General features: G+C 44.3%; 1 protein-coding gene across 1 annotated transcript; it reads right to left on the bottom strand.

The window, feature by feature from the left end:
• Positions 1-23,217: 23,217 nt before the first annotated feature.
• Positions 23,218-118,247, bottom strand: crot (carnitine O-octanoyltransferase). The gene is made up of 17 exons (XM_070881340.1): positions 118,087-118,247; positions 85,307-85,446; positions 82,318-82,442; positions 80,257-80,438; positions 70,989-71,113; positions 69,526-69,634; positions 66,664-66,757; positions 59,650-59,775; positions 57,819-57,920; positions 56,864-56,947; positions 44,089-44,196; positions 38,563-38,693; positions 34,758-34,881; positions 30,505-30,583; positions 30,301-30,394; positions 30,037-30,156; positions 23,218-27,246 (listed from the first exon to the last, which is right to left on the bottom strand). Exons 2-17 carry the CDS (start codon positions 85,419-85,421, stop codon positions 27,126-27,128), a joined length of 1,839 nt encoding a protein of 612 aa, XP_070737441.1. The 5' UTR covers positions 85,422-85,446; positions 118,087-118,247; the 3' UTR covers positions 23,218-27,125.
• Positions 118,248-120,104: the final 1,857 nt, after the last annotated feature.

Below are 120,104 nucleotides of genomic sequence, written 5' to 3'. Positions count from 1 at the left end.
GGCCTCACAGGTTGGAGAGGTACGCTGGAGACCTGCAATAAAAGACTGACACACTTTACTTTGAGCTCACAGTGTTCAGTCTGACTCTTTCTCCATACATAATGACTGGCGACAAGATACAGATAGCGAATCCAAAGATGTAGAGAACAGTGGGCATCCTGGAGAAATTCTCGGAGGGAGATGATTGGGAAACTTTTGTGGAGCGACTCGACCAATACTTCGTGACCAACGAGCTAGATGGGGAAGAGAGCGCTGCCAAACGAAGGGTGATCCTCCTCACCGTCTGTGGGGCACCAACGTATGGCCTCATGAAGAATCTGCTTACTCCAGCGAAACCCACGGAGAAATCGTACGATGATTTGTGCACACTGGTCCGAGAGCATTTGAACCCGAAGAAAAGCGTTCTGATGGCGAGGTACCGGTTCGACACCTACAAAAGGTCTGAAGGCCAGGAAGTGGCGAATTATGTCACCAAGCTAAGATGCCTTGCAGGACATTGCGAATTTGAAGGACATTTAGAGCACATGCTCAGAGACTTTTTCGTACTTGGTATTGGCCACGAAACCATACTTTGCAAACTTTTAACTGTAGAGACCCCAACCTTGAGTAAGGCCATAGTGATAGCCCAGGCATTCATTGCCACCAGTGACAATACAAAGCAAATCTCTCAGCACACAAGTGCTGCTACAAGTACTGTTGTTTTCTTATCGCAACGTACAGGGCAGGTCACACATGCCTGCAGCTGCACGTCTGCAGATGTCTGAGTCCACCATCAAGGATGATGAATGCAAGGCCATTAACACCTTGTTGGCGCTGCGGGGGTGATCATCGTTTCCATTCATGCCGATTCAAAGGGTACATTTGCAAGTGCTGTGGAACAATGGGACACCTCCAACGTACGTGCAGGCGAGCTACAAATCCTGTGAAACCTGCAAACCACCATGTTGCAGAGGAGGACAGATCCACGGAGGATCACGACAAACCAGAACCTCAGACCGAGGAAGCAGAGGTACATGGGGTGCACACATTCACCACGAATTGTCCCCCGATAATGCTGAATGTTGAAGTAAATAGACTCCTGGTGTCAATGGAGCTGGACACGGGCGCGAGCCAGTCCATCATGGGCAAAAAGACTTTCAAGAAACTGTGGTGCAGCAAGGCCTCAAGGCCAGTCTTAACTCTAATTCGCACGAAACTAAGAACTTACACAAAGGAACTGATTCCCGTAATCGACAGTGCTACCGTAAAGGTCTCCTATGATGGAGCAGTGCACAAGCTACCACTCTGGGTACCAAGCGATGGTCCCACGCTGCTCGGCAGGAGCTGGCTGGGAAAGATATGCTGGAACTGGGACGACGTCCGAGCGCTATCGCCCGCAAATGACACTTTGTGTGCCCAGGTCTTAAACAAGTTCCCTTCACTGTTCGAACCAGGCATCGGGAAATTCCAAGGAGCAAAAGTGCAGATCCACCTAATTCCGGGGGCGCGACCCATCCATCACAAGGCGAGAGCAATACCGTACATGATGAGAGAGAGGGTGGAGATCAAGCTAGACCGGCTGCAATGAGAGGGCATCATCTTACTGATTGAGTTCAACGAGTGGACCAGTCCTATTGTCGCAGTCCTCAAGGGTAACGGCACCATCAGAATCTGTGGCGATTACAAAGTAATTATCAATTGTTTCTCCCTGCAGGACCAATACCCACTACCAAAGGCCGACGACCTCTTTGCAATGCTGGTGGGAGGAAAGACGTTCACGAAGCTGGATTTGACTTCAGCCTACATGACGCAGGAATTGGAGGAATCATCGAAGGGCCTCACCTGCATCAACATGCACAAAGGGCTTTTCGTTTATAACAGATGCCTGTTTGGAAGTCGACCCGCGTACCGTGGTCTTCCAGGATGACATCTTGGTTACAGGTTAGGACACAGTCGAGCATCTGCAGAACCTGGAGGAGGTTCTTAGTCGACTCAACCATGTGGAGCTCAGGTTAAAATGCTCGAAGTGTGTTTTCCTGGCACCTGAAGTGGAGTTCCTGCAGAGAAGGATCGCAGAGGACTGCATCGGGCCCACCGATTCGAAGACAGAGGCAATCAAGAACGCACCGAGGTCACAGAACGTGATGGAACTGCAGTCGTTTCTAGGACTCCTAAACTACTTTGGTAACTTCTTACCGGGTCTCAGCACACTGTTAGAACCACTGCACATCTTACTGCGTAAAGGGGATGAATGGGCATGGGGCAAAAACCAAGAAAATGCCCTTCTAAAAGCTAGAAAATTGTTATGCTCAAACAAGTTGCTTGTATTGTATGATCCATGTAAGTGGTACTAGCATATGATGCGTCGTCATATGGCGTCGGGTGTGTATTGCAACAAGCTAATGATTTTGGGAAATTGCAACTGGTTGCTTAATCATCCAGGAGTCTGTCTAAGGCTGAGAGAGCCTACAGCATGATTGAGAAAGAAGCGTTAGCATTTGTCGATGAGGTAAAGAAAATGCATCAATACCTGTTTGGGCTAAAATTCGAATTGAAAACTGACCATAAGCCACTCATATCCCTGTTTTCCAAGAGTAAGGGGATAAACACCAATGCATCAGCCCGCATCCAGAGATGGGCGCTCACGTTGTCCGTATACAACTACACCATCCGCCACAGGCCAGGCACAGAAAACTGCGCCGATGCTCTCAGTAGGCTGCCATTGCCCACCATGGGGATGGAAATGGCGCAGCCCGCAGATCTAGCCATGGTTATGGAAGCATTTGAGAGTGAGCAATCACCCGTCACTGCCTGGCAGATGAAACCCTGAACGAGCCAGGACCCCTTATTGTCTCGTCAAAAGCTGTGTGCTTCACGGGAGCTGGTCTAGTGTCCCAGTGGAAATGCAGGAAGAGATAAAGCCGTTTCAGCGGCGCAAAGGTGAAATGTGTACAGGCAGACTGCCTTCTGTGGGGCAACCGAGTAGTGGTTCCCAAGAAGGGCAGAGACACCTTCATCAGTGACCTCCACAGTTCCCACCCAGGCATCGTAATGATGAAAGCGTTAGCCAGATCCCACGTGTGGTGGCCGGGAATCGATGCGGACTTACGAGTCCTGCATGCACAGATGTAATACATGCTCGCAGTTAATCAATGCACCCAGGGAGACGCTGCTAAGTTTATGGTCTTGGCCCTCCAAACTGTGGTCTAGGGTACATGTCGACTATGCAGGCCCGTTCTTGGGTAAAATGTTCCTTTTGGTTGTAGATGCGTACTCCAAATGGATTGAATGTGTTATAATGTCGGCTAGCACGTCCGCTGCCATGACTGAAAGCCTGCGGGTCATATTTGCCACACACGGTGAGCGAGAACGGGCCATGTTTTACCAGTGCCGAGTTCAAAGAATTTATGACCCGCAACGGGATCAAACATCGGAGAGAGGCTTGGGAGTTTGTCGGAGAGGAGAGGCGGAGCGGGGAGATCGAGACGGCCTACAAAAGGCCCAGCCTCGAGGAGAGGCTCGGGAGATCATGGTCGAGGAGAGGCGGAGCGGGGAGATCGAGGCGCCCTACAAAAGGCCCAGCCTCGAGGAGAGGCTCAGAAGTTCGTGGTCGAGGAGAGGCTAGCCGGTGCAGCGGCAGCAGGGAGGCAAAAAAGTAGAAAGAAATCGAAAGGTGACGTCACAGCCAAGGGGTTAAGTGATTGGTAAGTAATTTTTCTTTTTCTTTTCTATATCAGTAAGTAACCTTTAGCATTGTTGTTGCCAATTTAAGTTAATCTCAGGGTTAAGTCATTGCAGGACAGCACGGACACGTGTTATGCTCCTCCTGTACTATGTGGGAAGTCAGGGATGCTTCCGGTGTCCCTGACGACTACGTGCGCGGAAAGTGCATCTGCCTGCAGCTCCTGACGGACCGCACTGCGGCACTGGAGCTGCGGGTGGATTCACTCTTGAGCATCCACGATGCTGAGAATGACGTGAATAGCACGTTTAGTGAGTTGGTCTTACCGCAGGTAAAGGATACACAGCCAGATAGGGAATGCGTGACCCACAGGAAGAGCAGTGCAAGGAAGGTAGTACAAGGGTCCACTGCGATCATCCCCCTGCAAAACAGATACATCACTTTGGGTACTGTTGAGGGGGATGACTCATCAGGGGAGAGCAGCAGCAGCCAAGTTCATGGCACCGTGGGTGGCTCTGCTGCACAGGAGGGCAGGAAAAAGAGTGGTAGAGCTAAAGTGATAGGGGATTCAATTGTAAGGGGAATAGATAGACGTTTCTGTAGCCGCAACTGAGACTCCAGGATGGTATGTTACCTCGCTGGTGCAAGGGTCAAGGATGTCTCTGAGCGGGTGCAGGGCATTCTGAAAAGGGAGGGTGAACAGCCAGTTGTCATGGTGCATGTAGGTACCAACGATAAAGGTAAAAAATGGGATGAGGTCCTACAAGACGAATTTAGGGAGCTAGGAGTTAAATTAAAAAGTAGGACCTCAAAGGTAGTAATCTCAGGATTGCTACCAGTGTCACATGCTAGTCAGAGTAGGAATTGCAGGATAGCTCAGATGAATACGTGGCTTGAGGAGTGGTGCACAAGGGATTCAAATTCCTGGGACATTGGAATCGGTTCTGGGGGAGGTGGGACCAATACAAACCAGACGGTCTGCACCTGGGCAGGACCGGAACCAATGTCCTAGAGGGAGTGTTTGCTCGTGCTGTTGGGGAAGGGTTAAACTAACATGGCAGGGGGATGGGAACCTATGCAGGGAGACAGAGAGAAGTAGAATGGGGGCAGAAGCAAAAGACAGAAAGAAGAAAAGTAAAAGTGGAGGGCAGAGAAACCTAAGGCAAAAAGCAAAAAGGGCCATATTACACCCAAATTCTAAAGAGGCAAAGTGTGTTAGAAAGACAAGCCTGAAGGCTCTGTGCCTCAATGCGAGGAGTATTCGTAATAAGGTGGACAAATTAACTGCGCAGATAGCTGTTAACGGATATGATGTAATTGGCATCACGGAGACATGGCTCCAGGGTGACCAAGGCTGGTAACTCAAAATCCAGGGGTATTCAACATTTAGGAAGGATAGACAGAAAGGAAAAGGAGGCGGGGTGGCATTGCTGGTTAAAGAGGAAATTAATGCAATAGTAAGGAAGGACATTAGCTTGGATGATGTGAAATCGGTATGGGTGGAGCTACGGAATACCAAAGGGCAGAAAACGCTAGTGGGAGTTGTGTACAGACCACCAAACATTAGTAGTAAGGTTGGGGACAGCATCAAACAAGAAATTTGGAATGCATGCAATAAAGGTACAGCAGTTATCATGGGTGACTTTAATCTACATATTGATTGGGCTAACCAAACTGGTAGCAATGCAGTGGAAGAGGATTTCCTGGAGTGTATTAGGGATGGTTTCTAGACCAATATGTCGAGGAACCAACTAGGGAGCTGGCCATCCTAGACTGGGTGATGTGTAATGAGAAAGGACTAATTAGCAATCTTGTTGTGTGAGGCCCCTTGCGGAAGAGTGACCATAACATTGTAGAATTCTTTAGTAAGATGGAGAGTGACACAGTTAATTCAGAAACTAGGGTCCTGAACTTAAGGAAAGGTAACTTCGATGGTTTGAGGCGTGAATTGGCTAGAATAGACTGGCAAATGATACTTAAAGGGTTGACGGTGGATAGGCAATGGCAAACATTTAAAGATCACATGGATGAACTTCAGCAATTGTACATCCCTGTCTGGAGTAAAAATAAAACGGGAAAGGTGGCTCAACTGTGGCTAACAAGGGAAATTAAGGATAGTGTTAAATCCAAGGAAAAGGCATATAAATTGGCCAGAAAAAGCAACAAACCTGAGGACTGGGAGAAATTTAGAATTCAGCAGAGGAGGACAAAGGGTTTAATTAAGAGGGGGGAAATAGAGTACGAGAAGAAGCTTGCAGTGAACATAAAAACTGACTGCAAAAGCTTCTATAGATATGTGAAAAGAAAAAGATTAATGAAGACAAAATTAGGTCCCTTGCAGTTGGATTCAGGTGAATTTATAATGGGGAACAAAGAAATGGCAGACCAATTGAACAAATACTTTGGTTCTGTCTTCACGAAGGAAGACACAAATAACCTTCCGGAAGTACTAGGGGACCGAAGGTCTTATGAGAAGGAGGAACTGAAGGATATCCTTATTAGGCGGGAAATTGTGTTCGGGAAATTGATGGGATTGAAGGCCGATAAATCCCCGGGGCCTGATAGTCTGCGTCCCAGAGTACTTAAGGAAATGGCCCTAGAAATAGTGGATGCATTGGTGATCATTTTCGAACAGTCTATCAACTCGGCATCAGTTCCTATGGACTGGAGGGTAGCTAATGCAACACCACTTTTTAAAAAGGGAGGGAGAGAGAAAGCGGGTAATTATAGACCAGTTAGCCTGACATCAGTAGCGGGGAAAATGTTGGAATCAATTATTAAGGATGAAATAGCAGCACATTTGGAAAGCAGTGACAGGATTGGTCCAAGACAGCATGGATTTATGAAAGAGAAATCATGCTTGACAAATCTTCTGGAATTTTTTGAGGATGTAACTAGTAGAGTGGACAAGGGAGAACCAGTGGATGTGGTGTATTTGGACTTTCAAAAGGCTTTTGACAAGGTCCCACACAAGAGATTGGTGTGCAAAATCAAAGCACATGGTATGGGGTGTAATATACTGACGTGGATAGAAAACTGGTTGGCAGACCGGAAGCAGAGATTTGGGATAAATGGGTCCTTTTCAGAATGGCAAGCAGTGACTAGTGGAGTGCCGCAGATCTTAGTGCTGAGACCCCAGCTCTTTACAATATACATCAATGATTTGGATGAGTGTAATATCTCCAAGTTAGCAGATGACACTAAACTGGGTAGTGGTGTGAGCTGTGAGGGGGACGCTAGGAGGCTGCAGGGTGACTTGGACAGGTTAGGTGAGTGGACAAATGCATGGCAGATGCAGTATAATGTGGATAAATGTGAGGTTATCCACCTTGGAGGCAAAAACGCAAAGTCAGAATATTATCCGAATGGTGGCAGATTAGGAAAAGGGGAGGTGCAACGAGACCTGTGTGTCGTGGTTCATCAGTTATTGAAAGTTGGCATACAGGTACAGCATACGGTGAAGGCGGCAAATGGTATGTTGGCCTGTATAGCTAGGGGATTTGAGTATAGGAGCAGGGAGGTCTTACTGCAGTTGTACAGGGCTTTGGTGAGGCCTCACCTGGAACATTGTGTTCAGTTTTGGTCTCCTAATCTGAGGAAGGACATTCTTGCTATTGAGGGAGTGCAGCGAAGGTTCACCAGACTGATTCCAGGGATGGCAGGACTGACATATGAGGAGAGATTGGATCAACTGGGCCTTTATCCATTGGAGTTTAGAAGGATGAGAGGGGATCACATAGAAACATAAGATTCTGATGGGACGGGATAGGTTAGATGCGGGAAGAATGTTCCCGATGTTGGGGAAGTCCAGAACCAGGGGACACAGTCTTAGGATAAGGGGTAGGCCATTTAGGACTAAGATGAGGAGAAACTTCTTCACTCAGACAGTTGTTAACCTGTGGAATTCCCTGCTGCAGAAAGTTGTTGATGCCAGTTCATTGGATATATTCAAGAGGGCGTTAGATATGGCCCTTACGGCTAAGGGGATCAAAGGGTATGGAGAGAAAGCAGTAAAGGGGTACTGAGGGAATGATCAGCCATGAACTTATTGAATGTTGGTACAGGCTCGAAGGGCCGAGTGGCCTAACTCTTGCACCTATTTTCTATGTTTCTATGTCACATCTGCCCCGTTTAAACTAGTGTCCAATGGTCAGGCAGAGGGAGTAGTGCAAACCATCAAGCAGGGCTTGAAGAGGGTAGCGGAAGGCTCACTGCAGACTCTCCTATCTGAAGTCCTGCTTCACTCCCGCATGAGACCCCATTCGCTCACTGGGATCCCACCTGCTAAATTGCTCATGAAAAGAGCACTTAAGACAAGGCTCTCGTTAGTACACCCTGATCTATATGAACAGGTAGAGAGCAGGCGGCTTCAACAAAGTACATACCATGGGAGTGCAAATGTGTCACGCGAGATTGAAATCAATGATTCTGTATTTGTTTTGAATTATGGACAAGGTCCCAAGTGGCTTCCCAGCACTGTTGTGGCCAAAGAGGGAAGCAGGGTGTTTTGGGTCAAACTTTGAAATGGACTCATCCACCGGAAACACTTGGACCAAATCAAACTCAGATTCACGGATTATCCTGAGCAACCCACTTTGGACCCTACCTTCTTTGACCGCCCAACATACACACCAGTGGCAACCGGCACTGCGGTTGGCCACGAAGCAGAACCCATTAACCACAGCAGCCCAGCAGGACTCGCCACACCAGGCAGCCCAGCAAGGCCAGCTGCATAGCAGTCCAGCGAGGGCCCAACAGTTGATTCATCAACACCAGCTTTCACACCGAGACGATCAACCAGGGCAAGAAGGGCCCCTGATCGACTCAGCTTGTAAATAATTACACTGTTGATTTTGGCCGGGGGAGAGCGGGGGAGTGTTGTTAAAAATGTAAACTTGTATTTACTCTGTACAGTCACCAGAGAGCTCATCCCCTGGAGTCCCAAGGGATCCCATAATCCCTTGGGAGCACAGGTATTTAAGGAGGCCTCACAGGTTGGAGAGGCACTCTGGAGACCTGCAATAAAAGACTAAGGTCACACTTTACTTTGAGCTCACAGTGTTCAGTCTGACTCTTATTCCATACATAACAATAAGAACATAAGAAATAGGAACAGGAGTAGGCCACACGGCCCCTTGAGCATGCTCCACTATTCAATAAGGTCATGGCTGATCTGATCATGGATTCAGCTCCACTTCCCTGTCCGCTCCCCATAACCCCTTATCCCCTTATCGTTTAAGAAACTGTCTATTTCTGTCTTAAATTTATTCATCTGAGGCAGCAAATTCCAGATTTACAATCCTCTGAGAGAAGAAATTTCTCCTATCTCTGTTTTAAATGGGCAGTCCCTTATTCTAAGATCATGCCCTCTAGTTCTAGTCTCCCCCATCAGTGGAAACATTCTCTCTGCACCCACCTTGTCAAGCCTCCTCATAATCTTATATGTTTCGATAAGATCACCTCTCATTTTTCTGAACTCCAATGAGTAGAGGCCCAACTTACTCAACCTTTTCTCATAAGTCAACCCCTTCATCCCTGGAATCAAACTAGTGAACTTTCTCTGAACTGCCTCCACAGCAAGTATATCCTTTCGTAAATATGGAAACCAAAACTGCACGCAGTATTCCAGGTGTGGCCTCACCAATACCTTATATAGCTGTAGTAAGAATTCATTCCATCCCCTTTGTGGTACTCTTGTTTAAGAAGGGAAAAAGGGATAGGTCAAGTAATTACAGGCCTGTCAGTCTAACCTCAGTGGTGGGAAAATTATTGGAAAAACTCCTGAAAGATAGGATAAATCTACATTTAGAAAGGCAAGAGTTAATTAGGAACAGTCAGCACAGATTTGTTAAGGGAAGATCATGTCTGACTAACCTGATTGAAGTTTTCGAGGAGGTAACCAGGAGTGTCGATGAGGGTAGTGTGTACGAAGTAGTGTATATGGACTTTAGCAAAGCTTTTGATAAGGTCTCACATGGTAGACTGGTCACGAAGGTTAAAGCCCATGGGATCCAGGGCAAAGTGGAATGTTGGATCCAAAATTGGCTTAGAGCTGGGAAACAAAGGGTAATGGTTGATGGATGTTTTTGTGACCGGAAGGATGTTTCCAGTGGGGTTCCGCAGAACTGGGCCCCTTGCTTTTTGTGGTATACGTCAATTATCTAAATTTGAATATAGGGCGTATGATTAAGAAGTTTGCAGATAGCACTAAAATTGGATGTGTGGTTGATAATGAAGAGGAAAGTCATGGACTGTAGGGGGATATCAATCTATTGGTCAGGTGGGCAGAACAGAGGCAAATGCAATTTAATTCGGAGAAGTGAGGGGTAATGCACAATGGGAGGGCTAATAAGGAAAGGATATACATATTAAACGGTGGGCCATTTAATAGCGTAGATGAACAAAGGGACCTTGGAGTGCTCGTCCACAGATCCCTGAAAGTAGCAGGCCAGGTGGATAAGGTGGTTAAGAAGGCATATGGAATGCTTGCCTTTATTGGCCAAGGCATAGAATACAAGAGCAGGGAGATTATGCTTAAATTGTATAATACTCTGGTTAGGCCACAGCTGGAATACTGCATGCAGTTCTGGTCGCCGTGCTATAGGAAGGACATGATTGCACTAGAGAGGGTGCAGAGAAGATTTCTAATTGTCCTTTATAATAGGCTCTAGCATTTTCCCTACTACTGATGTTAGGCTAACCGGTCTGTAGTTCCCTGTTTTCTCTCTTCCCTCCTTTTTTAAATAGTGGGGTTACATTTGCCACCCTGCAATCTGCAGGAACTGTTCCATAATCTATAGAATTTTGGAAGATGACAACCAATGCATCCACTATTTTCATGGCTACCTCTTTTAGTACACTGTGATGCAGATCATCAGGCCCTGGGGATTTATCGGCCTTCAGTCCCATTAGTTTCTCCAGCACTATTTTCTTACCAATAATCATTTCCTTTAGTTCCTCTTGCTCACTAGACCCTTGGTTCCCTAGCATTTCTGGGACATTATTTGTGTCCTCTTCCGTGAAGACAGAACCAAAGTATTTATTTAATTGTTCTGCCATTTCCTTGTTTCCTATTATAAATTTTCCCATTTCTGACTGTAAAGGACCTACATTTGTCTTCACTAATCTTTTTCTTTTTACATACTTGTAGAAATGTTTGCAGTCGGTTTTTATGTTCCTTGCAAGTTTACTCTCATACTCTATTTTTCCCCTCTTAATCAATCTCTTGATCCTTTTTTACCGAATTCTAAACTGCTCCCAAACCTCAGGCTTGCTACTTTTTCTGGCAACTTTGTATGACTCCACTTTGGATCTAATACTATCCTTAATTTATTTTGTTAGCCATGGACGGGCCACTTTTCCTTTTGTGTTTTCACACCAGAAAGGAATGTAGCAATTCATGCATTCGTTCCTTAAATGTTAGCCATTGCCTATCTACCATCATGTCTTTTAATGAATCTTCCCAATCTATCATAGCCAATTCATTCCTCATATCTTCGTAGTTTCCTTTGTGTAGGTTTAGGACCCTAGTTTCGGATTGGACTACTTCACTTTCCATCTTGATAAAATTCAATCATGAAATGGTCATTCTTCCCGAAAGGACCCTGCACAACAAGCTGTTAATTAACCCCTTCTCATTGCACAATACCCAATCTAAGATAGCTTGTTCCTAGTAGGCTCCTCAAAGTACTGGTCTAAAAAAACCATCACGTACACACTCCAGGAGTTCATCTTCCACAATATTATTACTAATTTGGTCTCCTTCTGTGCTGTAGATTTCTGTTCCCCTGATCTCCGTATTTATACAACCCCCATTATATCACTACTCAAAGGAGGTCTGCAGACAACTCCTACCAGTCTTGCATCCGTTGCTGTTTCTTAACTTCACCCATAGATCTGAATTTTGCGTTAGAGTAACAGTGAATAATGTTCCCTCTAACGTGGCCCCTTTAAAGGGCTGCACGAGTCATTCAAAATACCGTGCATGTGCAGGTTTTGCATTGATAAGCTTGCTGCGCAGGTTCTCTGAATCGCTGCGATGCCGACCAGCTAACAGCGCTCACCATTATGGAGTAAATCGAACAGCAATTTTCGGAGTTCGCACATGTGCAGTGAAAGGCGGAAATCCTGTCTGGTTTGCCCTGCTCCTCCACATGCAATGCTTCACCGGTATCTCACCGAGAGACTCGGCAGTGAAATCCATGTAAGGGCATGAAGTTGCTGTGCTTAACCACTAGTTACACTGTAAGGGAAAAACGGGAAGGCTACTCCTCCCATGAGCGGGCCCCCTGATAGAGGGTCGACACTCATCCCAACCCGTGTAACAGCCCCCGGAGTTATCAGACAGAGACGAATAGCAAGGTATCACGATCTTTTATTACGAACGTCCGGGAACACCTCTCATCACAGCCGTCTGTGAGTTGAGATGCTCTCCGAACAGCACAATCATACAACTTTTATACATTTCAAAAACCCTTCTGTTCCCTAGATCTCTAATTGGACTACTTTTTCAGTGCTACTTCTCTAATTGGACTACCTTATTAGTGCTACTTTGGATTGACAGGCCAAGACCCTCGTGACCACCTTAGGCCGTGACTAGAATGACTTCATTAGGTCAGAATTTGTTGATTCTCCTTGGTGCCCGTGAGTCTGCCTCGAGCCTCTTCGCAAGGTCTTATCAATGTCTGTTTAGGTTCTCACATCATATCCTGTTGGAATATTATTGAATTGATAACTTCTGGAGCCTTGGTACAAGGCCGAAGAGAGGCCTTTTACCTCCTTATGGGTCGGTGCAGGAACCAGCACTTTAACCCTTGTCCCGTTGGTACCCCTAATGCCAAATTTCTCTTACAAACACTAAAAGTTAGGGCTGGTGCATTCAGGTATAAGTGAATTTTTCATGGCGTGATAAATTATAATTACTGCCCAACAACCTCTCTAGCACTGAAAATGTAATGTTGTGGAGCCTCTTTCCTTTAGAATTTAATTATTGTTGGAGAATGTAATTTTTTTTAAACTTTTTCTTTGTCACTTATCTCTCTCAATCCCATCTTTCTTTCCCTCTCTTTACTTTGCTTTCTGTACCTGATTTTACAATAATTATAATTTATACTTCCTGGTTTAACCCAAGAAAAAGGGTGGGTTGGGGGCGTGTAGATAGGGAATGTTAAAAATGTGAATCCAATCTGAACCCGCCTCAAAACTGCCCACTTCCCGTTTTAATGGAAGTGGGACGGGGGGGGGGGGGGTGGGGGGGGGGGGGGGGGGGGGGGGGGGGCAAGCAGCCTATCCGCTGCCAGGAGAGGAAGGTCATGGCATCAAAGAATGGTTACAGAGAGCCAGCGTAGGCCCGTTGAGCCTATGCTGGCTCTTCAGCTAGTCGGCGAGAGGCCTATAAAGGCCAGCGGGAGTCGAGCAGTTCGAGCAGTCAGTCGAGGAGGCGGGAGCTCGGAGCAGCGCGAGTCCGGGGTCGGCGAGAGGCCTATAAAGGCCAGCGGGAGTCGAGCAGTTCGAGTAGTCAGTCGAGGAGGCGGGAGCTCGGAGCAGCGCGAGTCCGGGGTCGGCGAGAGGCGTACCGGTGCAGCTACAGGGAGAAGGCAAAAAAACAAAGGTGACGTCACAGCCTAGGGGGTAAGTGATTGGCTGGTGATTGGTGAGTAGTTTTTCTTTTTCTTCTTATATTGGTCAGTAACTTTTAACATTGTTATTACCAGTTTAAGTGTATCTAAGGGTTAAGACATGGCAGGAGAGCTCAGTCGGGTGTTATGCTCCTCCTGTACCATGTGGGAACTCAGGGACGCTTCCGGTGTCCCTGACGACTATGTGTGCGGGAAGTGTATCCACCTCCAGCTCCTGACGGTCCGCGTTACGGAATTGGAGCTGAGGGTGGATTTACTCTGGAGCATCCACGATGCTGAGAATGACGTGAGTATCACGTGTAGTGAGTTGATCTTACCGCAGGGAAAGGGTCCACAGCCAGATAGGGAATGGAAGACCAGCAGGAAGAGTAGAGCAAGGAAGGTAGTGCAGGGGTCCCCTGCGGTCATCCCCCTGCAAAACAGATACACCGCTTTGGGTACTGTTGAGGGGAATGACTCATCAGGGGAGGGCAGCAGCAGCCAAGTTCATGGCACCGTGGCTGGCTCTGCTGCACAGGAGGGCAAGAAAAAGAGTGGGAGAGCGATAGTGATAGGGGATTCAATTGTGAGGGGAATAGATAGGCGTTTCTGCGGCCGCAACCGAGACTCCAGGATGGTATGTTGCCTCCCTGGTGCAAGGGTCAAGGATGTCTCGGAGCGGGTGCAGGACATTCTGAAATGGGAGGGAGAACAGCCAGTTGTCGTGGTGCACATTGGTACCAACGACATAGGCAAAAAAAGGGATGAGGTCCTACGAAACGAATTTAAGGAGCTAGGAGCTAAATTAAAAAGTAGGACCTCAAAAGTAGTAATCTCGGGATTGCTACCAGTGCCACGTGATAGTCAGAGTAGGAATCGCAGGATAGCGCAGATGAATACGTGGCTTGAGCAGTGGTGCAGCAGGGAGGGATTCAAATTCCTGGGGCATTGGGACCGGTTCTGGGGGAGGTGGGACCAGTACAAACCGGACGGTCTGCACCTGGGCAGGACTGGAACCAATGTCCTAGGGGGAGTGTTTGCTAGTGCTGTTGGGGAGGATTTAAACTAATATGGCAGGGGGATGGGAACCAATGCAGGGAGACAGAGGGAAACAAAAAGGAGCCAAAAGCAAAAGACAGAAAGGAGATGAGGAAAAGTGTAGGGCAGAGAAACCCAAGGCAAAGAACAAAAAGGGCCACTGTACAGCAAAATTCTAAAAGGACAAAGGGTGTTAATAAAACAAGCCTGAAGGCTTTGTGTCTTAATGCAAGGAGTATCCGCAATAAGGTGGATGAATTAATTGTGCAAATAGATGTTAACAAATATGATGTGATTGGGATTACGGAGACGTGGCTCCAGGATGATCAGGGCTGGGAACTCAACATTCAGGGGTATTCAACATTCAGGAAGGATAGAATAAAAGGAAAAGGAGGTGGGGTAGCATTGCTGGTTAAAGAGGAGATTAATGCAATAGTTAGGAAAGACATTAGCTTGGATGATGTGGAATCTATATGGGTAGAGCTGCAGAACACCAAAGGGCAAAAAACGTTAGTAGGAGTTGTGTACAGACCTCCAAACAGTAATAGGGATGTTGGGGAGGGCATCAAACAGGAAATTAGGGGTGCATGCAATAAAGGTGTAGCAGTTATAATGGGTGACTTTAATATGCACATAGATTGGGCTAGCCAAACTGGAAGCAATACGGTGGAGGAGGATTTCCTGGAGTGCATAAGGGATGGTTTTCTAGACCAATATGTTGAGGAACCAACTAGGGGGGAGGCCATCTTAGACTGGGTGTTGTGTAATGAGAGAGGATTAATTAGCAATCTCATTGTGCGAGGCCCCTTGGGGAAGAGTGACCATAATATGGTGGAATTCTGCATTAGGATGGAGAATGAAACAGTAATTTCAGAGACCATGGTCCAGAACTTAAAGAAGGGTAACTTTGAAGGTATGAGGCGTGAATTGGCTAGGATAGATTGGCGAATGATACTTAGGGGGTTGACTGTGGATGGGCAATGGCAGACATTTAGAGACCGCATGGATGAACTACAACAATTGTACATTCCTGTCTGGCGTAAAAATAAAAAGGTGAAGGTGGCTCAACCGTGGCTATCTAGGGAAATCAGGGATAGTATTAAAGCCAAGGAAGTGGCATACAAATTGGCCAGAAATAGCAGCGAACCTGGGGACTGGGAGAAATTTAAAACTCAGCAGAGGAGGACAAAGGGTTTGATTAGGACAGGGAAAATGGAGTACGAGAAGAAGCTTGCAGGGAACATTAAGGCGGATTGCAAAAGTTTCTATAGGTATGTAAAGAGAAAAAGGTTGGTGAAGACAAACGTAGGTCCCCTGCAGTCAGAATCAGGGGAAGTCATAACGGGGAACAAAGAAATGGCGGATCAATTGAACAAGTACTTTGGTTCGGTATTCACTAAGGAGGATACAAACAACCTTCCGGATATAAAAGGGGTCAGAGGGTCTAGTAAGGAAGAGGAACTGAGGGAAATCTTTATTAGTCGGGAAATTGTGTTGGGGAAATTGATGGGATTGAAGGCAGATAAATCCCCAGGGCCTGATGGCCTGCATCCTAGAGTACTTAAGGAGGTGGCCTTGGAAATAGCGGATGCATTGACAGTCATTTTCCAACATTCCATTGACTCTGGATCAGTTCCTATGGAGTGGAGGGTAGCCAATGTAACCCCACTTTTTAAAAAAGGAGGGAGAGAGAAAACAGGGAATTATAGACCGGTCAGCCTGACCTCAGTAGTGGGTAAAATGATGGAATCAATTATTAAGGATGTCATAGCAGTGCATCTGGAAAATTGTGACATGATAGGTCCAAGTCAGCATGGATTTGTGAAAGGGAAATCATGCTTGACAAATCTTCTGGAATTTTTTGAGGATGTTTCCAGTAAAGTGGACAAAGGAGAACCAGTTGATGTGGTATATTTGGACTTTCAGAAGGCTTTCGACAAGGTCCCACACAAGAGATTAATGTGCAAAGTTAAAGCACATGGGATTGGGGGTAGTGTGCTGACGTGGATTGAGAACTGGTTGTCAGACAGGAAGCAAAGAGTAGGAGTAAACGGGTACTTTTCAGAATGGCAGGCAGTGACTAGTGGAGTGCCGCAAGGTTCTGTGCTGGGGCCCCAGCTGTTTACATTGTACATTAATGATTTAGACGAGGGGATTAAATGCAGTATCTCCAAATTTGCGGATGATACTAAGTTGGGTGGCAGTGTGAGCTGCGAGGAGGATGCTATTAGGCTGCAGAGTGACTTGGATAGGTTAGGTGAGTGGGCAAATGCGTGGCAGATGAAGTATAATGTGGATAAATGTGAGGTTATCCACTTTGGTGGTAAAAACAGAGAGACAGACTATTATCTGAATGGTGACAGATTAGGAAAAGGGAAGGTGCAACGAGACCTGGGTGTCATGGTACATCAGTCATTGAAGGTTGGCATGCAGGTACAGCAGGCGGTTAAGAAAGCAAATGGCATGTTGGCCTTCATAGCGAGGGGATTTGAATACAGGGGCAGGGAGGTGTTGCTACAGTTGTACAGGGCCTTGGTGAGGCCACACCTGGAGTATTGTGTACAGTTTTGGTCTCCTAACTTGAGGAAGGACATTCTTGCTATTGAGGGAGTGCAGCGAAGGTTCACCAGACTGATTCCCGGGATGGCGGGACTGACCTATCAAGAAAGATTGGATCAATTGGGCTTGTATTCACTGGAGTTCAGAAGAATGAGAGGGGACCTCATAGAAACGTTTAAAATTCTGACGGGTTTAGACAGGTTAGATGCAGAAAGAATGTTCCCAATGTTGGGGAAGTCCAGAACCAGGGGTCACAGTCTGAGGATAAGGGGTAAGCCATTTAGGACCGAGATGAGGAGAAACTTCTTCACCCAGAGAGTGGTGAACCTGTGGAATTCTCTACCACAGAAAGTAGTTGAGGCCAATTCACTTAATATATTCAAAAGGGAGTTAGATGAAGTCCTTACTACTCGGGGGATCAAGGGTTATGGCGAGAAAGCAGGAAGGGGGTACTGAAGTTTCATGTTCAGCCATGAACTCATTGAATGGCGGTGCAGGCTAGAAGGGCTGAATGGCCTGCTCCTGCACCTATTTTCTATGTTTCTATGTTTCTATGTTTCTCACTCCCCCGCCCTTTCCCCGTAGCCCTGCAAATGTTTTTCCTTCTATTTATCCAAGTTCCCCTTTGAAAACCATGATTGAGCCTGCCTCCATCATCCTTTCAGGAAGTGCATTCCAGATCCTAACCACTCGCTGCGTAAAAAAGTTTTTCCTCATATCTCCTTTGGTTCTTTTGCCAATCACGTTAAATCTGTGTCCTCTGATTCTCGATCATTCCACCAATGGGAAAAGTTTCTCTATCTATGTTGGGGAAGTCCAGAACCAGGGGTCACAGTCTAAGGATAAGGGGTATGCCATTTAGGACCGAGATGAGGAGAAATGTCTTCACTCAGAGTTGTTAACCTGTAGAATTCTCTACTGCAGTGAGTTGTTGATGCCAGTTCATTAGATATATTCAAGAGGGAGTTAGATATGACCCTGACACCTAAAGGGATCAAGGGGTATAGAAAGAAAGCAGGAAAGGGGTACTGAGGTGAATGATCAGCCATGATCTTATTGAATGGTGGTGCAGGCTCGAAGGACTGAATGGACTACTCCTGCACCTATTTTCTCTGTTTCTATGTTTCTAATCTGTCTAGATTCATCATGATTTTGAATACCTCTATCAAATTTCCTCTCAACTTTCTTTGCTCCAAGGAACACAACCCCAGCTTATCTAGTCTAGCCATATAACTGAAGTCCCTCATCCCTGGAACCATTCTTATAAATCTTTTCTGCACCCTCTCTAAGACCTTCACATTCTTTCTAAAGTGCACTGCCCAGAATTGGACATAATACTCCAGTTGAGGCCGAAGCAGTGTTTTATAAAGGTTCATCATAACTTACTTGCTTTTGTACTCTATGCCTCTATTTATGAAGCCCAGGATTCCCAATACTTTTTTTTAAAACCATTTTCTCAACCTGCCCTGCCACCTTCAACGATTTGTGTACATATACCTCGAGGTCTCTCTTTTCATGCACCCACTTTAGAATTATACCCTTTAGTTTATAATGCCTTACCTCGTTCTTCCTATCAAAATGTATCACTTTGCACATTTCTGTGTTAAATTTCATCTGCCACGTGCCCACCTCATCAAAAAACTCAATCAAGATAGTTAAACACGATTTGTCTTTAATAAATCCGTGCTGGCTTTCCTTAATTAATTTATACTTATCCAAGTGACAGTCAATTTCGTTCCTGATTATTGTTTCTCAAAGATTCCCCAATACTGAGGTTAAACTGGCTGGCCTGTAGTTGCTGGGTTTATCCTTACACACTTTTTTGAACAAGGGTGTAACATTTGCAATTCCTCTGGCATCACTCCTGCATCTAAGGAGGATTGGAAGATTATGGCCAGCATCTCAGCGATTTCTACCTTAACCTCCCTCAATATCCTAGGATGCATGCCATCTGGCCCTGGTGACTAATCTACTTTAAGTACAGCCAACCTTTCTAGTACCTCCTTTATCAATTTTTATCCCATCCAGTATCTCCTCTACCTCTTCCTTCACTATGACTTTGGCAGCATCTTCTTACTTGGTAAAGACAGGTGCAAAGTACTCATTTAGTACCTCAGCCATACCCTCTGCTCCATGCGTTGGTCTCCTTTTTGGTCCCTAAATCGGTCCCACCCCTCCTCTCACTACTTTATATGCCTATAGAAGACATTTGAATTCCCTTTTAATTTAGCTGCTAAACTATTCTCATACTTTCTTTGCCCCTCTTATTTTCTTTTTCATTTCCTCTATGAACTTTATATTCAGCCCGATTCTTGTATTCTCAACTTGGCATCTTTCATATGCGCTCTTTTTCTGTTTGATCTTACTCTCTCTCACTTTCGTCATCCAAGGAGCTCTGACTTTGATTGCTTAACCTTTTCCCCTCATGGGAATGTACCTCGACTGTACCTAAACCATCTCCTCTTTAAAGGCAGCCTATTGTTCGATTACAGTTTTTCCTGCCAATCTTTGACTCCAATTTACCTGGGCCAGATCTGCTCTCAATCCACTGAAATTGGCCTTCCTCCAATTAAGTATTTTTACTCTAATTGCTCCGTCCTTTTCCATAGCGAATCTAATCCTTATGATACTGTGATCACTGTTCCCTAAATGTTTCCTCACTGACACTTGCTCCAACTCATTCCCGAGAACCAGATCCAGCAATGCCTCCTTCCTCATTGGGCCGGAAACGTACTGATCAAGAAAGTTCTCCTGAACACATTTCAGAAATTCTTCCTCCTCTTTGCACTATTACTATCCCAGTCTACATTAGGATAATTGAAGTGCCCTATTATCACTACTCTATAGTACATGCACCCCTCTATAATTTCCCTGCAAATTTTCTCCTCTATATCCTTCCCACTGGTTGGTGGCCTGTAGAATACACCTAGCAGTGTAATGGCACCTCTAACCAAATAGATGCTGTCCTTGACCCCTCCAGGACATTCTCTCCAGGACTGTAACATTCTCCTTAACCAATACTGCCACTCTTTCCTTCCCTATCTTTCCTGAACACCTTATATTCAGGAATATTTAATATGCAATCCTGCCCTTTTTTGAGCCAGGTCTCCATTATCGCTATGACATCATATTCCCATGTGACTATTTGCACCTACAGCTCACCAACCTTATTTACCACACTGTGCGTTTACACACATGCATTGTAAACTTATCTTAGACCTTTTTGTATTCTCACTTAGTCTGACCCCACCTAATACCTTACAATTTCTTTCTCTAGTGCCATCTGTCTCTCAGTCCTTTGTGCATTTTGTTTCTCCCTTCTAATGCTAGATCCTGGTGCCCACCCCTGCCAAATTAGTTTAAACTCTCCCCAACAGCAATAGCGAAGATATTGGCCTCGGCTCTTTGAGGTGCAACCCGTCCAGCCTGTACAGATCCCACTTCCCCCAGAACCGGTCCCAATGTCCCAGGAATCTAAAGCCCTCACTGCTGCACTGTCTCTCCAGCCACGCATTCATTTGCTCTATCCTATTTCTATACTCACTAGCTCGTGGCACCGGGGGTAATCCGGAGATTACTACATTTAAGGTCCTGCTTTTTAATCTTTCCTAGATCCCTAAAATCTGCCTGCAGGACCTTATTTCTCTTTCTACTTATGTCGTTGATACAAATGTGAACCATGACCTCTGTTTCTTCACCCTCTCCCCTCAGAATGTTCTGCAGTCGCTCAGTGACATCCTTGACCCTGGAACTAGGGAGGCAACTTACCATTTTGGAATCACGTCTGCAGCCGCAGAAACGCCCATCTGTTCCCCTATCGAATCCCCTACCACTGTTGCTTTTCCGATCTTCCTCCTGTCCTCGTCCCCCCGCCCCCCCATAGCTGAGCCACCCGTGGTGCTGTGGCCTTAGTTCTGGCTGTATTCCCCAGAGGAACCTTCACCCTCACCAATATTCAGTACATTATAATCAGGCTGGAAGCCTCTGCTTTAATCTCGAATTTGTATTTAACTTTAGCTGGTTGGGTTTTGCATGCCTTGTGAAACCCACCAGTTAATGTAAGGCGAGAACTGCTGGATCCAGGAGGCAAGTGATTCACACTTATCTCCTGGATCCAGGGTCCATCCCCTGAACCCACCCCGGCCGCCGATCCCCTGCCCCCGTTGTTCTTTGAACCACCCCACTTTTCTGGATGCTCCCAGATATTCGCAATCCGATTCACCTCCACCCCGCCTGCATTTCTGGACGCACCCCGACCCCCATGCGATCTCTCCCTCCCTACTCTGTGCGGCATAGTGCTAATGCTGCTGTCCTACCCGCCCGGGACCAGCCTGCCTCTCAATCTGGCTGGCTGTGGGTGGGAAACAGCTTCCCATGCAAATCAGGCCCTGCCATTAAATGCAGTAATGCCTATGGGAGTCCCATTCTCCCAGGTTTCCCAACTACCTCAGGCCTGCATGTCCCAGTGAGAATTCTTCAATCTGATCATGTGCCATAGATCCCCTGCAGAGGGCACTGCCCGATGACAGCAAATTGCTCCGTAAAGGCCCTGTTGGAGATAAGACATAAATTAGTCCTTCATATGTTGCAAGTTATTATGAAGATGATCATATTTCACTCACTGCTGAAATCAAGTCAACATGACTGAGTACCGTTTAACATGTGAATAGCTAATATTTAATTGCCACCAGATATCTGGGAGCTCCCCATCTCGGAGCCAGGGATGCCGAAACTCCACTGATTTCCAGCACCTCCTCCTCTGTGTTCGTCAGTTGCTAGATGTTAGGCGAAGCACCAGTTCTTGCCCTCTCCTTCGTGTTCTGTGCTTTCTTCTGCAATGAGGGATTTACGAGTGAGTGTAATGGCATGCGTTCACCTAATGGGTGGAGTGCATTTAGTGAGGGTGGGTATCAGAGAGAGACATCAAATGACATGAGGATGAGGGCGAGTGGGAGGGGTGGATGGATAGATGGGGATATGCATTGACAAAGAAAGATGGGTGTACCTGCAAGTTAAGTGAGTGTGAGGAGTGATATGATGGAGTGTTGTGATGGAGTAGGGTTGAGAAGGCAGAGCGAGGGGATTGAGGTCATGCGCACGGCAGGATGTAGGTGAATGTGCTACTGTACACACCTTTCTTACCTGGTTAAATCATTAAACCGCTTCCTGCAGCATGGCAGTACGCTCCTGCAGCTCAACTCCTGGGCAACCTCCAACCACACCACCTTCGTTGCTGCCAGATTTTTTCCTCCCATTGCTGGGGAATCTCCCTCCGGCTCCTCACAGCCCCCAGCAGCACATCACGGGAAGCATCAGTGAAATGGGGTGCAGCCGTTGAACATCTCGAATCCATTCTGGAACAACTTCTTTTCTTCCCTTCCCTACTCCTCCAAATTGTGTCTTTGAACTGGCCCTTTAACTACTCGAGTTGAGAGTGCGTCATGCGGGTCCTCATCACACCTGATGCTGCGAATTGGACAGAAAACCCGGAAGTAAAGTTATAATGAGGTGGCAGAGTTAAAAAGCCATCGACAGAAGCGCTGAACAAACTTACGGGTTTCCCACGCAATTTGGGAACCCCCACTCCCAGTGCATTTCCCCGTTAATATCGGGCCGTAGCAGCTGAAAGAGCTGCCTCTGATGGAACAGTAGGTAATGAGGAATAAACCAGTGTCAGATGTGTGGAAGAACATATGGGTCAGGGAAATCACCCAGATAGGATGGGGCAAGGCCATGGAAGGACCTGAAGGTGGAGATAATACTGTAAAGTGGATTGGGTTGGAAACATATATACTGCGTCAGAAATTGCTCACATCAGATCTGTGTAGAATAAATGGATTACGCCACGCTCCAGGGGTCCCGTACAGCCAACTTTTAAATTGAAAAAAAACCACACGTGTGTGGACTTCTGAATGGGCTGCACAGCCCATTAAAGGGGCCACGTGCCCCCCCCCCCCAAAAAAAATATGGGATACATTGGCCATGGGATCTTTTACGCCTACCTGAGAGGCCAGATGGGCCTTGGTTTAACGATTCATTCAAAAGACTGTATCTCCAACAGTGCAGCAGTCCCTCAGTACTGCCTCTTCGACAGTGCAGCAGTCCCTCAGTACTGCACCTCCAACAGTGCAGCATTCCCTCAGGACTGCACTGGAGTGGAATTTGAACACACGACCTTCTGACTCGGGCGAAAGTGAGCCATGGCTAACACAAAGTTACACACAGAAACTGAACAACCACAGATATTGCAGAAGAACATTTATTTTATTTTGGATTTAGTCCATATGGGTGAATGTGAAAAATCTTGGAAACAGATCAATCAAAAACACTGCCACAATGTAATAATTTATTTCAGCAAATTTATTTCCAAATCAGAGACAAATTGAAGAGACTTGATTGCAAACAAATCTATATTCAGCATTGGCTGGGTGATCTGCTCATGTACCTCTTTCAAATCAAGCAACTTAACCAGAGACTATACGGTGTAGACTAGAAAAGAATTACTACAAAAATATACCAGATTATCACATACACCTACTTTTAGAAAATAACCAAATGTTTGTATATCTCTGTACTTCACACTCTTTACATTACTATCTTTGGGTGCATCGCAAATGTTTGCCCATGAAAAGAGTACGGCTCCTTAATAGAGGAGCCAATGTTGCTTCTGAATTTTGCCTCTACCAGTCCTTTATTCTTTTTGCTATTTCAATTTATTAGTCACTGCCAGCTTGTCCTCACTCGGTTTTATTTCTTACCAAAGCATTCTTGCTTTTTCATTTATTCCACAGGTCACAATTATTTCCAACCTTTATCCTGCAGTAATTCCCCACCATGTCTCATGTAACACCCAAATGTACACAACTCTGACCATTGCTATGGGAGATCCACTGTATGTTCTAACAAAACAAGCATTAATTACTATACAAATCAACATGCCCCCATACTGTAAGCAATAACCAGTGGAGATCCACTGTTGTTAAAGGTCAATTTGTTCTTCATTATCAATTACTGACTATTTAACATAAGAACATAAGAAATAGGAGCAGGAGTAGGCCATACGGCCCCTCGAGCCTACTCTGTCATTTAACATGATGGTTGATCCGATCATGGACTCAGCTCCACTTCCCTGCCCGCTCCCCATAATCCCTTATTCCCTTATCAGTTAAGAAACTGTCCATCTCTGTCTTAAATCTACTCAATGACCCAGCTTCCACAGCTCTCTGAGGCAGCGAATTCCACAGATTTACAACCCTCTGCGAGAAGAAATTCCTCCTCATCTCAGTTTTAACTGGGCGGCCCCTTATTCTAAAGATTATGCCCCTAGTTCTAGTCTCCCCTATCAGTGGAAACATCCTCGCTGCATCAACCCTGTCAAGTTCCCTCATAACCTTATACTATTTCCGCATTGTTCAAGTACAGCAGTACTTCTCCACTAGTGCATCTTTTCAGTATAGGAGCGTTCTGTTGAAAGCAGAATGTATACTTTTATTTTCAGTAAATAATAAAATGGGCTCAAACCAGAGCCTTATCATTAAATGGAGAGAGAGATTAGTAATTCAGTCAGGAATACGACATCAATAAGAATGATTAGTGGGATAGACACCATTTTTTGCAGTCTAGACCGAGAGCCCCATACGCTTTGTTGTTCCCCAGGTGCTATGGAAAGGACATTTCAGAAAAACTGCAGAAGATAATGGAAGGGGAGCAACAGCCAATGATATAGAAAAGGAAAGGCCTGAAAAAGGAGGCGTTTAGGAGATTAGGAAACAGATTAAGGAGCAGGATTTCAAGTGTGAAAATCTTCAGATTACTCCCCTAGCTACACGCCAGAATTAAAAAAAAATTTGTTCCTGAATGTGGGCGTTGCTGGCAAGGTCAGCATTTATTGCCCATCCCTAATTGCCCTTGAGAAGGTGGTGGTGAGCTGCCTTCTTGAACTGCTGCAATCTGTGTGGTGAAGGTACTTCCCCCCCCAGTGCTGTTAGTGAGGAAGTTCTAGGATTTTGACCCAGCAAAGATGAAGGAACGGCGATATATTTCCAAGTCAGGATGGTGTGTGACTTGGAGGGGAACTTGGAGGTGATGGTGTTCCCATGAACCTGCTGCCCTTGTCCTTCCAAGTAGTAGAGGTCGCGGGTTTGGGAGGTGCTGCTGAAGAAGCCTTGGCAAGTTGCTGTAGTGCATCTTGTAGATGGTACACACTGCAGCCACGTTGTGCCGGTGGTGGAGGGAGTGAATGTTGAATGTGGTGGATGGGGTGCCAATCAATTGGGCTGTTTTGTCCTGGATGATGTCGAGCTTCTTGAGTGTTGTCGAAGCTGCACTCATCCAGGCAAGTGGAGACTATTCCATCACGCTCCTGACTTGTGCCTTGTAGATGGTGGAAAGGCTTTGGGGAGTCAGGAGGCAAGACACTCGCCGCAGAATACCCAGCCTCTGACCTGCTCTTGTTGCCATGATCTTTATGTGGCTGGTCCAGTTAAGTTTCTGGTCAATGGTGACCCCCAGGATGTTGATGGTGGGGACTCGGTGATGGTAATACTGTTGAATATCATGGGGATGTGGTTAGACTCTCGCTTGTTGGATGGTCATTGCCTGGCACTTAAGTGGCAATTAACATTCGCAACACACATCAACCCAAGCCTGAATGTCGTCCAGAGCTTGCTGCATGCAGGCACGGACTGCTTCATTTTCTGAGAATAGGGAAGGATAGGAAGATTAGGAAACTCAACACATGGCTAAAAGGATAGCGTGAGGAAGAGGGTTTCTGTTTCAGGGGACACTCACCAGTTCTAGGGAAGATGGGAGCTCCTTGTGCAACAGGCCACATCTCAACAGGAAGGGAACTAATGAACAGGCATGATGGATAAATAGGGATGTGTCATTTAAACTAGGAAGGAAAGAAGGGGACAGGGCAAATAAAAGCAAAGAGCCAGTAGAGAAGATAGAAATAGATCAGGTAAATATATATTTTTTTAAATCTAGCAAAAAAGAATAAAGGGAATCGAGGAGGAAAATCAAATTGACCAGGTATAGCAGGGAAAAGACGGAGATACGTAAATGAAATGTTAGCTTGGGAAAAATAACAATTGAAGGAAAAGTAGTAATGTTAAATACAAACAAAAAATAAATAAACTGCAGGGGCCCAGATGAGTTCACTCATCAGTGATAAGTATCACAGGATGCAACTAGACTAATCTGCAGAATTTGAGGCTTTTCACTGGCTGCAAAATCCTTTTTAAAAAGAATTTCTCCACTTCCAATGCACAGTATGAGCAGTGAGGTAAGAGAGGTAAAGTAAGTAAAACATTTGATGTTTAAAAAAAAAATCACATTGATGGTAACTGGAAAAATATCAAAGCTCACCAAATAATTCACCAGTTACCCAATTAGCACTTCAATCATCACTGGAGCCCGTTACCCATCTATCATGGATTAAAACAATATTTCGTCGGTACTGCAAGTTACTATATTTTAATTTCCTTCAACTAACAAAATAAAAAATCACATTTGATTAACATGCACGGAGAAGTCATTTCAGTAATTCAGCCCATACCAATTGGCTATTATCATCTATGCAAACCCGAGACACATTCCAATCAGTGGTGAACCAAACTGTTTCCTTAGAATGGGCAACAATCACTGCGATCAGCTTTATTTCTTACCAGGGTTTTATCTTGGTAACTATTCAATGGATACGATAGAATTAATCAAACGCTGTCCAAATTGTATGACTTATTAAAACCATTTTAAATATTAGTCTGATATTGATGTTCTACTTTACACACTAAATATATTTAAGAAATCCTAAAATCATATTTACAAATCTTAAAAATAGCTTTTTCTACTCTAGACATTAGAGTCTGACTCCTAGTTTCAGAACCCTAGATCCAAAAATGTTTCTAGGAATTAGACAAAACTAGGCCTTTCACAGATTAATTAAAATTAATAATTCTTGTGGCTTTTTGTTCATCCACAGTTAAAAGCTAATTCTTAAAAAAAACTGAAATGTAATTATTCTACCGTTACTTTTTGTGGTTTAAGAGTCTGCATTTTTACTGCATTTTTTGCATTGTATTGTGCATAGTTTCAAAAATGTTGCATTGCTGTTGCAAAATAGAGATTCAAAAAACATTCTGTTGCTTCAAGTTAAGTTTTGTAGCACAGAGCATGCATTATTTACTAGCACGTCAATGCAACTATGTGAAGAATTAGCATTTTAGTAGTGTAGTCCTGTTTGTCATTGCTTAAAGTTGGGCTGTTGTCATCAACTTGATCATGCCATGAAAGGACTGAACTAGCCCCTTGTACAGTTCTTCTGCATCAGTCTCTGGACACGACTTCCAGGCAGAACAAGCTACAACAATCCTGTAGGGCAAGAGGAAATATTGCACTTTTAAAAGATTGTTGTCTCCATTTTTTTTAAATAACACCATGTTTTTACCTGCAGTGAGAACAGTGGAAATATTTTCATTGTGAAACTGTTACAGAAAAGCCACACAGTGCTGCAATACCCCACCGCTTCCCCAAACCTCCAGGAAAGTTGGGGTTTTTAATCTAGATGATTCATGAAACATTTTACAGTAACCGACCTACCAAAGTTCTTACCAACTTTTGAGCGCAAGATTAGCTTCTGTTTCAGGAATAGCAAAGAACCCATCATGTAATGGGCTATGAATACATGTCTGCACTGTGCAATTTCACAACACGGTGCCAGAGTTTCTAACACCCAATATCATAGAAACATAGAAAATAGGTGCAGGAGTAGGCCATTCGGCCCTTCGAGCCTGCACCACCATTCAATGAGTTCATGGCTGAACATGCAACTTCAGTACCCCATTCCTGCTTTCTCGCCATACCCCTTGATCCCCCTAGTAGTAAGGACTACATCTAACTCCTTTTTGAATATATCATCTGTCATTTGCAATTTTTATCCACAAAAAGCGTAGAAAACGAAAGGTCACACCTTCAAAAATGAAGGTCACACCTTCAAAAATGTAAATCGATTTTTTATTTCAAATTTATCATTCTTCCCAAATTACAGTCCACTGTTCAATTTTTATGAGATAGATGAAATTGATGCATATCAATGGGCAAAGTCTCTCGTATCGAGTAGCTTACTTTGCGAGACATAGTTTGAGATTTGTTTACGGGTTTTTTTAAGGGGGAAAAAAATCCAACCTTCAGAGAGCTAGCAAAGTCAGTAGTTATTCTAATGTTCCTCAATGTTTCTAAAAGGAAGCCTAGATTTTAAAACTAAAAAGCCAGTTTAGACTACATGCCATTAGCCACTTCCTCCACTTCTGACAGGACCTTCAGAACTGCTTGAAAGTGGGACATTTCTAAAGGAAGGTGGTGACTCTTGTCAAAGAGTGACTAGTTCTGACCAACTGCAGCATATTCAGGATGGAGACCCATGCAATAGAATATGAGTAAAGTACAGTAAAATCTATTTAAAATCCTGAGTTGAATCAATCGCAACCAGGAATTCATGCCAGTCCAAATATCTTACTGTGCCATAATACACAGAAATACATAACCGGTCTTTTAGCATTTTAAAGAGAAAGGTTAATATTAAAATGACGGAAGATTAACCTATTTTTCAATTTCAGATGCTGAAAGACTTGTTGCACATGTCCAGCATGTTCTATTTTTTCAGATTGCAGTGCTTGTGCTATTTCATAACTGTACTATGTAATTCTGCCTGTTATGCAGCCTTTTATAGGCAGTGAGCAAATTATGGTCTCTATTCCAGATTGACTCATCAAGAATTTTTTAAGTCTAGATTGACTTTGCTACCTACAATCCTACCACCCAAGACATCAAATGATTAAAGTTCACTTTTCTAAACCCAGAAATAAAACATATTTAATAATCAATGTCCTGAATCTGAACTTGTATTGAAGACTGGGAAATGCTGCATAGCCCTATATTTATGTACATGTACGGAACTGAAGGTATGAGCTTTGACATTCCTTGCCTTTACTACAATGTATATATCTTCTGAATAATATACAGTATTTACCTACTGTCAATTCTCAGGGGGAACTAAAAGAAAATAGCAGAATAAAAATCTCTAGAATTCAGTGAATCTGATCTGCACTGAATAAAGATTTCACCCGTACATTCAATTGTCTCAATGCTCACGTGCCAGATACCCTGGGTCCAAGTTTGCCCAGAAGTTGCTGTTTTTTTTTGGAGCAACTTGATTTTTCTGGAGTATCTAAAAATTCCCATTCTGCACATTCAATTTGCGCTAGTGTAAGTGAGTTAGTTAGGATTTTTTGTTTAAGCTTAGTTTTTTTTTGAAAAGGGGACGTTACCAGCCACCTACACCTATTTTGGCCATTTAAGCCTCTTTGCACAGCTAATAGTTGCTCCAAACTAACTTAGGCCAGCATATGTGGCCACTTGTGGCCGAACATAAAATCCTTGTGGAGAGTTAAGAAATCAGCGCAGGTAGGTACTTAAATGACTTGACTAAAGAATGTGACTATGATCAAACAGCTATACAGGACATATGACAAACTTCGCTAAGTTAATTTACTATACAACAGAAGCATTCATGGAAGCTTAAACTACAAAAATAATAGTAAAGAGACAAAATATATTTACATAATTTTTTCAAAATATCCAAATAAAAAGTTATCACACCGCCACCCCCAATCAAAACTCTTCCCTCCCCGATCAAAACGCTCCTCACTAAACAAAGCACAACCATTAATAAATAAAAAATAAAACTCAAGTCCTACCTCGGCCCGGGAAGTCAGCGGGCTGGCTGGCCAATGCGGGAGACCACTCGGCCAGGGATAGGTGCGGAACTCTCTCCATGACATGCAGGAGCCCGGCGCATGTCCTGAGGCCACTCGGCCTGGGTTAGAGGCAGTACATCGGGTCCCACGCTGCAGAGGACGTACTGCGCATGCGTGAAACCTCCAGTGCGCATGCATTGAGCTGCCGGCACTCTTGAGCGCAGGGCCCTAGCTCCGCCCCCTAACTGAATTGCCACACCATGGGAGAGGCCACAGAGCGGCCAAAATGCAGGGACAACTTTTTGGCGCCGTTTTTATCCTAGGAAGTCGGCGCATCTCACATGAGTGCGCCGAAAAAATGGGTGGGCCAAATTTGGGCCCCCTGAATCTATATTCTGACACTCACCTGTCATCTCGGATACGGTAGAAAAATCCATAGCCATTGTAGACCATAGGAAGGACAGCACCCAGGACTGTAGTATATCCAACAAGGCTAGTTGAAAGGACAAAGTTCCCTCCACCGCCACTGTTAAAACAAAATATATGAAGAATGTAACTTGTCAAACTAAAGCTGTCATGAAAGCATCCAGAGTTAGCCCAAGTGTATACTTTACCTGTAACAAATCATATTATTTTTGTCTTAGTATGTGAAACAGGGACCAATAACTACCTTTTAGTAAAGGCAGGATCTGAATAGAGCTCTGGCACAGGAAGATGTTCCTGCTTAGCTATAAGCAGCAGACCCAGGAGGTGTCGGTCAAAGCCTAAAGTGAAAGTGTAATTAATTGGATGATAAAATTAATTGTACATAAAATCTGCAAGTATTAATTTATAAACTCAGTAAATATCCAATCAACAAAACAAAGCCACTTGCCTCGACCATTCTGACATTCAGTCATCAGTTTGTGATGCTTTGCAAAAGATTTCATCATCAGTTGCTGACGTTTCACATTCTAGGATAGAATATTAAGTAGTTAAAGCACAAAAGGTTACTCAGCATCAAGTGTTGGAAATAGGTTACAGACAAATGTTTGTAGTAGAACACAGAGTCTTAGCTCTACTATCACAATTCAAAGAGATTTATTTAGTGTATTGTTAGTTATCTTGGCTACACTGCTTGCCAATTTAAGCATACATACCTATCAAAATCTATTCACTTACAAGTTAATTTACATATAAATCCTGTCAGAATCTAAGCCATCTTTAAATTCGGTTTAATTTATGTGATCATTAAATTCATTCATCTTCTAAATACTTTAAAATTAGCAATCAGCTAATGAAAGGGGCATTATAAGTGGGCACAAACAACATCTCTGACAGAGATTAAGAAGCAATAAAAATGCACGGATATATTTTCCTTGGATCTTGTTCGCAAAATGTTGTTGTGAGAATAAAGTGGGGAAATCTGCTTTACATTCTAACTGACTTTGTCCACTCGTGTTAATGAATGGATTAAACCATACCCTATAGTAAACATTTAAAGCAAAGACTGTAAAGATTATAGCACCTGTATTATTTGGGCACCCAAAGAATAAGCAGGGTAATTGACTTCAATGGTATCATTTAAATAGTGTGCAGGACTGAACTGATTTAATAAAGGCTGCACTATCCTGGGTATAAAAATTAAGAAAAATGGACTGCAAATACCAGTTGGAAGATAATGTGCTGGCACAAAGCTTAAATACAGTAATTAGAAGTCATTTAAAACACATTTGGTAGGGGAGCTGGTACTTCAATAAACATAAAGAAGAATTGGTTATTCCTGACCAAAAGGTAGGAAGAATTAATTCAATATCTAAGGCTCCCAGACAACATAGAGCTGCCATCAGCAAGCAGTGGTACATTTCAAAGAAAAGAAACAGGGATAGCTCCAGTATGTAAAGCTAAGTTATTAAGCAAGTTTCAGAGCTGAATATACTTTTATTGGACAGAAAAGGAGTGACAAGAGGAAACAATCCAGTGCATTAAAATAATGAGGACAATGAGAAAAGAACAGTGCAGTGGGATTAATGGAATAGCTCTACCAAAGAGCCAGCACAGCCACGATGGGCTGAAATATTCTATGATTCTATATAAGCATGCTATTTAACTCTTACTGTGATTGTAGAACTGGAGGACTGCGGTCCAAAATCAATGAGCCTCAACTTAAAGTGAGCCTCGAGAGTGGAGAAAAACTCCCCCTTCCTAGCAGATGTGTGAAATACACTCCCAACTGTAGCAGTTAATGTCATGCCAATTACTCATTTTGAAAACAGAATTGAAAAGGACTGAAAATTATAAAGCGAAGGATTGACATCAAGTGCTCTTAGTGATACAGTGGTTTGTTTACCACATGGACAATGAATACATAATTTATGGGTGAGAATTGAATAATGTGAAGTGCAAGGTTGTAGTATTTTAACAGAGCTGTACCTTACAATTCGAGTTGTGTTAGCTATCTCCCTCAGGCGACTGAGTGGGTTCAGTAGAATTTGTGAACAACCAGCTGCAGTACAGCTACATTCCTGCTGGTGGCGTAGAGTTTCCGCTTTGGGCACAATTGGCAACCTGGACGCAAATTGCGTTTGAAATTGCGCTGGTTTTCCGAAGGAAGTTATGGTTCACGTTTCCGCTCAAATTCGTTTGCATAATCACACACGTAAAATCTTCCATGAACCAGCGCAACCGGGCAGCGGAACAGTTTATTATTTTTTCTTTGCATTAAAAAATATTCATTGATGTATTTAAGAGTGGTAACCTGGGTAGCTTTAATAATACAGCTGAAAATTAGTTTATCATAAAAAAATAAGCATTTTTAATAAGTGTCTAGTGCACCACCTGTGAGTAACCCGATTTTAAAATCACTGAAAATGACTTTAGAAATAATCTATACTGAACCATTTACTAGTTTCATTGGTGTACACTAGTTTGTTTCTTATTAAATTAAGTACATTTTAATATTTACATTTTTTTTAAATTGTACTGGTACCTGGGTGCCTTTGGCAGAAAAAATAAAAAAGCGAATTATAATATAAATGGAGAAAAATTACAAAATGCTGCAGTACAGAGGGATCTGGGGGTCCTTATACATGAAACACAAAAAGTTAGTATGCAGGTACAGCAAGTAATCAGGAAAGCAAATGGAATGTTGACCTTTATTGCAAGGGGGATAGAGTATAAAAGCAGAGAATTCCTGCTACAACTGTATGGGGTATTGGTGAGGCCACACCTAGAGTACTGCGTATAGTTTTGGTCTCCGTATTTAAGGAGGGATATACTTGCATTGGAGGCAGTTCAGCGAAGGTTCACTAAGTTGATTCCTGAGATGAAGGGGTTGACTTATGAAGTAAGGTTGGACCTATACACATTGGAGTTCAGAAGAATAAGAGGTGGTCTTATTGAAACATATAAAATAATGAGGGGGCTCGACAAGGTAGATGCCGAGAGGATATTTCCACTCATAAAGGAATCTAGAACTAGGGGGCATAGTTTCAAAATACGGGGTAGCCCATTCAAAACTGAGAGGAGGAGGAGGAATTTTTTCTCAGGGCTGTAAATCTATGGAATTCTCTGCCCCAGAGAGCTGAGGAGGCTGGATCATTGAATATATTTTAGGCGGGGATAGGCAGATTTTTGAGCGATAAGGGAGTATAGGGTTATGGAGAGCTGGCAGGGAAGTGGAGCTGAGTCCATGATCAGATCAGCCATGATCTTATTGAAATGGCAGAGCAGGCTCGAGGGGTCAAATGGCCTACTCCTGCTCCTATTTCTTACGTTCTTATGTAAACAAAACAAGCTTAATTTGAAGAGTTCTTCAAATGGGAGCAATCAGCAGAATCTCACCATGCTTATTATTTTGATATGGGGGGGGGGGGGGCATGGTCAGTTTTATGGGCAGAGTGATGTTTTTAAACCAGTGGTAAAGATCGTTCGTGGAAACTCTATTCATGCTTGATGTTAACTTGCATTTAAAATTTCCCGATCTTTTACGCTGGTTCGGCCGATTTCAAATGAATTGTGCTGGTAAAACCAGAGCAAACTCGTGGAAAATCTACCCCAATTGTTCAGTGGTACTACAACTCAACCACTGTATCTTGAGCTCAAACCATTACACACCCATTATCTTTTTGAAAATAGCTCAAATCTTAATTTATATATTATATTATTATTACAGGGAAAGAGCAGAGGAACGGGACTAATTGGATAGCTGGCACAGGCACGATGGGCCGAATGGCCTCCTTCTGTGCTGTATCATTCTATGATTTTAGACATAGCAGTCATAACCAGGACAATCCACAGGGAATCAGGGTACACTCCTGGTGATTCATTAACTTGTAATACATTGTAAAAAAAAAAACATCAGCTGAATCCTACAACACAAAACCTATGCGCCTTCAGGTATAAAATTGATAACATCCTTAGCTCAGTTACATATGGTTATTATACAATCATCAGGAAACTGGTATAGATTACAAACAATGGGCAGCTAACAATTTAAATAATTTGTTATAAATTAAATAATTTAAAGCAGCAACTCAACTTCAGGGTTCAGGTGATGAAGATAAACCACTTGCAATTCATTATTCCTGTTTAGGGTATCATCTGAACCTTATGAATGAATTATGCTTTATAAAATATATCACTAATTACGCTTTCATGTAATACTGCTAGTTTTGAAAATTAACCTTAAATTGGAGCACAAGATTGCAAGCAACACAAGCAATACTTTCCCAAACCCCAATGTGCAGAGCTGTCAGTCAATTCAATGAAGTCACTTTTGGCATTGCAAAAAAATATCAGGTCTACTACATATGTATATAGTTGATATCATCAACTTTGCACTACAGATCAAATGCCACCTTTAATTAACCCAGTTTGTACAGATTATCCGACAGTTGAGGGATTTCTGCTGGTTTGTGTGTAGTTCTCTGGAAAGGGTATCTGTAGCCAACAATGTTCATTAAAGAGTAAGATCTGGACAAAGGAACAAAAGGTGCAATGATTTTTGATGTATTTTTTAAATTATTAGCTGTCGTGACAAGGGCCATAAGAAACTTAAATGGTGTTGAGCCGACTGTAAGCAGCACAGGGCTGGAGGTACATAACAATACAAAATGAAAAATATATTTTAATTAAATGAACACCTACAGAAGCTGCTGGATCCAGCATTGCTCTACACCATTCCACTGCCTCAACAGTGCAGGGCCGCATTGTCTCGGTTCGGCCGTGATAAAAACGTCTAGTAGTTGCAGTCTCGTAACAGCAGCCAGGACTGTGAGGAATTGATTTGGAAAGACAGATTATGTTGCCCAGGTATTATGAAATTATAAACATCTCCGATGTCATCAGATCAATTGGACTAAAAAGAAAAGTGCAATTTTCTAACACTTATGGAATGTACAAACACAGGTCTACTGTGATATTTCACAAATGTATGTTCCACCATTTTCCATGGCTAAGTCATGCAGCTGAAATTAAAAGGCATGTAAAAATAGTACAGCAAACATTGCATTACTTAATTGTTAAAACTTAAATGGCTTTTACACTAAAGTTATCAGCATACCACTTTAGTTGCAAACTTTTGTAACACACACAATCTCACTTCAATCAATTTATAACAAGATAACACAAAATGAATTAGGGGGGGGGAATGGTGTAGGAAACTTGCAATTTTCCCTGCTTTTTTATACCCACAATGCTCATCTGAGATGGAGACTCTTTTATGCAGTGCTCTATCCAGCAGATTGGCAAAAAAATAGTTAAGTCTAGCAATATTGACAGGCAAATTCAAATGATAAGTGAAGCTTGGATTTTAAAATTCAGCTATTCTAGTTGGACTCAGAACTACCCAGTGCTTTTATTGCTGCTTGTTTTTCTAGAAATTGAGTTTATCACATTATAAACAGTGATGTAATCAGCAGCAAGGACATCACTTGGAGCTGGTGCAAAAGCTTTACATTGACTGGTTTCTGTCAGGCCTGTGTATGCTGGTCTGCAGTTGGCAGAGCTTCTGGTATCATCTTATGGAAAGGGATGGTGTTTAGTGTTCTCTTCAAAAAGAGAATTTGAAATAGATGAAGAAGGCAGCAGCCTAGGACTTTGAAAAACTGAGCTGCTGGGCTAGGAGCTTCCCCAAGATCAAACATTTGAAAGTAATATTAAAGTTTCAAGTTTGTGAATTTGATTTTGCTTTATTGATGATAAGAGCAATTGTGGGCATCAGCTTCACCATAGAGACGCAGGGCTCGATTTTTCCGACCTAGGCGGGCGATGTCCGAGGCGGACTGCGACCCCACTCCTGGCTCCATGTCAGCTCCCCCCAATGACTTTTCCGATATTGGGCTTGTTAAGCCCCGCCCTGTGAGGATCCTAGCCAATTAAAAGGAAGCAGGTCTGATGATGCCATCCGATGATGCGTCATCAGCCAGTTTCCTTAAAGGGGCCATACCCACATTCATTTTGACAGTTGCGCTGTCAGCATCGGGGTGCTGCAAACACTGCACAAATGTGCACGGCTGCACCCAGGCTCTCCCATGACTCCTCCACACAGGGAGGTTCTCTTCCCTTCTCAGGACACCAATGCAGCCCAGATGCACTGTACAGGAAGGCGCAAGCAGGGATATCGTTAGGAGGACCTGCTGCAGTGGCGCAAACCTTTCAATGATCTCAGTAGATCACGAAATGTTACTGCAAAGCCGCACTCAACCTTACACCGCTGTGCCATTCATCACATCCCCATCACTCTGCCTTCCCTACCCTATTCCTGCACATCCTTACTCACACCAACTTACCTTGCACCTCCACTCATTCCTCTCTCTCATTAACACATCCCCATCTCACTAGCCACCCCTCACACTTGTCCAATCATACAAATTAACGACACACAAGTGTAGGCACTTGGGTGTTATCACCAATGCTGATGTAAAGTTTCTGCTAATGTGTTATCAAATATTGAAATCTTTATTTTCAACACTTTGCTTTCTTGGACAGATGTGTGTGCACCTTTGGAAATGGCTTAGTGAGTTGCAGTGAATGGAGAGACATAATGGTATCTTCCCCCCAATGGTGATGAGTGTGAAAGGAATGGCTTGGGCATTGTAGGGATACTTTATGGTGTTGGTGTGGGGTGGTGCCAACTTGGCGCATCATGTGGAGCCAGGGTGTACAGTGTCAAGCGAAGTAAATCTGGCATGGTGAGGCCATCACTGGCCTTCCGGGCAGCGATGTGATCGGGTGCTGATGCCGTGTCCTGTGCAGCATCAGGTGATTGTGGAGAAGGTTGGTGTTGTTGTTGGTGATGCTGGTGTGCCTAGTGATGTTAGTGCTGATCATGGTGGGATTCTGAGGACCAAGGTGATATTTTTTCAAGAGCACCGATGCTAATGGAATAGATGGCAGCTGAAGTTGAGATGATGGAAGCGATCAGTCAATGGTGAGATAAGTTGCTCCAAGGAGGTGACACTGGATAGAGAGAGTTCACTGCAAACATTTCAAAACTCCATAAAGCTGAAAAGTGTATTCCAAATCCTGAAGGCTCCAGCTTCTAAGATTGCAAATTGAACAGCTGTGAAATTGAGGCTTTTATACCACTTCTTCAGCTGGTCAAACCAATCCAGAGTTGTTGAGAACCCGATACACTTACCTGACGTGATCCCCGAGGGACAGGAACTTTGTAAAAAAAAAACTTGGTAAAATGGTTAGAACCTGGTAAAATGCTGCTTAAATAGCTTTAGCAGCTTCTTAACTATCTCAATTGCCTGACACGTCGCTCAGTGCCAGGTCTGCAAACCACCGGCAGAGCCGGCACTTGGGAAATTCAAAAGGAGGCGGGTTCAGAGTGGACTTCCGTCCCACTGTCAATCACGGCCATTTTGACAGTGGGCCCACCTCCAAACTCGCACTTACAGCACCGGTAAGATTCTAACCGTAGTCTGTAAAAGGCTTTCCCAACAGGACATGCTTGACAATGGATACAGATTTTCCACTAATCCTTGGAGCTCGACAGTGGTGGAGTTTGAGCTGATCACAGATTTGTACTCTTGAGGGAGATACTAATGGAATTTTAATTGATCAGTGCTACAGCAAATCTTTCACTAAACTAAAACTTTGAGAAAATGCCAACAAATAGGATATATGATCCTGCAGTGTTGCACTCCCTCTATTCAGAGTGCAGATGCAGGTTATGTCTTTTGACTAGTAAATTGGATCTCAGCCCACAATAAAAACTTGTTTAATGTTCCAATCTGCTCACTGTACTAAATAATTGTTAAAGTTGAGTAAAAATCTCCTGCCATAAATCTTTTCTTTTCAAAACACAGTGATGAACAAAGCACCATATTATGACTTAAGGAAACAACGTTCATTATATAGCATCGTTCATAACCTTAGCCAATTAAGTAAATTAGAAATGTAGTCACTGTTATAATGTAGGGAAACGGCAGCCAATTTGCACACAGCAAGGCCCCACAAACAGCAATTAGATAAATGACCAGGTAATGTGTTTTAGTGATGTTGGTTGGACGATAAGCATTAGCCAAGACATTGGGAGAACTTCCTTGTCCTTCTTTAACATTTTATATCCACCTGATGGTGCCTCAATTTAACATTTCAGCTGAAATATGGTACCTCTGGCAGTACAGCTTTCCCTCAGTACTATGATGCATCAGCCTAGATGTTGTATTAAAGTCTCTGGAGTGGGGGCTTGAAGTCACAACCTTCTGACTCAGAGGTGAAAATGCTACCACTGAGCCAAGGCTGACTTACATGAACAAAACAGAAGAATGTAGGAACAAAAAACGTGCATTCAGACCATCTAACACACTATCTAGTGTCAATGACTATTATGTAATTTTATTTGTGTTTTCATTTCAATAAAATAACTCAATGTCATGCAGTAAAGTGTGGATTGTGGAACAAATATGACAATTGCTCTATACCAGGTCATGATGCTTACCGCCCATGAAGCCTGTAGTAAGCCAACTGAAGTGCAAGCTGTATAAATATGTCTGGGTGAAACTTCTTCTTTTTGATCAGTGATTTTCCAAAGGCAGTGAAGGCATAACTTGCAATTTGGACATCCGATGCCTGTAAAACCAAATGAGTATTACCATGATCACATAAACCTACTCTATCATTTACTACACATGTCCATTGATGCTATTTAAAATTGTACCGTAGACAGATTTATGTTTCTATTCCTGTTTGTTGGATATCTTCAAAAGGGAGCTAGATGTGGCCCTTATGACTAAAGGGATCAGTGGGTATGGAGAGAAGGCAGGAGTGGGGTACTGAAGTTGCATGATCAGCCATGATCATATTGAATGGCGGTGCAGGCTCAAAGGGCCGAATGGCCTACCCCTGCACCTATTTTCTATGTTTCTATGTTTCCTAATGTAATTATTGCAGTTTATACATGTAGCTTTTCCTCCACCTCCCAAATACTTCATTTCAGCAGGACATCACAATACCATAATCAAGTATTTCCTTTTTTTTTAATGTCTGTGCTCATCAAAGTGAGGGAGGTTAGTCCTAGAGAACTCTTCCAATTTCAGGCACCCAGAATCAGCATAAAGCACTCCTTCCCAGGTCCAATATAGCCAAGTCGGTTTCAGAATAATGCTCCAACCACACTGCCCCAACATCGCAACTCAGTTCCAACTCAGCTATGATCTTATTGAATGGCGGAACAGGATCAAGGAACCATATGGCCTACTCCTGCTCCTAATTCTTATCTTAACTTTACAAAACCATGTCTTCCTGCAGTGGTGTGACATGGGTTTCCATTTCACACACCAGCCATCCTGTGACCTCACCGGGTATAAATTAGTGCTAAATTATTAAGACAATGCCCATAGGGAATTGAATGGAGTCCACCCAACTAATTTCACACAGCCAGCACACAGAGACGACCTTCATCACCTCAATTTGGGCTGGGTTTGGCCCCAAACTCAGGGGATAAAATCACTGAGGATTTCAATCAGTTTTAACTATTCTTTAGTTCAAATTGCATCGTAATAGCCATAAATCAAAATTCAAATGTCAAATAATCAGTTTGCATTAAAATACAACATAATTTCACCCTGATAAGCATTTTCTATGAAATCTTTTACAAAATGAAAACAGGTATCCAAATTAGCCATGTTTATACTGTCTTAGATAGTCAATAAATACAACTCCAAATTACAAACCAGATACTTCACATAAGTACACCTGTTTACACTGGCTGGAATGTGATAGAAATAGCAAGTCAGTCAGTCTTGATAATTAATGAATTTGATAGGAGTCTTTTGGGATTTTCAGTGAAAGACAGCACAATTATCAGTGAATGTAGATAATATTTATCATCATTGTTTCAAAATATACAAACATGGTTAAACTATCAATTTTAAAGTACTGCCGCAGCTTAAGTGGTATGTATGGCAGTAGTGCAATTAACTACCAATTAAACATTTTATTCAACTGGAAACAGAATAATCCTCCTGCTACTCTTCCATGATAGGGATTTTAAAATGTGAGGGCTATGAATGCCCTCCATTCACAATGACATTTCTGCAGCTACTGATCTGCTCAATCACACCCTCACCACCACCTTTGATGCCCTAGTCCCTGTTAAAACAATTACTCTCTCTCACCCTGGCCGTTCCCCCTGGTACAGCCCTGATCCAAGAGACGCAGACTTGAATGGATATGGTGGTCAACTGGTTTAGCTATTCACTGCCAGACCACATAAAGCACTAACGGGTCCTGCTCTCATCTGCCAAAATCACTTGCTATTCCAGAATTAATCATTCTGGAATGTAAAGATAAATCCCGGCTTCCTTTCTATACTGCGAACTGTCTTTTTAAATCCCTGTCCCCAGTCTCCACCCTCACCTCCGACAATGTGTGAGGAGCTCATGGACTTCTTTGTCTCAGAGATTGAGACCATCCGTTCAGCTGCCTCTGCTATTTCCCTTCCTTCCCCTAGCCCATCGGGCCAAACTTCCTCTAAGGATCCCCCCCTGCCCTAGCCCTGACCTCACATCTTTCTCCAGTTTCTCTCTGATCTCCCCTCATAGAAACATAGAAAATAGGTGCAGGAGTAGGCCATCTGGCCCTTCGAGCCTGCACCACCATTCAATAAGATCATGGCTGATTATTCCTTCAATACCCCTTTCCTGCTTTCTCTTCATACCCCTTGATCCCTTTATCCGTAAGGGCCATATCTAACTCCCTCTTGAATATATCCAATGAACTGGCAACAACAACTCTCTGCGGCAGGGAATTCCACAGGTTAACAACTCTTTGAGTGAAGAACTTTCTCCTCATCTCAGTCCTAAATGGCCTACCCCTTATCCTAAGACTGTGTCCCCTGGTTCTGGATTTCCCCAACATTGGGAACATTCTTCCCGCATCTAACCTATCCAATCCCGTCAGAATCTTATACGTTTCTATGAGATCCCCTCTCATCCTTCTAAACTCCAGTGTATAAAGGCCCAGTTGATCCAGTCTCTCCTCATATGTCAGTCCAGCCATCCCTGGAATCAGTCCGGTGAACCTTCACTGCACTCCCTCAATAGCAAGAATGTCTTTCCTCAGATTAGGAGACCAAAACTGAACACAATATTCCAGGTGAGGTCTCACCAAGGCCCTGTACAACTGCAGTTAGACCTTCCTGCTCCTATACTCAAATCCCCTAGCTATGAAGGCCAACATACGATTTGCCTTCTTCACCGCCTGCTGTACCTGCATGCCAACTTTCAATGACTGATGAACCATGACACCCAGGTCTCGTTGGATCTCCCCTTTACCTAATCTGCCATCATTCAGATAATATTCTGCTTTCGTGTTTTTGCCCCCAAAGTGGGTAACCTCACATTTATCCACATTATACTGCATCTGCCATGCATTTGCCCACTCACCTAACTTGTCCAAGTCACATTGCAGCCTCTTAACGTCCTCCTCACAGCTCACACCGCCAGCCAGTTTACTGTCATCTGAAAACTTGGAGATATTGCACTCAATTCCTTCATCTAAATCATTAATGTATATTGTAAAGAGCTGGGGTCCCAGCACTGAGCCCTGCGGCACTCCACTAGTCACTGCCTGCCATTGCCTGCCTCGTGACCTTTCCGAGCTCATTCTGTCCATGAGACCCACTTCCTACTCCCTTGACCCTATTCCCCCAAACTGCTGACCACCCAATTTCCTTTTCTGGCTCCCATGTTAGCTGACATTGTTAACGGTTCTCTCTCCTCAAATCTGCTGTCATCACCCCTTCCCTCAAAAAAACAACCCTTGACCCCTGTGTCCTTGCAAACTGCCGCCCCATTTCCAACCTCCATTTCCTCTCCAAAGTCCTTGAACATTTTGTTGCCTCCCAAATCCGTGCCCATCTTTCCCGCAATTCCATGTTTTAATCCCTCAATCTAGCTTCTGTGCCTGCCACAGTACCAAAACGGCTCTCATCAAAGTCACAAATGACATCCTTTGTGACTATGACAAAGGCAAACTATCCCTCCTCGTCCTTCTTGACCTGCCTGCGGCCTTTGACACGGCTGACCACTCTATCCTTCAACACTTCTCCACCATCATCCAGTTGGGTGGGACTGCACTCGCCTGGTTCTGATCTATCTGATCGTAGCCAGAGAATCACTTGCAACAGCTTCTCTTCCTGCCCCTGCATCGTTACCTCTGGTGTCCCCCAAGGATACATCCTTGTCCCCCTCCTATTTCTCATCTACATGTTGCCCCTTGGTGACATCATCTGAAAACACAGCATCAGTTTCCACATGTACGCTGATGACACCCCGCTCTACCTCACTACCACTTCTCTCGACCCCTCCACGGTCTCGAAGTTCTCAGACTGCTTGTCTGACATCCAGTTCTGGATGAGCAGAAATGTTCTCTAATTGAATATTGGGAAGACCGAAGGCATTGTTTTCGTTACCCGCCACAAACTCCGTTCCCTAGCCACTGACTCCATCCCTCTCCCCAATTTCTATCTGAGGCGCAACCTTAGTGTCATATTTGACGCAGAAATGAGCTGTCGACCACATATCCACAGCATAACTAAGACTGCTTATTTCCACCGCCGTAACATCGCTTGTCTCCGCCCTTGCCTCAGCTCATCCGCTGCTGAAGCCCTCATCCATGCCTTTGTTACCTCTAGACTTGACTATTCCAAGGCACTCCTGGCTGGCCTCCCCCATTCTACCCCACGTAGAGACCACTGTGGGTCACTAACCCCCCTCTAGTCTGCTCACCCCTCCCAGTATACCCCTCTAGTGTGCTCAACCCCCCACTTCCTCCCTTCTAGAGGTGTTTCAAAACTTGGTTGCCCTAACTCGCACCAAGTCCTGCTCACCCATCATCCCTGTGCTCGCTGACCTACATTTACTTCTGGTTAAGCAACGCCGCGATTTCAAAATTCTCACCCTTATTTTCAAAACCCTCCATGGCCTCATCCCTCCCTATTTCTGTAATCTCCTCCAGCCTCACAACCCCCACCCCCAAGATGTCTGCGCTCCTCTAATTCTGCCCTCTTGAACATCCCTGATTACAGTTCTGTTGCCTAGGCCCCAGGCTCTGTAACTCCCTGCCTAAACTCTCCGCCTCGTTTTCCTCCTTCAAGACGCTCCTTAAAACCTGCCTCTTTGACCAAGCTTTTGGCCACCTGCACTAATTTTTACTTGAGCGGCTCAGTGTCAAATCTTTTACCTCATAAGACTCCTGTGAAGCGCCTTGGGAAGTTTCATTACTATAAGGCACTATATAAATACAAGTTGTCGTTCTATTATGGAAACACTTCCAGAACATAATAGGATTAAATCAGTGAGCACATTGGAAGAGAACTACACCAACCAATTGACCTGTATATCACCAATCTAAAACTCCTTTCTGGGTGAACAACTGATTCAACAACAACTTGCAACTAGATAGTGCCTTTAACATAGTAAAAACATCCAAAGATGCTTCATTGAAGCAATATCAGACAAATTTGCCACCGAGCCACATAAAGAGATATTAAGACAGATGACGAAAAGTATGGTTGAAGAGGTAGATTTTAAGGAGCAACTTAAAAGGAAGAGAGAGGTAGAAAAGCGGAGAGATTTAGGGAGAAAATTCCAGAGCTTAAGGCCTAGGCAGCCGAAGCCACTGCTGGCAATGGTGCAGCGATGAAAATTGGGAATGCACAAGAGGCCACAATTAAAGGAGCGCAGAGATTCCAGTGGGTTGTAGGGCTGGAGGAGGTTACAGTGATAGACATGGGCAAGCCCATGAATAATCAGGATAAGCAGATATCGCTTCTGGAACCTGATGGAGGCCGCTTCTTCTATGGTGATGACTGGCTCTCTTATTCATGATTCAGAACGAAGCTGTATAAGGCATATCAGACTACATCTCATGATTGGCCCCTAGTTTCCTTGGCAAACCAGGTATGTGCTTATTAGGATTCAGGTGTATACAGCTCACTTATTTTTGCAAAACTGACTCTTACCCGCTTGTAATACTGTTGCTTAGCTTGCTCTATGTCATTTAGAATCCTCTGATCCAACACAAAAACCAGCTCCTCTGGCCAAGTCAGGTCACGTACTCCAGTTGATCCCTGAGAGAAAGATTTTATAATATTGCACATTATTGCTTCAAATTAGAAGGCATGTAATCAAATCTTTAGTGACTATCTACGAAGCAAAATTCTAATTTATCCCATTAGTTTATAAGCATATGTAAGCAACAATTGCTTAAGAACAAAGAGATAACAGAACATGAGCATTATTGTGGGTCAGACTAATGAAGATTTGTTTCCCCTATACATCAACTAAAACTAATTTGTGCCATGCAAATAATAATGTTGTTAGCGTCAAACTTACAGATCACTAATTAATAAAGACATTGGCCTAAAAACTGTTGGTGATAATAACAGATCAACACTTGACATGTTATTATATTTCCCATCCACTTTTAATGGAGGCGTTAACCCATTTAAAATAGATAAATGCTGCCATTAAAACAGCAAGACAGAAAGTTTCATACGGATGTATTAAGTGCTTGTCCTAGTATCAGCGACACTAATTCTTACGTTCTGGTGGTGGTGGAAGGGAAAGGTGTTATGTAGTTAACCCTTGCCAACCTGTATCACACCACCACCAGAGGGCCTACCTGTTGGAGTCCCAAGGGATCCCAGCATCCCTTGGGAGCACTGTATATAGGCAGGCCACCCACGCGGTACCTGCACTCTGGAGTCTTATTAAAGGAGCTAAGGTCACACTTACTCATTGCTCACAGTACTCAGTTTCATCCTTTATTATGAGCTTATCAATTGGCGACGAGATAACGAACAACCGCGCGAAAATGCAAAGAACAGTTGGTATCCTGGAGAAGTTCTCAGAAGGGGGCAATTGGGAGGCCTTCGTGGACAGACTTGACCAATACTTTGTGGCCAACGAGCTGGAAGGGGACGAGAACGCTGCCAAAGGAAGGGCGATCCTCCTTACCGTCTGTGGGGCCACAACCCTCATGAACAATGGCCTCATGAAGAATCTTTTAGCTCCGGTAAAACCAACAACCAACAACCAAATCCTATGAAGAATTGTGTACGCTGATCCGGGAGCACCTAAATCCTAAGCAAAGCGTTTTGATGGCGAGGTATCATAGAAACATAGAAAATAGGTGCAGGAGTAGGCCATTCGGCCCTTCTAGCCTGCACCGCCATTCAATGAGTTCATGGCTGAACATGCAACTTCAGTACCCCATTCCTGCTTTCTCACCATACCCCTTGATTCCCCTAGTAGTAAGGACTTCATCTAACTCCTTTTTGAATATATTTAGTGAATTGGCCTCAACAACTTTCTGTGGTAGAGAATTCCACAGGTTCACCACTCTCTGGGTGAAGAAATTCCTCCTCATCTCGGTCCTAAATGGCTTCCCCCTTATCCTTAGACTGTGTCCCCTGGTTCTGGACTTCCCCAACATTGGGAACATTCTTCCTGCATCTAACCTGTCTAACCCCGTCAGAATTTTAAACGTTTCTATGAGGTCCCCTCTCATTCTTCTGAACTCCAGTGAATACAAGCCCAGTTGATCCAGTCTTTCTTGATAGGTCAGTCCCGCCATCTCGGGAATCAGTCTGGTGAACCTTCGCTGCACTCCCTCAATAGCAAGAATGTCCTTCCTCAGGTTAGGAGACCAAAACTGTACACAATACTCCAGGTGTGGCCTCACCAAGGCCCTGTACAATTGTAGCAACACCTCCCTGCCCTTGTACTCAAATCCCCTCGCTATGAAGGCCAACATGCCATTTGCTTTCTTAACCGCCTGCTGTACCTGCATGCCAACCTTCAATGACTGATGTACCATGACACCCAGGTCTCTTTGCACCTCCCCTTTTCCTAATCTGTCACCATTCAGATAATAGTCTGTCTCTCTGTTTTTACCACCAAAGTGGATAACCTCACATTTATCCACATTATACTTCATCTGCCATGCATTTGCCCACTCACCTAACCTATCCAAGTCGCTCTGCAGCCTCATAGAATCCTCCTTGCAGCTCACACTGCCACCCAACTTAGTGTCATCCGCAAATTTGGAGATACTACATTTAATCCCCTCGTCTAAATCATTAATGTACAGTGTAAACAGCTGGGGCCCCAGCACAGAACCTTGCGGTACCCCACTAGTCACTGCCTGCCATTCTGAAAAGTCCCCATTTACTCCTACTCTTTGCTTCCTGTCTGACAACCAGTTCTCAATCCATGTCAGCACACTACCCCCAATCCCATGTGCTTTAACTTTGCACATTAATCTCTTGTGTGGGACCTTGTCGAAAGCCTTCTGAAAGTCCAAATATACCACATCAACTGGTTCTCCCTTGTCCACTCTACTGGAAACATCCTCAAAAAATTCCAGAAGATTTGTCAAGCATGATTTCCCTTTCACAAATCCATGCTGACTTGGACCTATCATATTACCTCTTTCCAAATGCACTGCGATGACATCCTTAATAATTGATTCCATCATTTTACCCACTACCGATGTCAGGCTGATCGGTCTGTAATTCCCTGTTTTCTCTCTCCCTCCTTTTTTAAAAAGTGGGGTTACATTGGCTACCCTCCACTCAATAGGAACTGATCCAGAGTCAATGGAATGTTGGAAAATGACTGTCAATGCATCCACTATTTCCAAGGCCACCTCCTTAAGTACTCTGGGATGCAGTCCATCAGGCCCTGGGGATTTATCGGCCTTCAATCCCATCAATTTCCCCAACACAATTTCCCGACTAATAAGGATTTCCCTCAGTTCCTCCTCCTTACTAGACCCTCCGACCCCTTTTATATCCGGAAGGTTGTTTGTGTCCTCCTCGGTGAATACTGAACCAAAGTACTTGTTCAATTGGTCCGCCATTTCTTTGTTCCCCGTTATGACTTCCCCTGATTCTGACTGCAGGGGACCTACGTTTGTCTTTACTAACCTTTTTCTCTTTACATATCTATAGAAACTTTTGCAATTCGTCTTAATGTTCCCTGCAAGCTTCTTCTCGTACTCCATTTTCCCTGCCCTAATCAAACCCTTTGTCCTCCTCTGCTGAGTTCTAAATTTCTCCCAGTCCCCGGGTTCTCTGCTATTTCTGGCCAATTTGTATGCCACTTCCTTGGCTTTAATGCTATCCCTGATTTCCCCTGATAGCCACGGTTGAGCCACCTTCCCTTTTTTATTTTTACGACAGACAGGAATGTACAATTGTTGTAGTTCATCCATGCGGTCTCTAAATGTCTGCCATTGCCCATCCACAGTCAACCCCTTCAGTATCATTCGCCAATCTAGCCTAGCCAATTCACGCCTCATACCTTCAAAGTTACCCTTCTTTAAGTTCTGGACCATGGTCTCTGAATTAACTGTTTCATTCTCCATCCTAATGCAGAATTCCACCATATTATGGTCACTCTTCCCCAAGGGGCCTCGCACAACGAGATTGCTAATTAATCCTCTCTCATTACACAACACCCAGTCTAAGATGGCCTCCCCCCTAGTTGGTTCCTCGACATATTGGTCTAAAAAACCATCCCTTATGCACTCCAGGAAATCCACCTCTACCGTATTGCTTCCAGTTTGGTTAACCCAATCTATGTGCATATTAAAGTCACCCATTATAACTGCTGCATCTTTATTGCACGCACCCCTAATTTCATGTTTGATGCCCTCCCCAACATCACTACTACTGTTTGGAGGTCTGTACACAACTCCCACTAACGTTTTTTGTCCTTTGGTATTCTGCAGCTCTACCCATATAGATTCCACATCATCCAAGCTAATGTCCTTCCGAACTATTGCCTTAATTTGCTCCTTAACCAGCAATGCTACCCCACCTCCTTTTCCTTTTATTCTATCTTTCCTGAATGTTGAATACCCCTGGATGTTGAGTTCCCAGCCCTGATCATCCTGGAGCCACGTCTCCGTAATCCCAATCACATCATATTTGTTAACATCTATTTGCACAGTTAATTCATCCACTTTATTGCGGATACTCCTTGCATTAAGACACAAAGCCTTCAGGCTTGTTCTTTTAACACCCTTTGTCCTTTTAGAATTTTGCTGTACAGTGGCCCTTTTTGTTCTTTGCCTTGGGTTTCTCTGCCCTCCACTTTTCCTCATCTCCTTTCTGTCTTTTGCTTTTGCCTCCTTTTTGTTTCCCTCTGTCTCCCTGCATTGGTTCCCATCCCCCTGCCATATCAGTTTAAATCCTCCCCAACAGCACTAGCAAACACTCCCCCTAGGACATTGGTTCCGGTCCAGACCGTCCGGTTTGTACTGGTCCCACCTCCCCCAGAACCGGTTCCAATGCCCCAGGAATTTGAATCCCTCCCTGTTGCACCACTGCTCAAGCCACGTATTCATCTGCGCTATCCTGCGATTCCTACTCTGACTATCACGTGGCACTGGTAGCAATCCCGAGATTACTACTTTTGAGATCCTACTTTTTAATTTAGCTCCTAGCTCCTTAAATTCATTTCGTAGGACCTCATCCCTCTTTTTACCTATGTCGTTGGTACCAATGTGCACCACGACAACTGGCTGTTCTCCCTCCCTTTTTAGAATGTCCTGCACCCGCTCCGAGACATCCTTGACCCTTGCACCAGGGAGGCAACATACCACCCTGAGTCTCGGTTGCGGCCGCAGAAACGCCTATCTATTCCCCTCACCATTGAATCCCCAATCACTATTGCTCTCCCACTCTTTTTCCTGCCCTCCTGTGCAGCAGAGCCAGCCACGGTGCCATGAACTTGGCTGCTGCTGCCCTCCCCTGATGAGTCATCCCCCTCAACAGTATCGGTTCTATACGTGTCAACAGTCGGAGGGCCAGGAAGTGGCGAGCTACGTCGCCGAACTAAGGCACCTTGCAGGACATTGCGAATTTGATGGAGTCCTACAGCAAATGCTGAGAGACTTTTTTTGGGGCTTGGCATTGGCCATGAGGTAATCCTTCGCAAACTATTGACTGTTGAAACTCCGAATCTGAGCAAAGCCATAACGATTCTGAGGTGAATGATCAGCCATGATCTTATTGAATGGTAGTGCAGGCTGGAAGGGCCAAATGGCCTACTCCTGCACCAATTTTCTATGTTTCTATGATATCCCAGGCATTTATGTCCAAGAGCGACACCACCAAACAAATTTCGCAGCATAAAGAGGTTTCGATCAGTACTGTGCACAAAGTAACGTTATGTTCGAGCAGAAATATACATGGCAGAACGTACACGCCGGCTGCTGCACGACTTCAGATAACTCAGAGTCCACCATCAATCGTTAATGCGAGGCAGTTAATACCCTGTTGGCATTGTGGAGGTGATCATTCGGCCCATCAATGCCGCTTCAAGCACTATGCGTGCAACGGCTGCAGAACAATGGGACACCTCCAGCGAATGTGCAGGTGGGCTGCAAACCACCACGTTGCAGAGGAAGATCGATCCACGGTGGATCAGGCTGAATTGGTGACTCGAACCGAGGAGGCAGAAATGTATGGGGTACACACCTTCACGAACAAAATGTCCACCAATAATGTTAAAAGTTGAACTGAACGGAATTCCAGTATACATGGAACTGGACATAGGTGCGAGGCTGTCCATAATGAGCAAAAAGGCCTTTGGCACACAGGCCCAAGCTCAAGTTCTTAGCTTGATTCACATCAAGCTAAGAACTTACGCCAAGGAACTGATCCCTGTAATTGGCAGTGCAGAAGTCAAAATCTCCTATGATGAAGCAGTACACTAACTCCCAATCTGGATTGCGCCAGGGGATGGCCCCACACTGTTTGGCAGAAGCTGGCTGGGAAAAATCCGCTGGAACTGGGACGACATCCGAGCGCTTTCATCCATCGACGACGCCTCATGTGCCCAGGTTCTGAGCAGATTTCCTTCATTGTTCGAGCCAGGCATTGGAAGCTCCTTGGGGGCAAAAGTGCAGATCCATTTGATTCCCGCTGTGCGACCCATTCACCACAAGGCACATAGAAACATAGAAAATAGGTGCAGGAGTGGGCCATTCGGCCCTTCGAGCCTGCACTGCAATTCAATAAGATCATGGCTGATCATTCCCTCAGTACCCCTTTCCTGCTTTCTCTCCATACCCCTTGATCCCCTTAGCCGTAAGGGCCATATCTAACTCTCTCTTGAATATATCCAGTGAACTGGCATCAACAACTCTCTGCAGCAGGAAATTCCATAGGTTAACTACTGTCTGAGTGAAGGAGTTTCTCCTCATCTCAGTCCTAAATGGCTTACCCCTTATCCTGTGTCCCCTGGTTCTGGACTTCCCCATCGGGAACATTCTTCCCGCATCTAGCCTGTCCAGTCCCGTCAGAATCTTATACGTTTCTATGAGATCCCCTCTCAACCTTCTAAACTCCAGTGAATAAAGGCCCAGTTGATCCAGTCTCTCCTCATATGACAGCCCAGCCATCCCTGGAATCAGTCTGGTGAACCTTCGCTGCACTCCCTCAATAGCAAGAACTTCCTCAGATTAGGAGACCAAAATTGAACACAATATTCCAGCTGAGGCCTCACCAAGGCCCTGTACAACTGCAGTAAGACCTCCCTGCTCCGATACTCAAATCCCCTTGCTGTGAAGGCCAACATACCATTTGCCTTCTTCACCGCCTGCTGTACCTGCATGCCCACTTTCAGTGACTAATGAACCATGACACCCAGGTCTCATTGCACCTCCCCTTTATATGCTGCCATCCAGATAATATTCTGCCTGCCTTTGTGTTTTTGCCCCCAAAATGGATAACCTTACATTTATCCACATTATACTGCATCTGCCATGCATTTGCCCACTCACCTAATCTGTCCAAGTCACCCTGCAGCCTCTTACCGTCCTCCTCACAACTCACACTACCACCCAGCTTAGTGTTATCTGCAAACTTGGAGATATTACATTCAATTCCTTCATCTAAATCATTAATGTATATTGTAAAGAGCTGAGGTCCCAGCACTGAGCCCTGCGGCACTCCACTAGTCACTGCCTGCCATTCTGAAAAGGACCCGTTTATCCCGACTCTCTGCTTTCTGTCTGCCAAGCAGTTCTCTATCCACGTCAGTACATTACCCCCAATACCATGCGCTTTGATTTTGCACACCAATCTCTTGTGCGGGACCTTGTCAAAAGCCTTTTGAAAGTCCAAATACACCACATCCACTGGTTCTCCCTTGTCCACTCTGCTAGTTACATCCTCAAAACATTCCAGAAGATTCGTCAAGCATGATTTCCCTTTCATAAATCCATGCTCACTTGGTCCAATCCTGTCACTGCTTTCAAATGCGCTGCTATTTCATCCTTAATGATTGATTCCAACATTTTTCCCAGTACTGATGTCAGGCTAACTGGTCTATAATTACCTGTTTTCTCTCTCCCTCCTTTTTTTAAAAAGTAGTGTTACATCAGCTACCTTCCAGTCCATAGGAACTGAACCAGAGTCCATACACTGTTGGAAAATGATCACCAATGCATCCACTATTTCTATGGCCACTTCCTTAAGTACTCTGGGATGCAGACTATCATGCCCAGGGGATTTATCGGCCTTCAATCCCATCAATTTCCCGCCTGATAAGGATATCCTTCAGTTCCTCCTTCTCACTCGACCTACTGTCTCCTAGTACCTTCGGAAGGTTATTTGTATCTTCCTTCTTGAAGACAGAACCGAAGTATTTGTTCAATTGGTCTGCCATTTCTTTGTTCCCCATTATAAATTCACCTGAATCCAACTGCAAGGGACCTATGTTTGTCTTCACTAATCTTTTTCTCTTCACATATTTATAGAAGTTTTTGCAGTCAGTTTTTATGTTCCCTGTAAGCTTCCTTTCGTACTCTATTTTCCCCCGCTTAATTAAACCCTTAGTCTTCCTCTGTTCAATTCTAAATTTCTCCCAGTCCTCAGGTTTGTTGCTTTTTCCAGCCAAATTATATGCCTCTTCCTTGATTTTAAGACAATCCTTAATTTCCCTTGTTAGCCACGGTTGAGCCACCTTCCCCATTTTATTTTTTCTCCAGACAGGGATGTACAATTGCTGAAGTTCATCCATGTGATCTTTAAATGTTTGCCATTGCCTATTCACCGTCAACCCTTTAAGTATCCTTTGCCAGTCTATTCTAGCCAATTCACACCTCATACCGTCAAAGTTACCTTTCCTTAAGTTCCGAACCCTAGTTTCCGAATTAACTGTGTCACTCTCCATCTTAATAAAGAATTCTACCATATTATGGTCACTCTTCCCCAAGGGGCCTTGCACAACAAGACTGCTAATTAGTCCCTTCTCATTACACATCACCCAATCTAGGATGGCCAGCTCTCTAGTTGGTTCCTCGACATATTGGTCTAGAAAACCATCCCCAATACACTCCAGGAAATCCTCCAATCCTCCTCCACCGCATTGCTACCAGTTTGGTTAGCCCATCAATATGTAGATTAAAGTCGCCCATGATAACTATTGTACCTTTATTGCATGCATTCCTAATTTCTTGTTTGATGCTGTCCCCAACCTCACTACTAATGTTTGGTGGTCTGTACACAACTCCCACTAGCGTTTTCTGCCCTTTGGTATTCCATATCTCCACCCATACCGATTCTACATCATCCAGGCTAATGTCCCTTCTTACTATTGCATTAATATCCTCTTTAACCAGCAACACCACACCACCTCCTTTTCCTTTCTGTCTATCCTTCCTAAATGCTGAATACCTTTGGATGTTGAGTTCCCAGCCTTGGTCACCCTGGAGCCATGTCTCCGTGATGCCAATTACATCATATCCGTTAACTACTATCTGCGCAGTTAATTCGTCCACCTTATTCCGAATACTCCTCGCATTGAGGCACAGAGCCTTCAGGCTTGTCTTTTTAAACACACTTTGCCCCTTTAGAATTTTGCTGTAATGTGGCCCTTTTTGCCTTCGGTTTCTCTGCCCTCCGCTTTTACTATTCTCCTTTCTATCTTTTGCTTCTGACTCCATTTTATTTTCCTCTGTCTCCCTGCATAGGTTCCCATCCCCCTGCCATATTAGTTTAACTCCTCTCCAACAGCACTAGCAAACACTCCCCCTAGGACATTGGTTCCGGTCCTGCCCAGGTGCAGACCGTCTGGTTTGTACTGGTCCCAGCTCCCCCAGAACCGGTTCCAATGTCCCAGGAATTTGAATCCCTCCCTTCTGCACCACTGCTCAAGCCACGTATTCATCTGAGCTATCCTGCGATTCCTACTCTGACCAGCACGTGGCATTGGTAGCAATCCTGAGATTACTACTTTTGAGATCCTACTTTTTAATTTAACTCCTAGGTTCCTAAATTCGTCTCGTAGGCCCTCATCACGTTTTTTATCTATATCGTTGGTACCTACATGCACGACAACTGGCTGTTCACTCTCCCTTTTCAAAATGTCATGCACCCGTATATGATGCGAGAGAAAGTGGAAATTGAGCTGGACGGGCTGCAGCGAGAAGGCATCATCGCGCCAGTGGAATTCAACGAGTGGGCCAGTCCGATTGTCCCGTTACTTAAAGGTGATGGCACGGTCAGAATTTGTGGGGACTATAAAGTAACAATTAACCATTTTTCACTGCAGAACCAATACCCGCTATCCAAGGCAGACGACCTATTTGCGACACTAGCTGGAGGGAAGATGTTCACCAAGTTGGACCTGACCTCGGCCTACATGACGCAGGAGCTGGAGGAATCTTCGAAAGGCGTCACCTGCATCAACACGCACAAAGGTCTGTTCATCTATAACAGATGCCGTTCGGGATTCGGTCAGCCGTGGCAATCTTCCAAGGGAACAGAGAGAGCTTGCTAAAGTCGATTCCTCGCACCATGCTTTTCCAGGACGATATACTGGTTACAGGTTGGGACACCACTGAGCATTTGAAGAATCTGGAAGAGGTTCTTAGTCGGTTGGATCGCGTGGGACTCAGGTTGAAACGCTCGAAGTGTGTTTTCCTGGCGCCGGAGGTCAAGTTCTTGGGAAGAAGAATCGCAGCAGACGGCATCAGACCCACCCATGCCAAGGGGTGAAGGATTTCCTGGAGTGTATTAGGAACGGTTTTCTACACCAATATGTCGAGGAACCAACTAGAGGGCTGGCCATCCTAGACTGGGTGATGTGTAATGAGAAAGGACTAATTAGCAATCTTGTTGTGTGAGGCCCCTTGGGAAAGAGTGACCATAATATGGTAGAATTCTTTATTAAGATGGAGAGTGACACAGTTAATTCGGAAACTAGGGTCCTGAACTTGGGAAAAGGTAACTTCGATGGTATGAAATGTGAACTGGCAAGAATAGACGGGCGAATGATACTTAAAAGGGTTGATGGTGGATAGGCAATGGCAAACATTTGAAGATCACACGGATGAACTTCAGCAATTGTACATCTCTGTCTGGAGTAAAAATAAAATGGGGAAGGTGGTTCAACCGTGGCTAACAAGGGAAATTAAGGATAGTGTTAAATCCAAGGAAGAGGCATATACATTGGCCAGAAAAAACAGCAAACCTGAGGACTGGGAGAAATTTAGAATTCAGCAGAGGAGGACAAAGAGTTTAATTAGGAGGGGGAAAATTGAGTAGGAGAGGAAGCTTGCTGGGAACATAAAAACTGACTGCAAAAGCTTCTGTAGATATGTGATGAGAAAAGGATCAGTGAAGACCAACGTAGGTCCCGTGCAGTAAGAATCAGGTGAATTTATCATGGGGAACAAAGAAATGGCAAACCAATTGATCAAATACTTTGATTCTGTCTTCACGAAGGAAGGCACAAATAACCTTCCGGAAATACTAGGGGACAGAGGGTCTAGTGAGGAGGAGGAACTGAAGGAAATCCTTGTTAGTCAGGAAATTGTGTTAAGGAAATTGATGGGATTGAAGGCTGATAAATCCTCAGGGCCTGATAGTCTGCATCTCAGAGTACTTAAGGAAGTGGCCCTAGAAATAGTGGATGCATTGGTGATCATTTCCAACAGTCTATCGACTCTGAATCAGTTGCTTATAGACTGGAGGGTAGCTAATGTAACACCACTTTTTAAGAAGGAGGGAGAGAGAAAACAGGGAATTATAGCCTGACATCAGTGGTGGGGAAAATGTTGGAATCAATTATTAAAGATAAAATAGCAGCACATTTGGAAAGCAGTGACAGGATAGGTCCAAGTCAGCATGGATTTATGAAAGGGAAATCATGCTTGACAAATCTTCTAGAATTTTTTGAGGATGTAACTAGTAGAGTGGACAGGGGAGAACCAGTGGATGTGGTGTATTTGGACTTTCAAAAGGCTTTTGATAAGGTCCCACACAAGAGATTGGTGTGCAAAATTAAAGCACATCGTATTGGGGGTAATGTACTGGTTGGCAGACAAGAAGCAGAGAGTCGAGATAAATCGGTCCTTTTCAAAATGGTAGGCAGTGACTAGTGGGGTGCCGCAGGGTTCAGTGCTGGGACACCAGCTATTCACAATATACATCAATGATTTAGATGAAGGAATGGAGTGTAATATCTTCAAGTTTGCAGATGACACGAAGCTGGGTGGTGGTGTGAGCTGTGAGGAGGATGCTAAGAGGCTGCAGAGTGACTTGGACAGGTTAGGTGAGTGGGCAAATGCATGGCAGATGCAGTATAAAATGGTGGTAAAAACACAAGGGCAGAATATTATCTGAATGGCGGCAGATTAGGAAAAGGGGAAGTGCAATGAGACCCGGGTGTCATGGTACATCAGTCATTGAAAGTTGCATGCAGGTACAGCAGGCGGTGAAGGCGGCAAATGGCATGTTGCCGTTCATAGCTAGGGGATTGGAGTATAGGAGCAGGGAGGTCTTACTGCAGTTGTATAGGGCCTTGGTGAGGCCTCAGCTGGAATATTGTATTCAGTTTTGGTCTCCTAATCTGAGGAAGGATGTTCTTGCTATTGAGGGAGGACAGCGAAGATTCACCAGACTGATTCCCGGGATGGCAGGACTGACATATGAAAGACTGGATCGACTGGACCTGTATTCACTGGAGTTTAGAAGAATGAGGGGGGATCTCATCGAAACATATAAAATACTGACAGGACTGGACAGGTCAGATGCAGGAAGAATGTTCCTGATGTTGGGATGGTCCAGAACCGGGGACATAGTCCAAGGATAAGGGGTAAGCCATTTAGGACCGAGATGAGGAGAAACTTCCTCATTGAGAGAGTTGTTAACCTGTGGAATTCTCTACCGCAGAGAGTTGTTGATGTCAGTTCGTTGGATATATTCAAGAGGGAGTTAGATATGGTCCTTACTGCTAAAGGGATCAAGGGGTATGGAGAGAAAGCAGGAAAGGGGTACTGAGGTGCTGATCAGCCATGATCTTATTGAATGTTGGTGCAGGATCGAATGGCCTACTCCTGCACCTATTTTCTATGTTTCTATGTTTAAAAGAAAATCTATTTGCTTAAAATACAATAAAATACTTAAGTTACTGATGTGACAGTATTCAAACGTAATCAGCAGCCAAATTACACTTTGTTGTGCCCAGGGAGTAGTTATGCAAGTTCTCGCTCACAAAATCATAAGGCACCAGTGATATTTCCAGAGGGTGAGGTTTCCTAAATCATTGGAGGGATGAGGAAAAACTTTATCGTAAAAGTTTTGACAGATCATAAAAAGTGGTTATAATATGAAACTGGAAAAAATTGTCATTAGAAGCGTCACTGTTACATGCAAAGGAAAATTTAAATTATCCCAAGTATAACTGATGAAAAACATTCTTTTCTTCACATACCTTCCACTTCCCTTCCATTGACTTGACTGTCTGATCAATGTAATAGCACATGGAAACCATGACCATGGCATCATAAGGAGAATGCTGGGACAAAACAGAATCAAATAAATCATCTGTTTTAACACATTGATGATGTTACGCAGCCTAAAAATCAGAGAAATGCTACTCATTTGGAAAGTACTGAGGTTCTAAAGCCATTTGATAGGTAATCAGTGGTAGATAGCTATGACAGTGATGAGAATGGTGACTTGGGAGAGGATTCATGAGTATTGATAGGTTATCAGTGCTAGATAGCTATGACAGTGATGAGAATGGTGACTTGGGAGAGGATTCATGAGTAATGCCAGGGCACTGTGCAGTAAGTGGTTTGGGGGAAAGGGGTAATGAGTCAAGTACAAAATGGAGTGGTCATGGAAGATTCAATAATGAAAGGAGCAGGCAGTCACTTCTGTGATCATAAATGCAAGCCCTGAAGGATGTATTGTCTCCCTGATGCATGGATTCAAAATCATGAGGGGTCAAGAAACAGAGGATACAGATTTAAGGTGATTGGCAAAAGAACGAAAGGAGACATGAGGAAAAACTGTTTTTACGCAGCGAGTGGTTAGGATCTGGAATGCACTGCCTGAAAGGGTGGTGAATGCAGATTCAATCATGGCTTTCAAAAGGGAATTGTATAAGTACCTGAAGGAAAAGATTTTGCAGGGCTACGGGGAAAGAGTGGGGGCGTGGGACTAGCTGAAGTGCTCTTGCAGAGCCAGCACAGGCTCGACGGGCTGAATGGTCCCTTCTGTGCTGTAACCATTCTATGATTCTATGGATAAAGGATAGAAAGGAAAAGATAGGCCAGAAATCATGATTCATGTCAGAATCAATGACAAAGGGAACAATATGATTTAAGCTATATGGAAAGTTCTGGAGATCAGGAAGTAGATTCTTTGACTGACTCACTTACATCACAGTTTGAACCAAACGTTCCATTGGCGAAACTGAGGCAATTGTAGGACTTGTCACCCCATCGTATAGTTGGGTTTCCAGTTAGAGCTGCTAAACATATCTGAAAGCAGTAAATAATCAAAACACAATATGGGTTGCTTCTTAGTGTATATGTATAGTATCCAAATACCATATATGCTAAGTCAATATAAACCCCATTTCAATATAAAAACAGGGTGAAATTCCCCAGCACCCCGTTTGGGGGCGGTAACCAAGTCGGGGCAGGACTTCCTGTGTCTGGCGCGGAAGTCCCACCCCAGCCGTGGAATTGCAGTTACCGCCCCTCACAGGAAGTGGAGCGCAATGTCGTGCACTCCACTTCCTGTTGGGCGGGTTCGGGGGCGCTACCCTGGCGTGTTCGTCAGCGCTGTAAGGGATATAGCAGCCAAAGAGCAGACAGATAGGTGGTCAGAACACAATGCCGAAGGTAGTGAACTAATCAGTATTAGGAGGGTCTGAGAAATTGGTGATGGTATGGATTATAATTGCCTATTGTATGTTACACTTGCTTATGTAGGTATAGCACACTTATAACAAATTAAAACTGTATGGGTAATTCATCCTTAACCTTAGTAACACAACAAAATAGCCGAAGTTAGCAGTTACAATTTTGATTAGAAGTCTCTGAGGAAGAGATAAGAAAGCCAATATTTTGGAGCAGTTACTTCAGGCGTCATATAGACTATGGCAAAGTGCAAATCACTGAACAAACACAATTAACATATGATGGGAGATGAACAATTGCATGTACCACTCAGAGCCAGTCTGATAAGAGATGACAAATCAATGTAACTCCGCTGATAGCAATAGACCGAGCGATGATTTTGTACGAGGGTAGCTCCTCACCAAACCTGTATAAATTATAATTGAAACCTCTTGTATTTTGGAGGTTCCACAATTAAACTTTCCCTTGCAGTTGCTCGAAATAAAGCCGGTTGAACCTAAGGTTTTGTTTGTTTGATTCCATGGTCGTTATACTGCGGGCGAAGGGCTAGCTGTCGATTACCTATATCAGGTAGTCCGTCCATAGGAAGAGAAGTCTTCTTTTTACCCCAACAGCGCTATGTAGCTTCTCCATGTAGAGCTAACGCATTTCAATGCCCCTTCCCTTCCGCTAAAGGGGAGGGCCGCTGCGCACTTTGCCAGGCCTCTGATGGCCTCCACTGGGCCAGCAGGGTGTCATGATGCCAAGGCAGCAGACGGCACCCAAACGGAGTGCCGGGCTGCACAATGGCAGCCACGCCATAAAGACTCATAACGGGCCGACTGGTGAGTCGGGCAAAACTACAAAATGGCGGCGTGCGGCGCTCCCCACCTCCCTTCCGCCCCGTGAGCAGATGTCGGCAATGTTCGCGACCCGGCAGTCTCGCAGTGCGCTGGCCAGTTTCTGCCGCAGGGCGAAAAGGGATCACCGCTCACGACGATGACGTTATCGCCAGTTGCGCAATAGCCTGAGGCGCTACCGTGTCAGCTCCTCCGCTAGCTCCCGCGCAATTTTGCAGGAGTCGGTAGCGCCCACTCGGCCCCAGGATGAAAACAGTTTCACGTCTGGTTAGCGCCCCCGAACGTGTTAATGGGAGGCGTAGAACAGGGCAATTTCAGTCCCACATACTTTAGAGGCACACTGAAATCACAGGGAAATGGCAAGAAAACTATGAAGACAAAAGGGGATTTTTGATGTACTTTTTCTGAATTTGCTGTATCCCAAACAATTCAATCGGTTTTCATTTTGAAGCTCCATTCAGCAAAATCCAAAAACAATCATGTATATAGATAGTTCATACACTCACTTGAGAGTAATCTTCAGGCGTTACATGGGGACTGGCATCATCCATTGATAGTATAAACAAGCAGCTCTGAATTTGTTCCAGTATAGTCAAATTTTTGGGATCCAAGCTAATTAGATATTCCCGTGTCTGCAACAAAATGTTGAAATGAACATCATTGATAGAAATGCTTTTTTTTTTTAAATTAAAAAACCTCCTCATTAATTCTCCATGACAAAAGTTAAGTATTTATCTCTATAATGAATCCTGGTGTTGCCTTCTTTTCTTTTTGTGATGGCCAATCAGTTTAAATATAAGCATTGTGGATTTTTTGTATATTTTTGATTGGTAGTGCTTTGAGTTTAAAAGACACATATTTAAGTTTAATTAGAAAAATGATCAAGAGTGAAGGAAAAAGTATTTCTCAGTTTTGTGAAAATTGGATAGTCCATTTGAAGCAATCAAAGAAAAGGTAAATAGGCTACAGAGAGATTAGACAGATGGTCAACTCCAAACTGCCACATTAAAATTAATATTCAAGCACCTGGTGTTAGGTCCAGCTCACACTGCAGATCCCAGGGATTGAACAGAAGACTTTTAGTAATATATTTCAACTACTCAACTTTGTGCCCTCAAATGATCTTTCTCAACTTTGCAAGAGATTACAGTAACACTTCACTAGGTTGTGGCTTAGGCTACAACATATTTACTAATCCAATAGGTAAGTACACAGAAACTGAGATGAGAAACTTCTTCACTCAAAGGGTGGTGAATCTTTGGAATTCTCTACCCCAGAGGGCTGTGGGGGCTCAGTCTTTGAGTAGATTCAAGCCGGAGAGCGATAGATTTTTTAATATTAAAGGGAATCAAGGAACATGGGGACAGTGCAGGAAAGTGGAGTTGAGGTAGAAGATTAGCCATGATCTTACTGAATGGCAGAGCAGGCTCGAGGGGCCGAATAGCCCATTCCTGCTCCTAATTCTTATGAAACAATGACAACTCTGTAAATGTGTAGTGGTTACACACTTAACCATCCCTCCTTAGAAGATACTGCTCATTACAAATTTCCTACATATTGGACAGGCTCTGGATCATAGGGAGCTAGGGCTCGCCTATGGTAGAGATCTGAGATATTGAACACAAGAAAATATTTAGAAGAAAGAACCAAAAATATAACAGTGGACAAGGGGCAACAGCACAAAACTGCCCCCAAATTTGTCACTAACTGGCAATGCCATGCAGACAGGGGGAAAACAAGTGTTCCTTGGAGATTGAGGCTAAGGCACATTGTTGGGGCAGAGTCACGGGAACTTTGTTCTGCCATGGGGGTGCTTGATACTGACACTGGCTCACTACATAGGAAACTGTTCCATTCCCCGGCAATGACATCCCTTACTTTGATATGAACAAAAAACTACTCTTAGTTTCATTACTTTTCACCTGTTTTAGCTTTTAAATTAATATTTGTACACCTTCAGATTTCTGCCAAGCCACACTAATCCATTTCACTTTTGTTGAAAGTTTGCATCAGAATCACAGATTATAAATTTAAAGGAATTATTTATCCAACTGCTTTCTATTATTGCCCTGTGCTATGAAGCCAAAATCGGTAATTTATGTAATCCAAAGGATATGGAAAAGTGCTTGTAAATGGCATGAGCGGCAGCTACACAGGCCGATAGGGCTAATGATGTCCTTCTGTGCTGTTAAATTCTGTGATTTCCAACAGATAGAATACAAAAGGAATTGGTCTAAATCCGTTTCAGTCCATTGTGTAAACATTAGGAGAGTGCCTTCAATTTGTGCTAGGCCTCAGGGTTTATATTTGGAATGATCAATTCTAAACACAATTTCTGCATAGCTTCAAATCACATTAAACCAGGCTCAGATGAACAGTGTGGAAGGAAGAGGGCGGAAATACACTTAATTTTGGCTCTGTCATTTGATTCCTTCAAAGGTAACAGTTATTTCTCATTGTGCTTTCTTCTCAGACCGCCACGACTGTAATTACAGAGGGGAGTTCGTGAGGCAGTCGGAGAGGCGAGAGATCGAGGAGCAACGTCCAGAGGCCTATAAAGGCCAGCAGGGAGTTCATAAGGCAGTCGGAGAGGTGGGAGATCGATAAGCAACGTCGGGAGGCCTATAAAGGCCAGCTGCAGCAGGGTGAGACGGCAAAAAAAAGTAGAAAGAAATCAAAAGGTGATGTCACAGCCAAGGGGGTAAGTGATTGGCAAGTAATTTTTCTTTTTCTTTATCAGTAAGTAACCTTTTAGCATTGTTCTTGCCAAATTAAGTTTATCTAAGGGTTGAGTCATGGCAGGAGAGCTCGGACACGTGTTATGCTCCTCCTGTACTATGTGGGAAGTGAGGGACACTTCTAGTGTCCCTGACGACTCAGTGTGCGGGAAGTGCATCCGCCTGCAGCTTCTGACAGACCGCATTGCGGCACTGGAACTGCGGGTGGATTCACTCTGGAGCATCCATGATGCTGAGAATGACGTGAATAGCATGTTTAGTGAATTGGTCTTACCGCAGGTAAAGGGTACACAGTCAGATAGGGGATGGGTGACCAACAGGAAGAGCAGTGCAAGGAAGGTAGTGCAGGGGTCCTCTGCGGTCATCCCCCTGCAAAACAAATACACCACTTTGGGTACTGTTGGGCGGGATGACTCATCAGGGGAGGGCAGCAGCAGCCAAGTTCATGGCACCATGGGTGGCTCTGCTGCACAGGAGGGCAGGAAAAAGAATGGGAGAGCTATAGTGATAGGGGATTCAATTGTAAGGGGATTAGACAGACGTTTCTGCGGCCGCAACCGAAACTCCAGGATGGTATGTTGCCTCCCTGGTGCAAGGATCAAGGATGTCTCAGAGCGGGTTCAGGGCATTCTGAAAAGGGAGGGTGAACAGCCAGTTGTCGTGCATGTAGGTACCATCGATATAGGTGAAAACGGGATGAGGGCTACAAGACGAATTTAGGGAGCTTGGAGCTAAATTAAAAAGTAGGACCTCAAAAGTAGTAATCTCAGGATTGCTACCAGTGCCACGTGCTAGTCAGAGTAGGAATCATAGGATAGCACAGATGAATACATGGCTTGAGGAGTGGTGCAGCAGGGAGGGATGCAAATTCCTGGGACATTGGAACCGGTTCTGGGGGAGGTGGGACCAGTACAAACCGGATAGTCTGCACCTGGGCAGGACCGGAACCAATGTCCTCGGGGGATTGTTTGCTAGTGCTGTTGGGGAGGAGTTAAACTAATATGGCAGGGGGATGGGAACCGATGTAGGGAGACAGAGGGAAGTAGAATGGGGGGCAGAAGCAAAAGATAGAAAGAAGAAAAGTAAAAGTGGAGGGCAGAGAAACCTAAGGCAAAAAGCAAAAAGGGTCATATTACAGCAAAATTCTAAAGTGGCAAGGTGTGTTAGAAAGACAAGCCTGAAGACTCTGTGCCTCAATGCGAGGAGTATTCGGAATAAGGTGGACGAATTAACTGCGCAGATAGCAGTTAACGGGTATGATGTAATTGGCATCACGGAGACATGGCTCCAGGGTGACCAAGGCTGGGAACACAACATCCAGGGGTATTCAACATTTAGGAAGGATAGACAGAAAGGAAAAGGAGGCGGGGTGGCATTGCTGGTTAAAGAGGAAATCAATGCAATAGTAAGAAAGGACATTAGCTTGGATAATGTGGAATCGGTATGGGTGGAGCTATGGAATACCAAAGGGCAGAAATCGCTAGTGGGAGTTGTGTACAGACCACCAAACAGTGGTAGTAAGGTTGGGGACAGCATCAAACAAAAAATTAGGGATGCATGCAATAAAGGTACAGCAGTTATCATGGGTGACTTTAATCCACATGTTGATTGGGCTAACCAAATTGGCAGCAATGCGGTGGAGGAGGTTTTCCTGGCATGAATTAGGGATGGTTTTCTAGACCAATATGTCGTGGAACCAACTTGGGAACTGGCCATCCTAGACTGGGTGATGTGTAATGAGAAGGGATTAATTAGCAATCTAGTTGTGCGAGGCCCCTTGGGGAAGAGTGACCAGAATCCTTCATTAAGATGGAGAGTGATGCAGTTAATTCAGAAACTAGGGTCCTGAACTTAAGGAAAGGTAACTTTGATGGTTTGAAGCGTGAATTGGCTAGAATAGACTGGCAAATGATACTTAAAGGGTTGACGGTGGATAGGCAATGGCAAACATTTGAAGATCACATGGATGAACTTCAGCAATTGTACATCCCTGTCTGGAGTAAAAATAAAACGGGGAAAGTGGCTCAACCGTGGCTAACAAGGGAAATTAAGGATAGTGTTAAATCCAAGGAAGAGGCATATAAATTGGCCAGAAAAAGCAGCAAACCTGAGAACTGGGAGAAATTTAGAATTCAGCAGAGGAGGACAAAGGGTTTAATTAAGAGGGGGAAAATAGAGTACGAGAAGAAGCTTGCCAGGAACATAAAAACTGACTGCAAAAGCTTCTATAGATATGTGAAGAGAAAAAGATTAGTGAAGACAAACGTAGGGCCCTTGCAGTCGGATTCAGGCAAATTTATAATGGGGAACAAAGAAATGGCAGACCAATTGAACAAATATTTTGGTTCTGTCTTCACGAAGAATGACACAAATAACCTTCCGTAAGTACTAGGGGACCGAAGGTCTAGTGAGGAGGAGGAACTAAAGGATATCCTTATTAAGTGGGAAATTGTGTTAGGGAAATTGATGGGATTGAAGGCCGATAAATCCCTGGGGCCTGATAGTCTGCATCCCAGAGTACTTAAGGAAATGACCCTAGAAATAGTGGATGCATTGGTGATCATTTTCCAACTGTCTATCGACTCTGGATCAATTCCTATGGACTGGAGGGAAGCTAATGTAACACCACTTTTTAAAAAGGAAGGGAGAGAGAAAATTAGGAATTATAGACCGGTTAGCCTGACATCAGTAGTAGGTAAAATATTGGAATCAATTATTAAGGATGAAATAGCAGCGCATTTGGAAAGCAGTGACGGGATCGGTCCAAGTCAGCATGGATTTATGAAGGGGAAATCATGCTTGACAAATCTTCTGGAATTTTTTGGAGGATGTAACTAGTAGAGTGGACAAGGGAGAACCATTGGATGTGGTGTATTTGGACTTTTAAAAGGCTTTTGACAAGGTCCCACACAAGAGATTGGTGTGCAAAATCAAAGCACATGGTATTGGGGGTAATATATTAACGTGGATAGAGAACTGGTTGGCAGACAGGAAGCAGAGAGTCGGGATACGGGTCCTTTTCAGAATGGCAGGCAGTGACTCGTGGAGTGCCGCAGGACTCAGTGCTGGGACCCCAGCTCTTTACAATATACATCAATGATTTGGATGAAGGAATTGAGTGTAATATCTCCAAGTTTGCAGATGACACTAAACTGGGTGGCGGTGTGAGCTGTGAGGGGGACGCTAGGAGGCTGAAGGGTGACTTGGACAGGTTAGGTGAGTGGGCAAATGCATGGCAGATGGTGTATAATGTGGATAAATTTGAGGTTATCCACTTTGGGGCAAAAACGCGAAGACAGATTATCTGAATGGCGGCAGATTAGGAAAAGGGGAGGTGCAACGAGACCTGCATGTCATGGACCATCAGTCATTGAAAGTTGGCATACAGGTACAGCATGCAGTGAAGAAGGCAAATGGTATGTTGGCCTGCATAGCTTGGAGATTTGAGTATAGGAGCAGGGAGGTCTTACTGCAGCTGTACAGGGCCTTAGTGAGGCCTCACCTGGAATATTGTGTTCAGTTTTGATCTCCTAATCTGAGGAAGGATGTTCTTGCTATTGAGGGAATGCAGCAAAGGTTCACCAGATTGATTCCCGGGATGGCTGGACTGACATATGAGGAGAGAGTGGATCAACTGGGCCTTTATACATTGGAGTTTAGAAGGATGAGAGGGGATCTCATAGAAACATATAAGATTCTGACGGGACGGGACAGGTTAGATGCGGGTAGAATGTCCCCGATGTTGGGGACGTCCAGAACCAGGGGACACAGTCTTAGGATAAGGGGTCGGCCATTTAGGACTGAGATGAGGAGAAACTTCTTCACTCAGAGTTGTGAACCTGTGGAATTCCCTGCCGCAGAGAGTTGTTGATGTCAGCTCATTGGATATATTCAAGAGGGAGTTAGATATGGCCCTTACGGCTAAGGGGATCAAGAGGTATGGAGAGAAATCAGGAAAGGGATACTGAGGGAATGATCAGCCATGATCTTATTGAATGGTGGTGCAGGTTCGAAGGGCCAAATGGCCTACTCCTGCACCTATTTTCTATGTTCCTATGCTACAGAGCATGAGTTGCAAAGTTTCAGAAATTTATCTCGTGCGATTACTGAAAGGTGAAGCAGTACTAATGGTAAATATTGAAGTTGGGACCTAAAGCTAATTTCAATATTTACCATTAGAGCTGCTTCACCTTTGTGACTAGATTCTCCAGTGAAATTGCTAAATGTTGTAACATTTTTGTACGTACTATAGAAAAAAAAGTGAAAACCAGTACATCCAAGCACTAAAACAGTACATAATTTACAGAAGGGGTACAGTAGCTTAGTGGTTGTGGCACTGGATTAAATACCCAGAGGTAATTTGTAGGATAGCACCAGAATAATCAGCAGGAAAACTGCTGGGTTTATTTTGTGCTTAAAACCCATCTAGTTCATAGATGTCCTTCAGGCAAGGGAGCCTACTGGTCCATGGTTGACTCTTAATGCTCTCTGAAGCTGGACTAGCAAACTAGGGAGCCAAGGATGAGCAATAAAAGCAGCCTTACCAGCATCTCCCATATCCCAAGAACAAGTTAAAAAAATTTGTTGTTGATTTATCTTTTAAAGAGGTTGATATGTAAGATGTAGATGTTTTCAGGGAGATTCACGATTCCAGCTGCAAGTTAAAGGTATACATATTGTAATATTGGGCTATAAGCCAAATACTGTATCCCCCAATCTGTTTATCTCTGAAAGAAGTTAGTTTTACTGTTACCAACAATAACTGAAATCTGCACAACTTACTTTTGCCCAGTGCGTTCTTTCTTCAGCAGTTAATGCTGACACACCAGGTCCTTCAGGTTCATTGTTACATCTTTCCCTGATGTAGGTCAGTTGTCTACACGGACAAGATAAGAACGAGCAGGAGATGCCAATAGTTATCTTATACAACCCAGCTACCATATAGAACTTCAAACATTCAGCTCAATTAAATATTTTAATGGCATAATCTGACATAGTATAGATTATAAAGTAACAATTGTGAAGCAGTATGGAAGACAGCTCAATACTGCATCAGGAAAGCTTGAGCAAATTTAGTTGCCGTTGACACAAGTTTACTTCCTCTGCTGAGCTCCTATCTCACCTGCACAGCTGCAGAGAGATGCTGAGTGTAGGGGTGGGGGGGGAGAGAAAGAAGGGCAGAGATAAGAGGATTGGGTTCCAATGAAACACTTTCAATTGTTTCCTGGTAGTCAGCTAAGAGAAGGATGGAGAGTGATATTGGCAGGCCACAAATACATAGCCGAGAGGGGAAGGGCGGGGGGGGAAGATTACCAGTAAGCAAGGGAGGATAAAAAGCTGCATTCATTCATGTGAGAGTGATTATCCCCAGTTTCACTGCCATTTTATTTTATCATTTAAAAATATGAAAGTTGTAAATATTCAAATATGTTGTTGAGAGCTGCCTTAAAGGGATATGGGAACATGATGAGTAACTAGGATTAAGCTTATTTTCTCACGTGGAAGGTAAATGCTGACAGACTGATTATGCCATATGGCCTGTTTCCATGTTGTAACTTCTATGTATTTCTATGTACTTTTTATTGACTTGCTGCTAAAATTTGATACATGATGGTCCATAATTTGCTGTCAAAATAACAGCGAGGCTACTGGCACTGTTTATATACCCGATTTGACATTGAATTCATCCATTCTAAATTACACGTCCTTCTCAGTCCTTGCGCTGTTCGTTTCACAATCCTTCAATCCGATTGGTTCAGGAGATACACAGTTGTTTGCCCTGTTCGCTCAGGTCCCAGATACCTTGTTTCCCTCGCTGCCCCGTTATCAGCTCATACTTTCAGCAACTTGCCACGCAAAAATTTTAAAACTTAATCATGCAAGGGCAAGTCTAAATAACAGCAGATGCCGTTAGCTGCCCCGTCACGGCAAATTATGGGCCATTTAACCATCATCATCATAGGCAGTCCCTCGAAATTGAGGAAGACTTGCTTCCACTCTAAAAGTGAGTTCTCAGGTGGCTGTACAGTCCACTATGGGAATTACAGTCTCTGTAACAAGTGGGGCAGACAGCGGTTGAAGGAAAGGGTGGGTGGGGAGCCTGGTTTGCCACACGCTCCTTCCGCTGTCTGCGTTTGGTTTCTGCTTGCTCTCTGCGACGAGGCTCGAGGTGCTCAGCACCCTCCCGGATGCTCTTCCTCCACTTTGGGCGGTCTTGGGCCAGGGATTCTCAGATGTTGGTGGGGATGTTACACTTTACCAAGGAGGCTGTGAGGGTATCCTTGAAGTGTTTCCTCTGCCCATCTGGGGCTCGCTTGCTATGTAGGAATCCCGAGTAAAGCACTTTGTTTAACACGAAATAGTCAACCTACACAATATTTTTAAAAATCAAAATACCAGATGCTTGAGCATTTTCACATAGCCTAGTTACTATGGGCCCAAGTTTCCACATGATTTGCGCCTGATTTTTAGGAGCAACTGGTGGAGAATGGACTATCTTAGAAATCGCAATTCTCCACATTTTTTTTTCTGCAGTTCTAGTCAGGTAGAACAGTTCCACTTTGGAACAGAATTTTTTCTTCAAAAGGGGGCGTGTCCAGCCACTGACACCCGAGTTCAAAGTTTCCACAGTGAAAACGTACTCCAAACTAACTTAGAATAGAGCAAGTGAAGATTTTTGTAGAACTGAAAAAACCTTGTCTACACATTAAAAAATCAGGCGCAGGTTACAAATTAGGCGTCCAGAACGAGGTGGTGCGGGGGGGGGGGGGGGGGGAGGGAAGTCATTAAATTCTATAATAAATCCTTATTTATACTTCTACAAATATTATACAAATAAATCCAACCTGAATAAACATTTATAAGCAAAGAAAAGATTAAATAATCCATCTTCCTACCTGTGTGAATGTGCTTCAGCCAGGGAGAATGGTGCAGACGTTTGTTCCCGCGGGGGGGGGGGGGGGGGGGGGGGGGGGGGAGAAAGCCAGCCGTTCGTTTCCGCGGGGGGGGGGGGGGGGGGGGGGGGGGGGGGGGGGGCCGTTTGTTCCCGACAGCGGGCGGGGAGGAGGAGAGAAACGGCTGCCTCAACTTTGAGGCTTCCTGCAGCCTTCTCACTGCTGCAAGAAGCCTCAGTGCTGATGTGCTGATGGCAATGTGCTTTTCTTAAAAAATGTTCAAAAATTAAACAGCTACAAAGAACTACAAAAATGGCCGAGTGCCAATGTTTCCTTCACACTGCGCGTGCGCGAACGCTCCAACGCGCACCGTTGCCGGCAGGAAAAAAACTAATTTAAATGGTACCCGCCCCCTCCCACTTACAAAATCGGCGCGAGTGTAGGCTCCGCCCCCCTGGGCGCCGCGCCAAGCAGACAAGGAGCTGCAGGGCGCTCCAGAATCGCGTGTTTTTTTTTCCGGCGCCATTTTAGGCGCGAAAAACGGGTGCCCAACTCGGAGGGGCGCCCGTTTTTTATCGTGTGGAAACTTGGGCCCATTGCAACAGTATGCCTTTGTTATGGATCTTTCAATATCTTTCTTCTGAGCATTAACCTTGCGTGCTTGACATGCACAGTTTAACAGACAAGTTTAAAAAGTTGAAAGGACCGTTAAGCTGCATCTACAGTGTAGTAAGAAAAAGCAAATAAAAACCTGCAAAGCTCTGGTGGGGTTAGGATTTGATGTTCATAAACGGTATCAAAAACAAATGCTCGCCCACGACAAAGGACCACTAAATGGGAGGGGCACGGTCCTTCAGCTTCTACAGAGAGATTGAAAGGAACATTTTAAGCATGTTATTATTTAACTCATATTAAAAAGCATCAAGAAATAAGTATGACTGCTTTCATAAAAGCAACAATCCACAGCTAGAAACTTAAACATGTAAATACAATTTAGAAGAACTGTGAACGTGCCAAGAGCTTGCTTATGCACAGTTGCCTCAGTGTTGCTGCCATGAACCCTTTCCTGCAATATGAACTGGAATCATTGAATTTTGTAGTGCAGAAGGATACCGTTGGACCTTTCTCTCATCCATGAAAGAGGTATCCATTTAATCCCAATATCTGCCCTTTCCCCATTCCCTTTTAAATGTGTCTTTTTCAAATAATTACCCATCCAATGTTCTAGCAATGCTTTGCATTAAAAAGACAAATTCAGAGCACCCGATGTAACACACCATGGAACTATTTCCATTAGAATATAAAATTAGCTTTATTATATCTGGCTCACACTGCCGGTAACAACTTTTCAAAGTTGGATTCCGGTCCATCTCCCATGCTTTCTCTAGTTTCTTCTTACTGCCAATCTTTGCGTCGGGCTGATCACCCTGTTGAGTTGTCTGCCTCCCTGTTGAAACGCTCTAGAAGCCTTGAATCTTTTATAAATAACTGATATTCAAAAAATCCACCATTTACTAAAGCTTTGTTTCGGACCACAGGTGACTGATCTGGCCAGGATTTTTTCTGCTTTGGTGGATACTGAGTGTAAAGTTTGTGCCTGCTCAACTTCCCTACTGCTGGGGATGGGGAGGTGTTTGTGGAGTAATTGCAAGTTTGAAGTGTTCAGGAGGTTTGGGAGGTGGGAGGGGGCGGGGGTGGAGGAGGAATCCAGGTAGGTTTGTGCCACTTTGTTATCCAATATGCTGCTTCTGAACAGTCTTTCATCTTCTCTCATGCTTCAGTGTGAGACAGATTGGCATTGTATGTACATAGCACTGGGGTTGTCATGACTACTGATCTGCAAAATTGCCTTCACAAAATTCATAGAGATCATCTGGCAGATTGCATTTGCGGTATTAACTTTAATTTTGCTCTGAAGTAACAGTTATGGAATTAATGCCACACATGTTGTTTTGCAGTCTGTTCATTTGTCGGTTCCTGCAATGCCACAATTGCATATATTTTCAGAACATAGCGCAAACGATTTTTGGAGGGTGTCATGTAACATTAGCTGATACCCCATTGTTCTCAGTTTGTCGTGTAATACATTCACAGTGCCACCTACAGGCACAGTACCTTTGGCATCCTGAGACCACTCGCTGTATTTATGTGAAGAATAGATAGAATCTGATCCTTACCTGTTTTTGCATTTGTTGCTTTTAACAAAATAGTTACCTGTCTTAAAGTAGCTGACAAGAGAATCTCTAGTTACTCCAGGTATTTTGCAGGTCCCGTACAGCATACGAAACTGGTCCATGTCTAATGGCACTTTACCAGCTTTATGTACAGCCAAGCACTCTCTAACAGAAAAAACAAAAATGAGGATTGTTGTTCTCACTTAGGGTGTCCATAAAACAATTGCAGTGACAAAAAGAAACTGTCATAAGACTTGGGTAGATGACACTAAAAACATCCCAATGGTGGATGTGGGACCTGATTAACTATTGTGGGACCTGATTAACTGGGACCTAATTAATTTATAATTATGGAGTAGCTGTGTGCTGTGTACGTGCTCACGAGCAATGGAAAAGGTTGCAGCGTGGTTGGGGCCAAAGCACAGTCACAGGGTTAAGCGCTGTTCCGACCAGATAACAGGAACATGCTGCGAAACAGTGAACAGCAGGAGGAAGTGGCATGATGTGGTAAGCACATCATGATCGAGGCGATTGCTATCTGCAATGGGCAGTTGGGTCATAACCAGCGGCCAGTCCGGAGTCGACAAACTGACCTCAGTAACAGCAGGGGGGCCAATCAGGGAATGGGAAGACCCCACGTTCGTGACTATAACTGAAGCTGCAACACGCGGTAGAGTGCGCTTTATTCTTAGTAACTGCAAGATGTAACTGAATGTAACTGAGCCAATAAAGTTTGCCTGGATACTACCACCGGACTCACCGGTGATTGGTGAGTAGTTTTTCTCTTTTTCTCTTTTCTTTTTCTCTTCTATAACAGTGAGTAACTTTTAACATTGTTGTTGCCAATTTAAGTGTATCCAAGGGTTAAGTCATGGCAGGAGAGCTCGGTCGGGTGTTATGCTCCTCCTGTACCATGTGGGAACTCAAGGACGACACCAGTGTCCCTGACGACTATATCTGCAGGAAGTGTATCCACCTCAGGCTCCTGACGGTCCGCGTTGCGGAGTTGGAGCTGAGGGTGGATTCACTCTGGAGCATCCACGATGCTGAAAATGACGATTAGTCTATTCCTGCACTAAAAAAAATATTTGAATTAGACAATTATTTGAATGAAAAAACACAAATCAGCAGTTGGGAATTTAGTACTAAAAAAATTGTTGAATTATCAGATAATTTGAATGAAGCAAGTTTGAATTATAAGGCGTGGACATTACTTGGATGACGTTCGTTGGTCTTACTGCAGGAGAAGGGTCCACAGCCAGCTAGGGAATGGAAGACCAGCAGGAAGAGTAGTGCAAGGAAGGTAGTGCAGGAGTCCCCTGTGGTCATCCCCCTGCAAAACAGATACACTGCTTTGGGTACTGTTGAGGGGGATGACTCATCAGGGGAGGGCAGCAGCAGCCAAGTTCATGGCACCGTGGCTGGCTCTGTTGCACAGGAGGGCAGGAAAAAGAGTGGGAGAGCGATAGTGATAGGGGATTCAATTGTAAAGGGAATAGATAGGCGTTTCTGCGGCCGCAACCGAGACTCCAGGATGGTATGTTGCCTCCCTGGTGCAAGGGTCAAGGATGTCTCAGAGCGGGTGCAGGACATTCTAAAAAGGGAGGGAGATCAGCCAGTTGTCGTGGTGCACATTGGTACCAATGACATAGGTAAAAAAAGGGATGAGGTCCTACGAAACGAATTTAAGGAGCTAGGAGCTAAATTAAAAAGTAGGACCTCAAAAGTAGTAATCTCGGGATTGCTACCAGTGCCACGTGATAGTCAGTGTAGGAATCGCAGGATAGCGCAGATGAATACGTGGCTTGAGCAGTGGTGCAGCAGGGAGGGATTCAAATTCCTGGGGCATTGGAACCGGTTCTGGGGGAGGTGGGACCAGCACAAACCGGACGGTCTGCACCTGGGCAGGACCGGAACCAATGTCCTAGGGGGAGTGTTTGCTAGTGCTGTTGGGGAGGATTTAAACTAATATGGCAGGGGGATGGGAACCAATGCAGGGAGACAGAGGGAAACAAAAAGGAGGCAAAAGCAAAAGACAGAATGGAGATGAGGAAAAGTGGAGGGCAGAGAAACCCAAGGCAAAGAACAAAAAGGGCCACTGTACAGCAAAATTCTAAAAGGACAAAGGGTGTTAAAAAAACAAGCCTGAAGGCTTTGTGTCTTAATGCAAGGAGTATCCGCAATAAGGTGGATGAATTAACTGTGCAAATAGATGTTAACAAATATGATGTGATTGGGATTACGGAGACGTGGCTCCAGGATGATCAGGGCTGGGAACTCAACATCCAGGGGTATTCAACATTCAGGAAAGATAGAATAAAAGGAAAAGGAGGTGGGGTAGCATTGCTGGTTAAGGAGGAAATTAAGGCAATAGTTCAGAAGGACATTAGCTTGAATGATGTGGAATCTATATGGGTAGAGCTGCAGAATACCAAAGGGCAAAAAACGTTAGTGGGTGTTGTGTACAGACCTCCAAACAGTAGTAGTGATGTTGGGGAGGGCATCAAACAGGAAATTAGGGGTGCGTGCAATAAAGGTGCAGCAGTTATAATGGGTGACTTTAATATGCACATAGATTGGGTTAACCAAACTGGAAGCAATACGGTGGAGGAGGATTTCCTGGAGTGCATAAGGGATGGTTTTTTAGACCAATATGTCGAGGAACCAACTAGGGGGGAGGCCATTTTAGACTGGGTGTTGTGTAATGAGAGAGGATTAATTAGCAATCTCGTTGTGCGAGACCCCTTGGGGAAGAGTGACCATAATATGGTGGAATTCTGCATTAGGATGGAGAATGAAACAGTTAATTCAGAGACCATGGTCCAGAACTTAAAGAAGGGTAACTTTGAAGGTATGAGGCGTGAATTGGCTAGGATAGATTGGCGAATGATACTGAAGGGGTTGACTGTGGATGGGCAATGGCAGACATTTAGAGACCGCATGGATGAACTACAACAATTGTACATTCCTGTCTGGCGTAAAAATAAAAAAGGGAAGGTGGCTCAACCGTGGCTATCAAGGGAAATCAGGGATAGTATTAAAGCCAAGGAAGTGGCATACAAATTGGCCAGAAATAGCAGCGAACCCGGGGACTGGGAGAAATTTAGAACTCAGCAGAGGAGGACAAAGGGTTTGATTAGGGCAGGGAAAATGGAGTACGAGAAGAAGCTTGCAGGGAACATTAAGACGGATTGCAAAAGTTTCTATAGATATGTAAAGAGAAAAAGGTTAGTAAAGACAAATGTAGGTCCCCTGCAGTCAGAATCAGGGGAAATCATAACAGGGAACAAAGAAATGGCGGACCAATTGAACAAGTACTTTGGTTCGGTATTCACTGAGGAGGACACAAACAACCTTCCGGATATAAAAGGGGTCAGAGGGTCTGGTAAGGAGGAGGAACTGAGGGAAATCCTTATTAGTCGGGAAACTGTGTTGGGGAAATTGATGGGATTGAAGGCCGATAAATCCCCAGGGCCTGATGGACTGCATCCCAGAGTACTTAAGGAGGTGGCCTTGGAAATAGTGGATGCATTGACAACATTCCATTGACTCTGGATCAGTTCCTATGGAGTGGAGGGTAGCCAATGTAACCCCACTTTTTAAAAAAGGAGGAAGAGAGATAACAGGGAATTATAGACCGGTCAGCCTGACATCGGTAGTGGGTAAAATGATGGAATCAATTATTAAGGATGTCATAGCAGTGCATTTGGAAAGAGGTGACATGATGGGTCCAAGTCAGCATGGATTTGTGAAAGGGAAATCATGCTTCACAAATCTTCTGGAATTTTTTGAGGATGTTTCCAGTAGAGTGGACAAGGGAGAACCAGTTGATGTGGTATATTTGGACTTTCAGAAGGCTTTCGACAAGGTCCCACACAAGAGATTAATGTGCAAAGTTAAAGCACATGGGATTGGGGGTAGTGTGCTGACATGGATTGAGAACTGGTTGTCAGACAGGAAGCAAAGAGTCGGAGTACATGGGGACTTTTGAGAATGGCAGGCAGTGACTAGTGGGGTACCGCAAGGTTCTGTGCTGGGGCCCCAGCTGTTTACACTGTATATTAATGATTTAGACAAGGGGATTAAATGTAGTATCTCCAAATTTGCAGATGACACTAAGTTGGGTGGCAGTGTGAGCTGCGAGGAGGATGCTATGAGGCTGCAGAGTGACTTGGATAGGTTAGGTGAGTGGGCAAATGCATGGCAGATGAAGTATAATATGGATAAATGTGAGGTTATCCACTTTGGTGGTAAAAACAGAGAGACAGACTATTATCTGAATGGTGACAGATTAGGAAAAGGGGAGGTGCAACGAGACCTGGGTGTCATGGTACATCAGTCATTGAAGGTTGGCATGCAGGTACAGCAGGCGGTTAAGAAAGCAAATGGCATGTTGGCCTTCATAGCGAGGGGATTTGAGTACAGGGGCAGGGAGGTGTTGCTACAGTTGTACAGGGCCTTGGTGAGGCCACACCTGGAGTATTGTGTACAGTTTTGGTCTCCTAACCTGAGGAAGGACATTCTTGCTATTGAGGGAATGCAGCGAAGATTCACCAGACTGATTCCCGGCATGGCGGGACTGACCTATCAAGAAAGACTGGATCAACTGGGCTTGTATTCACTGGAGTTCAGAAGAATGAGAGGGGACCTCATAGAAACGTTTAAAATTCTGACGGGGTTAGACAGGTTAGATGCAGGAAGAATGTTCCCAATGTTGGGGAAGTCCAGAACCAGGGGACACAGTCTAAGGATAAGGGGTAAGCCATTTAGGACCGAGATGAGGAGGAATTTCTTCACCCAGAGAGTGGTGAACCTGTGGAATTCTCTACCACAGAAAGTTGTTGAGGCCAATTCACTAAATATATTCAAAAAGGAGTTAGATGAAGTCCTTACTACTAGGGGAATCAAGGGGGTATGGTGAGAAAGCAGGAATGGGGTACTGAAGTTGCATGTTCAGCCATGAACTCATTGAATGGCGGTGCAGGCTAGAAGGGCCGAATGGCCTACTCCTGCACCTATTTTCTATGTTTCTATGACTCGAGTCTCGTCAACTGCTCAGAATATAAGAGACCTTACAGAGGATAATCAAGGGGCTATAGGGAGGGAAAAACTTAATACAATCACTATCACGAATGAAGTAGTACTCGGTAGAATAATGGGACGATAGGCGGATAAATCCCCTGGACATGATGGCTTACATCCTTGGGTTTTAAGAGAAGTGGCTGCAGAGATAATTGCTGCATTGGTTGTAATCTACCAAAATTCCCTGGATTCTAGGTGGTTCCAGCGGATTGGAAAACTGCAAATGTAATGCCCCTATTTAAAAAAGGAGGCAGACAAAAAGCAGAAAACGATTGACCAGTTAACCTAACATCTGTCGTTGGGAAAATGCTGGAGTCCATCATTAAGGAAGCAGTAGCCGGGACATTTGGAAAAGCATGATTCAATCAAGCAGAGCCAGATGGTTTTATGAAAGGGAAATCATGTTTGACAAATTTGCTGGAGTTCTTTGAGGATGTAACGGGCAGGATAGATAAAGGGGAACCAGTGGCTGTGGTGTATTTGAATTTCCAGAAAGCATTTGATAAGGTCCACATAAGAGGATACTGCACAAGATAAAAGCTCACCGTGTTGGGGATAATATATTAGCATGGATAGAGGATTGACTAACAGAAAACAGAGTGTCGGGATAAATGGGTCATTTTCCAATTGGCAAACAGCGACTTCTTGTTTGCCGCAGGGATCGGTGCTGGTCCTCAACTATTTACAATCTATATTAGTGACTTGGATGAAGGGACCGAGTGTAATGTAGCCAAGTTTGCTGATGATACAAAGATGATTGGAAAAGCATGTTGTGAGGAGGACACAAAAGAAATCTGCAAAGGGATATAGATCGGCTAAGTGAGTGGGCAAACATTTGGCAGAAGGAGTATAATGTGGAAAAAATGTGAGGTTATCCATTTTAGAAGAAATAATAGAGAAGCAAATTATAATTTAAATGGAGAAAAATTGCAAAGTGCTGCAGTACAGAGGGACCTGGAGGTCCTTGTGCATGAAACACACAAAGTTAGTATGCAGGTACAGCAATCAGGAAGGCAAATGGAATGTTGGCCTTTATTGCAAGGGGGATGGAGTATAAAAGCAGAGGTCTTGCTACAACGGTACAGCTACAACTGGCTAACAGAAAGCAGAGAGTCGGGATAAATGGGTCCTTTTCGGGTTGGAAATCGGTGGTTAGTGGTGTGCCACAGGGATCGGTGCTGGGACCACAACTGTTTACAAGATACATAGATGACCTGGAAGAGGGGACAGAGTGTAGTGTAACAAAATTTGCAGATGACACAAAGATTAGTGGGAAAGCGGGTTGTGTAGAGGACACAGAGAGGCTGCAAAGAGATTTGGATAGGTTAAGCGAATGGGCTAAGGTTTGGCAGATGGAATACAATGTCGGAAAATGTGAGGTCATCCACCTTGGGAAAAAAAAAACAGTAAAAGGGAATATTATTTGAATGGGGAGAAATTACAACATGCTGCGGTGCAGAGGGACCTGGCGGTCCTTGTGCATGAATCCCAAAAAGTTAGTTTGCAGGTGCAGCAGGTAATCAGGAAGGCAAATGGAATGTTAGCCTTTATTGCGAGAGGGATGGAGTACAAAAACAGGGAGGTCCTGCTGCAACTGTACAGGGTATTGGTGAGGTCGCAACTGGAGTACTGCATGCAGTTTTGGTCACCTTACTTAAGGAAGGATATACTAGCTTTGGAGGAGATACATTCACTAGGCTGATTCCGGAGATGAGGGGGTTACCTTATGATGATAGATTGAGTAGACTGGGTCTTTACTCGTTGGAGTTCAGAAGGATGAGGGTGATCTTATAGAAACATTTAAAATAATGAAAGGGATAGACAAGATAGAGGCAGAGAGGTTGTACCCACTGGTCGGGGAGACTAGAACTAGGGGGCACAGCCTCAAAATACGGGGGAGCCAATTTAAAACTGAGGTGAGAAGGAATTTCTTCTCCCAGAGGGTTGTGAATCTGTGGAATTCTCTGCCCAGGGAAGCAGTTGAGGCTAGCTCATTGAATGTATTCAAATCACAGATAGATAGATTTTTAACCAATAAGGGAATTAAGGGTTATCGGGACCGGGCGGGTAAGTGGAGCTGAGTCCACGGCCAGATCAGCCATGATCTTGTTGAATGGCGGAGCAGGCTTGAGGGGCTAGGTGGCCTACTCCTGTTCCTAATTCTTGTTATGTTCTTATGTTCTTATGGTGAGGCCACACCTGGAGTACTGCATACAGTTTTGGTCTCCGTATTTAAGGAAGGATATACTTGCATTGGAGACTGTTCAGAGAAGATTCACTCGGTTGATTTTGGAGATGAGGGGGTCGACTTATGATGATAGGTTGAGCCTATACAGATTGGAGTTCAGAAGAATGAGAGGCGATCTTATTGAAACATAAGATAATGAGGGGGCTCGACTAAGGTGGATGCAGAGAGGATATTTCCAAATAGGGGAAACTAAAACCAGGGGACATGGTCTTAGAATACTGAGATGAGGAGGAATTTCTTCTCTCAGAGGGTTGTAAATCTATGGAATTCTCTGCCCCAGGAAGCTGTGGGGGCTGGGTCATTTAATACATTTAAGGCAGAGATAGACAGATTTTTGAGCGATAAGGGAGTAAAGGGTTGTGGGGAGCAGGCAGAGAAGTGAAGTTGAGTCTATGATCAGATCAGCCATGATCTTATTGAATGGCGGAGCAGGCTCAACAGGCCAAATGGCCTACTGCACCTATTTCTTGTCTTCTTATAAGGAATAATAAGGGGAAGAAGTCACTGGTTGACGTAGTCTATAGGCCCCCTAACAGTAGCTACACTGTTGGACGGAGTATAAATCAAAAAATAATGAAGGCTTTTAAAAAAAAATACGGCAATAATCATGAGCGATTTTAATCTTCATATTGATTAGACAAATCAAATTGGCCAAGGTAGCCTTGGGGAAGAGTTCATAGAGTGTATCCGGGATGGAGTCCTTGAACAATACATTGCAGAACCAATCAGGGAGCAGGCTATCTTAGATCTGGTACTGTGTAATGAGACAGGATTAATAAATGATGTCCTAGTAAAGGATTCTCTAAGAAAGAGTGATCATAGCATGGTTGAATTTCAAATTCAACTGGAGGGCGAGAAAGGTGGATCTCAAACCAGTGTCCTGATCTTAAATAAAGGAGACTACAAAGGTATGAAGGCAGTGTTGGCCAAAGTGGACTGCGAAAATAGAATAAAGTATGGGACAGTTGATGAGCAGTGGCGGACATTTAAGGAGCAATTTCATAACTCACAACAAAAATATATTCCAATAAGAAGGAAAGACTTTAAGAGACGGGATAAGCATCCATGACGAAGAAAATAAAGGATGGTATCAAATTGAAAACAATGGCACACAAAGTGGCCAAGATTAGTGGGAGGCCAAAGGATTGGGAAACTTCAAAAAACCAGCAAAGAACAACTAAAAAATATAATAGAGAGGGAAGATAGATTATGAAAGTAAACTAAGAAATATTTCTTATGTTCTTATAATAAACAATTTAAAATAAACTCATCCAACAGATCACCAGCATATGCTTGTGATGCCCAAATCAATATACACTTGTGCCATTTCACAAAAATAAAACATCCCACTTTATAATTTCCACATATATCAATTTTGTATCTAAACATATAATAGCTCCCCCCATATTTTGCCCTAGGATGGACATTTAACAAAAGATAAATGCCATTACTTAAAAATAAACTATTTTGAAATATTGAACTATTGTATTTTTAAACAAATCTAATGTAAACTATCCATTTATAATTTATGTAAAGCCTACAGATATTCAGAGCATAGTGCGTGGGACAGTGATCAGAATGAGATAAGTTGAATGAACTCTCACTAAATCTAATAAAGGCATTGAACATGCACCTTGTGTTTCAGGTGCAGAGAGTAGATATTATAATCTTTAGAACTATGAAACAGGACAGGTACAAATGGCAAAACTGAATCCAAATGAAGACCACCAAAATCCAAAAGGTTTAATTTGGATCCAATTTCTTCAAGCTTTTATCAGTAAAATTTCACAAGGTTTACACATCTGGGAAATGTTGCGAATTATTCTTGAAGCAGATTCCCCCAGCTACCCCAAAGGTTGTAGTTAAACTTTCTACTATCCTAGTAAACATCTCAGAAATGAGAATGGACATTATTTTCCTTATTTTTTTCAGTGCAAGTTGTGCTTTAAATTTTTCTCCTGCATATAATTCCTCTTACTTCCTAAGTAGATTCCAAAACTGCAACATGTGGAAGACAGCTATAGCAGATCGTTCGAGCTGCGTGCCTTCTTTCGGTGGCCAATAATGTTCTAAGTAGGGAGCAGGACCTCCAAAGTTTATGTTCAACATTGATGGCATTCGGACATCCAGATAGCCACTGCTCAACCACCATTCCTCAAGCTGATCAAAAGACAGAACAATAGTGGTCATATCCTTCAAAAATCTTCAAAAAAAGTAATAAATTCACTCAAGAAAGCAGCATCCAATATCAATTACACAGAAATGCTCTAAAACTGTACAGGCATCTAAAGGAACTTCGGAGCCTTTTATCCAGAAGACATATTTGATTTGTAAGTTCATCAAGTTATTGTACATAAAAGTACCAGTGCAAGATGTTAGTGCTTCCCATAGTCTTAAAGTCCATCTTGCATCACAGGCAAGGATTTCCCCAGAAAATGAGAAGTTAAATAATAATGCACCAAACTTTGGCAAATTGACTATTCTAATTAAACAACTACTTTCAATGTCATTTCAACACTTCTTACTCTGAGGTTTTGATTCTGAGTAAATAAAGGCGGCTTAAGACTTCTAGGTGAGGTCCCATAATTTGTGGTGACATAGATTTCAGGTTTGGGCTTAATACAAACAAACATCACTCGCCCCCGTCCAATAGAAGATGCGAAGATGGTATTGTGACCGCCATACAAAGCTTCCTTGTTGTGAAATTCCTGCAAAGTTTGAGGACAGCTGCAGTATCAGCACAGGTCTCTGACATCTTATTGTACTTACACTAACTTGCACCAATGACAATCTTGGCATGTGAAAAAGCAGGATTTGAAATAAGAACAGATTCCTAGAAGTTTGTGAAATAAAATATGCATGGCAGTGTGATGGTGCAGAGCAATGCCACAGGATGGAGGGACAGGCCTTCAATTTTCCACATTGAAAAATGTTGAGGAACAAAGGGACCTTGAAGTGCAGATCCACATATGCCTGAAGGTAGCAGGCCAGGTAGATAAGGTGGTTAAGAAGGCATATGGAATACTTGCCTTTATTAGTCGAGGCATGGAATAAAAGAGCAAGGACATTATGTTTGAACTGTATAAATCATTGGTTAGGCTGCAGCTGAAGTACTGTGTGCAGTTCTAGTCACCACATTACAGGAAAGATGTGATTGCACTGGAAAGGATGCAGAGGAGATTCAAAAGAATGTTGCCTGGACTGGAGAATTTTGGCTATGAGAAAAGATTGGAGATGCTGGGTCTGTTTTCTTTGGAACAGAGGAGGCTGAGGGGAGACCTGATTGAGGTGTATAAAATTATATGGGGCCTGGATAGAATGGATAGGAAGCACCTGTTTTCCTTGGCAGAGGGGTCATAGATTTAAAGTAATTGGAGAGAGGTATAGAGGAGATATGAGAGGAAATTTCTTTACCCAGAGGGTGGTGGGGCTCGGAAACTCACTGCTTAAAAAGGGTGGTAGAGGCAGAAACCCTCACCACATTTAAAACGTACTTGGATGTGCACTTGAAGTATAGCAAGCTACAACGTTATGGACCAAGAACTGGAGCGTGGGATTAGGCTGGATAGCTCTTGGTTGGCCAGCGCGGACACAATGGGCCGAAATGGCCTCCTTCCGTGCTGTAAATTTCTATACTTCTATGATATAGCTAAGTTCTTAATCACAACCATATCATTGAGGAGAGGAGTCGAGGGGAGGAAGAGTCATTACTCAGACTGGTCTCCCATGCTTCTTAGCATCCTTCTGGAAAAACATGGGCATAAACCTGGCAGGTAAGTCATCTTTTCAGATGTAGATGGTGCAAGGGGCTAGAAAGGAGAAAACAAAAAGGTGGAATGGACAGAAAATGCCCTTAAAAGACAATTACAGAACTATGCATGAATTAAAATAGAAAATGTTTCAAAAATGTAAGCAAAGCAACGACATTTAGATAAAAATCTGTAGACATCAGATAACCAATAAGTAAATTAGTTGAAGCCAGCCAACTACACTACTTCATTATTATATTAATACCAACAGCATCTATGCTCCTGCTTACCCAGTTTCTCCTAACTTTGGCCCTTTCCAGAAGCTTTTGATGCAGCTGTTTACCAATCCCTTGTCCAAATGTTTTAACAATTTCTGTACTTCTTTGAAGTTCTTCTTCATTCAAAAATGGTTTCACTAAAACAATTTTTAAAAAATTCAACTGTATAATTAAAACTAAACAATATCGACAAGGCTGCATAGTATAGACTGCAACAGGTATTCATTGATTTCACAGCATAACATTTAACACCCTTAAGAAATATGCAGCCATTTGCAACTGTAAACTTAGAGGTTGAAACCTGAAGGAGCTTTATTTATACTAAGCACTGTTTCTATCGATCAATTATGTCACAATATGGATGAAGATAGATATCTGGAGGAGGTAGTAATGATAGGATGGACATTTATACATGATGATCAGTATCTGGGCAGAATTCTTTGGGTTGCAGCAGTATTTAGTTGAGACACATAAATGTTAAAATAAAAGGATCAAAACTTAAGGCTGCAACACACCAGTTCTACAAATATAAATCAAAATGCAAGAGTGGAGAAATGAAGTAAGTCACTAGAACCCACAAACTGTACAACGGCCTGTGGCAATACCCCATTTTGTATGATCAGCCACTGTCTGTAAAATGAAGCAAAACTTGATCAAATTCAAGAATGTACAGCACTCAACATCTCCCATGTGTCAAAATATAAAAATCCAAGGACCAAGGCATTATTGCAGCTTGGAAGAGGCTGTTGGATACCAAATTCAATTAAACATTGCAATATATAATCATGAAAACACTGTCTCAGAATATTTGTTTCTGATGTCCTTTTCTGTTGTGGCGAGTAATAATTTAGAAAAAACTGAAATCTTTGAAAGGAACTAAATAAGTGTTTTACTATGCATTATGCATGTTGAAATCAGTATCAAAAAGGTTCAGTCCACTCCCTGGCTTAAGGCAACATGCCATTCTTGTAGAAGATCACAAACTAGCATCTCACATAGAACAGTGGTCTCAAACATTTTGGTTGAAGGACCCTTTTTTAAATGGATTTGTAATTACGGACTCCCCCTTCGAAAATTATAATACTACAAAATACGCCTAATCTGAATGTGCTGCATGTAGAGTGTTTTACATGCAGAACTTTAGGGGTGGGTTTTCGACTTTGACGTTTTCGGGGTGAAAACGGAGGCGGGGCGGGGAACTTACCGTCCGATTAAAGTTTGCGCTTTGTGGAGTAACTTGTGTCATTTGGGCCTGTGCAAAGGGAGGCCTTGTACTACTTTTGCAGTGCAAAAACGGGAACCTCGCCAACTTTAGTGCGTGGCCGGGAGCGCTCCGAGAGAGGCCTTGGAAGGGGAAAAACAAACCAAAACAAAATTCACAAAACATTCAAGAAACATTGCCAACACCTTTACCACACAAATCACTGCAAAATATAAAAGAATAAACACTGGAACTTACCATTTTTACAGCTGATCTACCTCACCGCCGCCAGCAGAGCTGCACCGCTGTGTTTTCCCTGGCGGTTATCACGGGGCACGTTTCAGGGCGTACGGGTCGGGTGACTGTTGAAACTTCTGCCGGTGTCGCAATGCAAGCAGTTGCACACTAGGTGCAGCTCTCCCCAGCGGTGCTTCTAAGTGCCGCCACAAAAAAACGACCTGAGGATCGCGCCCGGACACAAAATAGCTGCCCGTCCCATTTTTCAAAACCCGGAGAACAACCGGGTCACAAACGACCCGAAAATCCAGCCCAAGTGTGTATTGCAATGTAGCTATGGTGATGTTTACAAAATGGGAATTCCTCAAGTACGTACGTATAAAATGATAGTGATTTTAAAGCATTGATTTTTTTTTTAAATTACAAATGCATTGGTTATGCAGTGTATTCAAGTGCTGCCCAGATTATTATGCCGGATTTGCTCTTTGGCCAGCCCTTGACTGTGGACAGACAGTTCTAATGTAATGCATGTCCAACTTATGGGGTTTGTTGTTTCTGGCCGTATCCTGGGGCTGCTGCAGCGGGTTGGTAGTCAGGTCGGGATCTTTGTTTACAGATGGCACACAGCTGCTGCTGCCGCCGCCACCATTTTAACCATTCACCGCCCCATTCAGCAGTGCTTGGCCGCTCAGCACTGCTCGGTCTCCATCATCGATTGGGGCTTTTTTTAATGTCCTCAAATTAAAGAAACTTGTGACAGAGGAGGTTTAGTTCGTGGACCGCCTGGAAAGTCTCTACAGGCCCCAGTTTGAGAACCACTGTTGTAGAAGATCACAAACTAGTGGCAGGTCTCAGGACTCTTCCCTCTCCCTATTCACCACTACAGAATATTTAAAAAAATTATTAAAGTGCTTTTTAAATTTTTGTATCGCACAGAATCGGGTAGCAGGAGAGACACTGGCCTCACATAAGACTCAGGACTCTTACAACTTGAGAGTGGAACGGCAGGTCAAAAGTAAACAGTTTCTGGTGAGGGTGAAGACGAGTAACCCCTCTTACCAAACTCCATTTTAATTACTGTAAGTGAGGATGGCATCAAGCGGGGCTGTGAATGGGGTTAAACAGCCTGATGACACTCACAGTCCACACTCACAGATGAAGAATGGCCAACTGGGTGATGTATCTAAGAATCAGTGGCATCTGTGGAACCAGACCCCAGCAAGTGTCACTACCTTTGTGACAAGAGATGCAAGAACAGAAAAATTAGAGTACAGGGGAAATTCAAAACACTTGAAAACAAAACCTGATCAATGCAAACTATAAAATACAAAATAAATAAATTTATAAAAATAAATTTACCCATACATTAAAATCTTTGCATCAATAATAAGAACATCATGCTGAGTATATGGTGTAGTTACTGACACAAATCTGACAATTTTATGAATGAATCTCGTCTATAAAAGGAACACTCAAAAGAATGTTCCTTTTTTGTCCCCAAAAGAGTCAACTAGTGTATGGAAGATATAAAACTCTATGTAAACAATGATGATGGTACTGTACCTGCATCTAAATACTTCATCAAGGATTCCTCGAGAGGGGGAACAGGTAACGGGGGTAATGAGTCCTGGTACTGGAACGTATGCTCTTCTTTTGACTCAAACATCTGATTTTCCATATTCTATCAAAGTTTCAGCTGATTTCTAGTTAGAGCACAAGAAAGCATGGAATGAGAACAACCATTCAGCCTTTAAAGACATTCCCTTCCACAGATGAAATACACTCTGCGACAACATCAAACGTTTATATAGTAGCACAAGAGCAAAATACTGTGGATGCTGGAATTTGAAATAAAAACAGAAAATGCTGGAAATCTCAGCAGGTCAGGCAGCATCTGTGAAAAGAAACAGAGTTAATGGGCTCAATGTTCCCCAATGCCTGTTTTTTTAGGGCCCGACTAAGCAAAAAAAACTTGAAAGTTTCCCCGTTATAATTTTTGAAATTTGCACTGCGCAGCCTGCCCTTTAGCTTTGGGGAGTGGAGCCTAAGGTCCGCCCCCACCCCGCTCTTCTGCACATGCGCAAAAAATAAATGAGGTTTTTTATGTGACTGGTATAGACGCGCATGCCCAGTACACCTTCCGGTCTGCATTCAGCCATTTTTAAAGAGTCAGTTGTGCATGAGAACTTTTATTCTGAGTGGAAAAAAATCGGAGCTGCAATATGCAACGCGGCTCAAGGACCAAGAATTTCTCACAGGACGAAGTGTAATTGAAGCCAGATGGCACAAGCTGGACACCAGCAGAGGTCAAATAAAAGTTTCACCAAAAGAAAAGAAGAAACATTGGAACCAACTTTTACAAGATTACTGTGCAATGGTGACCACACAGAGGTCCGGAGGCCAATGCAAAAGAATTGGCAGGACCTTGATCAAGCAATTAGTGCAAGTCACATTTTCATTTATTCACTGAAATTGCATTTGTAAATGTGACCATCTATATGTCCCACCCAGCAGAAAGACACTCTCTAAAAAGTTATATTTTCAGCTTTGCAGAACAAGAAAGAGAACGCGAACAGGAGGAGGCCTGGCAAATCTGCAACCTGGTGTCCGCCAAGTACTTCCCCTCTACCTTTTCCACCCCCTTCCTCACGCATGGTCTACTCCACTCATCGTACATGAATGAACACAGGTACTCAGGCTGAGTTCGTGCTAGTCAGAGTGGTGGGATTACCGGAGCGGTCGGGATTTCCCTGCTCAAGGCAGCATCTACCCTTCCCTGCTCTGGCACGAAAACTGTTCGATGAGAAGGTTGCTGCTTTGATGGGTCCTGCCTGGAGAAAAAGCAACCCCCACTGCACAAGCTGGATCCACACTCGAAAGAGAGGAGATAGGAACAGGAGTAGGACATACGGCCCCTCGAACCTGCTCCACCATTCAATAAGATCGTGGCTGATCTTATCATGAACTCAGTTCCACCTCCCTGGGGACAAAAAAGGAACATTCTTTTGAGTGTTCCTTTTATAGACAAGATTCATTGGCTAACTAAAGAAATAAAGGACTGTATCCAATTAAAAACAAGGGCATACAAAGTGGCCAAAACAAGTGGGAGGACAGAAGACTGGGAAGCTTTTAAAAGCCAGTAAAGAATGACTAAAAAAATGATTAAGAAAGGGGAGATAGACTATGAAAGTAAAATATAAAAACAGATAGCAAGAGTTTCGATAGGTATAGAAAAAGAAAAAGGGTGGCTAAAGTAAATGTTGGTTGACAAATCTTCTGGAATTTTTTGAGGATGTTTCCAGTAGAGTGGACAAGGGAGAACCAGTTGATGTGGTATATTTGGACTTTCAGAAGGCTTTCGACAAGGTTCCACACAAGAGATTAATGTGCAAAGTTAAAGCACATGGGATTGGGGTAGTGTGCTGACATGGATTGAGAACTGGTTGCCAGACAGGATGCAAAGAGTAGGAATAAATGGGTACTTTTCAGAATGGCAGGCGGTGACTAGTGGGGTACCGCAAGGTTCTGTGCTGGGGCCTCAGCTGTTTACACTGTACATTAATGATTTAGACGAGGGGATTAAATGTAGTATCTCCAAATTTGCGGATGATACTAAGTTGGGTGGCAGTGTGAGCTGCGAGGAGGATGCTATGAAGCTGCAGAGCGACTTGGATAGGTTAGGTGAGTGGGCAAATGCATGGCAGATGAAGTATAATGTGGATAAATGTGAGGTTATCCACTTTGGTGGTAAAAACAGAGAGACAGACTATTATCTGAATGGTGACAGATTAGGAAAAGGGGAGGTGCAATGAGACCTGGGTGTCATGGTATATCAGTCATTGAAGGTTGGCATGCAGGTACAGCAGGCGATTAAGAAAGCAAATGGCATGTTGGCCTTCATAGCGAGGGGATTTGAGTACAGGGGCAGGGAGGTGTTGCTACAGTTGTACAGGGCCTTGGTGAGGCCACACCTGGAGTATTGTGTACAGTTTTGGTCTCCTAACCTGAGGAAGGACATTCTTGCTATTGAGGGAGTGCAGCGAAGGTTCACCAGACTGATTCCCGGGATGGCGGGACTGACCTATCAAGGAAGACTGGATCAACTGGGCTTGTATTCACTGGAGTTCAGAAGAATGAGAGGGGACCTCATAGAAACGTTTTAAATTCTGATGGGTTTAAACAGGTTAGATGCAGGAAGAATGTTCCCAATGTTGGGGAAGTCCAGAAAACCTGTGAAATTCTCTACCACAGAAAGTTGTTGAGGCCAATTCACTAAATATATTCAAAAAGGAGTTAGATGTAGTCCTTACTACTAGGGGGATGGCGAGAAAGCAGGAATGGGGTACTGAAGTTGCATGTTCAGCCATGAACTCAGTGAATGGCGGTGCAGGCTAGAAGGGCCGAATGGCTTACTCCTGCACCTATTTTCTATGTTTCTATGTTGGTCCCTCAGAGGACGAGACCAAGGAATTAGTAATGGGGAACACGGAGATGGCAGAAACTCTAAACAAATATTTTGTATCAGTCTTTACAGTAGAGGACACTAAAAATATTCCAACAGTGAATAGTCAAGGGGCTATAGTGGGGGATGAACTTAACACAATCACAATCACTAAGGAAGTGGTACTCAGTAAGATAATGGGACTAAAGGCAGATAAATCCCCTAGACCTGATGGCTTGCATCCTACGGTCTTAAGAGAAGTAGCGGCAGGAATTGTGGATGCATTGGTTGTAATTTACCAAAATTCCCTGGATTCTGGGGTGGTCCCAGCAGATTGGAAAACTGCAAATGTTAATTCCCCTATTTAAAAAAGGAGGCAGACAAAAAGCAGGAAACTATAAACCAGTTAGCCGAACATCTGTGGTTGGGAAAATGTTGGAGTCCATTATTAAAGAAGCAGAAGGACATTTGGAAAAGCAAAATTCGGTCAGACAGATTCAGCATGGATTTATGAAGGGGAAGTCATGTTTGACAAATTTGCTGGAATTCTTTGAGAATGTAACGAACAGGGTGGATAAAGGGGAAGCAGTAGATGTGGTGTATTTGGACTTCCAGAAGGCATTTGACAAGGTGCCACATAAAAGGTTACTGCACAAGATAAAAGTTTACGGGGTTGGGGGTAATGTATTAGCATGGATAAAGGATTGGCTAACTAACAGAAAATAGAGAGTCGAGATAAATGGTTCATTCTCTGGTTGGCAACCAGTAACTAGTGGGGTGTCGCAGGGATCAGTGCTGGGACCCCAACTATTTACAATCTATATTAACAACTTAGAAGAAGGGACTGAGTGTAACGTAGCTAAGTTTGCTGATGATACAAAGATGGGAGGAAAAGAAATGTGTAAGGAGGACACAAAGAAATCTGCAAAAGGACAGACAGACTAAGTGAGTGGGATCCTGCAAATCCCCTGGGAGGACAGGCGCACCAACATCAGTGTCCTCATCCAGGCTAACATCCCTAGTATTGAAGCACTGACCACACTCGATCAGCTTCGCTGGGCAGGCCACATAGTTCGCATACCAGATACGAGACTCCCTAAGCAAATGCTTTATGCGGAGCTCCTTCATGGTAAACGAGCCAAAGGTGGGCAGCGGAAGCGTTACAAGGACACCCTCAAAGCCTCCCTGGTAAAGTGCGACATCATCACTGACACCTGGGAGACCCTGGCCAAAGACCGCCCGAGGTGGAGAAAGTGCATCCGGGAGAGCATTGAGTTCTTCGAGTCTCAACGCAAAGAACGTGAAGAGATCAAGCGCAGGCAGCGGAAGGAGCGCGCAGCAAACCAGCCCCATCCACCCCTTCCCTCGACGAATGTCTGTCCCACCTGTGACAGGGTCTATGGCTCTCGTATTGGACTGTTCAGCCACCAGAGAACTCACTTTGGGAGTGGAAGCAAGTCTTCCTCGATTCCGAGGGACTGCCGATGATGATGATGAGTGGGCAAAAATTTGGCAGATGGAGTATAATGTTGGAAAGTGTGAGGTCATGCACTATGGCAGAAAAAAATCAAAGAGCAAGTTATTATTTAAATGGAGAAAATGTGCAAAGTGATGCAGTACAGCAGGACCTGGGGGTACTTGTGCATGAAACACAATAGGATAGTATGCAGGTACAGCAAGTGATCAGGAAGGCCAATGGAATCTTGGCCTTTATTGCAAAGAGGATACACTCATAGGAGAAAGTTAAACTAGGGGACATAGTCTCAGAATAAAGGGCCGACCATTTAAAACTGAGATGAGGAGGAATTTCTTCTCTCAGATGGTTGTAAATCTGTGGAATTCTCTGCCCCAGAGAGCTGTGGAGGCTGGGTCATTGAATATATTTAAGGCGGAGATAGATAGATTTTTGAGCGATAAGGGAATAAAGGGTTATGGGGAGCGGGCAGGGAAGTGGAGCTGAGTCCATGATCAGATCAGCCATGATCTTATTGAATGGCGGAGCAGGCTTGAGTGGCCAAATGGCCTACTCCTGCTCCTATTTCTTATGTTATGTGCCAACCCAGCCTTCCAGACCAAGAGCACGGGGGTGAGGGGGAGGGGGAGGATGAAGCCCCCACTCTTGTACTCACTCTGGAGGAGGTGCTGGTGTCACCCATTGAGGTGCCAGCCCCTTTCCCGAGTGGTACGAGTATTGGGACATTTCATGGTTTCTCACAGTCTGAGGCTGTGGGTCCCAGTGGGATGCAGTGAGCCACACTCAGGGCGAGGAGGGCAAGAAAAGCTCGACAGCGCTCTCCTGAAACGCAGGATGTAACAGATGTGGTTCAAATGAAGGCAATGAGTGGGGAGAGTATTGACCTTATGCGATCACTCCAAGACACCATCAGCGAGGTGGGTGATGAGGTATCGGGACTGTTGGGAGAAGTAAACATAGAAATTAGGTGCAGGAGCAGGCCATTCGGCCCTTCGAGCCTGCACCACCATTCAATAAGATCATGACTGATCATTCAACATCAGTATCCCTTTCCTGCTTTCTCCATACCCCTTGATCCCTTTGGCCGTAAGGGCCATATCTAACTCCCTTTTGAATATATCTAATGAACTGGCCTCAAGACTCTCGCGAGAAATGGGAACACTGTCCGGGCACGAGGGAGGGAACGTCGTAGGTAGTTGGGACAATGTCAGGGCATATGGGGGAGGGATTGTCAGAGTTAGCTGCTGCAATAAAGGAACTCGCCCAGACACCGGACCATTGACGGAATCAACTGCCACTCCAATCTCAAGACCAACCTCTGAAGAGGCCCAAGCCAGGCCTTCCACATTACACCTGCCCACGCCTCCCCAACAAGTGTGCATTACCAGAGATGCTCGAAAGAATAAACTTGGTACCAACCCGAGAAACGCCAGTGGGCAGGGGTGGAGTCACCAAGACGAAGCGCGGCAGGCGGCCTTAGAATAAGGTGGAGGAGAGATGGGTGCAGTCTTTCTTTGCTGCTGGTGCTGCTGTTATTATTATTGCTGCTGTTTTAACTGTTCTCAAATTTAAAGTTTTTTATAAGTGATGTAAATTTACAAGTTTAAATGTGTATGTTATCTTAAAGTTTGTAAGTCATTTTAACTGAAGTCAAGTACAAACAAGTGTTAAAATGTTGAATAAAATATAGTTTAAATTATAACTGAATTATTTACTTTACTTGTTCCATTAACACAACACAACATTACAGAACAGGGGCAAACAGTAATCATGGTCCATGTGGAATAGTTACCGCTGAGCCTTCAGGCTGCAAAGCGTTCACGGATGAGCTGCTGGCGCAAGGCTCGAGCAATCGTTAAAGGGGCACGACGGCTCGCCCTCTTCTGCCATCATGCTGCGGGTTTAGGTAGCTGCATGACTTCCTCGTCCTCGTCCTCGGCATCTCCCTCCTCATCATCAGCTACTCTCACCTTAGGTGGGTCTTCTACTACCAGGTGCTGCTGCCTCATGATGGCTACATTATGCAGCATGTAGCACACAACAGTGAACTGACCGACAATCTCAGGGGAGTATTGCAAGTAGCCTCCGGAATGGTCCAGGCATCGGAAACGCTGTTTCAAGGTGCCAATGATCCTCTCTATTATGCTGCGCGTTGCAATGTGCGACATGTTGTATTCCGGTCAGCTTCCGTCCGGGTTGCACGTAGGGGTGTCATGAGCCAGATGGCGAGACTGTACCCGTTGTCTCCCAGTAGCCAGCTCTGCCCTTCTAGCTGCTGCTGCAGTGTGGAAGATATAACGCTCTTGCGTAGGATGAAAGCTTCATGGGTGCTCCCAGGGTATCTCGTAACAACAGCCATGATGCGATGCATGTCATGACAAACGAGCTGCACGTTCATGGAGATTTACAATCTATATTAACGACTTGGAAGAAGGGACTGAGTGTAACGTAGCCAAGTTTGCTGACGATACAAAGATGGGAGGAAAAGTAATGTGTGAGGACACAAAAAATCTGCAAAAGGACATAGACAGGCTAAGTAAGTGGGCAAAAATTTGGCAGATGGAGTACAATGTTGGAAAGTGTGAGGTCATGCAAATGGAGAAAGATTGCAAAGTGCTGCAGTACAGCGGGACCTGGGGGTACTTGTGCATGAAACACAAAAGGATAGTATGCAGGTACAGCAAGTGGTCAGGAAGGCCAAGGAAATCTTGGCCTTTATTGCAAATGGGATGGAATATAAAAGCAGGGAAGTCTTGCCAAAGCTATATAAGATATTGGTGAGGCCACACCTGGAATACTGCGTGCAGTTTTGGTTTCCATATTTAAGACAGGGTATACTTGCTTTGGAGGCAGTTCAAAGAAGGTTCACTAGATTGATTCCGGAGATGAGGGGGTTGACTTGTGAGGAAAGGTTGAGTAGGTTGAGCCTCTACTCATTGGAATTCAGAAGAATGAGAGGTGATCTTATCGAAACGTATAAGATTATGAGGGGGCTTCACAAGATGGATGCAGAGAGGATGTTTCCACCGATAGGGGAGACTAGAACTAGAGGGCATAATCTTAGAATAAGGGGCCGCCTATTTAAAACTGAAATGAGGAGGAATTTCTTCTCTCAGAGGGTTGTAAATCTGTGGAATTTTCTGCCTCAGAGCGGTGTGGAAGCTGGGACATTGAATAAATTTAAGACAGATATAGACAGTTTTTTAACCGATAAGGGAATGAGAGGTTATGGGGAGCGGGTGGGGAAGTGGACATGAGTCCATGATCGGATCAGCCATGATTGTATTAAATGGCGGATCAGGCTCGAGGGGCTGTATGGCCTACTCTTGCTCCTATTTCTTATGTTCTTTTGGAAGCCTTTTCTGTTCCTGTACATCTCGGAATCCTCCAAAAGGTGTTCGCAAGGCGATGTGGGTACAATCAATGCAGTCCTGTACGTTGGGGAAGCCAACAATCCTGGAGAAGCCTACAGCCCTGTCACGCATTGCCTGGGTGGTCATGGGGAACTTTGTGTAGTCATTTCTCCGGGAATATAGTGCAGCAATCACCTGCCAAATGCAAATGTGTGTTACATGTTGACACAGGCTCCACACCCCGCCACGCTTCTTTTGAAACTGCTGAATTGGACAGCGTTGAGCTTTTAGAAATTGATCATTTATAGTCTAAGGGTTCTCATCCCTTATATAAGAAATATAAGTGGCTGGCAGTTTAGTTCGGCTGAAATTGTTGAACTCAATGTTGAGTCCAGAAGGCTGTAGAGTGCCTCAACGAAAGATGAGGTGCTGTTCCTCGAGCTTGCATTGAGATTCATTGGAAAATGAACAGCATGATGTTCGACCTGAAACTTTGGGCTCAATTTTCCCCAATTATCTGCGCAGTTTTTCTGGCGTGCATTGTTTTTTTTTTGAGTAAATAAAAATCTCCAAGTTTCCCCGAAGTTTCTGTGCCAGCGTAATTCACTTAGGTACGATTTTTTTTTAACCTCATTGGGGGCGTAACCTGCCACCCGCGCCAATTCTGGCCATTTAAGCAAGTTTAGCCAACTATGATTATTTATTTATTTATTTATTTATTTATTTTGAGAGAGAGAGCGTGTATGTGACCGGTCTGAAAAACCTTCTGGGCAGTTAACAAATTCAGTGCAGGTAGAATCAGCACAGAAGATCCAGTTCCACGGCCGGGACAACAACAGCAGAGGGAGAGAGAGGGCGGGGGGAGCATTCGGTCAGGGTTAGGAGCGGCACTGGCTCTGGGGGAGGGATGCCTTTGGGCCTGGGCTAGAAGCGGCATCGGGCTCCGGCTCCGGGGGAGGGGCTTGGGTAGAAGTGGCACGGACACCGGCGGGGGGGGGGGGGGGGGGAGGGGAGAAAGAGAGAGGGGCCTTTCCAATTCATACAGTTTACAGGATAGACTTTTGGCACAAAGTAATATTTTCATGCTAGTAAGCTGCTGCCTTAAATAGCTGCAATGTGCAAGGTACTTGTGCAGGTTGCTGTGAGCTGACCAGTGTGAATGTATGTGGAAGAATCATGAAGGGGTTAATAAAATGGTTCTAGGAATCAATAAGAAAATAAGAACAGACAGACTTGGTTTCCCGTGAGAAAGTAGTGGACAAAGTAGCTTGTGTGACCATCACTGATAAACAAGGGTTTATGGCCATGACTTGATAAAAAGGATGCGTCTGTGAGGATAGGCAGACCTTTTGTCTGCCTGCCCCGGAATCTGTAGACTCTGTGCTGGCAGTTTGGTAACAGGTCCGAAGCTGCTTCAATAAAGATGTAAAGATTGAAGGTATCTGACTCGATTATTGTCGAATGCAGCTGACCACCCGAACTAGGACTTAACATTTGGTGTCAGAAGTGGGATCCCAAAAACTCTCGATTGGAAGTGGCTGAATCATTGATATCCTACAGACGGGACGCGGCAGAGGAAATGGGCCCCAAAGTGAGTATATTTAGTTAAATTGCCACTTTGTTTTCCTCCTGTCATAAGTTCTTGTCGCGGATCTTTCATCACTGTTCAATTAATTGTTGATGGGATCGCCCGTGGTCAGTTGTCAGATTACCCCAGGAAAAGATAGATTTGGAATTGTCCACGATGGTGGTCCGTTAAAGTTACGAAGGAATAGATTTGGAATTGTCCACGATGGTGGTCCGTTAAAATGACGAAGGAGTAGATTGATCTGGAAATTGTCTACCACAAGTAATCCATCAGATGTTAAAACAGTAAGGAATAGAGAGAAAAGGAATAAAGAGATAAGGAATAAAGAGAAAAGGAAGTTGTGCGTGCACACCACGGTGGTGGGTTAAAAGATAACTGATTTGAAATTGTCTCACTTAATGAGTCGGTCAAAACGTTGAATAACTGATTTGAAATTGTCTCACTTAATGGGCCCAAGTTTCCACATGATTCGCGCCTGATTTTTAGGAGCAACTGGTGGAGAACGGACTATTTTAGAAATCGCAATTCTTCACATTTTTTTTTCTGCAGTTCTGGTCAGGTAGAACAGTTCTAGTTTAGAACAGAATTTTTTCTTCAAAAGGGGGCGTGTCCGGCCACTGACGCCTGATTTGAAAGTTTCCACAGTGAAAATGTACTCCAAACTAAAGTAGAATGGAGCCGGTGAAGATTTTTGTAGAACTGAAAAAACCTGTTCTACACATTAAAAAATCAGGCGCAGGTTACAAATTAGGCGTCCAGAACGAGGTGGGGGGGAGGGGGGGGAAGGGAACTCATTAAATTCTACAATACATCCTTATTTATACTTCTACAAATATTATACAAATAAATCAAACCTGAATAAACATTTATAAGCCAAGAAAAGATTAAATAAACCACCTTCCTACCTGTGTGAAAGTGCTTCAGCCAGGGAGAATTCTGCAACCGTTCGTGCCGCTGAGCGGGAGGGGGAGAGAGAGAGAGATAGAGGGAGGGAGGGAGGGAGGGAGAGGGGAGGGGAGGGGAGGGGAGAGGGGAGGGGAGGGGAGAGGGGAGGGGAGGGGAGGGGGAGAGGGGGGGGGGAGGGGGAGAGAGGGAGAGAGGGGGGGAGAGGGGGAGAGGGGGGTGGGGTCGGGGAACAGGAGCGGATGTCGGGGCGGGGTGGGGGGAGCGGGTCTCGGGTCGGGGGGAGCGGGTCTCGGGTCGGGGGGGGGAGCGGGTCTCGGGTCGGGGGGGAGCGGGTCTCGGGTCGGGGGGGGGAGCGGGTCTCGGGTCGGGGGGGGAGCGGGTCTCGGGTCGGGGAGTGGGTGTCAGGTCGGGTCTGGTCGGCGGGAGGGGGGGGCAAGTGTCGGGTCTGGTCGGGGGGGGGGGGGGGGGAGCAGGAGCTGGCCGTGGGAGGAGCCTCATTGACGCAGCCCCAGTGAGGCCATTCAGCCAGGGCTAGGGGCTGCGTGCTTCGGGCCCCTCCCACACAGTTCGGCGCCTGGAGCTACTGCACTTGCGTGCCGACTGTAGCGCACATGTGCAGAGGTCCCGGCACTGTTTTCAGCGCTGGGACCTGGCTCCACCCCCCCCACAGCTCATGCTGGCTGCGCCGAGTGCCACAGGACCTGTAAGTAGGTGGAGAATACCGAGGATTTTTTTAGGCGCCGTTTTAGGCGCGAAAAACGGGCGCCCAGCTCGGAGGGGCACCCGTTTTTTTTCTTGTGGAAACTTGGGCCCAATGAGTCCGTCAAAACATTGAATAACTGATTTGAAATTGTCTCACTTAATGAGTCCGTCAAAACGTTGAATAACTGATTTGAAATTGTCTCACTTAATGAGTCCGTCAAAACATTGAATACCTAGGTTAATATAAGTTATATCATGGGTAATAAACACCCAGATAAAAACGAGCAACTCAGACAATTGTCGGGAGGTTTGAATCAGAAATTAGGTTCAGACATATGACCATTAGGGGGTTCAAGTGATTTAGAAACAATTAAACGCGCCCAAGAATTAATTTTGAAAAGGGGAATCGGGAAAAAGAGTAAGAAATTGATTGAAATCTGGCGCCAACATTGTCAGGATGAAAAAGATAAGAATATTCTGGCGAGTTGGCAGGAGAATGCTCTCAAGGCAGGAATTAAATTAACCGATGCGGGAATCCCTAAGTCATTGGAAATTTAAAGAAAGGAATGTGCACAGGAAAAGAGAAATAGAGCAAACAAGGAATCTTTAACTGAACTACGTAGTTCAATGGCTGGTCTTGGCATGCAAGGGGCTGACGAGGACAATGAATGGGATAATTGGAATATGACTCCAGGGGCTCCCTCGCCTCGTCCGACGGCACAACACGATGTTAATGCCTTGGCTGACGCGGCTGTGGCAGTAAATGTGCCGGTGCCAAATTTACAGACGAACGGAGTTCTACCACCCCCTTACCCCGGTCCTAATGTCCCAACACCAGACGCCACTGCTGCTGCAACATTCATTTATCCCAGTTTAGACAATGTGTCTAATATAGAACGACAGTCTCGGGGAACTAAGTCTGATGATGAGGTTTTCTGTCGATCCGTTGCAGAGGGGACTAGAAGCCAGGTTCAAAGACGGCGTCAACTTGAACAGGAAATAGGGAGATTACAACAGCTTGAAAGAAATCAACGACGTAGTGGTAAAGGGAAAAAGGGGAAATCAACCCCTACGGATGAGGATGATGTGATAGTGTCAGGGTCAGATACTGGGACAGATTCAGAGTCGGGATGGGTTGACGATGTTGAAGGGGACAATGACGGGGAGACACCAAGACCCCTGAAGAAACGCGTGCCGAAACAGCTGCCCGTCAGAACTATCCCTAACCCTCGCGTGTTGGCACCAGCAGCGCCTATTGAGGATGGAGGCCCGGATGTGCAGCCCTCTGCTAAGATACAAGTGTGGTTACCTTGGAAACCTCATGAACTTATGTCCATATTAACCAGCGCCCCGAATAAAAATACCTGTCCTCAACGGTTCATTGAATTTTTGTCACGAACCATCAGAGTCTATCAAGCAGACTCAAGGGACCTTTGGTCTCTGGTACAACAGGTACTTACTGGTCCTGAATGGACTAGATTTAAGGAAGCCTTAACACATCAAACTCACGAAGCCTTAGAAGCAGCGAAGGAGATTTCACGCTGTCACCAGAGGCGACAGATGTCTTCCAACAGTTAAGGCTTTGCCTTACACAAGCACCAGCCTTGGGAAGACCCCTCTACGATCGCCCGTTCCAGTTATATTGTACTGTTCTCCAAGAATGCGCTACTTCGGTTCTGACTCAGAAGCATGGAGATAGACACCGACCAGTTGCATATTTTTCCTCAAAATTAGACCCTGTCGCCCTTGGATATCCCCACTGTACACAGATTCTGGCTGCCATTTATGATAGCTTGCAATCTGCTGCTAATATGACTCTGCAGCAAGAGATTGTGGTCTATAGCTCCCACGCCGTAGTAGCCTTGCTCAGCCAACTTCAAACTCAGCACTTGACCTCAGCCCGACAGAACAGATACGGGATCTACCTCCTTAATAATCCACACCTCACCTTCAGACACTGTACCACGCTAAACCCGGCAACTTTCATTGAAAGTCCACCTCTTGTTATTCAGAAGCCGGATCATGACTGTCTGCACTCAGTCCTCGAGGACACGAGCCCTCGCTCCGACCTTTCAGATACCCCTCTGTTAGACCCTGATCTCATTATGTTCACTGATGGCAGTTCCTCCATCAACAAAGGAGGAACGACTCTCGAGTCTGGAGCCCTCCAGGTCCCCCTTTCCGCTCAGCAAACAGAACTTTTTGCCCTCACCCGTGCGTGTATTTTAGGAGAGGATCTCCGAGTCAATATCTACACTGACTCCCGTTACGCCTTTGGGGTTGTCCACGACTTCGGCCAGCTCTGGAAAAACCGAGGATTCCTGACTTCAACCGGTACGCCAATCTCGAACCAAGTGCTTGTGTCTGACCTATTACTTGCTCTTCTGCTCCCTCGATAAATCGCTGTTATTAAATGTTCCGCTCATACTGCCGGTTCCTCTCCAATCGATATCGGGAACCGCCGTGCTGACGAGGCGGCTAGGTGTGCTGCAAGGAGTCAGCAGATTGTTGTGCCCCGAATGATGAGGCAGACGTCCAGCTCTAAACCGAGCTTGTCGGCCCCTGAAAAGCCAATGCCAACCATCAAAGAAGTACTTCGCCTACAGGAGGATGCTCCTGCTGTACAAAAACAACTTTGGAACGATCTTGATTATAAATATGATACTGCCTCCGGGTTGTGGATCACACCTGCTGGTCAAATTTGTATGTCCGATGATTTGGTCCTTTGGGTAATTGAATGTGTTCATTACGCCACGCATTGTGGAGCAAAAGCCACTAGTGACCTGCTCCTCCAGACATGGTGGCTTCCTAGCCTCCAAATGTTTGCGCAGAATATTATTTCTCGTTGCCTTACCTGCCAATGCCATAATCCTGGAAGGAGGGGTACCATGTTTATTAGGTAAAACACCCTTGCCAACCGGACCCTTCGAGACTTTGCAGATGGACTATATAGAATTGCCACGCTGTCAGTGTTATAAATATGTGTTGGTTATTGTTGATGTTTTTAGTAAATGGATTGAAGCTTATCCTACTATGGATAATAGAGCCTGTACTGTTGTTAAGATATTGCTGAAGGAAGTTATCCCTCGCTTCGGGGTTCCCGGTCGTCTTAGCTCAGATAACGGACCCCATTTCATTGCAGCTGTAAACAAGGAATTGTGCCAACAGTTAGGGATACATCAACAACTCTATTGTGCCTATCGCCCCCAGGCAGCGGGTCTGGTCGAGCGAACCAACCAGACTCTTAAAATCAAGTTAGCTAAACTGACCTCTCAAACAGGGTCGACTTGGTTAAAATTGTTACCTGTAGCTCTTTTTCAGATACGCTCCACCCCCCGCAGGGTCGACGCGTCTCACCCCGGCCGAGATCGTGTACGGCAGACCTCTTCGCACCCCTTGGGACCACCATTCCCCAGTTGCCGTCCACTTTCATCACATGACTGAGGAGATGACTGCCTATGTGTTAGCCCTAACTAAGGCATTGCGAGCCTCTTATTCACAGGTTCGCGCCGCTTATGATGACCGTCCCTCTTCTTACGGATCATCCCCTATCGAGCCCGGATCCTTCGTCCTCATCAAAAATTGGACGCGACGTTATCTCCAGCCCCGATGGAATGGTCCATTTCAGGTCTTACTCACCACCCCCACCGCTGTAAAGGTGGAAGGTAGAGACGCGTGGGTGCACATGCATCATTGCAAATCGATTACCGGCGGTAATCAAAAGGGGGGAGTGGAGATAGACGTGGACTAATAATTGAAGTGCCATAATACGTTCGTTCCAGTCGTTCCGTAACCGTTTTGCTGTAATTTTAAGCCATAATTTTAATTAATCTAATTATCATACGATTGCTTGTCCTGCTTTTAGGTATTTAGGCATAACATGAGGCCTTGGTGGCCACGATAGTAACATGACGGTTTGTAAGCCCTTTTGTCTTTCAGGATTGAAAGAATGCACAGAACTCTGCTGCTAGGAGTCGTGATCCTGCTGATAACAGTAACAAAAACAGGGGGATGACTACTCAGCTGCCCAACCGATGGCTCACGAGAGCAAATTCTCCGCCTCTGTACGGGAGATATCGTACAATGTGGAACCAGGATACCAGACGATCTCGAATCATGGACCATGACTAAAATAAAATCCCGTACGGGTATACTCTCACAGGTTGATCGACAGGTGACTCTACAGGGCAAAGACCGATGGAATTTGCCATGCCGGTTCAGGGAATGTGAGATGGACTTTGTTTGCCCTGATCAACCTGAAGATGACTTAGTTGATTCAAAGGACCAATCCCTGGAATCAGTAACAGGGCAAAGGAGGAAAAGGAACGTGCAAGGGCAACTGGGGAACGATCATAATATATTCCTGAGGACTCATAAGATCTTATTCGCACCAGAGTCGGTTGTATGCTACACTGTTATGTCGGTCACCGAATTGTTTACCCCAACCCCGGTTATGGATCCCAGTCTTTACATACGAGGATACAATGATACCCTGCCCGCCGAAAACATTACCTTCATATATTCCGATGGCTGAGGTACCCCAGCCACCTGCCTAAACACCACAGGGTCTGGGAAGGATGGGTACCCACAGTGTTGGAATGGTACAGGATTCGGGTGCGCAAAAGTGGACGTGCCAGTTAACCAGTCCTGTCTCACAAAGCAGTCCAATTATTCCTGTCTTCACGACTCAAACACGGGCATCACCTCTTGCCAGAGTGTGGATACCTGTGTAGAAGTAAGACAAGGGACCCAAATGACCTGCAGTGCCCTATACCGCAGCCCAACTTTTGCTTTAAACCACTACGATCTGTCACGATCGGGCAAGCGCATATCACCCATCCCACATCTAACCGAAGTATTACGAGAGTTGAGGTTCAGAGTGGGTCAATCCGTAAAGCTCTACCACCAACTGCAAACTAAAATCAAGGTACTGGAAGAAGATATCGATGTAGACTTACAAAGTCAGAGTTGGTGGAGAAAGGTCTGGGATTGGGGAATAAATGTGAACATCCATCCTTGGATTCGTATAATTTCACACATACTGGTCGGGACAAAATTGATCTTAGCAATAACATGGGGCATAATTTGATCTAAGCAACCGGGACTTCTGAAACCGCGTGACTGGCCAGCACGTTGAGGCAGGGAGTACCGGGCCGTGCACAAAATTGAGAATAAACATTTATGAATGAGAATTTATCATGAAATGATAAAAGGAGGGAATGTGAATGTATGTGGAAGAATCATGAAAGGGTTAATAAAATGGTTCTAGGAATCAATAAGAAAATAACAGACAGACTTGGTTTCCCGTGAGAAAGTAGTGGACAAAGTAGCTTGTGTGACCATCACTGATAAACAAGGGTTTATGGCCATGACTTGATAAAAAGGATGAGTCTGTGAGGATAGGCAGACCTTTTGTCTGTCTGCCCTGGAATCTGTAGACTCTGTGCTGGCAGTTTGGTAACAGGTCCGAAGCTGCTTCAATAAAGACGTAAAGATTGAAGGTATCTGACTCGATTATTGTCGAATGCAGCTGACCACCCGAACTAGGACTTAACACCAGAATATCTTGTATGTTTCACTTTCCAGCCTCAGCCCGTAATGTGTCCCTCATTACCCTGGCAACCCAATCTTTTTTGCGCACATCTTAGGCTCCACTCACAGAGCTCGAGGACAATGTGCGCCAGGCTACATTCACAAGTTAAAACGGGGAAACTTTCAACTTTGTTTTGCCGTAGTTGAATACGGCATTGGGGAAAATTGAGCCCTTAGATTGGTTACAGCACAGAAAGCAGCCCGTCGAGTCCATGCTGGCTCTCTGCAACAGCACCTCAGCTAGTCCCCCTCTCCTACCCTTCCCCCATAGCCCTGCAATTTTTTTTCTTTCAGGTACTTATCCAACTTCCTTTTGAAAGCCGCGATTGAGTCTGCCTCCACCATACTTTCAGGCAGTGCATTCCAGATCATAACTGCTGCGAAAAAAGGTTTTTTCTTATACGGTATCGCCCTTTGGTTCTTTTGCCAATCACCTTAAATCTGTGTCCCCTGGTTCTGCCATGATTTTGAACACGTCTAACAAATCTCCTCTCCATTTTAAGGAGCTGTAGCTCAGACGGTAGCACACTCGCCTCTGAGTCAGAAGGTTGTGGGTTCAAATCCCACTCCGGAGACTTGAACACAAAAATCTTGGCCGACACTCCAGTGCAGTACTGTCGGAGGTGCCGCCTTTCGGATGAGACATTAAACCTCTTAGGTGGACGTAAAAGATCCCAAGGCACTATCTCGAAGAACAGGGGAGCTATTCGGGTGTCCTACCCAATATTTATCCCTCAATCAACATCACAAAAAATCAGATTATCTGGTCATTATCACATTGCTGTGTGCGTGCAAATTGGCTGCAGCGTTTCCTACATTATATCAGTGACTATAATTCAAAAGTACTTCACTGGCTATAAAGCGCTCTGGGACGTCCGGTAGTTAAAGGAGCTAGATAAATACAAGTCTTTCTTTCCATGTGAAATCAAGAAACAGCTGAGCGCACCGGATACAGCAAAGGAGGACTTTTTCCACCCAGAGGGTGGTGGAACACACTGCCTGAAAGGGTGGTAGAGGCAGAAAGACTCCGCCACCATCTGGTCAATGGGGGTCACCAGTGACGAAAAACTTAACTCGACCGGCCACATAAATACTGTGGCTACAGGTCAGAGGTTAGGTATTCTGTGGCGAATGACTCACTTCCTGACCAACATTTCCGCTAAGCTGCGCGGTTGTCTGGGACGTCTTGCACAGACCAATCACCAGTTTTTCGATAGGATACTGCGCCATGCGGCAAATTCTGAATGGGCCACGCAGCCTGTTAAAAGGACTACGCACTCAAAAAACCATAGGGGGAACATTGCCTCACCTCCTGACTCCCCAAAGCCTTTCCACCATTTACAAGGCACAAGTCAGGAGTGTGATGGAATAGTCTCCACTTGCCTGGATGAGCCCAGCTCCAACAACACTCAAGAAGCTCGACACTATTCAGGGCGAGGCAGCCCGCTTGTTTGGCACCACATCTACCACCTTAAACATTCACTCCCTCCAAAACCCGCAACCTCTACCACCTGACAGAACCAGGGCAGCAGGCGCATGGGAACACCACCACCTCCAAGTTACACACCATCCTGACTTGGAAATATATCGCCATTCCTTCATCGTAGCTGGGTCAAAATCCTGGAACACCCTCCCTAACATCACTGGGGGAGTACCTTCACCACACGGACTGCAGCGGTTCCAGAAGGCGGCTCACCACCACCTTCCCAAGGGCAATTAGGGATGGGCAATAAAGGCCTTGCCAGCGATACCCATACCTCGTGAATGAATTTTTAAAATCCTTCAATCTCATTTCTAACCAGTCATTAGCTATTTTTTTTTAAATGTTGTTAATCAAAACAGTTGTTGACTGTTTTAGCTAGATTCTATTCCATATTTAGCCCTGTGTAGGAAAATAAATCTATTTAATCTCAGCAGCTAAATCAATAAATGCACTTGAAACAGCACAGGAAGCAAATTTACATCACTTGGCAATAACATTTATAACTTCTGAACGTGGAGTAAAACAAATCATTAGTCTTAAGCAAACATCTCAATGTTTACAGTGGTATCTCCAAATTAAATTATTCAGGTTTGCAGAAATCACTCCTTTCTGGATCCCATGTTTATAACATACATTCCCAATGTCCCCACCCTTTCACCCTCAAATTGCAGGATGGTGATGGTCCTGGGCTTCTTTACTATTGACCCACAAAAAGGTACACCATTTATGGGTGGCACTGATCATTTCAAATTGTGTTTTCCCCCCCACTCTTAAAACAGTGTCCCATCTGGCATTCCTATTTGTGAAGTACAGGTACTGACTTAATTAAGATTGATCAAGGCTGATTGAATGACTGGCCCCCTTCTTCCCCCACCCCCCAAACATGAAAAATGGTCCTGTGGGGTTGCTTTGAAATCATCCATCTTTCACAACCTTGGTGTCCTATTTGACCACGAGCGGAGATTCCGCCCCCTATATGCTTGCCATCATAAAACCCACCTACTTCAGTTTTCATTATAGCATCCACCTCCATCCCGATCACAGACAATCTGCTTCCGAAATCCTCATACATGCTTTAATCGCCTCTACACTTGATCAATCCAATGCTCTCCTCATTGACCTACCAACCTTCACCAAGACTCACCCAAACTTCTCCTCTCGTATCCCGCACCATCTCGCTAGCCCATCACCCCTTCCCATCCCCCCCGCCTCCATTAATGCGTACAATGACACCTGGTCCCACACGTCTCAAATTTAAAACTTTTATCCTTGTGGGAACTTTCAATCCCTCTATGGCCTTGTCCATTCTCAAGCCCTTTAACCCCACCTCCCAAACTCTCCTTTCCTCTGACTGTGCATTCACTGTCTCATATATCTTCAACCGGCTCAGATTCACTCTCTGAATTCCCACTTTAAATCACTTTGCCTTCCAACCTCCCATTCCTTCTTTAAGACCCACCATTTTGACTAAGGTTTTGGTCACTCCTCCTAAACCTCCCTTTGACTCGGTATCTGTTTTCTTCATGCCTTTGTGAAGCACCTAGGGATATTTTTCTATGTTAAAGGTGCTAGACAGGTGCAAGTTGTGTTCAGAGTTAGTGAGATTGGACTTCACAACCAAAGTCTTCAGCTAGAACAAGTTCAAATAAAATTACACTCTTTAGGAATGAAGGGAGTACTTAAAGGAATTATTCACATTCTATTCTGCATCTCCTTCACTAAAACCAATTCTTATTTAAGTTTGAAAGAAATCACATAGGATGCTACTGTCCTATATTTAAACCTTTCTGGGAAACAATTAAAGCTTATTGTTTGTGAAATGGGGTACTGTATTTCTGGGAAAAGGTTAACTGTTCTCTACTTACTGATTGATATTTCGAACTGATGCAATAGAGGCATAATTAAAAATGAAGAACATATTTTCAAGTTATATTTATCTAGTATTTTGAAAGAAAATAATCTATCTGGCTGAACCACATAAAGCATTATGGAGTCTTGCTCTCATCTGCCAAAATTGCTCACTATTCCAGAATCATTCTGGAATGTAAAGATAAAACCCAGCTTCTATTCTCCACTACTAACCGTCCTTTTAAACCCCTCTCCCCAGTCTCCACCCTCCACCCTCACCTTCAACAATAAGTGTGAGGAGCTCATGGACTTCTTTGTCAATAGGATTGATACCATCCGTTCGGCTGCCTCTGCCTATCCTTCCCCTAGCCCACCGGGCCAAACTTCCTCTAAGGATCCCCCCCTGCCCTAGCCCTGACCTCACATCTTTCTCCAGTTTATCTCCGATCTCCCTTTATGACCTTTCCGAGCTCATCCCTGTCCATGAGATCCACTTCCTACTCCCTCTACCCTATTCTCACCAAACTGCTGACCGCCCAACTTACTTTTCTGGCTCCCATGTTAGCTGACATTGTTAATGGTGCTCTCCTCAGGTACTGTCCCCCTCTCCCTGAAATCTGCCATCATCACCCCTCTCCCCGAAAACACAACCCTTGAACCCTTCATCTTTGCAAATTACTGCCCCAAACTCCAACCTCCCTTTCCTCTCCAAAGTCCTTGAATATATTGTCACCTCCCAAATCCGTGGCCATCTTTCCCACAATTCCATGTTTCAATCCCCCAATCCAGTTTCTGTGCCTGCCACAGTACCAAAACAGCTCTCATCAAAGTCACAAATGACATCCTTGGTGGCTGTGACAAAGACAAACTATCCCTCCTCATCCTTCTGGACTTGTCTGCAGTCTTTGACACGGTTGATCCCACTATCTTCCTCCAAAGCCTCTCCACTGTCGTCCAGCTGGGTGGGACTGCACTCGCCTGGTTCCATTCTTATCCATCTAATCATAGCCGGAGAATCACCTGCAACGACTTCTCTTCCTGCTCCCACATCGTTACCTCTGATGTCCCCCAAAGATCTATCCTTGGCCCCCTCCTATTTCACATCTAAATGTTGCCCCTTGGCGACATCATCCGAAAACACAGCGTCAGTTTCACATGTACGCTGATGACACTCAGCTCTATCTCACTACCACTTCTCCTGACCCCTCCTTAGTCTCTAAATTGTCAGACTGCTTGTCCGACATCCAGTTCTGGATGAACAGAAATTTTCTCCAATTGAATATTGGGAAGACTGAAGCCATTCTTTTCGGTCCCTGCCACAAACTCTGTTCGCAAGCTATTGACTCCATCCCTCTCCCCAACTTCTGTCTGAGGCTGAACCAGACTGTTCGCAACATTGGTGTTATATTTGACCCAGAAATAAGCTTTTAACCACATATCCGCAGCATAACTAAGACCGCCTATTTCCACCTCCGTAACATCACCCGTCTCTACCCTTGCCTCAGCTCATCCACTGCAGAAGCCCTCATCCATGCCTTTGTTCACTCCAGACTTGACTATTCCAATGCTGGTTGGCCTTCTACATTCTACCCTACGTAAACTATAAGTGATCCAAAACTCAGCTCCCCACGTCCTAACTTGCACCAAGTCCCACTCACCCATCACCCGTGTTCGCTGACCTACATTGGTTAAGCAACGCCTCGATTTCAAAATTTTCATTCTTATTTTTAAATCCCTCCATGGCCTCGCCCCTCCCCATCACTGTAATCTCCTCCAGCTCCACCGCTCCCCACCCACCCCCTCCATCACCACCACGAGATGTCTGCGCTCCTCTAATTCTGCCCTGTTGAGCATCCCCGATTATAATCCCTCAACCATTGGTGGCCGTGCCTTCTCTTGCCTAAGCCCCAAACTCTGGAATTCCCTGCCTAAACCAGTCCGCTTCTTTCCTCCTTCAAGACAATCCTTACCTCTTTGACCAAGCTTTTGGTCACCTGCCCTATTTTCTCCTTATGCGGTTCAGTATCAAAATTATCTCATCATCATCATAGGCGGCCCCTCGAACGATGACTTGCTTCCACACAGATGTTTCAATGAAGGACCTGATATTCCAGTCCTGAACTCCAGTTGAAGGGGTGGAAGATGCCTGTGCGTGGATTTTTTTTAAAAAAACGTGTAGTGACCTTGCACATCAGCCACCACACTTGCTTGACAGAGTTAGGCCTTTATCCAGTGGCAAGGGTTAACAAGGGTGACTGGAGACCAGCTCCGCTGCACGGACCTAGAGTGCGCACATATCGCAGTGTGGGCTGGCCCATGCTGCCACACACACATACATACACACACATATAAGCAAATACATACACATACCTCATAATACTCCTGTGGAGCACTTTGGGATGTTTCACTACGTTAAAGGTGCTACATAAATACAAGTTGTTGTTGTATTTGGGAGCTTGCAGGGAATTGTCATTTGTTAACAGACTCCAACAGAAAACTCCAGCAAACTAGTTTAAATAAAATTGATATGCAAAACCCTCTGCTCTGCACCTCCATGGTATTTCATTCCATTCTAGTCTGCACTGAAGTTATCAATTTTTTAATTTTGTTTTAGAATCTCATAGCATGAAATGGAACTCAACTCTTTATCAGCATGTCTGGCTGGTGAAAGATTTGGCCAGTTTCATGAGATTAAACAGATAATGTTTAACAAAGAGTCGAAGTTCAGCTCTGACACAAACAAGAATTGAACTTTTGAACAAAAAAAATGTCAGGAGCAAGTTTCGAACTTTCTAAGTGGGAGAATATTACAATGAAATCATTTACAGTCTCAATAGAGAAGGTACATATTTGCAAGGGTGGCCCGTATCAAGCAAATGCAATGACTCAGCTGATTCCAATTGCTAGAATATATAAATCAGTATGAAAACTAGGAAAAAAGTGATGCAACAAATGCAAATAATCAGACTGTCGAGAAATGAATGCTAAAATAAAATGCTTATACCTGTATTTAAATTAGTCTACACTACCAATTTTTTATGCCCCATTTTAATACTGTCAAGTCAGAAAAATGATACAAGGTACTTCATAGAATCATAGAATGGTTACAGCACAGAAGGAGGCCATTTGGCCCTTCAAGCCCACACTGGCTCTCTGCAAGAGCACTTGGATAGAAAGAAAATAGGTGCATGAGTAGGCCATTCGGCCCTTCGAGCCTGCACCGCCATTCAATGAGTTCATGGCTGAACATGCAACTTCAGTACCCCATTCCTGCTTTCTCGCCATACCCCTTGATCCCCCTAGTAGTAAGGACTACATCTAACTCCTTTTTGAATATATTTAGTGAATTGGCCTCAACAACTTTCTGTGGTAGAGAATTCCACAGGTTCACCACTCTCTGGGTGAAGAAGTTTCTCCTCATCTCGGTCCTAAATGGCTTACCCCTTATCCTGAGACGTTGACCCCTGGTTCTAGACTTCCAACATTGGGAACATACTTCCTGCATCTAACCTGTCTAAACCCGTCAGAATTTTAAACATTTCTATGAGATCCCCGCTCATTCTTCTGAACTCCAGTGAATACAAGCCCAGTTGATCCAGTCTTTCTTGATATGTCAGTCCCGCCATCCCAGGAATCAGTCTGGTGAACCTTCGCTGCACTCCCTCAATAGCAAGAATGTCCTTCTTCAAGTTAGGAGACCAAAACTGTACACAATACTCCAGGTGTGGCCTCACCAAGGCCCTGTACAACTGTAGTAACACCTCCCTGCCCCTGTACTCAAATCACCTTGCTATGAAGGCCAACATGCCATTTGCTTTCTTAACCGCCTGCTGTACCTGCATGCCAACCTTCAGTGACTGATGTACCATGACACCCAGGTCTCGTTGCACCTCCCCTTTTCCTAATCTGTCACCATTCAGATAATAGTCTGACTCTCTGTTTTTACAACCAAAGTGGATAACCTCACATTTATCCACATTGTACTTCATCTGCCATGCATTTGCCCACTCACCTAACCTATCCAAGTCACTCTGCAGCCTCATAGCATCCTCCTCGCAGCTCACACTGCCACCCAACTTAGTGTCATCCGCAAACTTGGAGATATTAGATTTAATCCCCTCGTCTAAATCATTAATGTACAATGTAAACAGCACAGAACCTTGCGGTACCCCACTAGTCACTGCCTGCCATTCTGAAAAGTACCCATTTACTCCTACTCTTTGCTTCCTGTCTGCCAACCAGTTCTCAATCCATGTCAGCACACTACCCCCAATCCCATGTGCTTTAACTTTGCACATTAATCTCTTGTGTGGGACCTTGTCGAAAGCCTTCTGAAAGTCCAATACACCACATCAACTGGTTCTCCCTTGTCCACTTCAATGAGTCCCACTCCTCTGCCCTTTCCCCATAGCCCCGCAATATTTTGTTTCCTTCAGGTACTTATCCAATTCCCATTTGAAAGCCGCGATTGAATCTATCTTCAGGCAGTGAATGCTAAATCATAACCACTTGCTGTGTAAAAAAGGTTTTTCCTCATGTCGCCTTTGGTTCTTCTGCCAATCACCTTAAATCTGTGTTCTCTGGTTCTCAACCCTTCCGCCAATGGGAACAGTTTCTCTCTATCTACCCTGTCTAGACCTCTTATGATTTTGAACAGCTCTAATCAAATCTCCTCTCAATCTTCTCTACTCCGCTCAAGGAGAACAACCCCAGCTTCTTTGGTCTATCCACACAACTGAAGTCCCTCATCCCTGGAACTATTCTTGTAATCTTTTCTGCACCCTCTCTAAGGCCTTCACATCCTTCTTAAAGTGCGTTGGCCAGAATTTGACATAATACTCCAGTATTTTATAAAAGGTTCATCATAATGTCCTTCCTTTTGTGTTCTATTCCGCTATTTATGAAACCCTGGATCCCGTATGCTTTTTTAACCGCTTTCTCAACCTGCCCTGTCACCTTCAACGATTTGTGCACATATACCCCTAGGTCTCTCTGTTCATGCACCCCCTTTAGAATTGTACCTTTTAGTTTATATTGCCTCTCCTTGTTCTTCCTACTAAAATGTGTCACTTCGCACTTTTTTGCGTTAAATTTAATCTGCCACGTGTCCGCCCATTCCACCAGCCTGTCTGCGTCCTCTTGATCATAGAAATAGAATCATAGAAATTTACAGCACGGAAGGAGGCAATTTCGGTCCATTGTGCCATCAAAACGCTATCCAGCCTAATGCCATTTTCCAGCTCTTGGTCCGTAGCTTTGTAGGTTACGGCACTTCATGTGCGCATCCAAGTATTTTTTTAAAATGTGATGAGGGTTTCAGCCTCTACAACCCTTTCAGGCAGTGAGTTCTAGATCCCCACCACCCTCTGAGTGAAAAATATTCCTCTCAAATCCCCTCTAAACCTTCTACCAATTACTTTAAATCTAAATTGATGCCTCCTGGTTGTTCACCCCTCTGCTAAAGGAAATAGAGTGGATAGGCAGAACCTATCTAGACCCCTTATAATTTTATACACCTCAATAAGGTCTCCCCTCAGCCTCCGCTATTCCATCTTTCCTCGTAGCTAAAATTCTCCAGTCCAGGCAACATCCTCGTAAATCTCCTCTGTACCCTCTCTAGTGCAATCATATCTTTCCTGTAATGTGGTGACCAGAACAGCACACAGTACTCTAGCTGTGGCCTAACTTGTGAGTTGTACAGTTCAAGCATAACCTCTCTGCTCTATGTCTCGGCGAATAAAGGCAAGTATTTTGTATGCCTTCTTAACTACCTTATCTCCCTGGCCTGCTACCTTCAGGGATTTGTGGATATGCACTCCAAGGACCCTTTGTTCCTCTACACTTCTCAGTGTCTTACCATTTAATGTGTAATCCCTTACTTGTTAGCCTTCCCCAAATTCATTACCTCAGACTTCTCTGGATTAAATTCCATTTATCACTGTTCTATTACTATCCTCTTCACTGTTCACTATACTTCCAAGTTTTGTGTCATCTGCAATTGTGCCCTGCACACCCAAGTCATTAATATATATCAAGAAAAAAAAAAAAAAGTGGTCCGAGAACCAATCCCTGGGAAACACCTTCCTTAAGTCCGAAAAACAACCATTCACCACTACTCTCTGTTTCTTGTCACTTAGCCAATACTTCACTGGCTACAGGACTTCAAAAATGTGATTTAGGACATATAGCTCAAGTCCTAGAAAGTAATAATTAGCTATACAAAAAAACGATTTGCTCCCAGTTTGAAGTGCTGTGTATAGTTCTCTGCACCATATTATGAAGGTCGGGGAAATCATCCTGCCTTGGAGTTAATACAAAGTATAGATAATAAAGTTGATAAATGGGACTGGGCGTTCATATTATGAGGAAAGACTACAGTTACTTGGAATGTTTACAGTGGGGAGAAAAGGTGGGTTAGAGATGATCTTATCTTAGAGGAAATAGATAAACTAGAGAGATATGTTCAATATTAATACCAGCTGTAAGAAAAGAGAACACTGATTAAATCTTAAATTGACAGGTTACACAAAATACCATTTTCTCATGGATAGGATGATGAACAAGTGAAATAATCGACACAGGGAAGGAGTAAAAGTGGAGGATGTAATAAGTTGCAAGAGGGTGATGAGTAAATTTTGGACAAACATGGTTACCGAAGGGTGAAAAGTGGGATAGAAAGTCTTTGATCTTTAGGACAGGTTTGCGGAATGGAAATGGACTTCTCCGCCCCTGTACAGTACTGTGTTCCTAAGGGCATTAGGTCAAATATCAGGGCCAATGGGGCAATTATTTTGCATGTTTAGTAATGCATTTTGAGTAATCATGGCCTCCTAGATTTTTTTTCCTGTTTCGTGCTCCCCAGGAATTAGCATTACTAGTGATGGGGGAAGCATGAGGTTGTGCTGTTTAACAGATAGGGTGAACATTAATGAGCTTTTCTTGCTCTTTTTTGTACATTCATAGGAAAGATTCATCATTTCCACACCATCTACCAGAAAATACACTAAACATGCACACTATCTTGTGGCTTTCCACTGTGATCTTATTATTTCCCAAGGATTCCTTCTTATTGCAGCTCTGTAGTGCAGCCTACTGAGATGAAAGCAGAGAAAATCTCACTAAACCAAATCAATTGAGATCAAGATGCTGTGGAAGATATCTCAATCAAAAAGCAATCCATGCACTTACTGCATGAGGAGAAAGTTTGGTCTCCATTCCTAGCCTGCTGCCAGACAACGTCAACATTTGCATGTTCCACACAGGTACTAAGTCATAAGGTGGTCAACCTGAGAACTCACTTTTAGAGTGGAAGCAAGTCTTCCTCGATTTCGAGGGACTGCCTATAATGATGATGAAGTCACAAGGCACAGTCAAACCAACTCAAAATATCAGCAAAGCCTCAACAGAAAGGGGTAACCAACCAACATGATAAGGTTTCTTCAGCTGCCCCGTTCACTGCCCTCCCAAAAAATCTTGTAGTGACATGAACTACAAGAGAGGCCTGCAGATCAGTGTTTCACAATGGTCAGTGCTGGGACCACTGTTGTTCACAATTTATATTAACGATTTAGACTTTGGAATCAAAAACACAATTTCTAAATTTGCGAATGACACCAAATTGGGGAGGGAAGTCAATACTAAGGAGGACTGCAACAAATTACAAGAGGACATTAATAAACTTGCAGAATGGGCATATAATTAGCAAATGAAGTTTAAAACAGATAAATGTGAGGTATTACATTTTAGTAGGAAAAATAGGGAGGTCACTTATTACTTGGAGGGTGCAAGTCTAGGTGATGTAGAGGAACAAAGGGATCTCGGAGTACAAATACACAAATCACTAAAAGTTGCGACACAGGTTAGCAAGGCCGTAAAAAAGCAAACCAAGCACTAGGTTTATTTCAAGAGGTATAGAATTGAAAAGTAGGGAAGTTATGCTAAACCTGTGTTGAACCTTGGTTACACCACAGTTAAGAGTACTGTGTACAGTTCTGGTCGCCATGTTATAAAAAGGATATAGAGGCACTCGAGAGGGTGCAGAAAAGATTTACAAGGATGATACCAGAAATGTGAGGGTATTCATATCTGGAAAGGATGAAGAGGCTGGGTTTCTTTTTTCTTGAAAAAAGAAGGCTGAGGGGTGAACTAATAGAGGTCTTTAAAATTATAAAAGGTTTTGAGAGTGGATACCAGAGAGAATGTTTCTATTTGTGGGGAAGAACATAACTAGAGGCCATCAATATATGATAGTCACCAAGAAATCCAATAGGGAATTCAGAAGAGTGGTGAGAATGTGGAACTCGTTACCACAGGGAGTGGTTGAAGCATTTAAGGGGAGGCTGGACAAGCATATGAGGGAAATGGGAATAGAGGGTTATGCTGATAGATTTAGATGAGGAAAGGCAGGAGGAGGCTCGAGTGGAGCATAAACGCCGGCATGGACTGGTTGGGCCGAATGGTCTGTTTCTGTGCCGTATATCCTATGTAAGTCCGCACGGATTTTCAGTTTTGTATTGCGTAAGTGTCGTATTACGGGGGCAAGTGTAACAATGTTTACATTATGTACAGTATCTCAGCACAGGTATGCAGAAGGATTTTAAAAATACACATTTCCGTAAAATTCATTTGATTGCAAGCAAATTAAAATTCAAAACTGTTAGACATCCAGGACATCAATATGATTTTATTACAGAAGTGTTATAATCCCTCTCGTCTGTTGGCATAACATGTATGAATTCTATTTAGCATTTGCTAAGAAAAGTTCAAAAGATTCAGCAGCTATTGGTAGATCGACAGCACAAACCTACAGAGCTTATAGCAGCAGATGAAGCATTCATACAAGGTGCCACAGAAGGTAACTTTTCCCCCCACAAATTATTTGCAAGTATAAAGAGATATTGCAGGTACTCTTTGTGAAAGTATAAACCTTACAACGGACAAATGTGTGAAAGCTGAGGTATGCCAAGTAAACTATTCCATTAGATGATGAACAGTCTTCGACCTGAAGTATTAAATCTGTTTCTCACCACAGGTGCTGCCTGACCTGCTGAGTACTTTCAGCATTTTCTGTTTTCACATCAGATTTCCAGCATCTACAGTATTTTGCTTTTATTCTATTAGCTAGTCTGAGTGCAATTTGTGGGAATTGTGAAGAGTTATTGGCCTTTTGCAAGTCCCATTGTTTTCAGGGGGCAGTGTCTTATTACCATGTTAGAATTTTAAAAATACATATTTTTTGCGTTTTGATTACAGAGGATTTCCAGCTTTATAGTTTACTCTATAATTTATTGGCGTCAGCTGTGGCTCAGTGGGTAGCACTCTCGCCTCCGAGTCAGAAGGTGGTGGGTTCAAGTCCCACGCCAGGGGCTTGAGCACAAAAATCTAGGCTGACATTCCAGTGCAGTGCTGAGGGAGTGCTGCACTGGCAGAGGTGCCAGCTTTTGGATGAGACGTTAAACCGAGGCCCCGTCTGCTCTCTCAAGTGGACGTAAAAGATCCCATTGCACTATTTCGAAGAAGAGCAGGGGAGCTATCCCCGGTGTCCTGGCCAATATTTATCCCTCAAAAAAAAAAGAGATTATCTGGTCATTATCACATTGCTGTTTGTGGGAACTTGCTGTGCACAAATTGCCTGCCGCATTTCCCACATTACAACAGTGACTACACTCCAAAAGTACTGGCTGTAAAGTGCTTTGGGACGTCCGGTGGTCGTGAAAGGTGCTATGTAAATCAAAGTCTTTCTTTCTTGATAAAACCCACTTAAGATAACATTTCAAAGTTGGAATTTTCTGTTGAAAATGCAAAAGAAATTACACAAACAAAATATTCTCACTAACTGCTCTCCATAAGTCAATAAGTCTGATTTTGTAAATCCTGTCTGCACAATCGCAGCAGTAAAACCCACGACGAAATGGATCAACATGCTCACATTCCTTTTCCTAGGTGAATCATGTCTTACTGCTATCCAACTTTATATTCATTTTGGCTAACATTTTATAAACCATCAAATTTGGGTAATAAAAACAGAAAGTCTAATGCAAGCAACCTACTCGACAGGAAAAGTACTGGTGCAAATGCAAATACAATTTGCTGTCATGTGACAAACTAGGCCACAGAAAGGCGATCATATGAATAGACTTAGCCATCCATTGTGCTGAGTACCAAAGACTTGAGGAAAAAATACATCTCAGTACAGTTCAGTTACAAGTGCAAGACACAATAAAAGCAACTCTCCAGCAAGTTATCCTCAGTGGAATGGAGCATTTTCAGTGTTTTTAAGTAATAGGCTATCCAGCTTATACATTTGTAACATACTATTTCAGAGAAAAAAATTAATACTACAGAATATAGTTAAATATATACATGTCAGTATTGTAATTTATTTTGGCACAGGTCAGAAACATAGAAAATAGGTGCAGGAGTAGGCCATTCGGCCCTTCGAGCCTGCACCGCCATTCAATAAGATCATGGCTGATCATTCCCTCAGTACCCCTTTCCTGCTTTCTCTCCATACCCCTTGATCCCTTTAGCTGTAAGGGCCATATCTAACTCCCTCTTGAATATATCCAATGAACTGGCATCAACAACTCTCTGCAGCAGGGAATTCCATAGGTTAACAACTCTCTGTGTGAAGAAGTTTCTCCTCATCTCAGTCCTAAATGGCCTACCCCTTATCCTAAGACTATGTCCCCTGGTTCTGGACTTCCCCAACATCGGGAACATTCTTCCAGCATCTAACCTGTCCAGTCTGGTCAGAATCTTATACGTTTCTATGAGATCCCCTCTCATCCTTCTAAACTCCAATGTGTAAAGGCCCAGTTGATCCAGTCTCTCCTCATATGACAGCCCAGCCATCCATGGAATCAGTCTGGTGAACCTTCGCTGCACTCCCTCAATAGCAAGAATGTCCTTCCTCAGATTAGGAGACCAAAACTGAACACAATATTCCAGGTGAGGCCTCACTAAGGCCCTGTACAACTACAGTAAGACCTCCCTGCTCCTATACTCAAATCCCCTAGCTATGAAGGCCAACATACCATTTGCCTTCTTCACCGCCTGCTGTACTTGCATGCCCACTTTCAGTGACTGATGAACCATGACACCCAGGTCTCGTTGCACCTCCCCTTTTCCTAATCTACCGCCATCTAGATAATATTCTGCCTTCGTGTTTTTGCCCCCAAAATACTATTCCTCAAAGGGCAGATTGAAAAGAACAGACATTCCAATAGGAATATTATATTTCCAAACAGAAGTAGACAAGAACTGCTGTATCTTTCTCTGCATCTCTTACCTCCCCTCCATTTCTCTCATACATACTGCTCAAAAACACTTTTCCCCTGACTATTCCCTCCCTCTTGTAGAAGTTAACAATTATATTACAAAACCAGTACAATCTTGCAAAACTGACAGTCAGCAAAAGATCTACTGGTACATCCAGCCTGTCTCAGTTATGATCACAATACATACACTTCCCACCCACTCGGAGCTATGTAATCTCCTGGGATTGACTAAATGCCAGACAAAAACACAGGCCAATTATACTGTAAAATTCTTCTCTGACCCCCTTGGGCAATTAAAACTAGTCCAAAAATCACATTAGCCCTGATTTATAGTAAATGAACTGATCGCTATCCAAGCCAGAAACAGATTTGGCTCGCTCTTGAAGGAACATCCAATCTAGTTCTGCCCTTATATAACTTGTAAGTGTGACCCATAGTCCTTCCTAGCCGATTCAGTTGAAGTCATTGGTCTACGTAAACCACAATCTAGTCCCTGCATTACTTTATGAGCCTCGATCAAATTGCCCGAGTATATGTTTCTCTAAAGTATGGAAACTTAATTTGTTGAGCCTATCTGGGAAACTTAGTAACTTTAAACTGGGAATTAATCTTGTGGCTCTCCTCTGCACCCTTTCCAAAGTCCCAATATCCCCCACCATGCGAGGAGGCCAAGACTGCATACCTCCATTTGCACAATATCACTCGCCTCTGCCATTACTTCATTCATCCACTTTCCTTACCACTAGACTCAATATCTTTAATGTCCTCGTTGCCAGCTTCCTAAGCTCCATGTTCCACATGCATCAACTGGTGAAAAACTATCAACTGTGTTGTCTTACATAAAGCCCTGCTTCCCCAACACTCCCCTGGATTCTCTGCACCGCCCCCGGGCACAACAAATTCCTTACCCTCATTTACAAATCCCTCCACAGTTTCATCCCACATTACCTTTGCAACATCCTCCATCCTTACATTACAGCTATGTCATTTGGTCCTCCAACTCTGGCCTCTTATGCATCCCCAAACACTATTTCACAATCAGCGGTAAAACTTTCAACCATCTGGGCACTGCTCTCCGCCACTCTATCCGAAAAGTGTTCCGCATGGTGCTTTTCCCTCCTTTTTTAAAAGACTCCTCAACCCTAACTCTTTCAATACTACTCATCATTTGCCTCTCCTCTGTTAAGTACCTTGGGCCATTTTGTGTGTTAAAATGTGCTGTGTAAATGCAAGCTGTTATTGTTGGATTGAACTGGCACAAGGATCTCCACCGTGAGGATGAGACACAAATTCTGACAGGCAGAAACAGAAGTTTCAAACTTTGAATATATTTCTATTTAAATTATCCATGGATTTACTCATAAGCAGTTAATCAATTGAAGTTATTTTTCTCCACTCGAGTGGGAGGGGGATTTCAGAGACTCATCGGGACCTACATTATTACAGGCATCTGTTTACATCCAGGATTCCCCTTCTAACTGTGACAGAAAAGCTTGACTAAAAATTGTGACAACAGAAAGTGTGTCGATGCACCAGAATTTAAATATGTAGATGTATTATAAATGTACACACCCCTCGTGTAAACACCCTGTCAACACAAAGCGGTGCTAACAACATCAGCAATAATCTCCAGAGAGCCGCGGCTCCTTTCGCGATGCTCTCAGGTTACTGACTTACTCTGTGCCTTCCCGATCTAATGTCTGCTGCAAATACAAAGCCTCGAAAACAAGTGGTTTATTTCCTTTTAGTCACAGCAGGAATTGTTCCGAGCGGGGCCGTTGCTATTCCCGAGCCTCCGTCGCCCTATTCGACTTTCATCTCCTGCTGAAGCGGTGAACTTCCCCCTCCCCCCTGCGCTTCCGCCCCGCCTCCTGCACTTCCGCCCTGCTGACGGCGGCCGTGTGGCTCCATGGGCGCAGGACCGAGGAGAAGTGAACAGCCGTACATACAAAGAAAACACTAGTGATGTGCTTTGGGCACTGTAGAAAATGCAGGAACTGTACCCATACAGAGTTGCACCAAACATCTCACTCTGTGTAAAAATGTCATCTATGTTGTTCAATTTTAAAGCCACCTCTTTAACCAGGGCTTTTGGTTTCCTTTCCCAACATGTCTTTCTCGGTGTTCGTTCTGGTCATGTATAAGGGCTGGCGCTGTTCCCTGCAATTTTGCTACGGCTGTCCTGTTGTAAAAATCATGTCCGTTGTGTCCCACTGACACCTGGGAGACCCCGACCAAAGACCGCCCTAAGTGGAGGAAGTGCATCCGGGAGAGCACTGAGCTCCTCGAGTCTCATCGCCGAGAGCATGCAGAAAGCAAGCGCGGAAGGAACGTGCGGCAAACCAGTCTCACCCACCCCTTCCCTCAACGACTAAGTGTCCCACCTGTGACAGAGACTGTGGTTCTCCTATTGGACTGTTCAACCACCTAAGAACACATTTTAAGAGTGGAAGCAAGTCTTCCTCGATTCCGAGGGACTGCCTATGATGACGATGGTTCATTCTGGTCTGAATGCGCCTTGAGTCGTTTTTCTACGTTCATAGAATAGAAATAGAAAGTTACAGCACGGAAGGAGGCCATTTCGGCCCATCGCGTCTGTGCCGGCCGACAAAGAGCCATCCAGCCTAATCCCGTTTCCAGCTCTTGGTCCGTAGCGTTGTAGTTGACGACACCTCAAGTGCACATCCAAGTACCAAATGTGGTGAGGGTTTCTGCTTCTACCATCCTTTCAGGCAGAGTTCCAGGCCCCCTCAAGAAATTTCCCCTGCAAACCTCCTACCAATTACTTTAAATCTATGCCCCTGGCTGGTGACCCCTAAAGGCACTATAATAAATATTTCTGTTTGTATCTGGTCACTCATCAAATGCATCCCACTCCCAGCAGTTGCCTGATTTGGACAGTTATACACCAGCTTTGTTTGGTATTGAGTTTTAAGATGAAAACATTGTCATAAGGTCAATAACGTCACCCTTGCACTATGACAATCATTCTGGCTTTCATGTAGTGCAGTTTTCAAATCCCTCCATAGCCTCGCCCGGCCTTATCGCTATAACCTCCTCCAGCCCTCCAACCCTCCGGGATTCTGTACTCCTCCAAGTCTGGACTCTGGAGCATCCACGATTTTAATCACATCCCAATTGACAGCCTTGCCTTCAGCTGCTGAGGCCCTACGTTCTGAAATTCCCTCCTTAAACCTCTCTTTTCTTGTTTAAAACCTATCTCTCTGACCAAGCTTTGGTCACCTGCCCTAATATCTTCTTATGTGGCTCGGTGTTAAATTTCGTTTGATAACGCTCCTGTGAAGCGTTAAAGGCACTATATAAATACAAGTGATTGTTGTTGATGAGTTGGATAACAACCAAGATCATCAAAGAGAGCAACAGCTGCCTGTTAGAAGATAATTTATAAGTTTTCCCTTTGTTTTGTTCACAGTTATTAAAGAAAAAAAAGATCTGAGAACATTCATTGAGCAGCTCATTACTGTTGCTTCAGGTCGGGCAGCCGATTGTCCTTTTCATAGAATGATACAGTGCAGAAGGAGGTCATTTGGCCCATTGGACCTGTGCCAGCTCTTTGAAAGAGCTATCCAATTAGTCCTACTCCCAGCTCTGTAATTTGTTTCTCATCGAGTATTTATCCAATTCCCTTTTGAAAGTTGCTATTCGATCTGCTTCCCCCTCCCTTTCAGGCTGTG

This window comes from Pristiophorus japonicus, chromosome 5 (genome assembly GCF_044704955.1).
Source record: "Pristiophorus japonicus isolate sPriJap1 chromosome 5, sPriJap1.hap1, whole genome shotgun sequence".
NCBI classification, from domain to species: domain Eukaryota; kingdom Metazoa; phylum Chordata; class Chondrichthyes; family Pristiophoridae; genus Pristiophorus; species Pristiophorus japonicus.
The sequence above is the reverse complement of the archived record's forward strand: the minus strand, read 5'-3'. Positions and strand labels throughout refer to the sequence as shown.

Excerpts from the sequence above, each read along its gene's own strand:
- crot (XM_070881340.1), bottom strand. The coding sequence starts at position 85,421 with ATGGAAAATCAGATGTTTGAGTCAAAAGAAGAGCATACGTTCCAGTAC. Across the intron at positions 30,395-30,504 it reads TGAATGTCAGAATGGTCGAG|GCTTTGACCGACACCTCCTG; the intron begins GCAAGTGGCTTT and ends CTTTCACTTTAG. Across the intron at positions 30,157-30,300 it reads GATCCTGCCTTTACTAAAAG|TGGCGGTGGAGGGAACTTTG; the intron begins GTAGTTATTGGT and ends TTGTTTTAACAG.